Here is a 138,247-nt window from a genome sequence, read left to right on the forward strand (position 1 = left end):
ACACAATAGCACAGTGATGTTGACTGATCAGAATCATGATGTTCCTCTACCAAAAAGACATTTTGACTCCACTTAGTGGGTCATTTAGCAGCATGTCTACTGCAAGCAAGCCAGTTTCAGCACACTCCAGAGTTTGTAGTTTTGCAACCTCAATTTCCATTGCAATTTATGGGTCCCTGTAGAATACTGTTCGACTACTGTTTCAGATACTAGTCTAATTCTTTTGGATTATTTGTTTTAAACTTAGATCTGAGACAACTCCTCCAACTCACACTTCAGTAGCTTCTCCTGTAATGAACTCCACTGCAAGCAAGCAAGCGCTTCATTATTTTTACTGTGTCATTGCCAGAGTCTGACTGCATAAAACCCAGTATCTTGATTTATTTGATTTGTGATCCTGAGAGTGAAATTAAGATGCAAGTGAGGTCAAGTACCATAATTGATCAGTTTATTACAGATGATTATTACAGAAAGATAATTATTATAAAAAATGAAATTATTATACAAAAATTAGCAATAGGACAGATCGGAAAAAAGAAATTAAGCAAGCACTGAGAGTGCAGAGAAATAGTCACCACCTTGGGTCCATAGTCATCATCTTCAGTGGTGGGTGTCCCCCAGGGTCCATAGTCCTCACCAGAAGTGGGTGGCCAGAATGGTGATTACCTTTTTCCCCTTTTATTATGTGTTGGGAGGAGTACCTTTGTTCTTACTGTCATGTACTGCACATTCCTGGTGGATCACATGCATCCAGTTTTGCTGATCCTGCAGCCAGATCTTTAACTGCGCATGTCTGTCAGCAATCCTTGACATAATGGGCAGCAATTCCCTACACCAATCTTTGATGGTGGAGTCTTACTTCAGCTCCTTGCACCCATCTCTCTGGCAATGGATGGCGAAGTTCCATCTGAGCTCCTCACACCCACCTTGGATGTAGTGGACCTCAGCTCCCCACACTCACCTTTGAGATAGTGCATGGTCGAGTCTGATTTCAGTTCAGTCTCTCACAGCCATTAGATTGCTTGAGAAAATATGTCCTTTCATATCTCCATTACTAATCAGCTTCATAGATTTTTTTTAGGTGGCTTCCTTCTCATCTTTGGTTAAAAAGGGTTGGTATTGACCTTTCTTTAAAATACCATGTTGGGGGCTGCAAAAGGATGTTTCCTCACAGGTGGTATTTTGGGGGATAGCTTATATATGTACTGTTACTTTTAAAAATGCTCCTTGTGCCTGAAAAGCTTCTACCCTTTCAATAGCTCCTTTTAATTTCCTTTTGAAGATGTATTGATTTTATATAGCTCCTTTTTTAATAATGCATTAACATAACACATTTTTTTGGATATTGAACTTCTGTCATTATTGAAGAACAGCTTTTTGGGTGCCTGCTCGGATAGAAAACAAGTGTTCTTTCTCTTCCTCTGGGGTCTGTGATTACTTCCCCCAAGCAACAGTCCTTTCTAGTGTTTACAAATTAAGTTTCTGCACCCAGCCCTGAGGTAACACTCCTTGAGTTTCCATAGAAATGCGTGATGTTGCCCACTTTTTGCATTTTCTTCTCTCTTACTGTTTCTGGTATTTCTTAGCACACCTCTGTCACCTTCTGAATAAAGTGGTTGGTAGCACTGCTCTAGCAGTACATTCTTTCAAGCACAAACAGTGTTTCAGTCCAGACAGTTTCTGTAATGCCTGTTATTAAGTTCAGCAGGCAACAACCTTATTGCTATTTACTTCATTTTACAGTAAGCTTTTTTAAAAAGGTGTCTAAACTACCACAATCTATTTTATCATTCCTACATCATTTGTGTCCTGGAATTACAGTGTTCATCCATTGCTTTTATTATGTCATGTTATGGAATCCCCATTATGGTAATATTCCCACTAAAAGGCAGGCAGTATAATGGACCCATGGCATGCTTCTGGAAAAAAATACACAGGAGCACCTATGCACATGAAATATATATGAAATGTATATGGGCACTGGCCGCTGGGCTCCCTGCTCAAATGTGACTCTAATTCTTGATGGGAATTACTGAAAACCATTTTTGATAACAGATTTCTTTTATTCCTTGTTCCTCACCATACCTCACCTATATTTGATTGTTTGTCTTGTGCTTGACGGTTTTATCATTTAAATTTATTGCCCGAAGAACAAATCATGGCAAAGTACACACTTGCCTTCTTCTAACAAGGTTCCCTCCATCTTAAGAATAACGACTCTTTAAAAAACCCTTAATAGGAAGTGCCTCCTTTTGCCCTTCGGTAATTTAGACTCTGTGTCCTAAAGCATTATTAGAGCACTGGTCAAGGATACAGAAAAGCCAAAATCTAAACATTTCTCCATTCAAGAAGTTTTGAGTCCAAACCTTGCACATTTCAGGATGGCAGCCTGGATGCTCTTGTTTGTTTGTTTGTTTTAAGAAAATGCAGAGCCAGACCCTGGAGTACAGAATAAAATCCAGTATTTCACATTCTCCATTTTCTCTTGGGTCAAGCCTGATCTCAGAACCATCAGCCCAAGTCCCTTCCCCTTAATTGCTCTCTGGCTTCATCAACTTTGATGCTTGGTTACATATTTGGCCCATTTCAAGAGAGATCACTAATATAATTCTGCTATTTTTCAAGTGAGTTCAAGGAGCATAATTGGAAATAAAAGTTAGGACATGTGTATCACAGACATACCTAAGCAGCAACACATGGATTTTGTCACTTGTGTAGGAGTTTAGGCACAGAACTCCACACAGATTTCTACCTTGGCTACATACTCACTGACTTTATTGAGAATAACATGTCAGTGTCCAGGCTGGAAGGCATGTCCCTGCCCCATCCATACTGGATAAGTCCCAGCCTCCTTTTGAGCACAATAGCCACATTCACACTACATTTTGCAAGAGTATCCTGTGGTACAGCATTACATACTTTCATGTCTCACCAGCACAGACACACATATTATTAGAGCTGTCTTGAGATGAAGTACCATGGCCAGCACAGTCCCATGGCTCCTCTTTTAACTTAGTGTGCCAGTCATGCTGCCTGTACCAGGCAACAGATATCTTGCCTTAAGGCCACTCACATCAACCCCAGGACAGCTGAGTGTTTATAACTTAACAGCTTCTTGTCATGTTAGGCAAGCTCTGGAGCCGAGCTGTGTGGGGTGCTACTGTCATCACAACCAGATATGCACAATGATTCAGAACTACTTGGGAGTAGTGCCTACATCTCCTGTCCAGAGTGAGCCTGCGTGGACAGGGCAGGTACTCAGCAGAGGGTATGAGCAGGGCATATAAATCCCACAGAGCCACAAGACAGGTTGGTGAAGCAGGAGCTGAGCTGTACTGGTTTCCCAGCATGTTACAGCTTCATTGTAATCACTCCTTATTTCAACTACATGATCCAAGAGGACCCTCACTCTCTTCCCCCACCCCATTCCTTGTGAGTGACAAGTATTCAGCAATGATGGCAAATGTTACAGTAAGTAGCACCTTAGGAGCATTGCCTACAACCTGTAGAATCAGTCAAAATCCTAACCCTAACACAGAACTGCAGGTAGAGGCTGGAAATGTTATTCATGCATAAGCCTGCAATACATGAGGCAAACGAAATGCTCAGTGTGGTGCAAGAAGGCTCCTATTTCACCTGGATTATGCTGTACTATAAGCAGGCACTTACAGTTAGACCCAGTTTGATGATATTACTTGTTTTGCAACTATCCTGCATTTGCGCTCCTGTGGAAAAAGCAACTTTCAAAATATGGTTTTAAGCAGAGGCAGGTCAGGTGCACCAGACACTTAGGGATTAATTCCTATTTATGTACTATTAAAATCAGTGTATACTGTATTAGGCCACAATGTTTGGTTAAGAGGTGGCTTACTTCCAGGTAGAACTACTAGTTGTAGTATTATATCCCGTGATATTGCTTCCCTGACAAAGCCAGTTTTTCCTGGTGAGTTTTTCAGTGAGTAACCAAGAGTTCCTCCTCGCATGCTCTTCTCCTCTGACCACCGACACCAGCCAATGGAGAGGACCATGGGCGAGCAACTATTTCCCTGAAGCTCCTGAAGAAGGATGGAGAAAGAGGAATAACTGTGTACCAACTGCACTGCTGCCATCCTCCCTGCATCACTTAGGGTCAGGGAAAGGAATCAGGATGGAAAGAATTCAGCCTGGGACAGAAAAGGAGGAAAGATGGTGGTTTAAGGTCTGTTTTTTCACTACCTCAATCAATTTTAATTGGCAATGAATGAATTTTCTCCAAGTCTGTTTTCCTGTGACAGTAACTGGTAAGCACCCTCTCTGTCTCTATTGTGACCCACATGCTTCCTTGTTCTATTTTATCCCCGTGTTCTGCTGGAGGACTGCGAGCACTTGGAGTTTGGCCCTTAGCTAAAGTTGACCCACCACGGGTATCAGAGGGGCAAGAGGGTCCATGCTGGTATTTGAGAGGAAACACAAGCACAGGGCGCCTGTGAGATGAGTGTGCTTGTCAGCACACACCAAGCTGAACCAGCTGGCAAGTAGCAGACCTACAGACCAGATAAGAGCACTTGGGATCTGGGTAGGGGTAGTGGACAGAGAAGCCATGCTGATGCTCTAGGGATATGCAAATGTCCCTGTGAATAGAGTGAGTGAGGGTGTGTGGTTTCACTAGTGAGCTTCAAGCTTGATGAGCTGAAGAGGATGAGGAGATTTGCCTGTCTGCACTTACATCAGTTCTGCAGTACTATAAGCAGGTACTGTTGAAGGCAGTGCCTCCTCATGGCTGTGTCAGTGTTCTCTGCATGTGTGTCTCCAGGACTTGCTGCTGGTCGAACCTGCAATCAGAAAAGCAGCAGTTGTGTCCATCAGCCTTGGACAGATACCTCTGGGCCTCAGGACAGCCCAGGCTGAGCTCCAGCAGCCAGGCAGGAGGTACCCCCACCCCCAGAGCTGCTGGATGTGCCTCTTATAACACATCCCTTAATAAGTGTCTACTTAGCACAATGAGTAGTTTGAATTGGCATATATACAATTATCTACATGCAGTTTTTGACTTACTGAGGGATTGCCAGTTGCTGTGTTTTTTTCACCCCCAAAGAATCTGTCAACTGCTACCATTCTTTTCCATCCAGATCTGTTTATAGAAACAGCCTCAAGCATACACTGGGTAAGACAAGCTGAGCAACCCTTGCAGCTGAAGGGGCAGTGCTGCTCTTTCTCTGCATGCTCCCAGCAGCACTGGTCTGACACTTAAGTAAGATGACTGAACTCTTGCAAAAAATGAAACTGCCTGTATTCTGAGCTTTCCATACACAGAAAATTTGCTACAGATTACTTACTCACAGATCTATCACCTTTGGTGCCAGTCAGCAATGTCAGTTTTTGCTCTAATAATGCTGCTAAAACTTTAAGGGTTATGTTTAAAATATTGCAAGTTTGTTAATGACAAATCATCTTCTTCAACATAATTTTATTCAAATCTTGCACAGTTCCATTTATTAAAAGCAAACAAACAAACAAAAATCACCAAAACCCAGAAATAAACCTTTTTTTTTTTTCCAAAGACAAAAGTGCTGTGAATGACTTCAGATGTATGGACAGAAAATAGTTCTATCACTTAGCACCTTGTTGTCCATCTTTTTGGGATTAGGGCAGGCATTCATAGATAAATGCTTTTATTTATCTATGCATTTACAATATAGCTGAACAAAACGAGCTGCAGCATTTACTTATTTTCTCCCACTTGAAAATGTTTCCAGATACATTTATTCTGCTCATTAGTCCATCTACCTTCAGAGAGGAGAAAAGAAGTAGTAAAACACCATTTCAGTAGCTTCTGCTTGAAATTCAGCTTGAAAATACTTGCTATAGAGATGGACAATATATATAAGCCATCATTACTCAAGTATAAGCAAGTGCTCTTAGACTTCGAATGGCTGTAGCTGATAAAGCTGCAAATTAGGCACTCACTCGTCAAAAAGGAATCTGAAGCCAATTTACATATTAGGTTTCTCTATACAGTACATGGAGAGTGGGCATAGGTTGAGAAGAGGGTCTGGAATTGCAAGCATCCTGAGCAGAACTGCCTAGTGCTAGACTATTGGGAAATACTAACAAGAGGCCATGCTTAAACCCCTTGACACCTCAAGAATTCATTACTGCAAAGAGACTTTTATGTTCACTTTTCAAATACCATAGTTCTAAAAGGAAATTATATTGCCCCTTAAGGCACTTAAACATTGGAAAGAAAAATTAAGCAGGGCATTTTTCATTAACAGTGACTGAATTAAAACAAATGCACAAATTATATCAAATCAAACACTAGATACATATATAATCTGTGGTGGCTGCCACTTTTACATCAATCAGCTATTTCAGCCTATTCATCTGTGAAATGACAGTTCAGAAACAGGAGATTCAAGTTTAAAACCCCTCTAAGCTGAGAACACTGGCTCGAAGTACTCATCCTCTCAAATGAGTGCTCTGGTCCTAAGGCCAGTACATAAACCACAGGCACGAGCATTTTATTTAAAGCAGTCACAGCCACTTTTTAACCGAGATCTGATCAAAACAGTCCATTAAACATGCTCCTAGAATAAGGCTTTTAGGTGGATCGCCACCTAGTTCTTCCTAGACTCTCGAGGAAACCTACCTTTCAGATGGTGTGAGAACAGCCTTAAAAGAAAAAGCTGAAAAGACTAGAGGCAGCTAAAAAAGTGAAGAAACAAAGAGTGGACATGATACAGATGTACAATAAACTACATAAATCAGTTTAAGACTCATGCTATGATATTAGCATTATACTCAGAAAAATGCTGTTCATGACAGTTACATATTTCCTAAATGGATACTAGAATATCTGGTATCTTAGAATACTGATGTAAAGGTCAGTTAAAGGAATGAATTCTTTTAAAGGGAAGAAATGCATAATTTATTTTCCAGAAACTTGCATTTTTTTCTGCTTTGCTTTTACAAATAGGTGGGAAAAGGTTTGGGTCTGGAACACCCCAAGTAGATTATACAGGACAGCTGGGGAAATCGGTGTGCCCAAAAGATTTTGCCTGCACCTCTTTTACTTTACTTTCTCTAGTTGAGAATTCTCATGCATGAAAATGAGCACTTTTAATTTTTCCATATTGATGTATTTTGTCATAACCTAAAGGTACTACTGACTACTTTTGGCATCTGGTTGAAAAGACTCTTAGGTATCTCTGATTCTGTAACATTAACATTGGTGGGAACACCCTTCTGTCTTGAGTCCTGTAACATTAATTGAAAGCAGATTGAAAGTACTCTGGAGACAAAGATCAGTGACAGAGTCAAAATATTAAATATTGTACAGTCTCATAAACTACTTCTAAATGCATATAACACAATATGGAAAACCTCAAAACTTAAGAATATAAGTATACAATAAACACAAAGTAAAAGGAAAAAAAAAACCCTGTTAAGTATCAGCTTTCTTGGTAAACTATTGCTAACTAATCCTAAAATCCCTCTGGACATATCTGTCTGTCAGTTGCATCTTTTCCTACACCTAGTAAGTAAGTTTACCCTTGGCATTGATCTGGTAGTGAGCCCAGCACAATGGGACTTGGATCTTTTATCTAGCTTCTCAAACACGACTGTAGTGAAAATAGTAAAACAACTCCTGCCTACATACAGTTATACAAACTGAATACAGCTATACAAACTGAATACAACTAAATTCTACTTTTAAATAAATTAAACACAGAACACATACCAAAAATGTAGTAAAATTAATAACATCTTCAGTAAGATTGAAAAGCGCACACACAAAATTATTTCATTGCAGCAAACATTTTTGGACTGAACTGTACACTACAGAGTTCCTAAATAACCGATTCACTTGAAGTCATTGTCATGAGACCTGTATAATACTGGAAGAAGGAATTTGTTAAGTTTCACAAGAAGTCACAGGAATGTTCTCTAACATATAAAACTGACTTAAGTGCTCCATATTAAACTGAAACTACAAGAGCAATAAAACATTTCTTAGACTTTAAAGCAATTTCCACAATTCATTGTCCTTGACCTGAATGTAATGCTGTATCCTCCACACTTTTTCCAGAGAAATCAAAAGTTTTCTGTATCCTTGTTTTTTTTTCAATCCTTTTTACTACTGAGAACAACCCTGTTTGCATTTTCTTGTACCTGCAAACATAATTCTGTGGTGACTGGGGCTGAAGGAAATTTGGTTGGTGCTGGCTTTGGTCATCCATGGTGTTAAAGTCCTGCACAAGAATAAAATCTGCCCCATTTTACTCAAAACTGTTCTTTCTGGGTTTAAAGGTATATTGAGTCATCTCCACGGTATGGTCAACCTTTCTGTTTTAAAAATTATATTTGAATTAAAATAGGAACTTGGGACTCTTACTATGCTTAGAAAAGTGTAAAAGTAATAATAATAATAATAACCACCAACTTATTCACCACTACATTTACACTGTTATATTACAAGTAAACGTGTACAACTGTGTAAGAGGCTGCCACAATAAATCCAAATTGCAACCATTTTGGTTACATCTGTGGGGAAAAACAAAAAAAAACCAAAAAAACCCCGCAACAGTATTTGCCCCTTAAAAAACAACAAACAAATACAATGTTACTTAAGAAATACCTTTATCTGTGTCTACATCTCTCTTGTTGATTTTTTTTGTTCGGCCTCCTGTGGTATTCTACTGCTGGCATTTAAACAGCTCACTTGAAAAAGAATACAGAAGCTGCTGTATTCCAGAAGTCCTCTAAAATAAATCACACCATTGTAAGCTCTGTTTCACTAAATCTAATCAATCTATTAATAACTGTAAAGGAATTCCACTGCCTCCTTGCCCTCTGGAAATTAAACATTGGTAAATCAATCCTTTGACTAACCCTCAATCTAGTACAGAAAAAGACATTCAGTTTGGGCAGTGGACTGGCACCAGCCTCCTTACTCTGAGGCATTTGTCTGAACTAGATCAAGCTCTAAAATTAAAACTGTGCCAAGTTCCTCTCCTTATGTCATCAATCATTCATTGATTTGAAATACATTTTAAGAGACAAAATGCTATTCCCATGCCACTTATAGAATTTTAACATTTACTTTAAAAGTTCTGTATGTGTGGTCTTGCATAATTGGAAGAAAGTAAATCTGTGCCCATACTTTCTGAACTGTTGCATAATCTCTTTGGGTTTATACTTAACAACAATACCCCTAATGAAAAGCACAAACTGGACTCTGAGGAAAGTCCAGTGAAACAACCCATTATTCTGGGTGGAAGTAAAAAAAAAAAAGAGAAATTTTCTTTAGAGACTGTATGCACTTCCTAAGATCATCCCATGCACTGTGGCCATTTTTCACTTTAACAACAGTAAAAATTCAGAAACAGTGTATTTCTCCTAAGCTTTTAGTGTGCAAAACCAGCAGTGGTGACACCGGCCAGGGTTTTAAAAACTTCATCTGCTTTACCAATCCAGTTGGCTGATCAACGGAGCTCCGGCAAGGGCTAAGAAAAAGAACATACTCAGTTAATTAGGTGTACAGTGCGTTACATGCCCCTTCAAGCTCTGTGAACTGTTTATTCATAGTCAAGTATCATGGATATTCCTTAGCACATTATATCAGTAACATAAGACTATTTTAAATTAGATACTCAATTATAAATTCAAAATACTTGTTTCCCCTGTAATTCTTTGCTGTGCTTGAAGTATCTGTTATGGGAGCAATACACTTCTGGGGTAGGGAGACTCTTAGCCTGAAAACATAAAAAAGGAAGGCGTCTTCAGAGGCTAGAGCTATCTTCAGCTTTAGTACACATGAGCAGCATAGCTAGTAGAAAAGTAACAAAAAAGTTATGTGTGCACTTTTCAAATAACTGACAGGCTATGACCAAGACCCACAGGCTGATCCATCTCAAAGGCACTGTAAAAATTACAACAGGCATGGAACTTGTGCAACTTAATACAAGAAGGTCGCTTTCAAAAGCTAGAAAATTTCATTCTTTTCCCTCATGCAATAGAAAGAAAATGTTGCCTCTTTAAAGCCAAACTCTTTAGTTAAGTAAGTTATGCTGAAATGCTGGAGTAGATAGCTGTATAACAAAGGATTCTACCTCACCTTTCTGAAAGCTTCTGAGGTAAATAAGGTATTTTAAGGATTAACATTTTTGTTCTTTTCCAATATCATGATAAGAGGACTTCTCTGCATTTACCAGCATATCTAAACCAATAGATTTTGCTTACATGTATCTTCTCAAAGATGTGAAGATACACAGTGAAACATCAGAAAGTGTATGACTGTACCTGATGCTGCAAGGTGTTGATTTTTCTGAACTCAACACAGTATTTTAGGATCTGTTTTAATGGCATGTTTTGATTACTTCAGTAGAGCTAAGCATGTTTTATATGGTACACGCAAAGGCACTTTAGTAGATATGGGCAAGTGTTCAGCACCTTCCTGCATTAAGTTGTAGGTATATAAAAATACTCCTGGTTAAACAGTTAATCATAAGCACTTTTCATATTTCATGTAAATACCCTAAGAATAGGGAAAGAGGGTAGGAGGATTTGCTTGAGCATACCAGTGTAAAAAGGATCCCATTTCATGCTTTTATGATACAATCATACAGATGAGCCAATTCTACCTGCTTGGTGTCACAACAGGCAGTTCTGCTTACTTCAATCTCAGCCCTGTTTGTCAGACTACTTGCTAACGCGACTAGATTTGTTGACCTATTAAAAAACTAGTCCATCCCAATGAACTGAACAGCTTCCTTTGGGTTGGCCAGAAAGTTAGCTCAGATACACAAGAGTCTACAAGACAAGACAGGAATGCATGGCTGGAACTAAGCATTGGAGAGATAAGTAAGCTTACTTCTGTGTCCTTCCTTCCTGGGTCTTTCATCCTTCACATTCAAAATTTCACTCTTCCTTCTGCCATTGCACTGACTCTGGCACTCATTTAATTAAAAATGAATAAATTCATTATTGCAAGAATGAAAAACAATCTATTTGCTGCATTAGTGAGATAAATCTAGTTCGAAATGAAATGAATACCTAAATTGACTCAGGGCAAGCAAACAGCAATGGTGCAGGGCTGGGAATGGACACTGGGGAGGGAGAGGACATCAAGTAAAATATGGCTTTAAATTTTAGTCCAGCACATAACTCAGTTCAAACCATCTCACAAAACTGCAGCCTCAGTAAGTAACCATCTCCTTTGACTCTCTCCCTAGTGAACAGAAGAAGATAGAATCTGAAGCCCTGTGGAGGTACTTTTCTTCCATTCATCACCTAGAGTACAGAACTTAATTTCCAAACCTGGGTACTACAATGAAAGTAACCCAGCAAGTTTGACAATATGAGAAAAAGCTGTAATACAGCACAGAGCTGGGAGGCCTCAGCCTCCTGCCACCCAGCTGCCCCTTATGCAGTGCAGGAGAATAAGTCCAAGCCCTTTGCATGAATGTTGCCATGCTTTCTCAAAAACAACAGGTCTGAAGCCAAGAAAAGATTTAAAGCAAACCAAGATCTAACCCCTAGAATGCCACTGTTTATGGTTGCCCTCTTTCTCTTGTCCTTACTCCTCTGTCATTGTTAAACCATTATTGAGATATTAAAATTGCAAGTTACTTGTCAAGCACCTGAATTACTGTCTTCTCTCTGAAGCTAACATTAGAGCCAACTTTCAATTCTGAAGCCAAATCTAAAAAAAGCTATCTGAAATCTCACTGTACATATTAACATACTTGGCTTTGTGCAAAAACATGTAATTGAGAATCTAATTTAGAAACATTTGGGACATCTCTGCAATAAATTGATTCAGAGAAAACTCCAGGAACAAACTTGGGTTGTTCTAAAGGTTTCTATATTCCATTTTGTGATTTTGTGCCCCCTTGTCTCAAATTACATTCATGTTTGAATACAAAAAAGCTTCTTATCTGACTGGTGATCAAGTTTACAAAGAAATTGGATCCTTTTCTATGTAACCCAGCAGCACCGGTAATTGCCATCTGCAACTTGGAAACCATGTGATTTCAGCAACCTACTAGCTTTAGCTGTGAAAGAACCAGTTTTTCCATAACAATTCAACATCTGGTTATAATGCAAGTATGGCAGTTACAGCACCCTTTCTTACAGTCAAGAACAAAGAGACGTCTTCATTTCTTATCATTCTAGAGTTATATAAAAAGAAAACTTGTATTATCATCACAGATTTAAACCCTTGGAAATATTAGACTGGGAAGAGTTTTACACACTATTTCTGTATAAAGTCACAGAAAGGATGAACTACTGTAATCACTTAGAAGAACACGTTTTTCTTGGAGTATTAGACTGTCTTTATAACATAGAGCTTTGATATATGGGGCACACAACAGTCAATGCTGGCAGAAGACATGTTCACGCTGGTAGACGCAGATGTGCAGATTATTTATATATAGGTACACACTTATATACAGTTATAAAGACAGCCCAAATCTAAGTCACATGTAAATCCCACCTGCCTTTGAGCCATACAACTTTAGGGTGTTCCATAAAAAAATATCCCAAGACACTCATCAAGCCTTCATAATACTTTAACAAAGCCAGTCATGGAAAGCAGTTAAAATCTGGGCTAAGTGTAGGCCCAAACACACCTGAAGCCTTCAAACCATCTCTCTTCCCTCCTCCTCAAAAGTTCTTAAGTTCACTCAAAACCTGCACCCGAGCAGCAGTTCATGTTTACACATTGTGACTATGAAACAATCTCAAGCTAATCTTTTAAATACAGTATAGCCCACTGTACTGCCTATACACTGTCTGTACTGCCAGAGGAACTCATCATTTCACCTGCTCTCCAGACACAATGAGGCTTCACTTCTAGAACATATGCACAGAACTTCCGTCCCCCATTGTGGACAATAAGGAGAATGACACTGGCTTCTGCAAGTATGTAATAAGACAGGGAATGACCCACAGATGTTGACTTCAGGGGTACAAATGATCATCTTAACTGCTTAATGGCTGCAAATTTGTCCATTATTACTCGCTCTGTACTTACCCATGCAATTCAATCTGATATATCACACCTGAGCCAAGAAGGGCTACAGAACCTTCTCACATTTATACATGCCTGATTTACTTCAAAATGATACGTTGAACTGATACAGTGTCAAGTTCTTTCCAGCATAGACAAGTATTTGCTGGCATCACTTTCTGCTAGCCTTCAGGTAAATACCTGTCGTGTGTCTTGTTCTCAGCAAAATCTGGCCAGTTGTAACTGTAATAGCAAAAAAAAACCCTCAAAACAAACAGCATTTTCTGACAGGGAGAAAATTAAAGAAAATTGTTATGGCAAATATTACAGGTAACAAAGATACACTTCAAAATAGAAAAACAATAAGTATTTAATCTTACCATCAAGGCGTGAATGTAATCTGAATTGTTAACACAAGCTGCTTCTTATCACAACATATTTTTCTTCCCTTAAAAAATAAAAAAAAAAAAAATAATCCCACAGTCACATATCACTGTTACCATTTTAAAGTCTACCAGGGAAATTTGAGAACACAATAAGGGCAACCCGGAGGATTAAGAAATAGACAAGAGACTAAAAGTTCCTAAGACACTGTGCAATAGCAGCTTTGTGTGCCAGGTTAATTCAAAGTATCTCTGAGCACAGACAAAACTGATTTTGCTGCCCTGAATATGAGAAACCAGGCTGCTCTCACCATAGAGATGGAATGGTGATGCTAAAGCCTTGGCCAGCTGGTTTGTAACTCCTCAGCTGCTTGACAGCAGAGAAAATGATCACTACTGTGGAAGGAACTACCATCACCTGCAATCAAGCATCCCAAATACATCACATCATTTAGAGAGGGCAAAGTTCACATTCTGCAGCTCTGGAAGAAACACACAGGCTATGAGCTCAGTTGCTGCTCAGAGGTATGCTGCCCTATATGCATTTGCCTACAGTTTAAACTCTCAATATTTTGCTCTGAAAGATATTTTATATTTTCTTTTCCTTCAGACTCTTTATTTCCAAATCAAAATACAGAAAGTTATACTGAAGGCAGAGACTGAGCTTTTTAACTTTTGAGGCTCAAGTTGTGTGGTTTTACTTTGAGATCAAGCTGGGATTGATATACTCTACATACACAGTGCTCAGTCCTGCAGAACAGTATACAGATTAATTTCTTTGCACAGAACAAGTAGTGAAAAATCTTCTGAGAGAGGCAGATGTTTAAAGCAATATTTATTCATTACCACTGACCTTCTAAAACACCTTCCAAAACAGATGAACACACACGCTGTGCCCAGCCCATCAATATTGCTTCCCAGAAGCTACCATAGGATGGTGACAAGGAGCTAGATTACCTCCTCTCTCTTCTGTTCCTTCTGTCACTTATACCTTCTGTTTTCTAAGCAGGACCTATTGGAATTTCTCAACAGCCCCACATCATCAAGTCATTTTACTTAGAAATGCCAAACAAGCAAACTATACTTAAACACTTTGCGTTAATCACTGCTGTAAGATTTTCTCACTCACATTAGAGAAGTTGTTGAGGAGCCCTACCATTCTTCCCAAGATCTTCACAACTACAATGCAGGGCACCCTTTCCAGCCTCCAGCCTCTTGTACAAGGAAGCCTTTTTTCCACAATTTTTCCATAAACTTTTATGAATTACTGGGTACAACCCAGAGCTTCTAAAGATTTTCTTTTCCTAAAATTAGAATCATACAATTGCAGAATGGTTTAGGTTAGAAGGGACCTTAAAGATCATCTAATTCCAAGGTAGGTTGCTGAAAACTCCATGCATTATTAAAGGAAAAAAAAAAAGAGAGTAGAATAAAGAAAAAAATGGGCAAATGAGTAGCAGAACATAATAATTTAAACCAGGGCTGCTGGCAAAGAGTACATAAATCCTCAGAACTGAGCCTGGGTGAGTCAAGCCTTCTGTCTAGAAAAACAAGCTGCAGTATAGTTGATATTAATCCTGGTTATTTGTGAAATGGTGAGCCTGGGAACAACCAAGAACCAGTCACGATCCTTGCTCTGTCAACAGGGACCACTGGAAAAGATGGGCTACACCCTATACAGACGGTGTAGAGTTACAGAGGTAGGAGTCACTCCATCAGCATCTCCCCTTTGGCGGCACTTCTGAAAAGATGCTGTGTTGTGGCAACCTCTGGCAACTCATTTCCTGGAGATGAACTTGGCCTCTTGTAAATGCTGGAAAGCACAGCTGGCAATACAGGAACACATTTCCAAGTTCCTTCTGGACGCCCAAAGTCTGGTGGCATAAAGAACAGAACCATGCAATACAAAACAACAAATCATTCTATGCACAGAGTGTTTTCAAACTCTTATATTCTCTTTCCAGAACATACAAGTGTTAAGGAACTCTACAAACTCTTGGTATCTGGATGTCAATCTCCATGGTTCACAATAAGTATGGGAGAAAAGTGTTAAGCCTAAACACTCCACACCCTTTGTTTAAGGAAATGGTCACTACCAAACATCTACACAAAAGGTGTTTCCTGGATTAGAAGTGTTCTGGTTTTGCCTGAGATAGAGTTGATTTTCTTCATAGTAGCTGCTATGGGCTGTGTCTTGGATTTGTGCTGGAAACAGTGCTGGTATCACAGGGATGTTTCCGTTGCTGCTGAGCAGTGCTTACACAGAGCCAAGGCCTTTTGTGCTCCTCACACAACCCCACCAGCGAGCAGGCTGGGGGTGCACAAGGGGCTGGGAGGGGACACAGCCAAAAAAGCTGACCCCAACTGACCCAAAGGATATCCCACACCATATGGTGTCATGTTCAGCATATGAAGCTGAGGGAAGGAGAAAGGGGGGACAGTGGGAGTGATGCCATTTGTTTTCCCAAGTAATCATCATGTGTGATGGAGCCCTGCTGCCTTGGAGATGGCTGAACACCTGCCTGTGACGGGAAGTGGTGGATTAATTCCTCGTTTTGCTTTGCTTGTGTGTGCAGCTTTTGATTTACCTATTAAACTGTCTTTATCTCAACCCATGAGTTTTCGCACTTTTACTCTTCCAATTCTCTCCTCCATCCCACCAGGGGAGAGTAAGCAAGTGGCTGCGTGGGGCGAGCTGCTGACTGGAGTTAAAACACAACAAGGAGCTGTATCAGATTTTAAAAGATTTTTCTCCAGAAACAGGTAATCTTTACAGGACAGAAAAGAATCATTATAAACTGTTAACCAAAGAGGGCATGACTTCTGAACATGAAACAGAAAGGTTAAGTAGAAAATAAATGTTAAAAAACCACTCCCAGGAAAACTCCAGTAAGCATTACATAAGGATATTTTAGACCTGTAGACCTCTCCTTCCTGAAAAAAAGGACGTATAAAAAATAATCTTTGATTATATTTGATGGTCCTAACTTGATATTAACAAAACACTGATTAGAAAGTAATTGGCCAATATAAACTGTTTTATGAGCACTTCTTTCTTAACTGCTTAAAGCTAGCCAGCATGATTTTCCTTTTGCATGGATCTGATTCATTACAACACATTCAGCTCTATCACTGTTATTTCATTCCTTGGCTGTTTTCCCTATAAATATAGGGACAGAAAAACAGTTTATTGTGCAATATCCCATACTAAGACTAAAAAGGTAACATGAGGTAAGAGAGAAAAAAATAATCGAAACCTCATCTTTTGAAGATACTTTATGTAAGATACTACTACTTATAAAATGGATGACACTAACTTTTTCTTCTATCAGTTTCTCCCTGCGGAACTTCCCAGTCAGTAACAAACAAAAGCACATCTAACATTTGAAAAATAACAGGAAATCATTATAACCTCAGTGGGCTGCCAGGGAAGCCTGACCACTCCAGTTTCTGAAACTGATTTAGATTCCATTAGCTTCATCTCATGGATTCTCTTTAGAAACACAAGACCTAGATCACAAAACATGCAATTATTTTTTTTTTAGAAACTCCTAACTCCAACTATAATTGACAGTGATCTACACACAAACCAACTGATTATAAATTCAGTCTAAAGTTGTAAGTCCTGGTAAGATCACATGAAAGTCTACTTTTTCAAACAGGGAATGAAGAAGAGAAGGGGCATATGACCAAGACAAAACACAGTCAAGGGATATGATGAGAAGGGAGAAAGGAAGTACTAACAAAAGACAAATACACTGTCAGTCTACCTCCAGTGAGGCAGAAGTCCAATTCTACCTCCAAGGTGTATGAAGTCACATCCAAGATCTTAAAGAGGGCCACTATGAGTTTGCAGTGTGCTAAACTGGCACAATCGGCAGGAAATTATTTTTGTTTTTTAACTGATCTATTTTCTGCAAGTTTAATCAGATAGCAGCCATGGCTAGCACAAGGGAAGGGGCCAGAGAAGGCAATCCCTTTCAGCACCGCGTCAGCTCAGCTCATTAGCCTCATAAAAATCTCCACTTTCAGCTGCTGGAGGGGAATGGTACACATACTCTAAATAAGCCCTGCTCTAAATTTGAAACTCTATGTATTAAAATATCATAATAATTGTCAGCTTTCCCAAAACCAAAAGAAACATGTTAGTGTACCTGAAGGGCTCTGCACTGCACATACCTTTCTATTTCCCCTTCCCCTTCCTAAAAGCAAAGAAGGAAGCTCTGCAGCATGCTCTGAAAAAATTATTTGGGTTATTTAAAAAATGATGAAATTCAATGTCTAGAATCTCTCATAAACTACCAATAAAAGGTTAAAAACAGAAAAGCAATGAAAAAACCCACTAACTTGTCAGCAGCTATTTCCCTAGTTACACCGAAAAGCCTATTAACATGGAAATTTCTATAGCACTCGAATTCTGCATGATCACACATGTAACTAATTCAACTAGGAGGAAAAGGCAGTTTGCATGAGGGATATCCCCTGTTTAAGGGCAGTTAGGTTATGTCAGTTTTAAAGATAGGAAAATAAATAAATGAAAAGTAACATACCAAAAAATACATTTTTATATATGAAAATACTCTTTCAATATCAGTATTATCTCCTGCTATTTGGCCAATAGCATGCTTCTATTTGTTTTTCTGGGTGTTTTTTGACTAGTAGATGTTGTGGCTCGTGCTCACAGTAAAAGCTCCTCCCCTCTTTAACAGTCCAGAAATGGAAGCTTAATGGGAGAGAATATTCTGCTTTCACCTCTCCAATTCAACCGACAGTCTTCAATTTCCACATAATAAAGACTTTTATTTATATAAAAGCAATGACATGCAAAACAACTTTACAACTCCTACAAAAGTGAAGTATAAGCAAAAATATCAATCATGACTTGTACTCATAACTTTACAAAAGCATTTATCAGTTACACTGACTGCATAACTGCAGTTATAACAATCTCCTGCAAACATATGAAGCCTACTACATACTGCCATATTTTACTTTGCCATCCGCATAAATCCATGACTCATTATCTTTTTTCTAAAGGTATCTTGTAAAGCAACACTAGAATACAGATACCAACAGAAGACAGATGTGTTAAAAATATTATCAATATATTTAAAAATTATTAGAGAGACACATTATTTACTGTATTATTCCTTGGTTCCTACTGCTGTAACTATATTGCTGATAATATACTGAATGTTTATAAGCCTCAATTCAAACAGTTGATTTACTGTACTGGGTTGTACTGTATAGTCTGTGTTTGAAGAATCCAAACTACTGAGCCATCTGCACCACAACTGCTTTCCAGGCTTTGTCTTTATCAAAATCCTTTAAGGTATTACTGGAAACCTGAAAGTAAACAAATTTCAGACAAATGGAAACATGAAACAGTGCTCTGGTTTAAAAAGAAAGTTCAAGCAAATACATATCTGAGAGAAGCTAGGGGAATGTAAACATGAATAGTTACAGAGCTGACAGATTGTTCTATGCATTGTAAACTGCATAATTTTGTATATTACATAGCACACATTTATGATACAAAACTTAATTGCATATATTACATTATACTTGAGACATTTGGGACAAAAAAACTTGGCCAAATACCTACTTTAAACATGTAATTTCAGCCATTTTTTCAAGTTTTTTGCCAAAATGTGTCTGAAAGCACTAGCATCTAAATCTCTGAAGACTGACCTGAAGTCAGAAGTACCTGAAGTCAGAAGTACTCCCTACAGTGCAAGTGAAGTAAGATTTACCTACATACATACAAGCAAGCTAAGGTCTTGCCTAAGAACACAGACTTCTGAGAAGCCAGCAGGGCTAACAACTTCATCTGTAACATTATTCATGTGTTTAAATACTAAAAGGTACGCAAAAAGGTGTTGCTATCCTGGACAAAATGCTCCTTTTAGCATTTAACTCACACACCGTTTCTCAGTGATTCACAAACTAGCAGTACTTTCAGAAATAATCCCCCAAATATATCTAGTCAGCTGTGCCATGCCCTACATTCCAAACTGGGAGTTGCAGCAGTGCTTCATCCTTCATGCAGAACGTAACTCTCAGGAATGGAGAACATAGGCAAGCTATACTGAATGCTCTAGCAACCTGAGGGGACACAGCTTCTGCTTTCCATTACCAGCTGTACAATGACTTAATTTCAGTCTCTGTTCTCAATGCTTTCTACCCAGTGCTGTTTCAAGGCAGACGCTCTTTCTAGCACAGGGACTGGATCCAGCACACTCTCTAGTGCTGGGCCATGCAGTAAGCATCCAGCTAACTTGAGTTACTCTCCCCTAGTCTTTAAGGATATGGCACTTTGCTCCATACAGCAGAGGTGAGGAAAGCCTAAGGGCTACAGTGCTGTGCTAGGAGATGGGTATAGTTAACCTATGCATGCTGAAGAAAGCTGGGTTCCCCCAATCCCTGAAATAGCACTCCAGCCACGAATGACTACATGAAAAGTGGTAACAGTAATACTGGCACCACTATGCTCTAAAAAAGTATTTGCCATATCTGTGTCTGAAATGACAGCTTGTACATGTAAATGCAGAAGGGAAATTGAAGGAAATCAAATCTGATCTTGAGACCTGGGATTCCAGGTATGCTTCTCTGCACACTACTTCATACTGTCCAGCACAGGCAGCCACTCACTCAGCTTGCCCACTGTTGTTCCTACTCTCCCATTTGAAGTTTGGGGAGATTAAGAGCACTAACTCAGTTTAGTAAATTCACTGCCCAACAGCAGGTCTTAGAAAAGTGCTCTTCTTCCACAGCCAAAAATTTCTGTTCATATTTAAAGTCCGTTCCTTTCTTAATAGATGGCTATCTCATTATCAGAACATGGTCACACAAGGCCCATCATCTTTTCTGTAACTTCATTCTGACATACAAATAGCCATTGTGGATCTGTGGAGTAGGACCATCATTTTATCTTAGTACAATGGTGAGCCTCATCTGTAAGTGGGAGCCCATACTACAAATAAGAACAAAATAGGGGTTTAACCTTACAGCTGTTTTAACAGGACTTGTCACAGATTTACAGCTATTGTGCCTGTCATGCCCCAGTTACCATTTAACCATGAAAATATTATCCCTTTATTAAAAAATTCCCCCGTGCATGAACATTTTCACAGTCTTATAGACCAGCTTTTCAGTGCGGTCTGAATTAAGTAACCCAAAGCATTAAAAAAAAATAAAATATGGGTTTTTCGATTTTATGAGGATAAATACATACCTCTGTTGCTCTGAATTCCTGTTTTTTAACCTGTGATGCTGTCCATGACGAATCATGTAGTTTCATTTTTGTCTTGTAATTTACACACTGTATTACAGTTCCAATAGTAAGGCATGCCTGAATTAGCAGCATCAACATCAGAAGCAACAGCAGTACATCATACGATTGCTGAAAACAGGTAAGAATATGTTGTTAACTACTCAAATAAAATACTTTCTGCTGTTCCCATCTCCATATTCTTGGGATTTGTATCTAATTTTATTTTTTAATTCAAATTATATTTTACAGTTTATTGCAGCGTGAACCTTTAATTAAAATTTGAATGCCCAAGTTTGCTCAAAGTAGAACAGATCAGTAATTTTTAGCAAAATGTTGATTTGACAAATGATCTTTTCCTCTAGAAATAGAACAGAATTGAGAAAACCATTCTCAAATATATAGAGCCTCGCTGCTGATTCTGTCCTGAGCAATGTCACAGCTGGCCCTGTGCCTTGCTGGCTCTGACCTTTCCCTGCTGACCTGAATTCCTGGCTGATCTTGGATCTCCCGCACTACTATGGACTTATCTGGCAATCACTGAACTACTGGCTGAACCTGGTTGTCATGTCCAGACCTGCCTTGTTTTTCTTTTTTTTGGGGGTACTGTAGGACTGCACAAGGAGGTCACTGCCCTTGTCTGCCTTGCTGCCACCTTCTGCTCCATTGTTTGCCCTCCTTTGCAAAGCAGCTCCCACTTGCTGCATTCAGACAAGAAGTAGCCTAAGAATGTAAGAAATGCTCTGCAGGGTCACACCAACTGTCCAGTCTTCTGTCTCCAACATGTGCAACAGGAGAAGCTACTTAGAGAGAACATGTAAGTTGTGGCCACTTCCTGAGGTCCAACAACGTTATGCTCCTCCAGTAACAGAACAAGATCACATACTCCAAAGCTGGTTTTCCAGTCCCTAAGATCTCAGTCTAATAAACATTTTCTCTCTCCTAAAGTTGCAAGACTACCTAAGGACTAGTGTGTTCTATGAGTCAAGACTCTTATTTGACACTATTTTAACCCCTATAAATGCTCCCTTGGCCATCACTTTCTGCAAAGTGCTTTGCTAAACACTTTGATGGTAAAGCCCTAGAAAGCTCTTCAGCAATGCACAGGTAACACTTCATAATGAAATGCCTTAAGATTTGCAAACTTTTTTTTTTCTCTGCCCCAAACTAGGCTTTAGAATGAATTCAGGTATAAGCTTACGATCCCAAATGTTGGTAGACATCCTAAGAAATAGGAAAAATACATTCCTCAAGTGAATCCAGAATCTGTAATTTATATACTATGAATTTATAAAAACCTCAAGGAGTCCAGCATATTACATTTTATTTTTACTGATTCTTTAGAATAATATCCCATTTCTTTAAAGCTGTAATTTGGGGGGTAGGGGGAGCTAAAATATTTAACATACATACAATTTTATCATTAATTAAGCAAGAGCTCTGAATAATTTCTGTAACATTTTAGCAATCTATAATGCAGTACCTTGTCTTCTTATACTTCCTAATTCATTCTTGTGTTGCTACTGTAATAGACAGGTGTTAATTTTTTCAACTGCATAAAAATACATACTTTAACAGCAGGTGGATAATTTTTAAAGATGTCAACAACTTGCATGATACTGAAGGATAAGTATGCAGAAGCAGTAAACAACAGTGGAGAGGTAACACTGCTGATGGCAATCAGGACCTCAACCTAAAAAAAAGGGTAATAAGTGTTAAACAAGAATAAAAACAAGTTAGCATTTTGGTTTGTAAGCTATATCTCCTTGAAGTAAGCATAACAGAATTGTGTAAACGTGTATAAGATTACACATATGAGACTAATATTAAAAGCCATCCACACTGCATGGAGATACAGAAGCAAGCTTTGAATACATTAAGGCATCCTAGGCAAAATACTGTTGTTTTGTAATTCATTTTGCATTTAATATGGATGATGGGGTTTTTGTTTGATTTTTAAAGTTTCCTTTATATGCAGATAGAACAAGCAATACCCAATTTAGAGTGCCAGTGTAGAAGCATCATGTATTCTTCAGTTTGTATGCAGTAATGAGAATTAACAGCAGATATTGCAGACTTACAACTTAAAATAACTATGCAAATAAGTTTGAGTGCTTTGAGGCAAATATTGTACTGCTGTACAATAGCAGACGAGTTTTCATTCAAATATCATCCCCACAGGGTCAAATTCTCACTTCAGTTGTGGTTATGCATAATTATTGAATTAAATATGGTTACATGACTATTACTTAGAACAGATGTTTTAAGGAGGCCTAACTACACATCTGGGACAGTCAAGGAATAAATGCACTCTACTGAACATTGTTAGTCCTTGTTGCTAGTCCTGCAGATGAAGAACTTCTTTAAAATATGTTCTAGGACCAGAGAACCCTGCACACCTCATTTTTTTCTTTTAGAAACCACAGCTGTTAACGAAAGGAGAAAGAACAGAAAGGACCTCAGCTCCAGAGCATGAACACAATTCTGGCCATATCACAAGGTATGTTGCTTTCCTATCATAGTATCCATTCCCAAAGAGCCAGTTTAAAAAAAACAAACAAAACAACAGACCTTTGAATTATTTTCTAGAACTGGTGGAAACAAGTCACCAAAGGACATACTGGATTTCTTTTCAGGAATATCAGCTTACACTCTTGCTACCTATTTCCGACACTTTTTGTGTAAGTAACTAAAAACAAGTGAGCAAATACGACTAATGCCCACTTACCACAGGCAAACTTTCTTAGCATTATTCCACTGTAACGACAAAATCAAAGAATTTTACACACTTACCAGACATTTACTTGGATATTCAGCAGCTACATGACTTGCAATAGCACTTGGAAAGCACTAACAAAAAAGCGTAACAAATATTTACATACTTGAAAATTACAAAAATTACAACTGAGTTACAGTGATTCCCACCAGTCATAAATCACATCCTACACTTCCTGAAAAGGTAAAACTATATAGACTTATTATGACAGAATTAGAAATCAATTAGTGAAATGAAGATAAAACTAATCTTCAATTTTTAAGTTGCATTTAATGAGCATCATGTATTAAAACTACACATATGAAATATGATTATCCTCAAAACCTGACACTTCTACATAAAAATCTAACGAACCACACTGAACTTTGTTAATTCTGAATGCTGAAAAACCTGTTTATTATCTTTTCTACTTCATGCTGAGGGATTTTCCAGATATAGAAGCCATATGTAAACCTAATGTCTTCTTTCTCAGCTGGTTCAATCTGTGGCAAGCAGGGCAGCATAGCATCTGTTAGAATCCACTGCTCCTAGGTACAGGCTATTATTAGTGACAGTGGTTACCAATCACAACCTCAAGCTTTTAAGACAGTCAAGGCTGACAGGCTAAAGACAATGTTCTAAGGATTCTACCACACTGAAACTACACTCAACTTTTATTTTATAGCCTGAAATATTCTAAAACCTAGGATGTGGATACACTTCACTTCTAATATCCTTGTTATACAGCTCATTTCCATTTTACTGAACTGAGGACTGAAAATGTTTCAGAATATTTTATAAGAAACAAATAACTGTAAATCAAAATAGAACAAGTGTATTGCATGAGTATATCAAGTATATTGAAGCACTAATTAATTTGGTTAGCAGCAAGTGCCAATTACTATTAAGGCCAAATAAATATTCCAATAGGGAAAGGGGAAAAAGAAAAAAAGAGGTCAAAGACATTGTTTTAAAAGAGTACCTTCATTTTGCACTACTTACAGCAACTAAGATCCAAAAGAATGTTACTGAAAGATATGGACCTGAGACTAGAACATCCATATTCAAAGCAATTATTCCACCAAATACTGATGAAATTCCTATAATCACCTCAATCACCTAAACCAAAGAAGAGCACACAAATTATTAAAAGTGCATTTGAAAATTTGCAAATTTCCTATTTCCATATAGAAAGGAAATCACTGAGAGAAAAAAATGCTTTTGTGCTATATGAAGTCAGTGTTCTTCAGATATAAAATATAGCAAAACTCCACCTGACTTAAGTGAAAATAAGATCAGCTTCATTATACATAATTATGCTCTCATTTATTAGCTCCACTGAACAAGAGCTCCATTTATACTATTTATCCTTAAGTCATTACGTTGTTTCATTACTATTACCCATGGCCGTTATATTTATCTTGTAATATTCTAAAAAGGAATATTTTAAGATACAGCTCTCATTTCTTGTCCTTGTTCTTACTTTAAAAATCTTATGCTGATTTTTTTCTAGCTTTAAAGCACCTTGGCACTTAGGAAGATGAAAGAACAAATTTATTTAATGAAAGAAAACAGCACTTTTCTTACCGAGTATGATTTCAGAATTCGAGTAGGAAAGCTGACATTGCTCAAAACAATTGTACTGTCATATGCAGTATTCTAGAGGGGAATAAAAAATCGTGATAAAAAAAATATACAAAGCAATACATTTCCTTCTAATATCCTGTACAATGTGTTACAGACCCTAATGGTGGCATGCAGTGTCTGGCCCATGAGAGCTGACAGTGACATACCATGGTGTTCACCAGTGCCAGACCACGTCAATCACATTCAAATAAATGAGGTAGTCCCATATTAGCTGTTGTACAACCACCATTCAACAATCAAATATTGTCATCTCGTGTCCCCGTTCCACCTTAAACACATACACTTTCTTCCTGAGCTTTCAGGTTTTACTGATGTGGTTAAGCAATAACCAAAGGAGGTCAGGACATTAGATGACTTTTATCTAGCAAGCAATGCTTCCACTGGAACATAAAATGACATGGCACATTTGCTTCATTATTACCTAAAAGAACTACTGCTGTGTAAAAATGAGGGTGAAATTTGGGAGAGCACTTGTGACTAAAGAAACTTTCACCTATTGCTCTAAATCCTGAGCCAATATTCATTGTGGTATACATGACAAATACTATCTCCACTTCAGGCTTCAAAAAGGCATCGCTTGCATAAATAGAAGACACAGTACTCTAATATTTCATACAGCATTAACTTTTGTTCTACAAAACAGAAATAAAACATTTGCCAGGCCACAAGATATTCAAAGAACCCAGTGCTGTATAATTTCAACAAGGCATTTTGCACAGGACCCATTACACAGCTAAAGATAGAATATACTATTACTGTTTAGTACAGTACTTTTATGTATTTATCAAATCTAGTTTAACCACATAACATGAAGTACATACCGGAGTTGCCAGTAACTTGTCTAAGTATGCAATACAGGAAAATCCAATACTTGTTAACACACAAAAAATAAACCCAGAAAGACATTTTCAAAGACATTTTTAATCCTTAAAGATACCTACTTTCTTTCTCGTACAGCAGTCTTCCGTAGACCTAGCTGAAATGATCACAGTAGTTGCCATGAAAATTTCCAGCAGAATAAGTAGAATCAAGTTGAAATTTATCTGTCAGTAAAATCCCAGACATAAATGAGTTACATCTTTTATATTAAAAATAAAGGAGGAGGCAGGGTCTAGCAGGATTCAAGAGGCCATCAATTTCCTGACATTCAGACATATCTATTAATTAAATATCTTGCTGTTTTCTTTGTTCTTGATGAATTTCTAGGACAACACTTATCTGTCTACATAATGCCCAGAAAGCACATCCTAATAAATTAACGGTTATTTGAATATTCTGCCCGAAAATTTTATCTCTGTCTTCCAGTAGAGCACTTAATGACAATGGGGTGATTGCTGGGTACATCTGCATTTTTCAGGACCTTCCATGTGAAACCAGAACACTGCAGGAGATCATGGAAGATTCACAGGAACAGAAAGAGGACAAACAAAAGCAAGCCTGAGTAGCTCAGGTGCTAAGGTAAACCATTGCAAAGGGGAAAGAGGGTCACAGGATCCTAACCCATATGCTGTAATCCAACTGGTGCAATACACTGTCTAATGCTGAATGACTGCACAATCCAAGGAACTGGGCCAAGAATCCCAGGTCTGTGCTCTACCTAGTCCTAGTAGAACACTGATGAATACTCTTAGTGCCACCAAAACCCTTGCAGGTCTAACACACTACAATATTGAAACATGGACGCTGCCATTCTTCCTGGCATCTTGCTCATCTTCAGGAAACAACTAGTGAATGTAACACCTAATATTTCTCTTTGGTTCCTTATTATCTCATGAAAAAGAGGTAGACACATGGGCTGAATCGTCTTCTAGAGGCACACAAGCTGAGCAGTTGAATCTCCCTCTTGTCTTCAAAACCACCATGTGTTTCCACTGGCAGCCCAAAATATTTGGTGGTTAGTTCAGGCCATTGGGCAAAGTACCACAAGTTTAGGGACAACTGGCTCCATCCAGAACCTATACAATTACAGCAAACCATTGTTCAATGACTTAGAACAGAATTAGATTACTCCTTCATGTCATACCTGCTTTATAGATTACTGAATTTCAGTTTTTCTCTGGCCATGTATATTGTAGCACATGTATTTTGAAAAAGAATGTAAGTGGCAGATTTGAGAGGCTTTTTGGGGCATTGAAAATCACCCTTCTCAGGAAATCACAACTAGAACTATGTGCCTTGCATTACACAACACAATGTACAGTTGTACTAGAGCCATAAACAGCAATAAATGTCATAGCAGTAAGCTTCTAGGGAAAGTGCTAGCATAAAGAATAAAGACATTATTTGGCAAAAGGTGCCAAACATGTGGCCTGCAGAACAATTTAATCCAGCATGTTAATTCCTGTGATTCGGATGTGTTTTGACACATAGTGCTGGTACTGACATGGGCCAGCAAGGCCACGCTGTACAGTGCAGTGCCAAGTGGACATACAAGTTTGAGTCCAACACTGTAACGACATGGACTGACTAGCTCCTCTAGTGCTATGTATAGGAAGTAAATAACAGAAACTGGCAAAGTAACAGTAAATAAATTCTATTTTTTAATTTAACTTTTATCTTTCCAATATGTTTTTTCTGATACGACATGTCTAGAGTATCAAAAAAAGGCTTCCACTCGTGAAATTAGTTCAATGCCTCCAGACAAAAATGAAAATATCTCCAGTTTTGGAGTTTAGGTGGTTTAGTTGTTCTAGTTTGTTGTTTGTTTGTTGGATTTTTTTAACAGAAATACAACTAAAGCTAGAAGTACTTCTTTACACCATCTGTAACAATGGGAAATTCAATGTTAGATTTTTATGCACTAAAGAAAATTCTCTCTACAACTACCACTGTACATAAAATCTACCACTGGATATAGAGAACCAAGTAAACTGTGTCCCTAATCCTCTTCCATGACTAAGGAAAATGCAAGTGCAACTGGGTAGAAAGTAGTAAATTAGCAAAACTAATCCAACTTACTCTGAATCTGTACCAGGTATAAAAAACATGGTTCTCTGAAACTGCACAAAAAGGTTTAATTAAATTTCAAATTTAAATCATTTAAAGTTCAATGTAGTTGCTTACATATATACTTCTCATATGATTTAAGATATCCTACAGATGTTTGAAGACAACTGCACAGGTCTGGCAAATAATGACAAGTGACCTAAAGGAGACTGAAGCCTTCTTGGACCAGTGGCTGGAGCAAGGCAGGACAAGTGAGCACATACCTAATGGAGACAAATGCTTATGGTTAGGTAACCAAATCAAGCACCTGCACTCCAGTATCTGTGTGCACCCACATTGCCTATACTTCCACTACTGCCAGTGGAGACCCATTCTACACAGACAAGAGGGGAAACCACAAAAACTACTGGACAAACCAGTTGCTAGAGGTGAGGTTCAATTACACTGGCTGCTAATGCCATTTGAAATACTCGAGCATATTGGACATGCCTGCATAAATGGGATGTATGACACAAGATTGATGGGACAATCCCACCTACCCAGACTAGAAGAAGCACTCAGGCAGAATATGTATCACAGTATCACAGTATCACAGTATGTTAGAGATTGGAAGGGACCTCAAAAGATCATCTAGTCCAATCCCCCTGCCGAAGCAGGAACACCTAGATAAGGTTACACAGGAACGTGTCCAGGCGGGCTTTGAATGTCTCCAAAGAAGGAGATTCCACAACCTCCCTGGGCAGCCTGTTCCAGTGTTCCGTCATCCTCACTGAGAAGAAGTTTCTTCTCAAATTTAAGTGGAACCTCTTGTGTTACAGTTTGTACCCATTGCCCCTTCTCCTATCATTGTTTGCCACTGAGAAGAGCCTGGCTCCATCCTCGTGACACTCCCCCTTTATATATTTATATACACTAATAAGGTCACCCCTCAATCTCCTCCAAACTATAGAGACCCAGCTCCCTCAGTCTTTCCTCATAAGGGAGATGCTCCACTCCCTTAATCATCTTAGTTGCCCTGCGCTGGACTCTCTCCAGCAGGTCCCTGTCCTTTTTAAACTGAGGGGCCCAGAACTGGACACAATATTCCAGATGAGGTCTCACCAGGGCAGAGTAGAGGGGAAGGAGGACCTCTCTCGACCTACTAACCACCCCACTTCTAATACAACCCAGGATGCCATTGGCCTTCTTGGCCACAAGGGCACAGTGTCGGGTCACGGTCATCCTGTCGTCCACCAGGACCCCCAGGTCCCTCTCCCCTACACTGCTCTCTAACAGGTTGTTCCCCAATCTATACTGGAACCTGGGGTTGTTCCTGCCCAGATGCAGGACTCTACACTTTCCCTTGTTGTATTTCATCAAGTTATTCCCCGCCCAACCCTCCAGCCTGTCCAGGTCCCTCTGGATGGCAGCACAGCCTTCTGGCGTGTCAGCCACTCCTCCCAGCTTAGTGTCATCAGCAAACTTGCTGATAGTACACTCAATTCCCTCATCTAAATCATTGATGAATATATTAAATAATACTGGTCCCAGTACTGACCCTTGAAGCACTCCACTAGATACAGGCCTCCAACTAGACTCCGCCCCATAGACTACAACTCTCTGGCTTCTCTCCTTCAGCCAGTTCACAGTCCACCTCACTACCCGATCATCCAGACCACACTTCCTCAATTTAGCTGCAAGGATGCTGTGGGAGACCGTGTCAAATGCTTTGCTGAAGTCAAGGTAGACCACATCCACCACTCTGCCATCATTCATCCACTGTGTTATTTCCTCATAAAAGGCTACGAGATTGGTCAAGCATGACTTCCCCTTGGTGAAGCCATGTTGACTGCCCCTCATAACCCTCTTATCCTTGATATGCCTTAAGGTGGCACCAAGGATAAGGTGTTCCATCACTTTCCCAGGAATGGAGGTGAGGCTAACCGGTCTATAGTTACCCGGGTCCTCCTTCTTGCCCTTTTTGAAGACAGGAATGACATTTGCTTTCCTCCAGTCCTCAGGCACCTCTCCCGTTTCCCAAGACTTGGTAAAGATGATGGACAGCGGTCTAGCATTTTTTAGATGAGAGATATCTAGGTTCAGGCCACAGAATCCTGCCTTAGCCATCAATGCCGAGGCAAAGAAGACTGTATTGCAGAGCCCCAGTGACTGTATCATCTCGACTACAACGGAGGTACAGACACTTAACTCACCAGGGGACAATAAATGTATGTACTCAATTTGGAGTTAATTTGAATTCCGTTCAAGATCTGAACATTTTCAGTTGCAGTGGCCAGCATGCACAAGGTTCCACTGATTTTCAGCTATCAGGCTTCCTACTGAGAGCTAGGAAGTAACCGAATGTCAGCAGTGACAGTTTGTATCTACCCATCCTATCCATCCTTCACATCGATCGCACACTAACTACAGAACTGCACCCTACTGGAATGGTGTCACAGAGTCACAGCCTAGGACGTGTCTTGTATCTTGCATTCCATTTATCTAAGTAATTTTGTAGAGTTATCCATCAAGATGAGTAACACTAATGAAGAATTCCCCAGGTTGTTTATAAGGGGGTGTTTATAAGGGGGTGGGGTGCATGTTAAATGTGAATTGCCTTGATTGGATAAACTTAACCTTTTTATGAGTCTTACTGCTTTCAAACTACAGGCAGTGATTTCACAGCAGACCAAGTATTATTTTCTTGTGCAGTTTCCCATGGGGAGGGAAAATAAATATGATGATGAAAGAACATTTAGAGATGGTATCCTACATTTTCTTTGTACCACATGGGTAATGGAAAACAGCTGGCAGTGAGCTGCCAAACAGTGAGACTGTCCCACTGAAACAGGATCCTTCAAAGAGGAGGGTCAGCACCATAAGTAACTCTTAATTCAGAAAGTTTCAAAAATGTCTTCAGAGCAAGCTTTGCACAGTTATCTTGACATATCTTTGTTCAGTGATCAATGACATGGCATGGGCAAGCAATCGGCAGTGACAAAAATTAAAACCACAAAACCAAAGATATCTTGTGTATGTTATTGCAGACAACTAACATTTGCCACAGACAGAATTTGCCTTGCTATAAATTGTCACTTTTCCAATCTAACATAACCTTTTTTCAAATGGTTTCATCTGCCTTGAAAATGCAAAAGCTTTTAATATTTAAAAATAGAAAATGCAAATTTTTATGCAATCTAAAAACTACTCACTTCAAAAGTATGCAGCTGAAGTTTAGCCCTTACACCCAGGGCTAGCTCAAAGCTTCTCAAAAGCATATGCAAAACTGATTTTCTCACACTGGGACTCATAACAAAGAAACTGCTGTGGTGGCAAAATGCATCCCTTGGGCCCACCTTTCCTGAACAGACATAGCCCTCCACTGTCCCAACAGCACTGTGACCCTGTCTACCAGGGGAAAGGAATGAAAAGGGTCTGGTAGTCTCCAGTCATACTTCTCTGCTGGTTTCTCCCCGAGTGCTTGGACTGGTTTCTAATATTTGAACTCTCTACCAAGAAAGAGAAGGGAAAAGGCAGTACCCCCATGTCTGTCTTCTATATGATTACTTCAGCTCCAAGAGCCTAAGACACTTGAGGGGGCAAATGCATGAACTGCTACACTAGCAATAAGCTAGGAAAGGCTGTGCAAAGAACTGACTGGTCTAAGCTGTCCTGAGATACACACAGAACACAGGGGACCATGACATTGTCCCATCAAACACAGGGCAAAACTGCCCACCTGTAAAGCCAGTACTACTTGAATTCAAGTGATCTGACTGTCCAGAGTGCTAAATCTTCACAGCTGTGCTTGACTGCAGCACTCCACCTCTCTGAAAATTAGGCTAGCTGCACGGATAGACATGTGAAGCTAAACTTAGTTATCTAATTTAAAATGCAGGTTTGTAAGTATACTGCACTTCCTAAAGGAAAGTAAACACAGTTAATTTAAAAGCTCTGCTTCTGTGATGGTATTAAAATAGCACAAATAACTCCAAAGCAAACTCCATCTCTGCACTGTTTTCCATTGAGAAGTCTTTCATTACTAACACTAATTCAGATTTGCTCTATTATTACAGGAAGCCATTATTACTGCCGAGCTCTTGGTTTCAACAACGGCTGATATGATGGGAGAACTGAACAACAGCACGAGAGTAGTCATTAACCTTTATATGAAATGTATGCCAGTGTATTGAGTACTGCTCTTCTATGATAGTCTTATTATGAATATTCATCAATAATAACGATAATACCTATCACTATGTTATTTATTCACACATGTAATAGCCTTATGTAGTACAGAAGTCTCAGGACATTTTACCATAGCAAAAGAAAGAAGTAACAAAACCACCCTATAGTTCTACTGTTCTGCTCAGACTACCAACGCTTGTGACTCAAACCCAGTTAACTCTTCCCAGCAGGAAATACGTGTGCTTCAAATGACAAAACTGCTACATTCTCTTTGTTGATGGCGTATAAGAAAAATGTTCATCAAAAGTTCCTTTGCTGGTGGCCTCATAAGCAAAACTATCCACTAAAGAAAATCCAGGAAAGGATTGTACTGAATCTGATGATTAAATGTCCTAAAAGCAGCACTGTTTGGACATATTCTCATTTCAGTACAATTCATCCCTAAAAGCTGGCTAACCTACAAATGAGCTACTAATTCATTTTCCATTTTCTCTTCTGACTCCACTCTTTCAAAAAAAACCCAAACAAACAAAAAACCACACCAAAACTTGCTATAGTCAATAGAAAAATAAAGTCAGTGAATAAAACTGGACCACACTTGAAGATTTAATTCATGGGTTTGAACTCTGAATACAAGACAGGAAAGTTGTTTCCATATTTATCTCTAAATTAGCTGCATCATGTGTCTTTTAGACATGTAAGTTTTCATCTCCAATGTCAAGTTTCCATTCTTGCCTTACTCAGAGAAGTAAAGTTAGTCCTAGATGACCTCTCCTCATAGGCTAAAGCAGGAATATCAGGGTACTGACAACGTAATTATGTGTAATATCCACCCACCTCCCACAACCTTTTTTTTAACAAAGATCAATGTAGCATAATTAGGAATTGTTTCAGTAACTTACATTTATAGCTGATGGATTGAGGACAAGTTTGCATCCAAACCAAATTAAACACGTTGTTGTAACAGCAAATGTAGAGACAAACAAAATTTGAAAATTGGGTATCTGAAAAACAGTTTCAGAATGGGTTTCTTTCTCATTTTAACCACCAGGGGCGAGTGGGGGGAGAAAACTGATAGTAAAATATACTTACCACATTAATTTTATTCCTTGCTATAGCGAAGCTCACAACTGCTGAAGGAATACACTGGAAAAATGAAAAGAGAAGACTAGTGGGATATTCTGCACAAAGGTTTCTATACATATTTCTATACATACATTTATTTGGCCTGAATTCATATTTCACTTGGAGAAAGAGAAGATCGCAAACTCTGAGGAAAGTTTCACTCTTGTCTGAGCTCATTAATTACAACTGGTGGATTCCGTATCCGTCCATATCCCTCCACCTCCCTCAGTTTTGACTAGCTACCCAGAATAATGTGATGAGTAAAAGAAAGAAAGTCTTTCATGAGGCTTTTCATGCCTTTGTTACCTTAAATTAACTCTAGAAGGCCTAGAGATCTGCGAGCAAAAGAAAAATACCGCTACTCCCAAACTGGACCTCCAGACCTTTTTAAACAGACAAAGTCATAGTTGCGTAAGTTAAAATTTGGCCAGTCTCAACACAGTTCTGAAGAACTTTGTAAAAACTGATCTATTGAGTCAAAATACACTCTAAGAATTGTACCTGGGATCTCCACTATGTTCAGTAGGAACTGTGTTTCTAAACTTAAGGGCAGAGCTTAAGGGCATTAGTGCTTAAGGGCATCAGTGCTTAAGGACATCATAACTTAAGGGCATTAGTGTTCAGATGTGTGTAAAGATGTCTGTAAAGACATCTGTAAAGAAATGCAGCATTTGTTACATAATTCATTATTTAACATGAAATACAATATTTTTAGTTGAATATATTTTTATTTTTCTTATTAGAATTGTTGTAACTGCTTTTGTGTAAGATAGAGTTGGACCTGTAATGGTACTGCATCTATTGTGGTGGGTAATAGCTAAGGGGTAGAGAAATTGCTTTGTAAAACTTTTCACTTAGGCATGGTTTTTCCATTTATCTCTGCCCTTAAGTTTAGAAATACAGCTCCTACTGAACATAGTGGAGATCCCAGGCACAATTCTCAGAGTGTATTTTGACTCGATCAGTTTTTACAGAGTTCTTCAGAACTGTGTTGAGACTGGCCAACAATGGAACCACTATAACTTAATTAATATCAACATTTAAAATTCTTGGTGACACTTCCCTAACACCTAAATGACCTGTACTTAACATAATTAAAACATCTTTTAATGTCCTGGATACCCTAGGGTCTCAGGAACACTGTGTGACTATGTGTGACCAAATCTTCCTACTAATCAAGATGTTTAAACAAGCCTAGAGAGCAATTCAGCTCATGCTGAACTAGATACTTAGTGGCCAGCTGGCTATACAGCTTTCTAGGCTCTTAACAACTCTATTGACTCCAAAATCCAACTCCAGTATCTGGAGTAGGAGCTGTAACATCTTGCTCACAGACATCCAAATGTGCACATCTTCATCCACAGCAAGGCATTCAAACCCAACATGATAACCTCCTGCATCTGTCAGATCTTTGGAAATTCTCAATAAATACAAATTTCAAAGATACAAGGTTTGGGGCAGAAAAAAAGACATCTCAGCAACTAACATTGCAAAGAATAACACATCAGTGAAGATACTAACATCAAAAATTACTTCAACTTTATTCTAACATTTATAGCAGAAACATAAGCAGCAACTTATTCACAGAGCAACTGCTGGGACTTGTTTAAGTAAAACATTAGTATTGCCCCTAACTTAAATCTGCAAATCAAGTTGTGAAAATAACAATGACAGAACAGAATCCTGCCATGAACAAAATATGTACATCAGACTCATCTGATGCACAGATCTGTAGATAAAGCATATATACACATAGTAATAAAAAAAAGGAGTCCCTAAAAATACAGTAAAAAATACTGGACTTTGGAAAACATCAGACATTTTTAAAGTATATTTTACTAATAAAATAATAATATTCAAGAGAACTTCAGTCTGCTTCAGTACTTTGATATTACAGCAAAATAAACTGAATAAGTAATACTTCAAAATACAATCTGAAACACATTCTGATAACAGCCAGGAAATTCCCCACATCCATAACAATGCAAAAATTTGTAAAACTTTCTTAGAATCAGGCACAGAAAAACCGTTCATGCAGTTAACTACCCCATGCCAATGGTGAGCTGGTTAACAAAAATGGGAGCACAAACCAGTTGTCTTTATGACAACCTTTATTCCTTTAACCATGAGATGAAAACTCATTTAATGAGTAGAATTAAATCTTCCATGAGGTTAGTAGCAAAAAGACAGAATAAAAGACAGTAAACCTACAAAAATTATTTACTATTGATTTTGCTGACAAATGGCCACAGCAAAAAATTAAGAATGCTTACTGAACCTGCTGCACAACGTAAGTAATCCATTTCAGATGGAAAAATATTTCCCAGATATAGTGAAAATCCAGAAGTGATAAGGAGGCAAGTCTGCAAAGTAACAAATAAGAGAAATCAATATGAATAAAATATTTTCTAGAAAAGCAACTGGTCAGAGAGAAATCAGTAATTCCTTTCAAATTAAGCTACTGATGAACATTTAATAATGCAGTCTTTGTGCGAATAATTTTGAAGGAAAATATCAAAACATGCTCAGTTCTGGATATGACATTTTGCTGGTTACCAGGACTTAATACTGAACAATATAATCATGTCTGAATCAAGCACTGTGCCCTGATTTGGCATATACCTAAGAAACGGCTGAAAAGGTAATTGCAATGTTCAGGTGTAAAAATATTTCAGAAGCCTCAGCTAAACCTCTACTTTGCATTCTCTGCTTGGTTCCACCAACATTCATTAAGCATATGGGCAGCTGGGCAGTTACTAACTAGAACACAGTAACAAAAATAATATTAGGATACTTAATGATAATTTTTCCATCTACATGCCTGCCTGTCCCCAAGCTCTCTTCCTGTTTTGCTCCAGTTGCTCACCCATAAATGTTCCAACTCCTGTTTCCTTGCTAACTCTTTCTGTTCATTTCCTATTAGAGTTACAATCTCAACAACAAATGATCAGTGTATTCTACTAACATTTTTCTTTTTGCTTGTCATTTCTAAGGAGGCATTTCTTTGAAATGGCTGGGGAAGAGACAGAATGGTTTTTATTTAGGCATTTTTTCATGTTACAAAATTATGGGGGGTCTTTAAAAAGTCATTGTCAAAAATTACAGAAAATAAGGAGAGTGTATGTGTGTGTATAAGCACACACACAGGGAATTCTGGCAGACTGGAAGAACAGTATTTATAGAACACAATTTGAAATTGTGCTTGAAGCACAGTGAATTGTTTCAGCACAAGAACAACCCATACTAGCAGCCACATTGATGTCACTCTACAGTTTGAAACTGTTCCCTGAAGTAGAGAGTTCTGTTTGCTATGACTTCTGTTGCTCAGCATACAGACTTTCTGGACACTGTCTTTCAGAAGAGCTGAGGGAGATTAACTACTTGGGAGAAAACTTAAATTGGAATGGATTGGACTAGTTTATTAATAGCATCGTACTTTCATTTACCCACAAAATTCATGTTTCTTGATAATTTGACTTCAGCATAATAGGACTTTCAGCAAATTATCATTAAACATCAGTGTTTCCAATCTTTCACAACAACTCAGTAAAAAGGAGAAAGCTAATTACAATCAGTTGTTCTCTTTGACAATTGAGAAAATTTAATGCAAAGAAAGCAGCTCTTCTTTTGCTCTTTTTTTAATGTAACTACATCTGAAAGGAAATCCACGTTTTGCAGATTGACAGAAAGGAAAAAATGTTCAGCTGAGGCCATCAAAATAAGGCAATTCTTTTATTCACTATGCAAAAACAAGTAATTACTGTATTAATAGTGAAATATTTCAGCTCTTAACAAAAATTGCTCTTCAAAATACACAAGCTGACACAAAAAGAAAAGATCAAATTCTAATTACTATAATGAAGTTTAATTAACTCAGCTCAGAACATGAAGGAGCACATGATGTACAGGCAAGTCCTACAGTTCTAGCAGTGACACAAATCTTCACATCATCATGACATTCATGTAAGAAACACAAGTATATACTTCACTACATGAAGAGTCTACCAAATAACTACATGACTGTGGAACCCTGAAAGATTAATGTGGCAGATAAGTACCATATGCATCCTTAATGCCATAGTAATTTAATGACAATACTACCATGGCACGTAAAGTACTTGTAACAGTTAAAAATATGTTAAAAGAATGCATATGAGCAGGATACTTTACATCCTTTACCAACAGGCACTGCTTATATATACAGATGGGTTGATATATACCACTACCACACTTATTCTCTGTTTATGTTATATGATTAATATAAAAATAAAAATCAGCCTTCATATAGCATCTTTGATTAGTGCAATTATCTGAAGAATACCATTCATCAATTAAGCATTACATTCTAAATTTGCTAAATATGTTCCTTTCTGTACAAACATTTATATTACATGCTACCAGTGATGGAATTTTGAGTCTCCAAACAACATGGAACAAAACAGATTACTGGGCACTAAGACCTCACCTACATTCTTAAATTTTGTATCATTTAAAGTACTTACTCCCATCAGCAAAGAAAAGATCCATGTTTTGTAACTAAAGCACGGATGCAGCCTTTTTGATAGCTGGAGGTCACTGGATTTGATATCTGGTATATAATTTCCATTCTCTTGTTTTCCCCGCTCCAAAGTTGGCATCCTGTCATAGCTAAATTCTTCTCTGTAACCTTCTTCCCTGGTCATAACACTTCACAAAGGCAGTTAAAGAATAATAATTGAAATGCAAATGATGAAGAAAGGCCAAAAATATAATTCACACAGTCAGATCAGTGCTCAACTCTAAGTTGTTTACTTAAAATAAAATAAATAAAAGCAATATTTAGTAACAAGCTGTACTTACATTTCCAAATAAGTAAGTAGCCATGCTAACAACTTACTTGCACACTATAAATAAATTACATCCTGTAGCCATGGTTCACAACAATGCAGCCTTATGAATGTTTATGTATCTGTGATACCATAATAGACTTTTCTTTCAAGATCTAAGAACCATTTTGGAGGTGCTTAGTTTAAGGGTAACTCTATAACCACAGATTATCTTCTTTTTTCTTAAAAAAACCCACAAAAAACAACAAAAGAAAACCCCACAAACAACTCTAGCACAGAAAGTAAAGTCAAACATGATGAGATATTAACTTGCATTTTACTTTAATACTTCTTATCAGGTATATAAAACATCAGACTTCACTGTGAATCTGATGAACTCATATACTTACAGTAATTTAGCTACAGCAAACTCTTTCTAATTTACCCAGTATCAACCATTTCTTTCGTTCACTTAGCCCTTTTTTGTTCATCTCACTGCCAATCTGTTCAAATACCTTGAGGAGTATCTTATATTAGAATTAGGTTACTGCAGATTTTTCAACAGTTAAAAACCTTCATGCTTACCTTCAACAGAAAAGTTAACTGTCAGTTTAGAACCGTCCTGTGAACACAGCTGCCTGTACACTTTGTGATATTCTCACCGTTCAGTGAGTCATGCCGTCTTTGAAAAGTTCTCCCTTACACTTTGGCTTTCAACAACATCTATTCAGATACGGAACAAAAGCACAGCAAGAACTTCAGTTAAGCCAGGGAACAGGAAAATGCCTCCTGAATTTTAATTAACAGAACACACTAGAAAATGACAGTACTACATTCTCATAGGGCTGCTTCCAAATCAGACCAACAAATTAAAAAAGTTTCAAGTCTCTTTTTTATTTTAGTACTACCCCTTACTTGGCATCTTCAGTAAAAACCTCCCTCACATTCTACCATTTTTAGTTATTCTACCAGCCCGTGATAACAATATTTAACAATCAGTTCTTGTTTCAAAACAGCAAACGCTACTTACAATGCAGTTTCCCATAAATACACTGCAGATAAAAATTCAAGTATTCAAGTATCCCAACCAGTTGGGAGGTTAGAAAGTTAAGAGTTAGAAATCTATCAAGAATATTACCTTCACTGTAGAACTCTATCTTTTTCAACTAACACTAGTTTTCTAGAGTGTCCAGATAAACCCTGCATGCTCCAATTGTGCTGACATTCATACTTACAGAACACCATGATGACTAAACAATGTATTTTAGCTCTAGCTGGCAGCAGTGACATGCAATGGCCAGTGCACATTGGATCCAGTCCTGCTGCTTATTAGGCAATGGGGAAAAAAAAAAAAAAAGAAAAGAATGCTTTTATCTTGAAGATGTTGGCACCTTGACAGCTACAGCAATGACAGGGTCTTTTGTCCAAACTTTAAAAACTCTTGTATCCAAGACACAATTAAATCTTCAGTACTCTGAACGACATCACCTTTAAAGTATGCTAGAGAAAATTCAGAACAGCACAACTTCTCAGTTTGTAAGGACTGCAGATTTTGCTCTTCTTGTCATGTCAGCCAATACTGAAAGAATATTAAAATGTTACAGTTTTTTTAATAGACTGAAATATGGAAATCAGCAACAGCACCAGACACAGCTGTAAACTGTATTAGGAAAGGGGGCAAAAAGACTGTAGCCAAGCAAATAAGTAATTAAGCTCTCTGTTTTCAATGAATGCTAGGTGCTGGTTTGCTCTAACAGAAACTACCATAGATCTAGAACAGGATCATCGTTTATCCCTTTCAACCAATTTAGGGGTATCAACTTTTACTTTTTTCTTTTTTTTTGTTTACACAAAATTGGTGAGCTGTTCGGGTATTTAACTGATCTGATCTCTTTGAATAAAAAAATTTACAAAGTCCTATGCCACTGAAGAGAACGGGGCTCAAAACCTAGAACTTTTTGTTCACAATTCCAAGTATTTCAGCCAACACTGTATCTGAAAGGCTCCTCCTGCAAGCATGGCACTGCAGTACTTCTGCTGGTTATGGTGAAATTTCTTCTCCTCCCTTCACTGTACAGTTCTCAGTATTTGCCATTTTCCTTTTTGCACAGAGTTTCACCACACAACCGTTGTACCCTCTGCATTCTGCATCAGAGTCAACAAAACCCACTTAAACTTCAATTACTACTCTAAAAATCTTCTGGGCCCCTTATTTTAGGTTCTCTTCATTTTATGTTCTTGATTGCATAAAAAGTTTTGGGTCATTTTTGTGTATACACAAGCACATGGCAAGATTGGGTAGCCAAAGCACAAGTCACAGGTCAAGATCTTCTAATGGTAGGTAAGGTACAAAGGTACTGTACAAAGAAATTTCTGCTAATTTTAAAAGTGCATGGGAAACCTACACAAATACTGCTGGAAACAGAACAATGCTGACAAATATTACAGGCTTCTGAATAGGGTTTACAAATTAACAGTTTCTATTGTAAGTTATGCCAGAAGATACCACGGGATGAAAATCAAATCAAATCGTGAGAGGCTACAAAGAACTACTTACTTCCACCACTGAAATGACCACTGAACAAGGTCAGACTGCCTGAAGCAGCTATAGCAGATAATAGGTCATTTGTCAGGGCTGTGCCATGTGAGCATCCCCACATGTGAGTATAACCACAAAGATAAAAAACAGATTTACAATTATAACTTGTCAAGAGACAATGTGATAATAAAGTACATAAACTTGTCATAGTTCTGCTTTTGTATCACTAATTAATAAAAAATTATTCTGTCCTGGACCAGTTTCCCTAGCACTGAACCCAGGCTCATGCCCATGCTCCCAAACCTAAACACAAAAACATAGAGCACTGAATCTCAGAGAAACCAGCAGTTAAAATGCTTTAAATGAATATATCTAGAAGTGGAGGCTGTGGCTCCTTCAGCACTTTTCTAAAAAGCTCACTGACTACAGACATTCATATACATTTCTCCTCCCATCAGTTTCATCTCAGTTACTTCAGAGCAAGACACTGGAACCTGTGTGTAATTACTGGCAACCAGAATTTCTTCCAGTCTAGCAACTGTACAGAACTCTAGAAGTGTTAACAATCTGCAATGCACTCCTAGCCCTTCCTTACCTAAATAATGTGGAGCTAACCATACAAGTATAAAATAAAAGGTTGCTAAAGACAACTGCTACTCTAGTCTGATTCTAATCACAGACTATGTTGCCTTTCTCCAACAGGCGTGAAGCAGTTTCCTATAAAAGTATACACTGCTCTGCCCAACTTCCTAAAGCATCTCCTGTAACAGTCATATGAGGCACTTTCCACTTACATTACTGGAATGTTAAGCTCACCAACTCAAGAACTATGTTTTGTGAAACACTTTTTGTTCAGCAGAATTTAAAGAGGGCTTACACAAGACACCTAAAGTGCCTGAAGAGAACTGGCAAAAATATCAACTATGGAAATAATTGATAGCGGAATAGACTCCACAACTTCGTTAAAGTTGTAAAGTAGGTATGCTTTATTCAGCTGAAGACGCACGGGGGATTGGTCCTCCAAAAGTCATGCGTGCCTCAGTGTTGTTTCCCTCTACATTTATCCTCTAAAGTTACAAGGTTGCACAATACGCCTATACATATTCATATTCTATCCCCGCTTCGTATTATAATGACCTAGAAAGTCCTCTGCGCCTGCGCAGTGCCCCCTCTGGTCATGGGCAGGGGTCTCAAGATGAAGTAAATGAGTCTTCCTCCTGTGGGTAGGGGTCTTCAAGATGAAGTAAATGAGTCTTCCTCTTCTTGAACTTGTCACCTTTTAGTCTTTACACATATGGCCTTAGGGTTTGGTCGGTGCCCCAGCCATAAACCATCTGCTTCTTCCCGTATCCGGCGCCTGCTTTTCCTTATCAATAGCTACGTATCATTATAATCAGGTGTCTGCTTATCAATACGACCAGGTGCCTGCTTTTGCTTATCAATAGGACTTGGTGTCTTTGTTCTGCTTAGTAAGCACTTACAACAGACAATACCTTGTCTAGGCAAGTAAATTCCTCTAACACAAGTAAATTCCTCTAACGCAAGCAAATTCCTCTAACCCCCCTGTACAACCCCCCTGTACATTGGTCAACCCTCTGCATCATAGTAAGCAACTGTCAACAAAATTTGATTTCCTCTAGAGCCACAGCATTAATGATATAAAGACAAAAGTATTTTTTCTTTCCTTTAACCAAGTCTATAATAATCTACAACTTCTATGATTTTGAAGCTGGCTGCAACTGGGATTAGAGACCAGTGGAGGCTACTGATGACTTGTGCTCCTCAGGGGATCAGCCCTGGGACCGTTGTTCCACATCTTTGTTAGTGACATGGCCAGTAGCACTGAGTGCACTCTCAGCAAGTTTGCCGATGACACCAAGCTGTGTGGTTCGGTTGATATACCGGAGGGAAGGAATGCCATCCAGAAGGAACTTGACACGCTTGTGAGGTGGGCAGATGCCAACCTTATTAAGTTCAACAATGTGAAGTGCAAGGTCCTGAACCTCGCTCAGGGCAATCTCAAGCACAGCTAGAGAGAATGGATTGAGAGCAGCCCCAAAGAGAAAGACTTGGGGATGTTGGCTGACAAGAAGCTCAACATGAGCCAGCTTCAATGTGCACTCACAGCCCAGAAAGCCAACCATATCCTGGGCTGCATCAAAAAGAGCGTGACCAGCAGGTCGAAGGAGGTGATCCTGCCCCTCTACTCTGCTGTAGTGTGACCCCACCTGCAGTACTGCATTCAGCTCTGGGGCCCTCAATGTAACAGGGATGTGGAGCTATTGGAGTAGGCCCAGAGGAAGGCCACAAAAGCTGGAGCACCTCTCCTGTGAAAACAGGCTGAGAAAGCTGGTGTTGCTCAGCCTCAGGCAAAACTTTTAACACCATGTTCCAGTATTTAAAAGGAGGCTACAAAAAAGATGGAAACTCCCTTTTCACAAGGAGTAAAATGGAAAAGGCAAGGGGTAATGGGCACAAGTTACCTCTGGTGATATCCCAACTGGACACAGGAAGAAAACTTTTCACTATGAGAACAATCAGCCATTGGAATAATGGCTGATTATCATAACCTTCTCCCCAGGGAAGAGGTGAATTCCCCAACACTGGGCACCTTTAAGATCCCACTGGGCACGGTACTGGGCCATCTTGTCTAGGTCATGAATGCTAAGAAAAGTTGGGCTGCATGACCCCTTAAGTCCCTTCCAACCTGATATTCCACAGTCCTACGAAGGAGTCCTCCCAGCATCCGTCACTGCGCCGCCTGCCGTAAAGCGCCACCGCCTCCCCACGCACTAAGCTACCAAAAGCCGTCCGCGGTCGGGGGAGCAGTCCCATCCGGTGTCACGTGACCCGAGGGAAAGGCCGAGAGAAACCCCTCCCCCGCCAACCCGCCGCTGCATGCAGCCCGTCACGGCACACTGCTCTTTCACGTGACCAGGAGCGAGCAGCGTGATTGGTCTGCGCCGTCGTGGGGACTCGAAGCGCGGCTGTAGTGAGGGCCCTGGGGGTTGTGTTTCGTGCGGGGCGTGCTTGGCGATGTTCGGCCTCCTGGGCAAGGCTCTGTCCTACTTCTGGAGGCGCGCAGATGACGAGGAAGACGGAGAGGAGAGATGTGCGGCGTCAGGTAGGAGTTCCTGGGGGCCCCTGATGGGTTTGCGGCGGCACATGCGGGCCATGTGTGCAGCTTCAGGTCTTTGAGGGTGCTGGTGGTCTCGCCCCTCACACGAGTGGGGCTGAGTGAAGACCTGCTTACTTAAGGAAGGGATTCAAGAAAAGAAGGCAGCCTTTTGACTGCAGAGCATGCAGGAGTGCTCCTAGCAGCACTTTTTGCTTTTTCAGCACAGGAGTTTTAGGTGTGTTGGATTCCCCATGCGAGCTTAAACCACAACACTTTCTCTTGCTGTGGAAAATCTTGAAAATAGCTGTTGACCCAGAGCTTTTGGGAGAAGTTGTTTAGCGTGAGGGTATTATTTTATCTTGGGTTTTTCAGTGTATTTGAATATGTATATATATTTAAGTGCTGGATTCTGCACCTGAGATGGGTCAGTCCTGGCTTGACTGAATAGAGAGCTTTGGCTGGAACTGTGAGGGGGGGAAATTTGTGACCTTTGGAAGAAGGATCAGGCAACTGAGGAGGACTACAAGGTTGTTGTGAGGCTATGCAGGAAGGAAATTAGAAGGGCCAAAGCCCTGCTAGACCTTAATCTACCTACTGCTGTTAAAGACAACAAGCAGTGTTTTCTGTAAATATGTTAACAACAAAAGGAGGGCTAAGAAAAATCTGCATCCTTTATTCAAGGCCAGCAGGATTAGGGAAATAATTGTCCCCCTTTACTCAGCACTTGTGAGGCTGCATCTTACATCATTTGTTCACTTTTGGGCACCTGGCTACAGGAGAGACATTGAGATGCTGGAGCAATTACAGAGCAGAGCAACAAACCTGGTGAAGGGCCTGGAGCACAAGCCTTATGAGGAGCAGCTGAGGCTTCAAGGAGGGTGGTGGCAGAGGGGGGAAGTGCTGATCTCTCCAGGGACCAGTGGTAGGATGCAAGATGAAGCTGCATCAGGGAAGTTCAGATTGGACATGAGGAGAAGGTGCTTGACTGGAAGGATAGTCAGTCACTGGAACAGGCTCCCCAAGGAAGCAGTCACAGCACCAAGCCTGCCAGAGTTCAGGAAGCGTCTGGGTTATGCTCTTAGTCATATAGTTGAGTTCTGGGTAGTCTTGCAAGGAGTAAGGGGTTGGACTCAATCCTTGTGGGTACCTTCCAACTTGAGATATTCTATGATTTATTTTTTTTCATGTGGCTTGAAGAATGTTGTTTTTACAATGTAGTTTGTATTTAACTAGCTTTCTTAATTGTTTGAAACCATAAGTTGCCATGAGACTTCAAGACTTAAATGTGAAACTAATTAGTTGTCAACTGTTGGTTTTTCAGTTGAAAAGAGAATGACCTTTTTATAGGAAGGGTAGGACTTTTCAGTAGCATTCATTACTTGTTACATAGTTCTGTAAACTGAAACAATTCTGTTTCATGTCAGTGCTTTTCCTCTGGCTGCAGGTGATAAAGAATTAAAAACTGTCCAAGGAGTTGTGACACGATTTTGCTATGATTATGGGATGATAGATGACATGATAATATTCACAAAGGATGCTATTAAAACGGCTGTTCCACTGACTGTTGGACAGGAAGTTACTGCCACTGTTGAAGAGGATAAAACATCGGGTCGCTTGAAGGCTATCAGGGTAAGAGGTGAAGATAAATAGTAGTCTCACTTGCTCTGTAAATCCCTTGAGACTTTTCTTTAAAAGTTAGTATAGTTACAGCCTCATGAATTCTACAAAATAGAAGACATTGCCAGCTCCTCATCTAATGGTGATAAATTGGTTTGGTATTTTATTATTATTTTATACCATCTCCTTTAAAATGTGCCTTTAATATTTGTTCTCTGAATATAGGTATAGATTGGTTGAGCATCTAGACCGGTCTGAAACTATTGGTTGAGATAATTGCATCAGAATTTGCTTAATCAAATGTGGTTCAAACCTCTGTATATTAACATTTTTTGAGTTTCAAAGTCCATTTTATTGTTACATGAATGTATAAAAAAATAAAAACAGGCTGCAAGTTTACTTTTTTTTTTGCTTAGAAGTGAATAAAAACATAAATTTCAAAACTTCTGTTGTAACAAACCAGCAATTTACTGTCATGTAAAGTTATAAAAATTGAGATTTTGATACCTTTTTGCTTACTATTTCATTTGTAAACATACTTCAAGCGTGATTACACATTGTCACATCTTTAAGCTACCATGATTTTTTTAATCATACAGGCTCAGCTCTGAGGTGCCTGTGATAATCCAGCTGAGGAGCTGAGTGAGGTGACCCTTCTACATTGAGATACTACATAAATACAGCTGGTGCTTGGAGGACTGACAGCAGTGCAGAAGCAGTTGATAACTGAGTGGTACAGAACCCATATTCCTGGCATGTGTCTGCTTGGCTCATCTGCAGTACACTTTTAAGTACAGCACTAGATTAGTGTACTTCATCTCATAAATGCACCCTGACCAAAGTCTGAGCCAAAGCTTGAGCTGCTTTTATAGAGCAAATCACAGCGTAACTAGTTTAAAAGTTAACTTGAGTTTTCTAGTAAATGAATATTGGGTAATGAAGCGTCTTACCAACTCATGCCATCTATAAATAATGTAATCAGCAAACATATTTGTGACATCTGTAGACTACTGAAGAAATGGATTGCAGTTACTGGCACAGACTTTTTTTTAAGATCTGTTGCTGGTTTTGGAATAACTAATCTCATGAAAACTATTTCTGAGATGCTGGCAGTTAATTGTCAACTGGGAGTTGCTTATAGGTGGGGTTTTTTATTCTGGATTTGTTTGGCATCTGTTTTTTAATAATTTATTTCAGGAAGATTTTAAATGTTGCCTGCTTCTATTTTTTTCTGTTCTGTGCTTCCTTTAACTCAAAACAGCAACAAGAATAATTCCTGAAGTAAATAAGATGTTTCATACTTAGCAATATTAAGTTGTAAAATGAGCTACAGTACATATAACATTGAAGGGATTTTTTTCTTGGCAAAATAGGTCTAATTTTGAAACCAGTGCAGTCTCTCATTGATTAAATAAAACTGAGGAAAGAATGTTAGTGGGGAGAAAGTTTTGTTGTGTGGTCTAAAATGAAACATAAATGGAAAGTGAAAGAGAAGTATCATTTCTAAAATATTCACAGCTCTAGTGCTATGAGAACCCTAGTGTCTTGTAAGATAACTTTTGTGTATGTCTGTTTGTTTTTTGTTTTGGTTTTTTGTTTGCTTTTTGAGTAAGAATGACTTTCTTTTTTGTGGAACTAAATACAGGAAGTCCAACAAGCAAATTCAGTGCTGGTTGGTAAAATAGTACTCTCACACACAGTCAAAAAATATGTTCATTTAAATCCTTCTCCTTCCTTGTTTTCCATCTGACTGACATATTTTCACAATACTGTTGAAATATTGTCATCACTCCAAAATACATAAACCTGGTAACTGAGAAACTGCATAAGTTGCTCCACAACAACTAGGATGTCTTGGCAGCTGTGGGATGCTTTGCTGTATGTGCTAGATAACGGCCTTTTCCAAATACTGGGGATAAACATAATGATTTATCTTGTTCCTATTTGCGATGAGTCATTGTCACACTTTAAACACAGCCAGCAGGTGCTTTATCAACATTGGATAAAGCCAAAACACAGCACTATTAACTACTAGGAAGAAACTTAACTTCATCCCAGCCAAAACCAGGACAGTTGTAAGTCCTGTGGACATTTCAGAAGATCTTTTGGCAATGTAGTTTTTGGCTGGATGAGTAGCTTAAAGCCAAGCTTGTGCCTAAAGTTGACTGGACTCCATAGAAAGTCAGGATCCAAAGGCATTCTTGATTTAATAAGCTGGGAGACAAAGATTTCTTCAAAGTACACAGTAGTATGTGAGCTTCTGCAAATGAAAAGGAAAAGGGTGTAAGTGCTCTTTTCAAGAATGTTAGAGGGAGGGGAAGGTGGGGAAAAAGGCATCAAAGTTACTGCTGGGCAAGAGCAACTATGACTGTAATGGACTTCCTGCATAAGGAGTCTAGGGCTGCCACTTCTGGTCCCAAGATTTTGTCTGTGTTGCTGTAAAACCCTTAATTACAGAAGAACAGCACTAGTCTCCTTTCTCTAAAAGGGACTGTTCTACGTACTTGGTTAAAAAATTGAACTAATTCCGTACTCTGATAATTCTTGAATTACTTTCCATGTAGTAGCACAAACTTGAGAGGCCCTTGAGAGTTCGCTCAAAACAGCCGACAGCATTCCAATCGTAGTCTTTTGGGGGGGCAGAGGGAAGTCTCCCTTAGATAGAAGAAAATAAAATAGCTTCCTGATGAGCATAATCATTAAACAATATACAGAGTTATGCTTGGGCACCAACACTGTCTTCTTCCAAGAAAACTGAATATTGCTTCTTAACTTTTGGTGTTGAAGTAACCTTAAAGATATGGTTCTGATTTCAGGAGTGCAAGCCCTACAGCCTGAGCACTGCCAGCATGTAGGTTTGCGGAGAATCTGGAAGGCACAATTAAAACTTCTTTGGTGTCAGTTGTGTTTTCTGTGTTACCTACGTTAAGGAAGAGCATGGTCAGCCTTGAGTGGCCCTCTGCTCAGTGTTTTCACGTGTTGAAAGCCTTTCCTTAAGTGTACTTGCAAGTATAATTCCATATCTAACTAATTTTAAATGTAAATTTACTAGTCTTCTGTGGAGCAGTGTAATTGCTTATTCAGATTCTATCCATATGAAGCCATACAAATTGCTTAGGAGAAAGTTTGATATTCTTGGATATTCTTGGTGAATGTGAAGATAATATCTGTCAGACTGCAGCAAAACATAATTTTTTCTCTATTTTTTTTAAGTGAGTTTTAAGGTAATTGAAAAGAATACCATATAGAAGTGGTTCTTTTCAGGTGATATAACAATGTTGACTAAACAATAAATAGTTACATATACTTTAACAGTAATGTTTGCAAACTCTGGAGTAGAGGTAGACCTAAGCTATTTATTACTATCTTAAATGGTAATATTTTTTATGTTCAGCAAAACAGATTATATAGAAGTTATGTTCATAGTCCAGTTGAAATTGGACCAGACTTCAGGAAGTTTCTAATCTAACCTTCTGCTCAAGGGAGGGCCAGCTGACTCAGGGCTTTATCCAGTCAGGTCATGAAAACTCCACAGATGGAGAGAGACTGCACAGCCTCTGAAGCCTGAACCCATGATGGTGGTGGCTCTTTGGGAGCAAGAAAGAGGCCTTACAGTTCTAAGAATTCTAGTAATTAAAAGTAGAGATGCTATATACTTGCCCCAACATAGGTGGGGGTGGGGGGAAATTGCATACACTGATGCGTTATAGCTCGTGCTCTGCAGAGGACTGATTAAGCAAGTAAACTTACATTTGAGGTGGTGATATGGGGAGTCTGTATGAAGCAGTTCTTGAAGTTTGGGTTTTTTTGGTTTGGGTTTGGGTTTTGGGGTTTTTTGTCAGATTATTAATGACTATGGGCAGTCTGAAATACACAAAGTGTTTATAAATAATATCTTGAAAATGTACTTTTTCTTTCTGAAATAGTGACGTTCTGCTTCCACTTGTGTCAGATTGCTGGGAGGGCAGTGGTCCTCTTTGCAATATGAAGAAAATTCTTAAGTAGAACTAAAGCAAGAGAGGCATGAGAGATTTGACAACATGAAATTGTAGTAGTTGTCACTGTTGCGGTATCCAGCAGACTTCTTAAAAAAGTTAGTGGCTACTATTTATGGGTTTTGTGTACAAAAATGAACAGCTACAGTGAGCATAGAATCATCTAATGAGGAGCTTCCATAAGCTGTTTAAATTATGATATGTATTGTACTAATATGTGTTTAACATATAAGCCTAAGTATCAGCTGTTTGAATGTTGGGATTTTTCATATTAATAGGTAGATACTGCCCAAAATACCTGGGGAGACTCCAGTGATGATGCTTCTGAACAAAATATGAAAACATTAATCGGAAATATTACCTCTGTCTCTAAGAATGGTGGCTATATTAATTGCAATACATTTTTTGCAATGGAAGATGTCTGTGAAGGTGTGTAGGGGATTTCTTTTTCTTATTTGCTCTTCCTTATTTTTTTATATGTACTATAGAAATATCTTCTGATAAACTTGCATTCAACATCCCAAATAAATTCTAATAGCATGTATGCAGTGAAACAAACATGGGGTTTGGGTGAAGAAAGCTGCCTGTTCATAACTGGCATGCAGTCATATAAGCATAAGTTACATGCATGCAAGTGTATTTTTCCACTAGCATCTCTTGCATAGTTTGTCATAACCTGTTGGGGAAAGAAATGCTAAGAGAAGTTTGAACTTGCTGGATCTGAATCATGTGTTGTTCTGGCTGGTTATTTTATTTAACTTAAATTAGTTCTGCATGAGAGTAATGCAGAAGACATCAGTTGCAATTAAACTTGAGAAATGTTCTGTCTTACACAGGCTTTGAACCTTATGAAGGTGACTGTGTGCAAGCAAAATATTTTATTAACCCAACAACGTGGAACAGTGAAGCAGTTGCTGTAAAGCCTTTGAGATATAAGCAAGTAAACAAGGTGAATGTTCTGTATATTATTTTTGGCAAGAGGAATCTTGTGTGAAGTGGGGTTTTGAAAGTGGTTTTAAGTTGCTAATATGGGTAGATCTTCTGTAACACATCTTTAATTAAAAGGTAAAGCATATCATCTCATCCATTTATAGGATTATTTCTAAAATAACAAAGCCTTTTGAAAAAGCACACACACTTTGTTAGAACAGGAAGAGTTACTTATTTACGGGCTATCAATTGTTGATTTGGATGCTTACTGTTTTAGCTACACGCATCCTCATTACAAACTGTGTTTTTCAAACTTTGAGAAGTAATGACTTTGAAATTTATATTGTTTAATTTATCCAAGTGTTTTGGCTTGAAAACAACTGTTGTCCCCTTTTTCATTTTCATGAAAATACTTGTTACCTCTATTAATATGTGTACTAGGTTTATGGTTTATTGTATTTGCCTTATCTGTAGATAATAATATTTGCATGGCAAGCATAGGAAAAATTTTATGACTGGTTAATGTTGAAGTATAAACTAGATAAGTTGGTAAGTCACAAGATAGGTGTCATGATTAAGTCAAATATACATATTGTAGTATCATTTCAGTGAAACCTTATGCTTATCTGAAGTAGTTGTGTTTCTTTACATTTCTAAATCTAAAGATGAGCACAGTGGTTCCAGGTTAGATCTGTAGGTTTACCTCCCATGAGCAACTGAAACTTCAGAATGCAGCTCTGTTAATGCTGGAATAATTGTTGCAGGAAAAAACTGCAATGGTTGGTAATGGTAGCTAGCTTAAGCAGATAATATTAAGTAAAAGTGAATAACAAACTCTTTCAGGCTCGCATTTCCAGCATCTGCGGAAGAAGTGGTGCAGTAAATGAGAGTATATTCTTTACTTTGGATTCATTGAGGCTTCCTGATGGCTATTCACCATGTAAACATGATCTAGTGAACACAGTTGTGGTGGAGAGCACTCAGTCGTGTTACGTTTGGAGAGCTCTCTGCTTGGTGCCAGTCAGCCAAGATGGGTAATGTTCATTCTTTTATTCTCTTTCCACTTAATAACAACTAGAGATTAATTGCAGTTATGCAGCTTAAATTCTTCTGCATCTGTAAAGCAAGAAATACTATGAGTTTTCACTAGCTGACTAGAAGGCTAGTTGACTAGTTGATGGGAAGATCAGAGTGTGATACAATTTAGCCCTTGATTTTTTTCTTCCTTTCCAGAAGGTGAAGATGCCTGTGCTTACTAGAGAAACAAAACTAGTAGCAGCTCTTGGGTAATGCTAGGCAAGGATGGAATTTTGCATGGTTTTGTTAGCAAAATGCCAATTCATGCTCTTACCTTGTGTTTTCTCTGTGTTCTTCTGGTGAGGATTTTGCTTCTTGAAAACCATTCTCAGCAAAACTGATGTAAAGTGGTTGTATATTTAATCCGTTTTGCTTAAGTTGTAGTATTCTTCTGGTATCTGTCCTAAACAGAGTAGTTCAATGATCTGAGGAACAGAGACTCTTGGGCTTGCACATACCAAACTGAGAGGTTGTGCAGGTGCTATAGAGACTGTATGGATGTGAAGAGGATCTGGACAGATGGCAGAAAAGGTTGAAAAAAGTATCACTTTTTTTTATGATCACTAAGGAGAAAAAGCAAAATTTTGTGGAATAAACAACTACATAAATGTAGAAAGGAACAGCTAGCCAGTAGCAGTTCTGCAGCAAAGATCTGGAGTTTGGCTTGCGAGTTTTGGTGTCTGTTCTGTGAAAAGCACAAGTACTGGCCAAATGTGTATAGACAGGGCTGTTACCTGTAAAATCTGTCACTCAGTGCTAACAAGGCTTTGGTAGGATTACTGAGTGTGATTGTGCAGGCCAAAAATAAGCTGTCAACCAAGTGGAAAGTCCTAAGGAGAGCAAAAAGGGCATCCAGATACCTCTCCAACAATGTCATTTGGAGATCTTGCCAGGAACTTTGAAGAATGGGATAAGCAGTTTTCACTGGAGAAAATGGATGCAATAGACTTAAATTATACCTAAATAAAGCCTGAAGTTTTTACATCACTTTGCACAATAGTACAATTTGTTCACTTGTTTTTCAGTTGGACCAATTTTTAATGATGGACTTCATACAGAAAATTCTTACTAAAGCCAAGTTACAAAAGTACACCTTCAGGTTGATTTCTCAGGTTTACTTTATTTCCTACCATATCAAAAACTTGAGGTAGCTTAAGCTGCAGTGAGAGACATCTAGTGGGCTCTGCTAGTAAACTGATGTAGCTAATAGAAAATGACCGCAGCTGTTTTTTTACTTTATTATATTAGATGACCTCATAGCAGCCTTCCAGTATCTGAAGGGGCCTACATGGATGCTGGAGAGCGATCCTTCGTTAGGGACTGTAGCAACAGGACAAGGGGTAATGAGGTCAAACTTAAACAGGGAAGTTTAGGTGAGCTATAAGGAAGAACTTCTTTATTGAGAAGGTGACCAGGCACTGGCACAGGCTGCCCAAAGAAGTAAATGCTCCATCCTTGGCAGTGTTCAAGGCCAGGCTGGACAGAGGCTTGAGCAACCTGGTCTAGTGGCAGGTGGCCCCGCCTGTGGCAGGAGGGGTGGAAGTAGATGAGCTTTAAGGTCCCTTCCAACCCAAACTATTCCATGATTCTGCAATTCTTTCACTAAGGAAAACTTAGGGTATGCAGATATTAGCGACACTTAAAATACTTCCAAGATATTTTTCATGCCACTTTATCTAACAGAGTAGTTTCTGAATGCTAGAATAGAAGCAGTTTTTTTAATTGTCTCTGCGGGTAGCTGGCACTGAGAGAGCTCTGGTCGCTGTCTCAGGGAAGAGCATGTGACTTTGGCTTCATAGACATTTTTCATCAGCAGTAGGTGTGATAGTTCTTAAGGGTACTTTTTGATTCTTTGGCTTTATAAAAACTTATTTTTCCAATTGCTGCTTTCAGACATAGCAGTCAGCAGAAGACGGAAGTGCTTGCGGTACATATTAAAACTCTTCCAGTCTAGTCATTTTATCTCTTAAGATCCAGTGCTAACCAGGAACTGTTGTTTGTTGTGTCTTGGTTCAGCTCCCAAGGAGATCTGTAACAGCTTCAGGCTTATTTTCAATTTGCTGCTTAAATTAGTAAAGGCAATCAAGTTGTCTTGCAATTGTAAGTAGCCTCTCACCTGCTTCTTCCTGAATGTTGTGCCTGTGCTCTGGTATAGTGATTCTAAAACTTCTGCTGAAAGACATTTGTTGAATCTCTGTTTTCAAATTACTAGCTAAAATTATATTTACAGACAATTTCACTCTAATGGAGTCAGTATGGATGAGCCTTATGAAGACTTAATGAGAGACAAAGGAGGGTTGGAAGTGTCAAGAATGACTAATTTTGGAACTCTGAAGCTGGGGGAGTCTAAAAGAATGAACATTTGGATAGAGTAAGCCTTTCTGATTGTTCTGAGCTTGCTTTCTTCCTTTCTATCACTCCGTAATCTGTAAACCTGTCTTTCATACAGGCCTTTCATAGTTGAGCCTTGTAGTTCATGGTCTTCAAATAACCCCCAAAATACTATGGAATTAAAGAGAATTCTATATTGAATTTAATGTCTTTAGGATAGTCTTTTTTTATTTTACATCTGTCTTGCAGGTTCTGCTTTGTGATTTTCCAACCCTGTGTCTCTTTTCAGTCCTAATAAAATCGTTTTCTGGATTGAGGATTAAAGTAAATGCTTTACTTGTACGTGTGTTTAAACTGCAGATACGTGGTTGTCTTCAAAATCCTAGCTCATGAGGCTGTTGCTTACTAATATATTAAAAGCAGACACTTTTAACTTGGATGCTGAGTAACTATATTGGTGTATCTTTGAGGGGGTTCTGTTTTGGTGGCTTTCTCTTTGTTTTGGGGGGGTTTTAGGGTTGTTTTCCCTCCACATCTGGGCATAGAGGCTCAAATGAAGTCATACCTGAATACCCTCTATTAGTTTCTGTATGCTCTTTCCTAAGAGTCAGTTATCGAATGATAAATTTAAGTTACCAAAGCTTTTTTTTAATGCAGAATATTTCTGTATGCTTCATAGTAGTAGTTGATAAGACCTAGGAATACTAACATGTAACAAAGGTTTTAGTCCTCGTAAGTTAGAAATAGCAATGCAATTTCTTTCTGATAGTGGTTGTGAAATAATAGTGAATTAACCTGCTACAGACAGTTGTATTTGACTTCAGGTAGAATTAAGCTTCCCAAGAATATTAACTATGCATTTAATTATGTAATGAATTACATAACTACTTCTAGGAATAAAGGGTGTGCACCACAGTCCTTAATCAGCTGCAGATTAGCTGGATGGATGAAAGACAAGCAATTCAGTTTTCAGATGCCTCAAAAATGCCAAACCAGTCCAGAAGCATATCTGTCATCTTTTCCAATAAATCAAGAAAACCTCTCAAAAGCTGCAGTTAATTCATATAACAGTGGAGGAACAACATATGAGTCATTGCATAATACATCCATTATGAAGAATGGAGTCATTCCAGGTACAGTGAAATGTCAATATTTGAATGCTGTGTATTAACTCCTCAGAATACCTGTAAGGTTGAGATGCCTTGTCTCTGCTAGCAGTAGCAATTGGGGTAAGAGAATTATTTAAAATCTGTTTGCTGCAGACGGAATTAATTCTCGGGATACAAATCTATCAGGGACAGAAAAAACCTCTTCCCTGGTGGAAGATGAAAATCTACATAATGGAGAAAAGGAGCCAAGAGAAGATGTGGAACAGCCAATAAGACATGTCAATGTTACTGGAGAAATTGTCATACCACCAGGTGAAAAAACATTCATAGTGGTCATATGCACAGCTGTGTAAGTATTTTTTTTCCATTGGTTCTGACCAGTACAATTGAAACAAGTCATGAAAATTGACTTGATAGTTCCCTTATTCTGGGCACATTTTTTGGTGCAGGATAACACAAGCCAGTATATATAGCAAATACGGTAATGAAAGGAGTTGTCATTTTAATGCTCGATTCTCAATCTTGTCAAAAGAAAGTGGTAGTAGCAAATGAAGAAATATAATGGGGGAGTAGATAGCTTCTCTTAAAAAGCACAGTAAGGTGAAGACAGTGCCTACAGCTGGTTTGCAAAATGAGCATTAGAGCTGGTTCAATGAGCATTAGAGCTAATACAGATTTCCTGGAAGTTTTTGTGTTGTGCCTGGTTAAGTTTTCTTCCAGTTTCAGTACCCTGATGTCCTGTCATATTAAATGCAGATTATGTATGCTGAAATAAAAAAGGAAAAAAGTTTTCTTCCTTGAGGGAGTAATTTATAGAGGGCATAGTTATTGAAAAGCAAAAATACTTTGCTGTACAAAATATTTCATGGATTTAGTTAAGAATAAAAAGTGGCTTTGTGTGAGCTCTTTCACAATAGGAGCCTCCATATTGGAAAGCTTACTTTCATGTACTTTTCAGTTGCTTCCAGCTATAGCTCTATAAATGTTGTGTACCACAACCATTGATTCTTATGATGCTAATAATCTGAAAGTTGAGAGTAAATCATGATCAAATAGTTTCATTCATCAAAGCCACACCATATGAGCTTTCATACTACTTCTGTTACCATTTTAAATAATGAGGCAAGGGGTAGGAATCTTAGGAGGATGATTTAGTTGCTATTTGAAAGATAAGCTGCAGGCATGGCCTGCATTTGTGAAGAAAGGCAAGTAGAAGGAACAATGTAGATCTGTAAATGCCACAAAGTCTGAGAATCTTCTGTTAATACAGAGCAACCCACACAAAACTCCATGGGAGGCTGCAGCATGAAGGTAGCAAGTGCAAGCTGGCCACTTAAGAGACCACAGAGCCTGCAAAGTTAGGCCATAAATCTGGGCAGTTGAGTGTCTGCACTAAGTTTGTGTATCAGAGAAAACCAGGCTACAGCTTTAACCTGAGCAAGTAGTGTTAGGTGACATGAAAAAGTGGTACTGCTGAAGAGGAAGCTGGAATCCTTATGGGATGCCTTTGTTTCAAGCACATAGTAACAGTGTTGGACCATGTAGTTAGTGCTGAGTAGAGAATTGGGCTCTAGGTAGTGCTGGGATGGGTTCATTAAAGGATTTCAGAGCAGGTGGTATGTGTTAGGTCTTTTGAAGTTCCTTAGAAACCAGTCTGAAGAAACTCTTCCATCTGATTTCTGCTTTTTTTCCCTCCCCTCTCTGTCACTCCCCAAGCACCATTTACATGTGTAAAGTGCATTTTTCAGGAGTAAAAGATCTCTCCTGCTTTCTTCCCTTGCTGTATTTACAGTTAGGGCTCAGTTCTGAGTAGCCTTAAGCAAGGTGGAGCAAACCACTGTTTCTGCAAACAATGAAGGGATAAGCTTCAGGTTTCTCTGATGGAAATGCCTGGCCAACTTTCAGTAACAGTAGTTCCAAGATGTTCCTTGTGACAGATGTATGAATTCTGTACATAATATGTTGAGGGGAGGGATTTTGCTCTTTTTTTTCAAGCTATTGATGAAATAGGAGGGTTGAGATTTTTACTTTTTATTTATTTTACTGGAATTGAACTCCAGATGGGGAGTGAGTGTGAGGGATTACCCTAAGTTATCAGTTCTCATGTGTTCCTGAAATGAGAATCTGCAACACTATTTTCCCCAGCCATAAATATTTTTAAAAACAAAGTGTGAACATGATGGTTTTAAGAGCTTAACTTCTGCTTCCTTCAAGAAATCCTGGGTACAGTAGAGAACTCCTGTTGCTTGGTTTTTCTGATTTTACTGTGGGACGTTATATTGAAGCCACTGTAACAAGCGAAGAAGAATTACTACTAGCACCTGCAGAACCATTTTCTCCAAGAAAGACTAAAATTAATCCAGAACCTCAGCCAAGGATAACAACAGTGGTTGTCTCTAAATACAGAAGGTACTGTGAATTGGAACAAAAATAACACCTAATGCTGTTCTGTTTGATACTGCTGCATCTGTTCTGTAAGATTGACAAAGAAAATGTAAAACTGGGAGAATCTGTACATCTTTGTATATGTACATTGCAAACAAGATAGGTGTGGGCATTACCGATGGAAGGGATTTTTTTAGTAATGAACTGCTTGATTTCTCTGTAGATTTCTCAAACACAAGCTCTTTCTACCATAGAATGTGATGAAGAAGGTAAATGCTGTTGCATAGTAATCTACAAGTAACAATTGTGTAATTAAGAAATAATATGGAAAAATTGAGATAGTTTTCTGAGAGAGTTAGCTTCTTAACTGCTCAAGCAACTTTGAGGTCTATGTGTGGTAAATGTTGCCTATTCTTTCATTGTCAGAACAACTTTCCTTTTGTGAATAATCTTCCATTATACTTAGAGTATTTGCTTAGTTATAAAAAATATCCCTAAACTGAAAAAGCAGACGCATGGTGTTTTCCAATAATCTTTACCTGGAACGCTTACCTTTCTTCCCAGCACAGCAAACTTCTTAATTGTCACTTCGAAGGAACCATCTGGCCTGTCATATGTGTGCATGTCCTGGCCTTGATGATGTGGCATGTTCATTAGCTGCTTTTCACGTGTATAATTTGAGAAAGCTAAATGATCTGTCACACGATTTTGTTTTAGAAGTCACAGAAAACTTTTGCCAAGCTTTCTACCACATTATCCTGTACCAGATGATTTAAGAAGATGCGTGGAGCAGAAGTTAGATATACTGGCTTTTCAGCCTCTCTTAGCAGAGGTATGCAAGTGTAGGTTTATATAAGAAAATATATTTTATGTATGGTGTTTGTTCAAGCTGGCCTTAAGTTAGCAGAAATATGTAGCCCTTTGGTGTAATGGAAGATGATGTAATACTACTGTAGGCTTAAGACTTAGTCTGTGCCTTCTGTTGAGTTTCAGTATGTCATAGAATCCAAGCCTGTAAGAGTAAAAAAGGGTAAATGTGAAAAACTGAAAAGGGAGTAGGAGTATACGGGGAGGGGGAGAAACACAGGGTAGGGAATACCACAGAGGCTGAACAAAGATTCCTCTTCACTTCTTGAGCATCATTTGAAAGGGGGGTTTTGAGTGTCAGAACAGTAGTCCAGCAGTTTTCTCTTAGTAAATGAAAGCGGAGTTTCTTAAGATACTGCAGTAACAGAGGATTCTTTTCTGGATGCTCAGAACTTTTGGCTTTCTTTAAATCCTCAAATTTAATTCCCTGCAGCTTGTTCCAATTCTTCACACACAGCAATTTTAAGAGTATACATACCAAAAATTAAAAGCAAGGCTAACAAGAATGTTCCAGTGATTCCTCCTCTGGAGCTTTGTCCTGGTTTCTGGTAGAACGTTGCTGCTACTCACTCTTTCGTTTCCCTAACTTTAAGGACTTGTAAACTTGGTCTGATACTTAATTTTTCAAAAATGCAGAAGGCTGTTGTCCGCTTTCTAAAAGGCTCACGCAAAACCTCAGGTCACAGCATTAAGACAGCAGGTTAGGGATTCTCTTAGAAATATAAAGCTCTCTAATGTTTGGAAGAATTCTATATGGGAAGTTCGGTAACTTTTAACCACACCTTAAGTTCTGTGACTGTTTTAAGTCTGCTCCAGGAAGCACTGCTCATTTGCCTTGTGTTTGTGAGAAGATACCAAATGGAAGGCATTCTGTGCTGTCAGTTACTGTTCAGATAGAACTTTTTGCTGTTGGAAAATACCTCTTCAGTGTGGTGCATTGAGCTCTGAGGAAGAACGTTCAGGTTCTTTCAGCTTGCCATAAACTGTATCATAATCAGCCAGTGCCAAGACTGATATGAATCACTCTCTCAATCATCTCTGCCCAGTGTACTTAGATTTTTATGCTTTTTGGGATTGCTGAGCATAGAAATTCATTTGGAGACTGTCCCTGAATTTAGATGTTGAAACTGTTATTGGAGGAGGGAGAGAGTTGGTTAACTCTTCAGCTGACTGGCCATCGTATCTGAGCTCCAAAGACTATACTAATTTTCTTTTGACTACTGGAGGTGTTTAAAATATTAGCTAGTGTATAGAAGCATGTATTTAGGTGCCTTAATTGGCAACCTAGTTGCTGTGCAGTCTGTGTTAAGATGTGTTTAATGTAATTTTAAGAATAGTGGGTTCTGCGTCTTAAGTGTGGAAATTACAGCAGTAATGTATACTGGTTTATTTTTCAGCATCTTAATCTAGATAATTATAAAGCAAAGTTTTCTACTCTCTTGTGGCTTGAAGAGATCTGTGAAGAAATGGAGATGAAAGACTTTAACATGAGTGGGGTTACTTTGAAAAGGAGCGGGAACTTTTTAGTGTTGGAAGTGCCAGGAGTGGAAGAGGGCAGACCTCACCTCACTGCAGGTAGTAGTTAATGTGTGATAAAGCCAAACAGCATGTTGATCAATATTTTCAGTGTAATTCAAACTCCATTGCTTACTCACGTGTTTAAAGAAGTCTTACATGTATTTGAACACAAAGTTACTAATCTAGGCTACTAGACAGGTGAACTGCACTGATAGTGTCTCAGTGCAAGTCTTAAAGTGGGTGCTGTCTGGAGCAGTGCTGTATGTGGCTGTTCTTCTGCATATTCAGATACTTAGGATTTTTCATGTGCAAAAGCGGGGGCTTTCTGCAAAAATAAACTGCAATGTAGTAATAACTTAAAAGACAACAGGAGTGTCAAAAGCAAGAGCCAGGAAAGTAGTTTAAATTCAGAATCTCAATTAATATATTAAGAAACTGTTTTCAGGAGGTGCTGTCTGATAGCATCAATATTTAAATCCCTTTTAAAATGTAATATACAACTGCATATAGTATTTCAGAACAGGGGCTCACAGATACAGCAACTTTGCTGAAGTTAGTTAACATCTAGTATCCTGCAAATTCTTAGTTTAACTATGCAAAAGAGCAAAAAATTTAATGCTGTGGTGAGCATTTTACTATTCCTTTAACAATATGTTGCCTTTCAACTTTTTTCACAATTAGGTAATAAGGTGATACTGAAAAGTCAGGTCTACTCTGAACATGTAATAGAGTACGTTGCCTGTATTACTGAAGTAAGTAAGGTGCATCTCCAACTAAATTTATTTTATCTATGTTCTGAGCAGTGATTCTGCATTTTTATTGTGTTAAGTCTTTGGCTTCCCTATGCTTTTTAGGTTATAATTTTTACCTGCTCTGAAAGCACTCATAACATAATGTAAATACCCAGTATATTGACAGCAAGTAAATCTAGGTGTTCTAGGTGTTCTTTTTGGAGGTGATAGGGGGGTGTTCAGTGCTTTCAGAAATGCTTCTTTGTGTTTAAAGTACTAAACTTTCATCAGTAAACTGACTTCTTTTAATCTTTGCAACAGATATGTAATGAAGACGTTACTCTTAAACTTAATGAAGATTTTGAACAGTCTTACAACTCGGAACCCATGGATGTAGAATTTGTGCATTGCAGGTATTTTTATATTTCCAGAAAGCAGCATGTAATGATTCCTTTAGTAAATTGACTTTGAAAATGTACATGATTGTCAATTGATTGTTTTGATGGGTACAGGTAGGAGAAGGACATAATTAAGGTCTTGCCAACTCTTTCACCTCTTCTTCTCAACACCCCTTTGCCATTACATTCATCGGTAGAAGGCTGCATCTGTAGTCATGATGTACAAATAATTCTGGTCTTGAGCTTCTCTAAGTGATTGCTTCAGTGCCAGGTACTGCGGGGGGAAGAAGGTGGGAGATTTGGAGGGAATGAGGTAGGATATTTTGGGTTTGGTTACTTAGGGTTTTTAAGGAGAAAAGATACACCAATATGGCTGCAAGAATATGGGGAGGGGGGTGGTTGGAGGCGAGGCAAAAGTTGCTAATGCTAACCACCTGTCCTTTTATGGTTTTGTCTTATCTGTGAGATGTTATTATCTGTACAGAGTTGCATTATCCTCTCTGTAAAATCAGTTTTGCAGAGAACTTCCTTCAAAGGCTATCTGAGCCTGGAACACCAAGCCATCTTTGTCTCACTGAAGAGCTAGAGGATATATGTATTAATATTTTTCATGGCAGAGCTGTTGAATGACACCTCTGCAGTGTATTTCTCAATAGGTGCTGCTTTTAGAAAATAAAATGTTTTATTAAAAAAAAAAAAACCCAACCTATCTCTCTATGGACTGGTGTATAGTAAAAAAACACAGGATACCTTGTATGCTGCAGTACTTTACTGATGTATAAGCTCTTTAATCTACAAATTTGTATTCTGATAACAGGATTACTAGCAGGAGATGCCAGTTGGCAGTTGAGCAAGCTATCTACCTGAGTGAAAAAGGTACACTTCAGTTGACTTAAGCTGTCTAGAGGAGTGAGTTTGTGGGGCTTATTGTGGTTTATGTTGCTTTCAGGGCATACTGAGAAGAATGCATTGTAGGTTGTACTTACAGGATTTTTCTGTAATGTTATTTTTCTTAACAACTCTCTGAATCTAGAGTACGTATCATCAGGATAATTTCATCTGTTGGCCTTCACGGGAGAGGAGCAGAAACGAACTTTGACCTGTTTGAGCCAATAACAAATGTAGAAATCACGCTGATAGAATAATAACAAGTGAAACAACAGTGGTTTGTTACCTCAGAATTTATTACAAAGCACTGGTTTCTGGTTTATGGTTGAGTAGAGCAATCCATATGAACTTCATACAGGTCTTTACCGCCTTTATGTTAGCTCTGATAAACCAGTTTTGGCAAATCAGAGCAAGCTGATGTAGCAGCAGTAATGTTAACCGGTGAAATGCGCTTTTAAATTTCTCTACTTTCTCTTTTTCCTCTAAATATGAAGTGTTATTTCCAGAAAGACTTGTCTTGCAACCACCACAAGCTGTCAAGACCCAGAATACTGCTAAGTATTGTGTTACTGATGATGGCCTTGAACAGTGTTCCCAGCAGGAAAGTAAGGTATCTGTTCTGTAAATGTTCCTTAAAATGCTGACTGCTGTTCAGACTGGTAACATATACCTACTGTACAGCTATTGTTAGAAAGGAATTGCGTAATGGTGTATCTAAGAATCAAAGTTGTATTCTGCTGGTTTCTGATGACAAAAGTCTTTGCTGCCTGGGGCAGGGGATTTTATGATAACTAATACTATTAAGCTAAGGCAAGTGCTAATAAAAAAACCTGTATGATTATAATTGGAATTGTCAGATTTGCCTTAGACTAGTTTTCATAGCTACTGTTGACTAGATACTTAAGTCCTGTCTACTGTGGCAGGACCTAATTTTATGATGGGATAATCATCCTATCCTGAGTAGATTTACTCAGGCTTCTTAACTGCTAAATTACATGAAAAATATGTAGAAATCTTTCTTAGGTAATCCTCTGAAGTCCTTTCTAGTCCTCCTTTCTATTTGAAGCAGCACTGTCACCATCACTAAATCAAGTCAGCCTGGGGAAGGGTGGGAAGTGCTTGTTTATTTTTGTCTAGAGATTCCACAGCCTCTACGCAACCTGTGCTTCACCACCTTTCCACTCAAGATTTTTGCTGAATTCCCAGTATGAGTCTTCGACCTGCAACAGGTGGATGTGATCCCTTATGTCACTACAAAGAAGAGCTTCTCTGTCAGTTCTTTTGTAACTGATTTAAGCCATCATGGCTATTAGACTGCCTCTTCACTTCCTCATAGCCAAACTGAAATCTGAGCTCTCAGCCTTTCCAGTTCATAGCAAGAACATAGCATTCACAGTAAGCAAGGATCCTGAAAAGGGCTGAGGATTACTGCTCAACCAGTGTGTTCTCAGACTGTTTTGATTCACACAGTTATAAATGCATTTACCTTCACTTACTGTTTTCAGGTCAAAAAACTGCAGAACAAACAGGCAAAATGCATGGCATCAAGGGACATGAACACAACAGATGTGATGAGAACAGCTGCGCAAACAAGCCAACTTGGTATACTTTCTGTTCTTGAATATAAAGTATTAGTTCAGGTTTGCAATCACTTCAGTAAGCCAGTACTGAGTAAGATACTTCTGAGATATCCTTGTGTTCTGTCTTTTAAAAGATAAATTCTAGAACGTTACTAGCAGCAAGTTTCATTGGAGTCTTTCTGTGGATTACTTAAACATCTCCATTCATAGAATGGTTTGGGTTGGAAGAGACCTTAAAGTTTATCTAGTTCCAACCCCCCTGCCATGAGCAGGGACACATTCCACTAGGCCAGGTTGATCAAAGCCCTGTCCAGCCTGGCCTTGAACACTGCCAGGGTGGGGACAGCAAACATCTAGCGATGTATTTGTACTCAGTAAATTATCATCTCCCAGTCATTTACTGGAAAATTTTTGGTCATGTTCAAAGTTTCTAAGTTGCTGCTGGGATGCTGTGTCTCATCCTTGGGATGGCTCCTTTGCAAAGATGCCATATCTTTAGCAGACTTTTCAGAAAGCTCAGATCATTCCTGAGCTTTTCTGGAAAGTGTGAGTTTAAATATCAGTGTATTTAATTTCCAAAGAGGGAGATTTTATCACTTTCTAGCAATAGGATGCCTGAAGAAATACAGAACGGATTACCTAGAATGTGTTTCTATCCAACAGTTAATAAGATTCTGCTGTGGAAAGCTAAAGCTAGAATAATTTGGACAGGATTAAGGAAAAAAATAATTAGTAGTTGTGGCTTACTATTGGCCATCTAGTACTGGTACTGTTCTTGCAGCACCAGTTACTGAAAATTACTGAGATTTTTACTGGTTCAGGACCAAGAAAACAAGCTTGATGCTGAAATTACAGAAAGAGGTTTTTTTGCAAGATTTTTGAGTTACATAATCGTAGTCCTTTTCTGGCCTTCAATTTTATTAAAGAAACAGTACACTCCTGAGAGGTTAATGGCTTATTTTCTACATGCTATTCTATGAAATCGGAATTTTTGAGAATTTCAGTAGTTGTTACCACGTAAAGAAAATGACAGGTTTTTGAAGCATAATGTGAACTGGAATTGTTTGAACCTGCGGTAAAAACATTTATGTGGCATTTTAATGCATGTTTATCGTGATTATAGTTGCTGAAACTGGGACACTTAAACAGGGAGCTGGTGAATTTTTCAATCCTGTGCTGAATGAGGAACAGAAACTGGCAGTGAAAAGGATACTGAGCGGTGAATGCCGTCCAACACCCTATGTTCTTTTTGGACCACCAGGAACTGGAAAAACAGTAACAGTAATTGAAGCTATTTTACAGGTAATGGTGGATGAGAAATCAGTCGCCTATAATCTTGTCAGCATTGCAACTCTTACAGTAATTCTGTAAGTGCCGTCTTACTTTTTCCCAGGTTTTCCCAAGATCATTTTCAAAAGCTCAGTGAAAAAGGAAATATCTTGAAATGGAATTAATAGAATTCCTGAATGGCTTATTTTCAAACCTGTTTGCCTTTGTCTTTAAAACTTCAGTGAACAATATCTAACTTGTGATTCCAGTAGGGCTCAAAATATTTGTGAAGCATGGGTATACATTAATGTGATAACCATGAATTAATTCTCCTGTCAGTACACTCGGTTTGAGAGTAGTTGTGACTGTGAAGACTGATGTTTTTGAACTGCAGAAGGGTGGATGAATATAACACGTACGCAAAGCTTCAGGATTCTGTGTTCAGTGAAGTCGGGTGTGTTTGTGCTATTGCTGTTTTTCTAATTAACCTTTTTTTATTTATTTTAATGTCTGTTTTCTTTAATGTAGATACATTATACTCTCCCAGACAGTCGAATTTTGGTTTGTGCACCGTCAAATGCTGCAACAGATCTGATTTGCTTGCGGCTGCATCAAAGCAATCTGTTAAAACCAGGAACTATGGTCCGAGTTAATGCTACCTTCAGGTCAGAAGAGGTAAATATGATAGATATCTGCCAATTCATATTTCCATTTTAATGTTTTGGTCTTAAATGACTGATTTAGTAATGTAACTGTCATGGTTATTAGACTGGCTAGGCTTCTTTAGGAACCAAATTATAAAAATAGTGCTTGAGCTTTTCCAGAAGATTAACTGGAAAATGCTGATCATAATCTGATTGTATGACCACAGAATCTTCACCTCTTCCTTGTAGTGCCTAACTCTGCAAGCAGCACATGCATATCAGTGAGATATTTAATGTAAGATGCTTTGACATAAAAGCAGTCTTAAAGTCTGTAACTGAAGTCAAGCCTTGTTTTCAGATTACTTACACAGAAATGTAGACAAGTAGGATTGGCATTTTTATACAATACACACTGTGTGTGTATTTTATATGTATATGCTTATATATGTACATAAGTATATGAAAAATCCATATGTTCAATTTTGATCTTGACAATAAAAGAACCCACAGATGTCTTGCATATGTGCTACTTTGTTTAGGCAAATTAATGAAGAATTCATTTTGGTGTATAAATGGGTCTAAAAGTGTTTTGCTCTGCTTTTAAAGTAGTTTTCAGTGGGCTTTTTAATTCAGACTAAAGCAGTTGTTTGGTTTAGAGTGGCATTTTGTTTTGCAAAATACTTTTTTGTTTTTGCAGCAGATTAATGACCTGGTGAAACCTTACTGCCAGGATGGTGATGATATTCAGAAGGCATTATGGTTCAGGATAATAATTACCACATGCAGCACTGCAGGAGTGTTTTATCAAGCAGAAATACGGTAGAGTACTATAGATAGGCATATTTATTGCTGAGGTAGCTGGGTGCTACAAAACCCAGAGTTTTTATGTACCCTCTCTACTGTAACTTAAGCTTCTTTAATACAGTTTATTGCATGTGTCTCTCTTTTGAAATTGTCTGCCAAGCAAACAACTTGGTTTTAGGAATACTGCAGCAGAGACTTTCTCTGTGGTAAATGTAAGAATTATCTTGAATAATGTTAAAAGATTTTTGACACAGTAACCTTTGCTTCACTAAGTGGGAGCTCTCCAGAATGTGTGAGAGCCTTGGAAATGATACAGCTCTTGAAAATCATTTTGGCTTAAAATGATTGTCACACTAAAAATTATGTTATGCAATATATATACCTTTAATTTAAAAAAAAAAAAAAAAAAGAAACAAACCCTGCCATGTCAACTGCTGGTAACTAAAGCTTCTTCTGATTTTGATTTTAACTTAGTGAAAGGACGCTCTGAAGCCTAACTGGCTTGAGTTCTTAGAAACAAAGCCTGGGGATTGTCTTGGCTCCACTGAGTGCACTGTTCTAATTAAGTAGCTTGAAGGAAACTCCAAACAAGGAAGGCTTTTCTGAGTGTCTTAACTGTGGTATGAACAATGCTTTAATTAAGATAACCAGTGGCTCTGTATACTGGAGTATGTAAGTAAAAGCACAGATGACAAATGGAACTTACTGGGGTTTTTTTCTGTGTTGCATGTTGGAAATACCCATCTTTGCTCAGTGAACGGAGTTGCCTGGCACACTTGAAAAAAGTTAACAGAATTGCTGAGATCAGCCACAGGGTGGCAGAATGAACTAATCTGAAAACAGCCATATTTTGGGTTCATGTTATTTAATTCTAGGCTTGGACACTTCACTCATGTGATTCTGGATGAGGCCGGACAAGCAACTGAACCAGAGAGCTTGATTCCTATTGGGTTGATATCAGAAGCTAATGGACAGGTAGTTCTCTTGGCATCACTTTCTGAAAAGACGAAAGTTTTGGTCCACTGTTGTTTCTGTGAATGCAAGCAGCAACTTCCTGGTAATGAGTATGGAATTCTGAGTACTTGTAATGAATCTTATTCCTGCACAATAACTGTTTCCCACACTTGCATGAGTTGTTTTACATCAAAACAAGTCTACATTGGTAGGACAGGATTCAGGGTGTGGAAGATGTCAAAATAAAAATACTCTTTCTTAGTTTAAGACAGCAATGTACTTCTGTCCTGGGCCTGTGCAGGCAGATCACATGTTTGCAGCAAAGCAGAATACTTCATATCAGTTGTGCTTTTAATTCTGAACTGTGCACGTTGCTACTGAAATTGCATTTTAATAGCTTTTTTTAATACAAGATGGATGTATTTTTAATTCCATATACAGATAATTCTTGTTGGAGATCCAAAGCAGTTAGGGCCAATAATAAAATCTAAAATTGCACTGATGTTTGGATTAAACATGTCCTTTCTGGAAAGGCTGACATCAAGAGAGTTATACCTCAGGGATGAAGATGCTTTTGCTGCCTGTGGAGCATATAATCCTTTGTTGGTGAGTAAAACTACAGTTTTCATTCTACCTATATCAAAAAAGGAGAAACTGTAGTTCCTGCTGTTTCCTTACCACCTTTTTGCTCCCTGATGCTTAATGATTAGGTTAGCTTGAGCGCTAGTTATCTAGGAAACCTTGATTATTTGAATATATACTCTGAATAACAAGGATGCTGAGTCCTCCAGCATGTTAAAACCCTTCTTTGAAGGGATTCTCTATTCTTAAACAGAATAGGTCAAATATTGTCTACAAAGCAGAATTCTAAATAATGACTTAAAATTCCCTTCCATTTCCATGGTCCACATTTACTGTAACTTCATGACTTACATGAGTGCAGATTCTACTTTTAGCATAGATTTGAAAAAAAAAAAAACAACCACTCTTGTTTAAACATAAAGATTAATTTTGAAACACTGTGTTTCAGAAAGGAAATCAGTTTTTGGTTATTTGGTTGGAGGGAATTTTTTTGTCACCTTCCTGAAGTACAGCTTCCCGAAACCTGGTATGGTGATGTACTTAAAGTCTGTGTTAAGTGGCAGAGGTAGCGTAATACATAAACACACACAGATCTTTCAGCTGCTTTAACTTCCTGTCTGAATCTGAAGTACAGGGTTGAAGTTAAACTTTCTAAGATGCCTTCTTCTTCTCATGGTAATATACTTTGAACAATTAAACTGAGAGCACAGATAACTAGATGACCATGTAAACAGAGGAGAGACAAAATCTGATGTCAGACCTGTTGGGAAAAGTGAGTGGTTTGGCCCTGGGCTTTAGATTGGGTTCAGCCTGCTGAAAAACATGTCATACTTCCTCCTAAAACTTGTTGCAGCAAACTTTCATTGCTGTGTGCCTTATAAGGTCCTTAAGTAAAATTGGCATGATGAGAGAGCAGGAAGTATGAGGACTTTTAAAGATACTATTTGATTTCGAGTATCATATGTGAGTCTTTTTCATGGGATGTACTGGGTTTTGAGCTGTTTATTACGGACTGGAATTATTCCTTAAGGCCATTCTTTTATTTAAAGACAGAAGCCAGAAATGTATTTATCTGCTGTTTTAATGCTCCCTTTCTGCCTGTCAAGACTTCCTCAGAAAAAAAATCGGGCTACATCCATGGAAACCCCATTCAAACCAATTCATCTGTCAAGTATATTCAGCTGGATTTACCTGTCTTCTTTTTTTCCCCCCTTGGAGGGGAAGAGATGGTCTTTCAAAAGACTGCTTTTTTTTTTATTTATTTACAGTAGATCACACCTGCAGTTTTTGCATTCAGTACAGGTCTTCAGCAGCTTTAGAAAAGCTGAATGCTAGAGGATGGTGAAGTAATCACAGAATCATAGAATAGTTAGGGTTGGAAAGGAATTTAAGATCATCCGGTTCCACCCCCCTGCTTTGGGCAGGGACGCCTCACACTAGACTATGCCCAAGGCTCTGTCCAATCTGGCCTTGAGCACTGTCAGAGATGGAGCATTTACCACTTCTTTGGGCAACCCATTCCAGTGCCTCACCACTCTTACAGTAAAGAATTTTTTCCTTATAGATAAACCTGAACTTCCCCTGTTTAGGTTTTAACCTGTTACCCCTTGTCCTATCACTACAGTCCCTAATGAACCCCAGCATCCCTGTAGGCCCCCTTCAGATACTGGAAGGCTGCTATGAGGTCTCCATGCAGCCTTCTCTTCTCCAGGCTGAACAGCCCCAACTTTCTCAGCCTGTCTTCATATATATATCTGCTTGGGAGCTATGTAGTGTGAAGTCTGATGAATAATTATCTGTTTCAATTACGGATTTTGGGTTTTGGTTTTGCAGATCACAGAGCTTACAAAGAACTACAGGTCACATCCTGCGTTGCTTGCCTTGCCATCTGAACTGTTTTATCATAAGGAGCTAGAAGTTTGTGCAGACACTTCAGTAGTAAATTCTTTGTTGCATTGGAAGAAACTGCCCAAGAAGGGATTTCCACTAATTTTCCATGGAATAAGGGTATGTAAAATGTTTCTGTAATGAAAATACAAATGAGGATGCCTGATACAAGTTTACTGATGTTGTAGATGAATTTTCATTAGAATAAATTCTAGAAAGAATGTGAAAAATGATGACATTTTTCTTTTTCCAGTAATACAACTTCCTGCGCATCTGGAGTCGAATGTTTGCTAAGAACATGAGCGGCTGCCCATTGCAGTGTATTGTGGAGACATTTTGACACAAATTTAAATTCATAGCAGACTAACCAAGATGCAGCTACAGTTAGATGCCTTTAGATTGCTTTTGTCGAGAGTTTGCTACATGCAAATGAATACAAGGCTCTAAAACTAGATGAGTATTAAGGCTTAAGTAGGCAGGGGGAAAAAACAGTGGTCTAGAACAAGATTTTTTTTTTTCTTCCTAGAAGTTAGTAAAAAAAGGTTAGTCTTCCTAGAAGTTAGTAAAAAGTGATAATATCCACGGCTTGAAGAGAATTGGTTTTGTGCTCTTCTACCATGCACAAGTGCAAGATACCAATGTGCTGATGTGTTTGTTAGAGAGTTGAGATTTAACTCTTTTGTTGCACACCTAAAGTACTGTTGTCACATAAATTCTCCACGAAATTCTTGACAAAAAGAGTTAATTGATAGTGTTCATTGGAAGGGGTGTGTAGGGAAGAAGACAAATTGTATATAACATTACATCACCTTTTTTTTGCATTTAGTATGTATAAGAATAATTTATTAATAAATAATCACTTCTGCACCTTGTCTTCATCTTGTTTCCTTTCCCCTAATATAGGGCAGTGAAACACGTGAAGGTCGCAGTCCTTCATGGTTTAATCCAGCTGAAGCAGTTCAAGTAATGCAGTACTGTTCTGACCTTGCTAGAAGTGAGAACGCTGCAGTGCCAGTGACTGACATTGGAGTGATTACAGTGTATCGTAAACAGGTAGAACTGATGTCTAACAACTTCAGAGTTGCTGTATTTTGTCTTGTGGATTTACACTGTGGCTCTGGTTTGTTAAAGCAGGGAGGCATATCTCAAATCTTTGCTGTTGTGCATCATCCTACACAGTGTATTATCAGTCATTAGTGATGTTTCCATTGAAATCTAAACACAGAGGAAGACAGCAGTAATGGCATTCTACTTTTTACTTTTAAAAATTGGAAAACGATTAAGGCAAGCTGTTTTGGAAGCAGAGTTTTCAGTTGTAGGGAGTAAAGGGTACAAGTCAGGAATTTATTATCCAACAGCTGATTCTGTCACTTACTTTCTGTACTGAGGACTTGAACAAAAAGGGAATGTAGTGAAGTAGGTGGCATGTCACCTTGCTATGGCTTTGAGGAAACTAGAGGAGTTGGGATGACTTAGCTGTCCTGTAGTCAGACTTGAAGTTTGTGCTGCTATTTAAACCCGTAGAGAATGTTGAATGTCAACTTCAAATGCTGTGCTTTATTTTTAAAGCTATTTATATTCACATCTGTTTAAAATGAAAGCAAACAGCATGTCCTTAATGCTACATCTCCTTTCATTTCCAGAGGACGCTCTGGACAGTGCATCTCGTTTTCCTTGCTGTTCACATCTCAGATTTCATGGCATTGCATGTGTGGGCTGGGGGAAACAACCCACACAACATGACCTGTGTGGAAAAGACCAACCTCTGTTGAGGAAATCACACTTGCAAATACACTGATCCTCCTGGTCAGGTGTATGTGCCTGCCTGTGTTTACAGTTACTGTTTGTTTTTCAAATATTTATGTATTGATGTGGCTGAACCTCTTATACTCCTTAAAGCGTTTCACATCATTTAATGTGATTATGTCCTTCATCTGCCTGGGATGCAAGACATAGAGGAATAACGTCTGCTTCAAGAAAGTCACCTTGTATTGCAGGAACGCCAATTAGAAAGTAGTCATTGACTGTTCCCCATCTTAGCCAGGCTTGGTTTCTTGGTAAATTTCTTGGAGCTCTTAGTGTATGCTCTCCAAGCAGCTTTTAGCAGATGGTAATATGCTGATCCCACACATAGCAGCATTTTGGTCCACAGGACTCCTTTTTCTCTTTTTGGGAGGGTACTTAAGGTCACATCTCACCTTTGTCTTTAACTGCATGATGCAGCTGACAAAGATGAAATCTGCACAGTCATCTTGAGGGGCTATGGAAGGCTACTTGCCCTGCCATATCTGTGGTAAGCATGGTTTTGGATATAATGAAAATTGTAAGAAGAGGGTTTATGGATCTAAGTTGTTCTCATTAAAATCCAGATTGATTTCTGTTTCAGTGATGGTAGCGAGTGCTGCACATTCTCAGTTGTGTAATAAGTGTGATACTCCTCAGGAAAAGTTACTGCTTGATTTTAAAACCTTACTGGTGAATGATGGCTGAGCAAGATGCAGGCATTTCCTGAGACTTCTCTGTGATAAATCACATACTTGTATACAGAGTATGTTTCAGTTCAGAAGTAATCAAATGTAAACCCCTCGAGTGTAAAAATAAATTCCTTCAAACACTGGGTTGTTGTTGGTTTTGTTTTTTCTTGGTAGGTGGAAAAAATTAGATTACTTCTGAGAAGTATCGATCTGGCAGACATTAAAGTTGGCTCAGTCGAAGAGTTTCAAGGGCAGGAGTACACGGCTGTCATCTTATCAACAGTACGTATGTTTGTTGTGGTCATCTAGAGAGTTTTTGTATGTGTCTGATTCTCTGTGTTTCCTTTTTGATATAGGGCTTTACAGGATAAAAGAAGAAAAAATTAAAAGCTATATTTTTGTCAGTCTGTCACAGTATTTGAAAACAGCTTATTTTTAGGTGCATGGAAACAGTAGAGCATCTGTGATTTTTGAGGTAAACTTTAAACCTTTGTAGATACTCACACTGAATTTATTTTGGAGTTTCATGCAGATAATGTACCTTTCACTTGGGCAGAATGGAAAGATACACTTTTGGGAAGATGATGCATGTGGAATTGTGTTGAGGCCATTCCTGGCATTTGACAAAGGGGGAAAGGGGATTGTGTCATAGAGTACTGGGAGGGCTTGCTGTTATTTGGAAGCTGGCAGCCTTTGTCTCTCATCTTCTTTTGCAAAGTTGATGACCAGTATGCTCCAGCAGATGTCTGTCTGTTCTGAAAGATCTCAGTGCATGTTATTTGCTGGTGGCAAAGATGAGTTCATAGTTTGCAGGCAGTTGATTAGCGTATGGAAATACTGTTTGTAGCAGCTGAGACATCAGGTTTCAGAAGACTCCCAAAGTTGAGCTGAGGTTAAATGTAAGCATATGCCCACTCTAAATCCTAGATACTATTCCAGCAAACGTACCTATCCCTGGTATTTGAACTCATGTGAAAACCCCATAAAGGGGAAAGCTACAGCAGCTTCTTTATATTCTACTTTTATGTTCTTTGTCTTCTCAGGCATGTAAGATTGTTGCCTGAGGCTCTTGTCAGGAGGCTTTTCTTTGTGCTTCTAAGGAGAAATCAGTGTGGGGTTGAGAAGTGTAAGCAGCAGCTGACAAGTCAGCTGATAGCTGCCGAGGCTTTTTGCAGACAGCTTCTTGCTACCAGAATACATGGTACTAATCTGAGTTAACAGCTATCAAATATGTGCTGCTGTAGGCATGCTGAACTCCTGGACATAAGTAAAAATCTCTGCTGGATCAGTGGAAAAAGACAGTTGGGAAATCTTAGAGAAAGCTTAACTTAATATTGTGAACGTCAGCAAGTGATACCAGGTCAGTGTAGGGTGATGCTTGAGGGTTGACTTTCTTTTAGTGGGCATTGTGGGCCCTACATAGCTGTGTTTCTACAGTGTGAAATTCAGAATACAAAAGAAGTCTGCATATACTTGCTTTTTTCCAAATGGTGACATGGTTTTGGTGCAGTAAGTCTCTAAACTTAGAAGATGGGACTGTTTGGAATGTGGAGCTCCTGAGGTTTTTGTGACCTAGGTCCTTCAGGGCTGTTCAAGAACATACAGAACAGACAGAGCCTGTAAGTCTGAGTAATGGCATACATGGCAGACTGGTCAAAGGAGGAGGTAATAGAGCAGGAATGGATAGCTGAAGATATGACCAGTACTGGCCTACGTGTAACAGGAGTACCTAGGATTTCCAGGAGAGAGTAGGATAAAACAGCCATGTAAACAATCAAAGCACTGGAAAGCAGGGTGGATGCAGGGGTGGAGGAACAGTTGGTTTTGGGGATTGTTTTGTGGCTTGGAGGAAGAGGGATTGCCTTGTTTGGGGTTTTTTCCTGAGGGCAGTGGTACTACAACTGCTTTCTTTGTTCTGCATCATACTATAGCTTTTCAATCCAGCACTGTTTTTCTCTTAAACTACTTTTAGGCATGTACCATGCTCCTAATTATAAGAACTCATTATTTTGACAATGAAAGCCATCTTTTATTCAAAAATGGGTTCAAATATAGTTAAAATAGAGGTGTAAATTTAATGCACACTATAGCACACTAGTTACAGCACACTAGTTGCTTTGGCTGGTTTTTCTAAGCTACGTCAAAGCACACTGAGATTACTGAAGAAGTCTTGCAGAAAAGATTCACTCCGGGTTGTCATTCAGCTGTAGGACTTGGAATACCAGCAGTTCTAGCATTTCTCCTACTGGCAAGATAAAAATCACTGGGGTTTCTGAAGCAATTTTGGTATCTTGTGTTTCAAATTACAGTGGGATAGTCTTGATGCTAAAATAAAACCAGTGCACCATTCTCTTGTAATTGCTGAAGTTGCCTTAGCAGCGTGTTGGGGAATAGACTTCCTGTGGGAAAGCCAGTGGTGGGAAATAGTTAGGTGCAGTTTAGAAGCTAACTTGTGCATTGCTGATGTTGAGCTGCAGATGTGGATTGCTGCAGGAAGCAAATACTATGTTAAAGTTATGCTATGGCTATTGTGAGGTAAGTTGCTTTCTCATTATTCTGTTACTAAAAGTATCCATAATTAATTTTAGGTGCGATCTCGTGAAGGCTTATTTGATGATGAGAAATACCGTTTGAGCTTTCTCTTTAACCCAAAGAGATTTAATGTAGCAGTTACTAGAGCAAAAGCTTTGCTCATCGTCATTGGAAATCCTCATATTCTTGCAAAAGTAAGTTTTGTTTTTATACCTTTGGTATTTGCCGCAGTAAATGAATGTTTGGGGGGTTAATTTTTTCCTTGATGTTATGTCTGACTTTCCAGATAAAAAGGAAAGCAGGTTGGAATAGCAGGCTCTGTCTCCCCACACCTATGTGCAACAGATACTTAGAGCAGCTGTAAGCCTTCCTCCAGTGTTAGGCCATGCTTGCAGCAGTCCTGTTGCTGGAAAAGGTCCTGTTAAATCTCCTGCATTCATGTGCTGTGCTAATTTGTTTGAAAATTCACTTCACAGAGCAGTGTGATTTAAACTAAACGTTCCTCTTCTCTTCTAGGATCCCTGTTTCTGTGCACTATTAGAATACAGTTTAATGAATGGAGTTTATGTTGGTTGTGACCTGCCTCCAGAGCTGGAATGCCTGCAGAAGTGAGTGTCTGTTCTTCACTTCAACCTTGCTAGGCACGGATCAGTTTACTATTTGTAAAGCTAATATCATCTGAAAGATTGATGAATACAACAGCCTGTGGTATCAGAGTGGGATTTGATTTTGCATTCTTAAGTACTGTAAACATAATGACATGTAATATAACCATATTTTCCCCTGCCCCATAGGAGTCTGAGCATTAAATATTGCATAAGAGCTGTTGACGATTTTGGCATTTTACATATTCCCCTAATGATGCATTACATATTTGATGACCATAAGGATTTGGGTTGGGGGGGGGGGGAATGTTTAAGGTGACTTTAGTGTAATTAAAGAAATCCACTCGAAGACTGATTTAAACATGTCTCTTCTAGTAACAGGTGATATATTGTTAAACGGGTGTGATCTACTAGCTGAAAGGCCTGTTTATTTTTGTTCTAATCAGTGTTGTTGTTCATGGAAAGGTAGCAAAAATTGCATATCTTCGTCCCTTTGGCAGGTGTGATTAGTTTTCCAGTGTTCAAGATGCATTCAGCCCTCATCTGTTTTGAAACTTAAGACTATTTAACAGCAATTTGATCCTGAAGAAAGCCAGCACCCTTTGCCCTCAGGGAAGGGCACGTGTTCTGAAACAGCTGGAAGTTCCTGCAAACAAGATTTTAGTACTTTAAGAAGTGAAGAAGTTGAGATTTAACAATATAAAATAGTAATGGCAGCTTACTTGCTTTTCTGTTCAGAATGTATGTGACTTTATGCCTCTGCGTAGAAGAGTATGCCTGAACCTGTAACATATGCCTGAATCCTCAGAGCTTCAGGACAAAAATGTTGATAAAACGCTTAAGTTAGCTTTTTCCTGTTCTGTAATCTTCTCAGCTTCTTGATTTTTCTCAGAATTCTGTAGTGCCTCTGAAAGCTGGACAATCCCAAGAACGTACGTGTGTCTTGTACTTTTGTTATGGGAGTGTTACAGTAATATATGCACAACGTGAGCTGGAATAATACATAAATATCTCCACTTGACTAATACTGTCTTAAGCCAAGCATGCTTTAAAAAAAAAAAAAGAAACCACGTACTTCCAGGTTTTAAATCCTTTATACATACAGCTGAGATCACACAGGGTTTTCTTGGGTTTTCTCTGCATTCCAGCTATCTGCTGTGGTGTGTCAGAACAATGCTTCTCTCTCCTAAGAGAACAGTGAAGAGATCATAATGGAGACTGATGATGCTTACTTTATTGCAAGACATACACAGAACTTCTGATTATCATTTCCACAGCCAAGTAGCAGAGGAGTGATTATATTGTGATACTTAATATATGTAGTTACAAGTTAATAATCTTTGAATTGTCATAGTTTGTATGCTGATACAGTTTCTGCAAAGACAAAAACCTGTTTATTTTTGAAGGTTGTGCCTTCATTACTGAGCAGAACTCACATCATAAATGCCCTTTATCATACATCGGGTTTATTTTTCTAGAAGAGTTCTTAGTTTAAAGGTCAAGTGCACGTTTTTTGAGGGAAGAAAAAAATCTTTCATCCAACGACTACCTTTTGCTAGTGGAGAAACTCATCAGTGGAAAGAGCATTTAACTGTTCTTACTGTAATTCATATTGTCCTCAACTAAAATGTGGAAACCTTTTCCCTGAGTTACTAAGGCTAGCCTCCGACAGTCTTTAAAGTGCTTCCAGGGCAGTGCTTATGCCTCATTTAGAGGGCTGCACAAAGCAAGCCAAGCTTTCATTCTCTTTATGTTGAAGGATGGCAGAAGGGGGATTTCTGTTCCTGCTTTTATTGTTGCATATTTAAAACTACTGTTGTTTTTTGGGTTTTTTTTCTAACTCATTTGCCTCACCCTGTTTATTAATGACTGAGGAGCTGCAGTGTGTGATATACAACAACTTTGTCTTCCTCCTTTTCTTGCAATGTTTGTCAGCTCTTTCTGCCTCTACCCAGCTGGGAACCTTGTTTGAAGAAAGACCTTCTCATGGGAACTGTACAGCATTAACAGTGTTTGCAACTTTACAACAGTTACTTCTGGCAGCTTGATGTGCCTGCAGCGCTGGTTCCAGAGGTGTTGGCTTCAATATTCTAGTCATGTGGCCTGATGAGCTGGAGTGAAGAAAAGGGGAGAAAACATAAGTAGTTAAGAGTTTAAATTTTAAAACTGCTTTTGAGAGAACAAGTCAAACCCTCAGAAACCCCTGGAGGTTTCCTTGCAGACTCAAAGCACACGGTGCTATACTGCACACTGAACAGGTTCTTGGTGTTTCCTCAGTATCTTTCAAACAGTAACAAAGTTCTGTGAAGTGATTCCTGCATCGTGGTGGTCCCAACAGCTGAATTCTGTGCTGTGGCAACAGGAGTTCCCTCAATGGATGGTCTTTGCCTTTTTGAAAGAAGTCCCTTAACTTGTAGGTGCCTGCATTTAGATGACAAGTGAAAGCAAAAGTACATACTTCTAGTAGTAATTTAGAATAGGAAGGTTTTATTAGAGTTGTGATCCCTCATACTGCTTATTATAGTCTTTACTGTCTATTTCTCATGTGTTTTAAGTTCCCATTACGTTGCTGTTGTTCATCTGTCCAGGCTGGTGCAGTGTGGGTAAGGTCACAGTAAATCCCTAATAAATGCAGAAGTTGCTGGGCAAGTAATTTTGTATGTTTCGTGTGTTATTTGTGCTAGTTCCATGGTTTTTCATAACAGCTGTTTAACTGCACGGTACCCAATGAAAGTTGAACCTCTACCAGCTACACAGCAACACCTTGAAGATCAGACTTTGAGCCTCTGACACAAGCTTTATCATTCAGGTTGTACCAGCTCAATAGTGCCAAGTCCGGTGCATGGCTGGATGCTGCTGCCCCTGCTGCAGGGATAGGCTGTGTGTACTTTTCCACCTAATCTGGGGTGGGAGCCTTGTTAACACTTTCTGTCCTCTCCTCCTGAAAAATGGGCAATCTACACCTGAACAGAAAAAAACCCTGAGGCTGTAGTTACAACCTGTATTCAACAGCTTGTGTGATCATGGGTGTCCTGAGTTCAGCAGTAGCGGTCATTTTTCTCCTTCTTAATAGCTGGTGCAGTGCTGTGGTTTTGATTTTCAGCCTGGGAACAGTGCCGATAACACCAATGTTTTTAGTTGTTGCTCAGTAATGTTTACTCTGACCAAGGACTTCCTGAGTCTCATGCTCTGCCAGGGAGGAGGGGAAGCTGGGAGGAAGCAGAGACAGGACACCTGACCCAAACTAGCCAAAGAGGTATTCCATACCACAGCATGTCATGGCCAGTATATAAACTGGGGGCAGTTACCCAGAAGGGTTATATCACTGCTCGGGTCAGGCTGGGTATTGGTCGGTGGGTGGTGGGCGGTTGTATTCTCTTGATATTTCCCTTATTATTATTGGTGGCAGCAGCAGTGATTTGTGTTATACCTTAGTTACAGGACTTTTCTTAACCCATGGGAGTTACATTCTTTCGATTCTCCTTCCCATCCCTCTGGGAGCAGGGGGAGGCAGGGGGGGAGTGAGTGAATGCCTGCGTGGTACTAAATTACCAGCTGGGCTTAAACCACAATGGGTTTTCCATAGGGGCCATTATCCCAGTAAGGACCTTAAATCAGTGGGGCAAGAAACAGAATCCAGAACATGTGGGCAACCTGCACCCGCTATTTACTGTCTTCTGCAACCTCAATTTGACAACATTACAAAAGTTAAATAGACTTTTCTCCTTTAAATAAAATAGCTTCAAGGTGTCAAGGAACATTGTGCTGCACATTTAGGAGCTCAGAAACCAGAATGAGTATTCTAAATTGTAATAAAAACTAGACTCTTTTAAAAATATTGTACTGCAACTGCATTCATTCACAGATGAAGGAACAATTCATTTGTCTCTCTTTTACCAGGCTTGTTAAAATCTATGTACTCTGATTATTTAAACAATTGGCTGCTTTTCTTTTAAGTAGTAATGGTAAGGCAAATGCAGTATGCCTCCAAAGCTGTGGGGAAGCATGTTCTTCCAGCACATGCTGAAGAGTGGGAGGGTAAAGTAATCTTTTTAAGCTGCTTCAATTTCCTTACAGAATCAAGTGTTATGTCTCAATAGCTCTTTAAAGATGTTTCAGTACTAGCTTCTTGATAATTGCTCTGCAAGAGCCAAAGGAAATGCTTCCACTGTGATGTCTCACAGAAGTACAGTGAGGGGTGACATGCTGTAGGACAGAAGTCAAACTGCAGACCCTGGAATGAAGAACTGTAGGTAAGGAGAGGACAAAGTGCTGTTGAAATGTTACGTTTGGAAAGGCTTGGAAATTCTCCAAAATGCACAAATGAATAGTTCTAGTCTAGAACTAATGGTTCCTTTAAGGAGTACTAATGTCAAGGAAGAAAATATTAAGAGCCAGAAGAGAGTGCACAATGTAGAAGTATGTAAACACTGGTTCATGGTTTGCTCATTGTGATTCTTTCAGCTGGGAATAAAGTGTGTCCAAACAATAGCAAAAGCAAGGGAAGGTGAGAAGTGCTGGAAATTCAGTGTAGGAAGGATAGAAGAGATGAATAATGGAGAAATACATCCATGACTGCACTCTTTAAGGAGTGGTATCCAGCAGCAAGGTTGAGCCTGGACGTGGGTATCTGGAGGTACAACTGGTAGTGTTCTGACTGGTGGCTGAGGGAGCAAAGCTCCGCATGTCATGCTTTGTGCCTTCTTGGTTATTTTATAAAGCAATGTAAGTGATGATGCAGAAGGTGGTCCATGAAGCGTGGCCTGTGTGTCAGGTTTTAACATGCTTGGGCATTCTTTAGTGCCCTGCAATAAAGTTGGGGTCCCAAAATCCACTTTGCTTCAGTAAAAGCTGGGGTACTTGGTTACCTTTTTTGTGACTGGGATGCTCTTCCTTAATGTGCTTTTAGCCTAATGATGCTTAACAGAAGTGCTTGCTTCTGTAAGAAGTAACATGTCTGAAGAGAACAGAACAGATGATCCCAGTCAGGTGATCACCATCACAATATCCGAGTGCACTTACAGGGCTCACAGCAACCAGAAGAACAGTCCTGCTAGCGTCAGGGGCAAACGGGAAGCTGGCTTGTACCTAATAGCAGGGCTTTGTAAGCAGTCAGATGGACTGTGTTGACCATAAGACAGAGCTGTGTTTCAAAGGAAAGCCCAAATGCTGCAGCCTTTGTTACTTCACTTGGTCCTGGAGTGAGGGAGGGTGGCCAGGGTGCAGCCCACAGTATGGCCCCACAGGGCAGCGTTGCCTGAGTGAGGGGCAGATAAGTGCTGCCATGGGCACAGCAAGAGTGGGTGCACCAGGGCTGGGCAGAGCAGCATCGTGCAGACCCCCGCAGCAGGGGGGGTGGAGGGGAGAAGCACAGAAATATGCTTATTGTCAGCTCTTGGTCATTTGCTGAAAATGCTCTGTGGGAAGTCAAGGGCCTCCTGGTGTTCCATTCTGCTGCTAACAGCCGTGCCCTGGGGCAGTGAAGGGGACAAGACAGCGAGGACAGAAGGGTAGTGAAAATTTCCCTTTTGGCTTCTCTTAAATTAATAAACAAACAGCACAGATGGGACAAGTGAGGCAGAAGAAGAAATCCAGCATAAACATTCCCTGTAGAATGCCTCAAATGAAGACATTCTTTGTGTAGAACAGCACAGGGACTAAAAGGCATTTTCACCTATATTCTTTCTGTTTCAGGAGAGCACTCTGCAGGCTGGTCAGACAAGGGCAGTGACAGTAACTCAGCCCTGTCAACTCTCCAGATATGTATTTCTGTCCCTGCAGTAGCTGGCTCTCAGAGGCACCCCAGCAGACCATGCTGGAGGGGCAGGTAGCTAGTGTGGGCACAGCCAGTGCAGCACAATTTGTCTGACCCCTCCAGATTTTTGCAGTCTTGAGGCTGTGCTGGAGTCACCTGCCTTAAGACTTGGCCTTTGTCTGATGTATGTGGCAATGTTTAACTTCAGACCCAAGGAATTGCTAATAATAGGCTAGTGAATAGCTTTTATTTCAAGTGTGTTGTGCTAGGTACTGCTAACTAGGTAATAAGTCATCCCAAATACATTCCCAATCAATGCTACCATCTTGTTTGCATTGAAAATGAGTGCAGTACCTGTAACTGCAGTATCACCCCTTTATACTCCAGCACATCCTGAAATTAAGCCTTCAAAATGATTGCTCATAAGCATATGTGGCCTTTATGCTGGTGCCCTTTACATGAACCTCATTTGTGTGTGGAGTCATTGTTACCACTACAGAAAAATCTAGCAAGGGAAAATGTAAAGAATAGATGTTTTTCAGCAGCGGCTCACTGCACATGGGAAGAAGGACTACAGAAAAGCAGAATCCATTCTGACATCATCGGTTAATAGAAAAAATAAAAGTAAATCCATTACAGGCACATTAATGCTGTTGTTTGTAAGTTGCTGTGTACTCTTGATCCAGATTACACTGCAGATCTGCCTGGGACTAAAGTTAACAAGATCTGATCTGGGCTCAAAGCCAATCTTTATTGACCTGCTGCCTGCTGGCAGAGATATCATGGAATAAAAAAGTCAATATTGCTTCCACAGCCTGAGAAGAAGTGCTAACAGTTCAAGATAGCTTTCTCTCTGTCATTCTTGGGTCCAAGTGTTCACATCACTCTGTGTATAGCCAGGTAAGACCAGCACTGCCTTTAGTCATAGCACACTTGAGGAGGACTAACATGTAATGAAGGAATCAGCCTCATGTGCACCATGCCTGGAAATATGGTAGGGAACAGCCTGGTGACAGTTCACATTTGAACTGCAGGTTAACATTGCTCTCAGACATGATCCTTTTGTAAATGATGTTTTGGACATTTTAAAGAGTAAATTACTCAAAGGAACTGACTGGAAGTCAACTCTTACCCTGCACAGTACATCCAATTAAAAAACCTCTTGAAGACAATGAAGTGCTTTAGAAGAACATTCTCCTCTTTCCTTTGTAGTCCCCAGTGAATCAAGCTCATTGTTATGTCCTACAAAGTAAGGTTATGTTTGAGATCCTGGGACGCACTGTGTTCCAAAATTATCTGTTTTAGTAATTCCTTGTGCTTCTACTGGGAAAGGAATTCGCTTTTCCTAGGTTTTTACACTGAAAGTTTTTCCATTGGACTTGTGGCTGGAACCCTTTAGTAAACCTTGTAATCCATACGCCTGAGATAGCAGGTTCAGACAAATTCTAATTAAAACTGATGTCAGCAAGCCTTCCACTGAATGACAGAACAACTTCTTGAGGGATTTCCTGACGTCAGCTGACAAACTAGTCAATTCACTCATGTTAGCAATGCCATTGAAATGTGGGCATTTTCCTAGACAGTGCTGAGCACTCTGTTCTGGAAGATGATGTAGTTTAAGCTCTTGAGTAACCTTGGGGACCTCACAGACTTCTTGAATCTTCTTTGGGAAGTAAAGGGAAACTGCAGGCCTATTTATTTCAAGAATTTCAACTTTTTGTTTCCACATCTCTTTTCTGTGCAGCAGGTTAGGGATGTATGCAGAAAGCCCAGCCATACTGGAGGAAGATGCTGACTCAGCGTCCTGTCAGAATGTAAATACAGACAACCAGTATACACTACAAGCATGAACAAACCCTGAGCTTCGGTGCAGTCAGACCTGCGGGGCTGTCGGATTACTTACCTTAAAGGTTGGGAACTGCAAGACCTGGTTAAGAACATGAGAAATTAAAGCATCCCAGTTAAAGGTTATCCCAAACACTAACTTTCAGAAATACCAGTGTACTGTTTGCATCTGCAAAGTCAAGTCCTTACTGAGCAGTTCTGCTGCTTTGGAAGAACTGCTTTATGCTGTCTGGAGACAGGCTCTGTGTAAGGACATATCCAATCCCCATGGGCTGCAAAGGAAAGAATCCTGTTACAAGCTCAGGAGGTAATATAATAAAAAAGAAACAATAATCAGCAAGTGCATAGTGTTTACGTCGGTGTGTATCTGCATGCATTAGGGCTGACAACCTTTAAATTATTATCTCCCATCAGGTACTTGTCAAATCTCTCCCCTTTTAAGAGAATATTACAGATTTACTGTGAATTTCTGAAGAGCTGCCTGCATACACTGTGTTAGGTGTGTGTGGTGCAATAATCCAGTAACACCTGAGTGGTTCCATTAGCACTGATGGGACAAGATGGGAACCTCAGCAATTCTTCCACCTCGCTGACATCGGCTGCACTGGCAGTGCCATGGAGGCATACACCTCCCTCTCCCTCACAAAGGAAGAAATTACACCCTGCCCTCTGCAGTGCCTCAGGCTGGTCACATCTATTGCCTTTAAAGAAACTGTATAGCCTGTTTTAACTCATGCCCTGTATTTTAGACTGTGGTGGAGTTACTCCTGTTTCCTATTGCGCAATGCAGAGCAAGGTTTACACAGGCACCTTGTTTCTTTCGTCAGGTAATAGCTAGGTTTTTGCAGGTTTAATCATGATAACTGTTAAAGATTGTTGCCACTGTGACATTCCTTTAATAGCTTTTTCCAGTTGTATTTCTTTTACAAATCAAAAATGTCTGTGTATTTACCGTACATCTAGATAAGAAAATATAATCTAATAGTTGCAATAAGATGTGGGGCAATGGTTTTAAGATAAAGAAGGGAAGTTCAGGCTGGATGTGAGGGAAAAACTCTTTACAATGAGGGTGGTGAAGCACTGGAGTAGTTGCCCAGAGAGGCTGTGGATGCACCGTCCTGGGAGATGTTCAAGGCCAGGCTGGATGTGGTTCTGGGCAACCTGATCTAGGTGAAGGTGTTCCTGCTCATTGCAGGGGTATTGGACTAGGTTACATTTGAAGGTCCCTTCTAATCCAAGCTATTCTATGATTCTGTTGCAAAGACTAGTTTTCCCTTTGTGGCTTTAGGATCCTGATGCACAACAACAGCCCACAGATATTAAGCTGAATATCTGAAGGGCAGCATCACATTTTCTGCAGATATTACCTGTCTTGCTTGACTTGGCTGTTTGTTATTTGACTTTTTCTTCTAATGTGAAAATGTCATTATATACTAATGTAATTCTGCTCAGCAAAAGCTTTACTGAATAACCTAAGTTTATAATCTTTTTCCACCAAATAGCTGTGCTGTTGTTAGTGTCATATATAGAGCAGCATTCTGAACAAGACTATCATCTCCTGGGTCAATCTCGAGCAACCGATGACGCAACAGCACAACATCAAGCGTCAAGGCATGATTCTGACTTAGAGGCGTTCAGTCACAAGCCCACAGAGGGTAGCCTCGCACCAGTGGCTCCTCAGCCAAGCATACGCACCAGGGGTCTGAACCTGTGCAGTCTTGTTCAGAATGTGTGGGCTAAAGCCCTTCCTGAATCTTTGTTAGTGAAGACAGGCCTTCCTCACAGGAGAAGGAAAACTCCTGTCTCCAGACCTGGGCAGATGGAGCTCGTCTAGCCTTGTAAGGTCTTCCATCTAAGAGAAGGACACTCTTACAAAACCTACGCCTGAGGACTTTGCTGTCACCATCCTAGTTAACTAGGCTGTGGCAGTTGAACCTCAGGTGTAAAGGCTGGGGCCAGTTCTGTGCAAGATGTGCCTCACCTAAAAAATCCACTGCGCAGGCTGGGAAGGCTTACTCTCACTTGTCTGTATGGACAGGTGAGGGTCGAAACAGTAGATGACAGGGTGAATGGGAAGCTGCAGATCCAACCTTGCGTGTGGACGGACCAGCGCATGGGTAGCTCAGGATCGCTCAGGAGATGACAGTCCTGGTCAGACACTCCCTGATTGCCTAAGCTGCCTTTTTTCCAACCAGATTGCATATCCCACATGCCCTTGGTCATCGTGCTTGTAGTAAGCATGGGTAAAGCCCTTCCCAAATCTTCGTTCATGAAGCCAAGCCATCAATCAATCATATAGAGCAGCTTGGGAATCAGCATGAAAGGTACTCATGTGCTGTAATTTTCTGTATCAAAGGTAATGAATACATATTTAATATCTTACGCCTTTCAAAAGTCTGTCATATCAAGAAATTATTTCAGTTTATCAACCCAATCTGTAATTTTGTCCAAATGTATTTGATATAATTTGTTTCAGATGTAGATTTTTGGGTTCCTGACGTAACGCCTGGTCTTCTCTTTGGCTTCTCAGCAAAATGTATCAGGTGTAAGAAGCTACAGAGACTTTCCAGCACTGTGCAGAGCTGGAAAGCCTTCTGTTCCTGCCAGCAGGAAATACTACGTGACCTGACATACACATTCAACAGGGTTAGGAAGAAGCCACATCCATCCCATAACCCTCCTACTGGGGCAGCATCTGCCCTGATCCTACTGATTGGCACTAGGTATGGTACCATACACCGCATCTTCTCTGCAGTTCCTCCTCAGGGCAGACTACAGAGCCTGTAGTTCCCCATGTCATGTCACTCACCCATTTTAATTATGGGTAAAATGATAGGGGATTTTCAGACTAAATAGAACTTCTTCAGGGTTCAAGCAGTTGTTCAAGTTCAAAATTATTCAGATTATTTTTTAATTAGCTCCTTAAATAGTCTGCAGATTAACTGGCTCCCTCAGTGGGTGATTTTTTTCACATGACTAGTTATTTTTTAACAAGCTCTAGTAGATAATGGTGATACATAAGTTATCTCCCCCTTACTGCACTATACTAACTTTATCTTCCTGATACTTTCCAAGGAAAATGCTAATTTAGTGTAACTCCATTTTGTGCATTATGACTGACAGCTTTACCCTCCTTGTCTGCTATCTCATCTGTTTGGCTGTTGGGGTTTTATCTCTTCCAAGTTTATATCATGAACTTCACCACTTGTCTTTATCCCACAAACAAAGGGGTTTGACCATTAACTTTAGCTTACAGCTTTAGGCATACTCAAACTTTAGCAGTAGAGGCTTATGCCAAAATCAGTATTATTTCGTAATACAAATTCTGCATTGTGGGAAATCACTCAACCACTCAATCTATCACTGATATTCTCTGTTCCAAGGTAAGTGGCTCAGTACAGCCCAGTCAGTATTGGAGACCTCCACACGATGACACCTACACTACAGCAGCACCCAGCGAGAGCTCAGCTGGACTGGAGCCCATCTGTGTGAAACAACATACAGATGCCAAACACTGCAAACACATGTAGTGGCTCAACCTTATTAATGTATTTCCACTTTTTAAACATAGCTGACTGTGTAGGACAATAAAATAAAGAGTGTCAGGTCTTACAGAACCAGGGTCACAAACCAGCAGAATATGAAGGTTTGCCAGAACTAACAGCACAGGAATTAAAATGTTTTCCCCAAGGCCACATCAGTTACACCTGTAGAATTACAAGAAAAACCTGTTGTGTTGATAGAGGAGAATCCAGCTTCTCTGGAGATGTGTTGCATGTAATTCTACCCTAATAGCTCTTAGGGGTGACATGGCTTACAGAGCAAAATGTTTGCAGCCAGGACTGGAAGGACATGATTTGCAGCACTGATACAGCACTGGCACCACAGTGGCTCCCCAGGGTGTATTTTCTTCACAGATTTGGGCATCTTTCCAGATGTACCGAAGATGTGAAATGCTGCCAATGTAACATAAGGCTATAGAATAGGTATAGGTCTGGAGATCATCTAGTCAACCCCCCCGCTCTGAGCCCCTCCAGCAGCGTCAGGTTGCTGGGGACCATGTACAGTTGGGTTTTTGATAGCTTTGAGGTCGGAGAGTCCACAGCTTCCCTGGGTAACCTCTTCCAGTGCTTGACCATTACCATAATTGGTTTTCTTACTCAAGGTGGATAACCCTAAAATCTAGATAACACAGATGTAGACAGCAAAAATGACAGTCACACTAACAACCCTGCATGGCATTGGCCAGCACTCAGGATTCCTGGGGAATGAGTTCTGGTTCCTTCTCAGGCAGGTTTCTTGCCTTTGTCCCACACTAGACCTGAACTAGGAAGCCCTGTGGAGGGCTGAGGCAGGGCTACTGGGTGGGTTCAAAGGGCTTCACTTTCAGTTTGTTGTTTACTTCTAAGCATTGGGCAGTTTGGTTGGCGTGATGGTTCAGACCCAGCCACTGGATATCCTGAGGAAAATACTGGAGACGTGCAGATCAGATCTGACGGGGGACACTATGAGTCTGCAAACACTGCTGCAGCAGCCAGCAAACGTGACTGACTCAGGACATGCAGGACTGGGCAGGTAGTAGGCAAAGTGTGCATGTTGTGAAGTTGTGAGGAGTCTCATCTGAGCCAGACTGCAAGCACTTCTGCTAGGGAACTTGCAGGAATGTGGCAGTCATAATGCAGGGTGCAATGCAGATGCTGCCTACTTTTGCTGGACTTGGGCTGGTTCTGGACATGGGCAAACCCCAGTTTTACTGTGCTGCATAAGCTAATACCTGTGGCACCAATACTGATCGTTCCTCTTGAGAACTGGCTCTACTTCTCACGTATATTTGGGTTTTGGCTTGTTGTTTGTTTTTTTGGAGAAATGCTGCAAGATTTTTTTCCTTCTCAGCTCTTTACTTCAGTCACTTCTAAATCTCTGAGCTGAAATTAAGCCAAAGTATTCATGTATACGCTATAGTCAAAGCTCATTCAAAGGGGAAAAGATGATTATGTGTGAGTTCTTGAATAGTAAACCCAGATGATTTTCTAATTTAGTTCATACTCTTTGTTGCTATGTTATTATTAAAAACAGCTTTTTTATTAACTAGGCAAGGCGCTGGTTCTATTAGGAGTTTTCATCCAATTGTGCTCATCCATAAATACATGTTTTGGCATCCTTGAGAAGATATGCCCACGCCTGGAAATAAGTGCAGGAAATCCCCATTTTTACGTGGCCATTTGCAAACATTAGACAGGAGGTACCATTGAAGACGGTATTCTGGTTCTTCGTTACCTTTTCTGTGGTATTTCCTCCTAACAATGAAGAATGTCACCAACTGAAATCTGGACACTCAGTCCTTCCAGTGTAGTTCAGTTTACACTGGAACATCTTAAGGGGGTAGGCCCATGCCCAAATGCACACACAGCAGCATCTGCCAAAGGCTGTGCCAGAGGCTGCCTGACCCCCTCCCCCCCCCCCCCCCAATGCAAGGTACAAAAATAACTATCTGTATGAGGCAGGTCCATATTAGAAAGTAGGCACACATCTGCACATGTGGATGCCATGTTGAGACAGTCAACGCCCTTTGCTCCCATGCCTAACAGGCTCAAATCAACTGTTATTGGAGCTCATGCTGTGCAAAGAGTCTTGTGGCAGCTCGTAGGGGCAAACCCACCCACTCCATGGGAACGCAGAGCTCCTTCCAGGAGGGCACTCCCCTGTAGTGCATTGTGAGACTTCTTAGCAGGCTCAAGGGCAGAAGCTGTGTTATTCTGCCAAACCATATGGCTTTGCAGGGCCTGCACACTGTTTGGTTCTGTGTTTGCTGGCAGTTGTGGTTTGGGACACTAGATCACAGAGACGGCTCATCATTATGTAAAGGCATTGAGTATGGAGACTGAACACAGAGCATATGATAAATCTGACAAACAAGATGAATGCTGCATTCTCATCCATCAACACTTAAGGAGCAGCAGAACAAGACACAGCATGGTAGGTGGGACTATACTGCCTGGCTGACATGGGATGACCAGTGATGGCTCCACAATGTCTGGAGGATCTCATGGCTCTAAGGGAGGTGCTCCAGGCTTCCAGGGCCATGATACATGACTGAAGAAATCCATTCAGGTACTGAAGCAAGCTCTCAGCAATTTTACTTTGCAGTTCAGTACATTTAGAGGATTCAGGGTAGGACTAGCTCATGCATGCAGAACACAAAAGCAAAATGGCACTGGCTTGAAAATCACCTGGACGTCAAGATTGCAAAAGCATGTACATACAGCCATGACTTGATTCTGTCAGTCTGCAACTGGAAAACTAGATGTGAATATTGTTTTATGGAGCAGAGCCTACATACTGATAGATCCCTTAACCAAACAGTGTGCCCTCATAAGAACTATGCACTTAAAGCAGGCAATAGAAATTAGGGATGCCATATGTGCGCAAATACATGCCACACCCGACAGTTCTAATGAGTAATTACTTACTGTGCAAATGCATGTGTTGTTTTGTGGATTGTGAGCAGTTGTTACACATGTTGTACTGATATCTTACAGATTCTAAAGTGCCTTTTTTTTTTTTTTTTGAGCACTCCTGGGATAAGGGCACTGTTAATCTTTATGGAGTATTTTGTGTCTAATTAATTGGAAGGACTTGGGTAGCTGAGGGCTTTTATTTTCCTTTACAGAATAAAATATCAATTAAAATGTAAATCTCTGAGATTGCTGGCTTGGGGACGTGGGAATCCCTAGAATTGAACTGTGTAGATTACCCACTGGTTTCAAATACATTCATAATAATACGTTGGCACAGCTGCTCCTTCTCATTTCCTTACAATTAAATGGACAATACCAGTGTTAAAAACAATGATCTGCATTACTTTTGCAAGTGTATGCAACAGGGTTAAAATAGTTTTGTAGTGAGAACAGCTGACTGATTGTAGCAGCTAATGGTCACTATCACAAAGACTGCAAACTGCATGAACAGAAACTCACGAAAAATGCAGGAGTTTCTCTTACCTCCTTATCTCTCCCTGTTTCTTTTCCCTTTCACACCTTTACTTGCACATGTGATGCAGAGCTGACTAGAGACCATATGGATGAGGACTGTTTCTCCCCTTCATTTGCTTGAGCTGTCCATCTCCCTGGAATCGTCTTCACTCTGTGGCAGCAAAAATGCAAAGACCACATTCACTCCCTGTTAAGCATCTGCAAAGGAATCTTTGCAGGGAAGGGCACGTGCATCTCTCCAGAACCAGACACAGATCTGACCAATGCTGCAGGGACTGGGGAGCTCAGTGCTCATAACCCTGTACAGAATCAAAGACCCACAAGCAAACATGCTGGATGTTGCTGGGTGGTTGTGAACCAGCACTGTTGTCCCTCACACTGATTCTCTTTATTCCACAAACCTGTGCCAAGTTCTCTGCTCTGTTCCTCCTGCATTTTCTACCTCCTGGAACACAGCCTCTCTTTTGCCTCTGCAGCAGTCTCTCTTCCTGAACTCCCTCCAGGGTAACAGCAGTACATTCAGCCTGCTGGCAGCACAGCTTACCTTGCAGACCTGGAGCTCAGTGCAGAACCCAGCTAGAATTCCTTAACAAACATGCAAGAGAAGGAAACCCTCTTCTGTATGTCAAGATGTAGGGTTAAAACTTCCCTCTTAACATACCATTTATTTGAAGGCTGATGCACAGAAATAACAAGACTAAGCATAACTGAATGCTCTGAGCAACTGTAAAATTACAACATTAGCGTTTTCCTTTATTTTTCATTAAAGAAAATTCTGACATCCTGCAGCAGAGGAGATAACGTGATACCCCCGGGGTTACATCACTTCCCCAGGACATGAGAAATCTGAGCTTTAGGCCCTCTTCAGAGAAGAATTTGAATTGTACTTCTCAGTAAAATGCCAACTCATGCTACAAAATAGGCTACAGCAGTAGTATTCTCCATCCGTCCTGCTGAAGTAGTGCCAATGTGCAGCAGAGAGTGCAAAATTAATGGGACCAGGGAGAAGGGACAAGCAATTGGCGACCCATGCGTAGCATAGTAAGGTAAGGGCTCCCAGCAGTTTATGAGTCCTAAAAAGTTCTGTTCCTTGCTCCAAATGATATTTGTATATTTTAGCTTGTGATGCTCAAACAAGCAGGACTAGCAGCAGAAGTCAGGGCTCTCACCCCTTCACTTGGGGTTTAACGACAAAAAAGCCATCACCATCCCATCTGTACTTACTTGTGCATTTGCATCACGAGTTTACTTCAACTTTAAATGCTGTTTGCTACTCTGAACTGAATTATGATGGCCCCCATGTGATATTTAATACTGCTGCTTGGCAGGATGAAGCCTTTACTTTGCGAGCTTCAGAGTGGAGTTTGAAAGAATGTTGCTGATTGCAATCTGTACCCAGCAAAGCAGTTAAGCATGTGCCTTGCTTTCTTTTGTCAGAATTTGGAATTTTGACGCAAGAGACTAAAACAAGAAACAAGCTGTCTTCTGGCAACAGAAAGATACAAATATAAAGTCATCATCAACTCAATGCTGTCGTGATTTAACCCCAGCCAGCAACTGAGAGTAAAAGTGAGAAAAGTGAGAAAACTTGTGCATTGAGATAAAGACACTTGAATAGGTAGAGCAAAAGCCCTGTGCACAAGCAAAGCAAGACAAGGAATTCACTCAACACTTCCATGTTCAGGCAGGTGTTCAGCCATCTCCAAGGCAGCAGGGCTCCATCACACATAATGGTTACTTGGGAAGAAAAAAGCCATCACTCCTAATGTCCTCCCTTTCCTCCTTCCCCCAGCTTTTATGCTGAGCATGACACCATATGGTGTGGGATATCCCTTGGGTCAGTTGGGGTCAGCTGTCCCACCTGTGTCCTCTCCCAGCTCCTTGTGCACCCCCAGCCTGCTCGCTGGTGGGGTTGTGCGAGGAGCAGAAAAGGCCTTGGCCCTGTGAAAGCACAGCTCAGCAGCAACGAAAACATCCCTCTGTTATTAGCACTGTTTCCAGAGCAAATCCAAAACACAGCCCATAGCAGCTACTACGAAGAAAATTAACTCTACCCCAGCAAAAACCAGCATAATACACAACACATCCCCATCTTTAGTCTCCCCTGAAATTAATACAAACTTCAAAAATGAAAATCAAATTAATTTTTAAGATGCTCTTTTCTTCATTTTTCCCTTGGTGTTAGTTTCTGTCCTTCAGTGGGCTCTGTCTGAATGTCTCTTCAGTCTCACACTGGTAATTTCACCTCCAAGCCCCATGCACTGACATGCCCAGCCTTCCTAACACTATGCATTTCCTGGCATGAGCAATCTGTTTGCAGCTGCAGTCTCTGCTACTGAAGCATTTCAGAACAGTGTCTTGCTGCCTTCAGCTGCAGTACTGAGGCCCCCCAAACATCCACATTCGGGCTCCATACAGCCTTTTGGCTTGCACCACTGTAAGCTCTCTTGACTCCACAGTCAATGCCATAATGATGTTAGAAGAAAAGCACTAGGTCAATGCTGGAAAAGTCCCACATCACAAGATGCAGAAGTACTTCCTGTTTACTTTTCCTGGTTGTTGTAGATAACTCTTTGCGAAGTCTTTGGGAAATAGTTTTAGCTTTTTGCATATAAAATAGCTTTTAAAATAATTATAGTTTATTATGTGTCTGACTTCTCCTTTAGATTGGAGGCCTAAGATGTAACTGATTAACAGTTATGATGTTTACTGATTAATCAATATACCTCAAAGACTGATAATACCTCAACTGGCTGAAGACAAATGTCTTCTCCACTTAGCATTAGAGCACAAGCCCCGACATAGAACACGAGTGGAACAGTGACTTTCCGTTTATGGACACTGAAATCGTAAGGGACCATCTGCATGAGCTGAATGTTTGCCTGCCTGATGGGATTCACCCCAGAGTTCTGAAGGAACTAATGGATGTTGTGGCAGGACACCTTTCAATCATCTATCAAAGGTCTTGGGTGCCTGGGGAGCTCCCTGCTGTCTGGAAGCTAGCCGGTGTTATTCTGATCTACAAAAGGGTGTGAGGAAAGACTTTAGGGAACTACAGACTTGTTAGTCCCGCCTCAGTTCCTGGAGAAGATTATCTGGGGTATGATTGGAAGGCATCTAAAGAATAGTGCAACCACCAGGCACAGTCAGTGTGGGTTCACAAAGTCCTATATAACTAATTTGATATCCTTTTATGATAAGGTCATCCACCTCCCGGATGGAGGTAAGGCAGTGGATGGATTTTCTGGATTTTTGCAAGGTCTCTGATATTGTCCCTCACAACATCCATCTAGCTATGGGACAAGCAGGTTTACAGTGTGTGGAATGGAAAATGGCTGAAAGGCAGGGCTCAGTGGGTTGTAGTGAATGAGGCTACTTCAAGCAGGTGGCCAGTCATCAGCCATGTTCCTCAGGGTTCAATTCTACAGCCAGTTCTTTTCAAACTGCTTATCAATGATCTGGATGCAGGAGTTGAGTGCATCACTTGCCAGTTTGCTGGTGATACCAGACCAGGAGGTGCTGTTTAACCCTCTTGAGGGACAGGAGACCTTGAAGAGGCATCTAGATAGACTGAAGTATTGGACCATGTTTAACAGGACAACAACATTTGACAAGTTGAAATGCTGGATTCTGCACCTTGGATAGTGTAATACTGGGCACAAGTGTAAACTGGGAGAGGAGTAGCTGGAGATCAGCCCTGCAGAAAGGGATCTGGGGTTCTGGTGGGCAGCAGTCTCAGTAGGAGTCAGTGGTGTGCCCTGGCAACCAACAGGGCAAACCACATCCTGGGGTGCATCAAACACAGCATAACCAGCAGACCAAAAGAGGTGATTATCCCACTGTATTCATCATTGAGGCAGCCTCACTTTGAGTGCTGTGTGTAGTGCTGGGCAGGGCAACAAAGCTGGTGAATGGGCCGAATAGAATGTCCTGTGGAGTGGCTGAAGACCATGGGCTTGCCTAGTTCAAAGAAAAGGAGGCTGAGACCTCATTGCTCTCAGCAGCTTCCTGAGGAGGGGAAGTGAGGAGGGAGGTGCTGATCTCTTCTCCCGGTATCCAGTGACAGAACACGTGGGAATGGCTCAGAACTGCACTGGGGAGGTTCAGACTGGGCTTTATGAAGCATTTCTTTACCAAGAGAGTGGTCAAACACCAGAACAGGCTTCCTAGAGAAGTAGCCAATGCCTCACACCCGTCAGTGTTTAAAAAGCATTTTGACAATGCCTTTAGTAACATGTTTTAACTTTTGGTCAGCCCTGAAGTAGCCAGGCAGTTGGACTAGATGATCATTCAAAGTGAGATAGATAGTCTATTCTATTCTAAGTAACCCCAGAAGAGATCTATTTGCAAGGAGACCTGCATTGCCAAAAAAAAATACTTCGCCAATGTCAGCAACAGTATCACATCTTACTGTTAAGAGTCACTTTTTCTTAACAGGGAGCACAGAACCTCCTCTTACTGCCAAAGCCTTATCACCATGCCAGCAGTGATTGCCAGTTGCCACTTTTCACTATCCTCCGGCATCTGACTTCACTTTACTGCCAAAACTCTCACCTCAGTGCCAAGACCCATTGTCACAGCTCGCTGCCATCTGCCAGTTCCTACTGCCAACCCTACACAGTCTCGCCTCACTGGGTGCATCTGCAAAGGCATAACTGCTCTCACCAAAGGAAGGGTGCTGCTCATGCAGGCAGACAGCAATACCTGCAGAGCTGTGGCAGCACTAACTGCAGACCTAGCCTAGTGAGAGCATCTGGACAACCACGGAAGTAACTGGTCTGTGTGAAGACCACACTGCTGCCACGCCACTGCTCAGTGAAAGATGCGATTCCCAAGGAGGGCTGATGGGGTAGAAGCTGTATGGATGACAGTCACAGCCTTGGCTGAAGGCAAGAAACGCCCCCCACTTTCCAGGTATTCTGCTCCTCAGCAATGTTATCAGGGAAACTGCATTTTTTCCATAAAGACAGTCTGGAGAACTGCATGACAGATTCATGGTAGTGTGACTGACACTAAAACCACCAGATTAAAAGGCAGCAATTCCCAAGTGACTATGAACTGACAAGGACAAGGAGAGCTCGCAGTCACCCTTGAGGAAATGCCTAAGCTGGGACAAGCTGTAATAGACAGTAAGTGGGATTCATGTGTAAGCTCTGGACACCTACAATGTGGAAATGATTCATCGCATTTTGAAGGGGACCTCTGCATTTAGTCACATGAACTGCACCATTACATTTAGTTATTCCTCCTCCTACATGATTCAGGAATAGTGCTCTGCAGTGTTTAGCTCAGATGCTTTCATGTTCAAATAGATAAATCTCACCCTACATCTAGATGTAGCAAACCCTTTGCTTAGAAGCAAATTATGAATGCTACAGCTCAGAATTTGCAATCAATCTCTCACTTCTACTCATTTGCTTTTAAATTTCTGAACTTGCAGAACTTCAGAAAACAAGATTTTAAAAAGCCACACACACTTTCCCTTCAGGAATCAATATATTTGTTATAACATCAACCAATTTCTTCAAACTGTCTAAAAATAATACTCCTTTTTTTGATCTTTTGTTAGAATTCATTAGAATACATACACATGGCTTTCCACTTTGATCTGTAAATCAATTTCTGACCCTACCAGCAGCTTGTGAAATATTTATTAGCACAGGATTTTTATCACAGCCTGATCACTGTCTAGATTAGCCAGCAGCATACATGCCAGCATGTTATTACTGAGACACTAGCCACAGCGTTTGTCCGTAAATTATGACAGTAATTTTCCATGTCCCACTCTCTGTCCTACTACAGGTTTCTGTTTACTCATGTTTTGGTCCGATGGTACGGCTCCATCCTGACTGCCTCTTTGGCTTGCTACAGACATAACATTGCCAAGCAAGATTACAAAATCAATGCGATTAAATCAAATAATGGCATTATAATGAAGCAAGCTTCAAAAGAGAAGTATATATTACTTGTGGATATCATTTAATTTAGAGTGTCTGATTTATTTTTTTTATGCCAGTAGGACTTCTTGCACACTAAATGTGGAACTAGATATAATTTAGGGGAAGATGCAACTGATGTCTACAAAAGCATATGCATCATAGAAAAGATGGGCAGGGATTGATCCAAATACCTTCTCATAACTATAGCACATAAAATTAAATTATGCTTGAAACAAACAGTGCATGGTGGTTTTTATACAACAGATTGCAAGCCTGTGGAATTCCTTAACAAAACAGGCTGTGGAGGGCAGAAATTTGCACAGTCCCAACAGGAGACCAGAAAAAATACTATGAGAAGAAACCTTTTGGGGGTTATTACACAGTCACAAGCTGAGGAAATTTCCCAAACATAGTTGGAAGCTGGGACAGTGTTAGGGAAAAGGCATCGACAGAGGTTGCCTCATTTTCATACTTCTTTATTTGTCCAGTTATAGCCACACTTGAAGACATAAGGGACTAGAAGGACCCAGGATGGCTGCTCCTATAGTCTTAAGGTTTGTAGATGTGTACACCAAGCTTCCTGGGAAATGGTCACTAGAGGCTGGCATTATCTTCTCATGGGAAAACATGAGGAAGCATCCAGACATGGCAAGGGCTTAGGCAGGGGAAGGTAGGAGAAATACCACGGGAAGCCTGCAAAAACAAAAAGCAAGCGGCTTGTTTTGAATTAAGTAACTGGATGGGCAAAAGACAGTATTCAGAAAGGAGAAGACAAAGTGAGGATTAGTAAATTGGTCTTTCAGCAACATTCTCAATGTGCAGGACAAGATTGCCAACAGCAGAGAAAAGCATGGGAAAAAGATTATGATGATGTAAGTCTCGGCAAAAGCTGTGCAGATAATCAGTTGTACTGCTAGTCTACTAGCAGTGGACCATTACTGTAGTCCACCTTGCTCAGCATCACCCCTTGGGTAACAGCAGTAACTGGTGCACACGGAGTTTCAGTTGTCCGTTGTTGGAATGGAAAGACTGGGTACTAGTGGCTGATATACAGAGCCACAGGCCCTAAGGCCCTACAGAGGGTGAGGAGCAAAGGAAAATGAAATGAGTGATGGTGACAGCTTCAGGTTTCATCTCTCCTGCCTTCTCATTCTCAGTGCTCTTCAGGAGCATGTGGCACTGACAGCCTGCGTCTGCTGCCAGGGATCGTCTGTAAGGGCTGTCACCATCAGGACATCCCTCTTGCCTTGCTGATTACACCCCTGCCTGGATGGTAGGACCCCTGCCAAGAGGTATTATTTAAAGCTTGCACCCAACATTTAAACCTGATTAACAAGTAGCACCACCACATTGTTCACAGCCACTGGAGAAACTTCAAGGCAAAAATTAAAATCTCTGCCTTATTTATGCAGCGCTGCAGATGACAACTGCAAATCTTTGAGAGAAATGTCAGCAACATTGTTTAAGCGTATCTCTGGTTTTCATCTAAGTACTGCTAAATATAAAATCCATAAACAACTTGAGAAGGAAGAACTGTGACCCAGAGCTTTTGTTTGAATGCTGTGACTGCTAACTATGATGCAGCACTGTCCTCCTTTTGCCTAAAGAGTGCTCCATTCCCAGCCTGCTCCAGGGATGGACAGCAAGGTCTGGTCACCTCTATGAAGATACAGGCCTGAACCCCATTATGCTTGAGGCAAGCTGAAAGCTGTCTTCTGCACTTCTGGCATAAAACTCCTTTGGCTTTTTTATCAGGTGTGGCTAACCCCACATGAGCTTTAATGAGCAAGCATTTGCAAGAGTTTCTCATGGCAGCACCTACATCCTAAGGTGCCCGCAGGTTCCAGACCTTCAGGGCACAGCACGCCGGGGTGAGGGTCTACGGTGTCCTCACCACCCACTGCGCTGCGGGAGGCGCCGCCGTACACGGGCCGGAGCTCCCGTGCGTGCTGCGGGAGAGGGGGGGAGAAGGGGAAGAGGGGAGAGAGGGGAGGGAGCCAGGGCCTGCTCCTGCCGGGGTCCTCCGTACCCGCGAACCCCTTCTACCCTCGCCTGCTCCGGCGCCCCTCAAACCGGCACCAAAGGGCGCGGCGCGCTCCCGACCCGAGCTAGCGCATGCGCGCTGCCTCTTGCGGGGAAGCGGCTGCCGCCGCCCGAGGCCGGGCCGCACCGTGTAGGCTCGTGTGTGTATGTGCCTCCGTACCACTGCCGCCTGCTGCGGCTACAGCGGGCTACAGCTGCTCGCTTTAACACCTCACAGGACCTCTCCGTTCCCGCAATTCATTCCGGTGCTCCTCCTCCTCCCCACGGTTGCTGCAAGCCCCTTCTTGAATTGCTCTGCACGTTACTGCCGCTCGGTGCGGGCGGGCATTTCCATGCAAGCGCCACCCGCCCGCGGCAATACCAAGCATCAACACATCACTCGCCTCCCGCTCCGAATTCGGAGCGATTTTGTTACTCGCGGAGGTGCAGGGACCCTTTTTCCGGCAGGAAGGTCCAGTGTAAGTTTATTCGCGGCTTCCGCCGTTATTTACAAGCCATCGGGTTTGCTCACCATCCCCTGGGAACCGCGCGAGCCGAAGTTGACAGGTAAATGCCCTCTTCCTTGTCTGCAGCGTTCAGGAGAGGCAGCTCCAGTCTGCCTTGTTGCATGGCTGTTCCGCCGCCTTTGTACTGCATGAACTGCAGAGCGGAGGCAGCGTTTAATGGCAGAGCTGTCACCGTGCAGCTCTTGTTGCCCGCCTCTCGTGGCATTTCTCAGCTCGGCTCTGGGGAGAGGGAGGCTGCCTTGCCCTGCACGGCTTCTGGCATTGCGGTTGCCCGGCTGCATCGTTGTGCCGGCCCGTTTGCACCCTTCTCCCTGGGTGAGGGGTTTTCGGGGGTGGCCCGGGGGGCTGTCGGTCCGGGCACGGTGCCGCTGCGGCAAAGGGTCCAGCCGCGCCCCCGCCGTTACCGCTGTCACCGCTGTCGGTGTTGCTCCCGCAGGCCGGCGGGCGCCGCCCGCAACCAGCCCTCCGCAGCGCGACGCCCGTCCCCGGGGAGGCCCGGCGGCGTGAGGCCGCCCGCCGCTGCCGCTTATGCAACACATCATCGATAACCACCCCGACATGGCCACCGCGCTGCTGGCGGGCGAGAAGCTGAAGGAGCTCATCCTGCCGGGGCAGCAGGATGACAAGGCGGGCGCGCTGGCGGCTTTGCTCATCCAACTGAAGCTGGAGCTGCCCTTCGACCGCGTGGTCACCATCGGCACCGTCCTCATCCCCATCCTCCTGGTCACGCTCGTCTTCACCAAGAACTTCGCCGGTAAGGGCGGCGGGACAGCGGCCGCAGGCGGGGCGGGCAGGGCCGTGCCTCACGGCCGCAGAGCAAGAGCGCTGGTGCTCGGAGCGCGGCTGCCACCCCTCGCCCTGGCAGGCAGGGGCAGCAGCGTCGCGGCGGCAGCCACTCCCTAACGGTCAGCCGAGCTGAGGCGGCGGCCGGCGCCCCTCACCTTGGGGGGCGGGTGAGCGCCTCTCCCCGCCGGTGGGGAGCGGACCCCGCTGCCCCGCTCGGGGCCTGAAGGCAGCAACGCGCGGGGAGGTGCCTGCTGCTGGCAGGGGGACACAGGGTGCGGTGTTCCACTGCTTGAGTTGGATCCGGGAGCAGTCCTGAGCTGGACCCCGGCTGACTTCAGGCACTTGCCCTGACGTTAATTCAGGTGTCTACATCGTGACTGTTGAACTGACCTAGGGAGAGAGAGGCAGTGCTTCCAGAGAGTGGTACAATGTGTGGCGACACATGCACGCTGTGCTTTGCCATGTTGTGGTAGTGGGAATCACTGATGTCTGTTCTTGTTATGTGCATATTATCTTGCATACAGCCACGTTTGATTGCCCATCACCATTGGTGTGGAGTCCTTCCAGTCTAGGAAGGTCAAGTTTTGATGAGCCTTGAAGATTACTGACCCAGTGAACTGTTATGACACCTTTCAGGCCATTAGGGTGTATGTAAACACTGGTTTACGCTGTGAAATTTAAGCTTGATGAGTGCAGCTGCCAACATGACTGCTTTTAAGGGCCCCTGAAGCTCCATACTGAAGATCGACATTAAATTATTTGCACTTCCGTACACACTGGCACTCTGTAGCTTGTAAGGTTAGTGAAAACTGGCTGTATTCAATCGGTATAAACATACCAGAATCAAGTTCCTGCTTTGCACGCTGCTTTGGGATTGACTTCCAACACTTAATGTCCTTAATATTTGTTTTCATTATGAGGTAAAGTTAAATCACTCAGAAGAATAACTGCTTACAAATGGAGTCTTGAGATTTTCCTTAATTGTAGTTAAATCTTTTTCAGTCTACCTCAGTTTTTAAACTGTTATATAGTTTTTTATACATGGTATATACTGTTATATAGTTTTTATACAGTTATATAGCTCAAGATCTTCAGCCAGTTAATGGCCATCCTGATGACCATTTTTTGGGTGGTCAACTGGAGCTATCTCAGAGAGACCATATTTTCAGGGCATGCTAAGCTTGCTGAACATCTGAAAGCTGTATCTTCATAGTAACAGAAAGGCAGGATTCAAGGTCACTACTGAGGAATTCCTCTGTAGAATACAAAAGGTTTGGGATGCCTTCCTTGGTTTGGTTTGTAGAGAAGTAAACTTAATGCAAAAACAATCCTACAGAAGATCACAAGAGCACATAATTACATATGTGCTTCCATACTGTGTGAAATGTACACAGGTTTGAACCTCAGTAGGCCTAAAGATGACATTGGGTGCAGAAAAGGTAATGCTCCTTCCTGTGTGTTCCTTAAATAGTGCATGTTTCCTAGCAGAAACCCTTTGATGACTCACTGCTTGTGCAGGTAGCAGTAACTTGCTCCATATGAACAAGTCCTCTGGAACTGCAGATTGCGGAGGACGCCTCAAGTCTAAGAGATTCAGATTTATACAAGGTCCACACATGCACATGGAAGAGAGGGGGGCCTACTGAATTTGCTTGCATCTGCCTATATTTCTGCAATTGAATTTATTCTGTGCTGTGGAACACACTTCTCTAGGATGACAGCAGAATCATTTGTGTCTACCTAGGAACCACGGATGCAGATTGAATCCAGTAAGATACAGAGCAGTAACCTGTTGTGTCCTGCCAGGGCAAAGCTTACAAGGCAACACAGAAAACACCATATGTCTTTGGAAAAATACAGGATAACACTTTTCTTTCATATGATGTTTTGTGTTTGTTCAGATGGTTAGTTTGTTCAGATGCAGTTAGAAAAATAATATGAGAAAAAATAACAATACAGGACAATGTAATAGAAACACCATTAAGAGTCTGATGAAAATAAATAGATTCTTTTTTGGGGTGTGGAGTTAAAGAATTCAGGGTTAGTGGATTCAGTTGTTTCCACAGTGTTCAAGAGCAAAACTTCCATTAATTTAATGTATCCTGAATCAGATATTACTCTGTTAGCAAAACAATACTTGCTCAGACTTCTTTGCGAAGTCAAGCTTGTCCATAGACGTTGACCCTCGTAATAGCAGTAGTCCAGGTGGACACATGCTTACTACTGATTCTGCTGTTTGTGTTATATTTCATCCATGCACTGCCACTTGAAAAAAAAGAAATAACATCATTTGCTTGCTTTGGATACTGTCCCTGTGTGCCATTTAAATAATAGGTATGAAAGTACTAACTTTCGTGACAAAATTGAGTAAGGACCCTGCCGCTCCTTGGTAGTGAACATCATAGTAGCTTCCCAAACTTTGCTTTGTGCCTTTGTGTACTTATCTGAAACTTTCCATTATTCCTCATTCTGTTAATGATATGCAGTGCAGAAAGCTGTCATCATGTCTCTAAACTGAGAACCACCCCCTTTTCTAGGGTCTGTACCATCTTATTTAGTCACTGTTGGTAAAGGTCATGGAACAGTAGTGTGTGCACTCCAGACATAAAAATGTACTTATCAAAAAAGAAGTGGTTTCTCACAAACTTTTTGCTGAGAATTGGAAGAATCTGCATGATGTGTACATGGAGGAGATAAGAGCCTCTTATCTCTCTGATCTACCTTTGATTTTAAGTGTGTGGGATCAAGTGTAGCTTAAAGTTTAAAGCACTAAGCCTTCTGGAGCCATAGGTTGTGATGAAGCATGTATGGAGGCAGAGTTCAACCCCACAACACAACACAAAGCGTGTTAATTGTTAATTAACATCTTATGAATAAACCTTAAATATTATTATGTGTGTAGCATAATATATTGCATACTGTGGTTTGCCTGCAGGTGAAGATAAAGTTACTTAGTTAATTATGTTGGTTTAGTGCCAAGGGCAAAGTTGTTGTTTGGGTTAATGCATTTGCTGTTCATGTGGTTTGTTTGTCCTCCTACTGGACTGATCTTTGCTTTAGTTTTGAAAAATTAAATGACAAATTACTGTTTAGTAGCATACAAGGCAAGACTTAATTGTTTAGCAGGTACTATGCTGATTTTATGGATAAATCACTTAATGTCTTACAAAAGGCTTTGAATTAGGTATTATGTTTTTCTTCTATTATGTGTACCATAGAATTGTAGATTGGTTTGGGTTGAGGAAGAGACCTTAAAGTTCATCTAGTTCCAGCCCCCTGCCATGGGCAGGGACACCTTGTGTGGTCAAACACCAGTTTGCTCCAAGCCCCATCCCACCTGGCTTGAACGCTTCGAGGCACAGGGCAGCCACAGATGCTCTGGGCAACCTGTGCCAGTGCTTCACCATCTTCACAGGGAAGAACTCCTTCCTAATATCTAATCTAAATCTATCCTCTTTCAGTTTGAAAAACGTTGCCCCTTGTCTTGTCCCTATAGGCCCTGATGAAAAGTCTGTCTTTCTTAAAAGTCCCCTTTAAAGACTGAAAGTCTGCTGTAAGGTCTTGCGGAGCTGAACAGCTTCACTTCTGTCAGCCTGTCTTCACAGGAGAGGTGCTCCTACCCTGTCATCATCTTTGTGGCCTCCTCTGAATTCACTCGAGCAGAAAGTTGTACCAAGACAGAGCTGATGCAGTACTTCAGCTGATGCAGTACTTCTTCTGAGACTAGGGGTCTCACAAGAGCAGAGGAGAGGGTCTCTCAGGCTGCTGGTCACACTCCTGGTTACTCAGCCCTGGGTGCTTAGTGTCCTTCCAGTCTGACTTGATGCAAAAAAATAAGCTGTCATCCTTGGCTTGCTTTTGCCCTATAAATTAATTTTTAACATAACCAAAATTTACTGGAAGATAAAATTTTGTTTCCAAACTTCAGTAATAGATGGCAGTGCATTTTGGGTGAAACTGAGCTCTCCGCAGAGGGAAGGCATAGGGCACACACATGGCTAGTATGTGTTCCTGAGAGTTAAATTCAGGCTGCAAAGGAGTCAGAAAGCATTTTATTATTGATTTCAGTGGGAATTTCACTCTTACGGCCAAAATAAGATGCAGTTCTTGCCCTGTCCCTTCTGCAGAGAAATGCAGCCTTCCTTTGCACTTCCTAAACTCTCTCTCAGAAGAGAAAAGAAAGTCACTCAGCTAACCTTTTAGATTATGATTACTGAGTCTCCCAATTCTCTGATGCTTTTCAAGCAAACCAGCGATGCCAGAAAGAACACCCCTAGAAAGTTAATTAAAATAAATCCATGTGCTGTATTTATACTGGGCATAAAATCATCATAAAGTAATTTAGGAGCAACAGTCAGCCACGCCACCAAAGAAAGCCTACATGAGCACCCACAAAAGAAAAATGAATATTGTTTCCCCTTCTAAAACTCCCCATGGGTGGACTTCATATAAAACCCAGGCATCCTGTAGTTAGGGGCCAGTGTATGTTGACCTTAAGAATAATAAGGAAAGTTTTGAAGACGCGTCTCTGACCCAGTGAGTGTATCTGTGTTTAAGTATAATTGGTTTTCTGGAGTCATAGGGATATCAGCACTTGTGAAGATGCCTACAGAAAGCAACACAGGCTAAAGGAAACCTCTCATGTGGAAGTGTCCTTGTTAGGAATAAGAATGTGTGCAGCTGGGAGTCCCAAGGGAACTTACTTAAGTTTGCTTTGATTTTGTTTGGAAATTGCTACTTTAAATATAACATTTTTTTTCATTATTTATTTAAATATGAATACCAGTGTATTTGAATTTCTGTCAGAACAGTGACAACCCCCATCACACCCAGTATATTCCTTGACATTTCTAGAGCACTGACACACATGTATATGCAGTGCTTTGCAAAGGTCCACGCTTGTATTTGACTCGTTATAGATTTGATTTCCCATACCTGAACATCCATAAGCCTGTCTTTTCCCTAAGAGCTTGAACACTTAGCTATTCCTGTGCAAATTGGAAGTAAAATGCCACCAGTATGAATGTAGAGTTCAGATTTGGTAGTACAGCACTGTCCCAGTGCAGGAATATATGACTAAACGAGGTACTGGCTGGTGGAGAAGCTGATTGTAAGCCTGGAGGTATAGGTTGTGACTTCCGTACTTCTGTTTTAGCTGCATTGGAGCCTGATGAATTGTTCCCTTTTCTATGATAAAGGTTTAGTTGTGCATTTTTTACTTATTTTTTTTTAAAGAAAGTATTTGAAGTGTTTCCTTGTTGAAGCAGACTAGCCTTTATTTAGCGAAAAAATGGTAAACCACCAAACTTTATTTAAATGTTAGTAGGTAAGGCTCCAAGATACATAGTTCTAGTCCAGCTATAGTTCATGCTGGTGTTCAGCAGTTGTTGTTAGTTATGAAGTTTCAGTATCTTCTGTCAAGGCATAGTCAGTCTGGTGTGGTATGGATCTGGATAAAAAGGGATGAGTCCTTTAATATACCACCTTTCCATTTTCACTTCCTTATTAAAATGTACAGAATGGGGAGCATTAGACTACAATATTCATTACCAGTTTGAAGTGGGTCTGTTTGATGTTCCACGTGGTTTTAATTTTTTCCTCTGCTCTCCTTGTTTTAACAATGGAACTAGTACACAGAAACCACATTGACAAGTAGGATGCTGCTGGGTCAGCAAGTGCTGTATTCTGTCGCCTGCAACTGGCAGTGATGCTGCTGGCAGTGAGTGGCAACCTTTTGTAGCAAAGCATCTCATGACGTGTTGAACTTCTAAGACACTGTTCTACAATAGAGTACATGAAGAGATACTTGGTTTTCATGAAGTGCTGCTTAGTTTGTTTGTATTATTTAATGTTTTTATTAAGTAAATGGTTTACATATTCCAGTTCAGTGTTGTATTGTGTTCAGAAGCAGTATCTGTGGGTGGTTCTTTGTGTAAGGGACCAGAGAGTGGTGGTCCCCAGAGAAAAATACATTGCTGTTTCTGTTTTGTGTTATCTTCAACTTATTGAAATAATTTGATTTCCAAACTTTCAAAAGCTTTAGGACTGATGTGGTCAATTACAGGAATTGCCAGTCGTATCTGTCTTGTTTAGTGCCTCACGCTTTCTATTCACAGCGAATTATTCTTTCCATATTGCAAGCATGTTTGCTTTTCTCTCAGAAGATGTTAAATACCAGTACTTTATTGAAATAAAGCAAAACAATAATCCAGTTATTTTTATATTTTAGTCAAAAGCTAAGCTTTGACATCAATTTTCTTGCTTAGTTTATAAAACAGTGCCTACAAAATCCCCCAAAATTGCTCATAAATACTGTATTTCTATGTCTCTTAGCAGTTACGTAGCTCAGCCTCTACCACCCTTCTGCTAGAAAATTCTCATGAGGAAGTAATGGAAGGAGACAGTAAGTTAAATGACTGAAGGGTCAGTTCAAGTTTTTGTGTTTTATTTTCTGATTTGTAATCATTTGCGTAAGTCCTGCTTACTTTACTGTGTAATACAATATATGCTTGAGTTCAATGTCTTTTTATGCATTTCAGCAAACAGTATGTTTGAAATAGTGTATATTGAAGATTTCTGTATTACGAGATGGAGTTTTATTTTGTATTGCTGGTCAACTTTTATAATTTGTATCTTTGTTTCAAGTTGTGAGCAGGATATTTAGACATTTACTTAGGTGACTTATCTGACAGATGGCCTTTGATCTAATTTTCCAGTTTTTCTCTTCAACTGTACTTAAAGCCACATACAGTAAGAAAGTGAAGATTATATTTTTCCAAGTGATTATTGTTAGTGTTAAGAGTACAGGGACAGGTTGTTTTGTGTGCATTACGACACCAGTGCATAAACAGCAGCAAAAAAAGAATGCAAGGAGTGTCTCAGTACCACTTGTGTTTAAGTACTTTCAAATCACATTTTTTTAAAGGAATGAAATAGTACAGGCAACCAGAGGCTGGCTTCAGTTCAGCTGCTGGCTGTTTGCACTGCCGATGAAGATTTTCCCAAAAGGGGAAGGGCAGTTCGCACACAAACATGAGGTGTGCACAAGATGTGCGAGCTGGTTCTCACATAACTCACAAAACTCTTGAGTTTTGATCACTTAAAGGTCTGCGTCTACACATCTGAAAGTTAAATAAAAAGGTATTCTTGAGGAAATGCATGAGCATTTGTAATCAATTTATGCATTTCACATATGTAATCAATTCCACTGCAGGCCCTAGCTGATACAGATGCTTTTCTGCATGAAATCCATTTCTCAAGCTTCACTGACACATATGCATCATCTTTTTTTCATGTGGAACATTGATAACCCTGTAGGCACTGTTAACCCCTTCAAGTGTCATGTATGTGAAAAGGTCCAAAATGTGGATGAGATTTAGCTTACCACATGCTTTCAGATGACTTCAACAATTTGAACAGATGGTCAGAAATATTTTTGTCAAGAAGAAACCTTGTGAATAAATATAAGTAGGGTTGAGACTGTTTTTCAAAGCTACCCTGAAGTGTTTGAGGCTTTTTTTGTTGTCCCTAAACTAGATAGAAATTATGCATCAATGATCTAGAAGAAATCTCAGCTTGTGTTGTTTCTTAGAGCTGTAAAACTCTTCAAGAAGAATCTGCATCATCACAGAGTTCCTTGGGTTCTGCCAGTATTAAAAATGGCTGCAGTGGGCACCTCCAGTAGGTATACACATTTAATTACAAAAGACTAGTAATTCTGCAGTAGACTGGCATGGTTCTTGTGGAGGCTCCCTTTGTTTCACGATAGAGGATTTATTCTAAAAGAAACCCAACATTGAAGTCAGTGCAGATATTGACGTCATTGGGGATTTTGTCCCAGGCATGTATTACACTCTTGCATTTGAACTGGGGAACACAGCAGTTCATTGTGATAGGAAGGTTTGGGGGTTTGTTTGCTTTCCTTTACTGGCACCATGCCTGTTGTGCAGATTCGAAGTTACCAGGGCAGTGATGCAGCCAGGTCCTGGGATGCATAGTGGTTTTTGCAGCTTAGAGCTCAGTGACTATTTCTGGAGAATCTTAGTTATATGCTGAAGTAATTATTTCATCATTTTGAGGTTGATGTATCTTGTCTTTTTGTGAGATCCATGACCTGTTCAGGAAGGCAGTGGACTGGCCATCTCTGCTTCTTCAACACTATAGCTAACTATCGGTGGTTTTCTTCTTTTTCCTGGGTGCTGTGTTTATGCCAAAACACAAGGCAACTTTTTAATTTCTAGTCATTAAGTAACAATGATGCAGTAGGACAAACCTGCTGTTTCCTATTGCTTCTGTGTTTGTATTTTGTGCCTGACTCTTGACTTAAGAAGCCACTCTTGTCTATGTATCATCAGTTTCATTAGATTTTCACAATTCATTTCACTTTGGCATCTACATGTTCTTGCAGTTTACTTTAGGTGCTATGTAATCTACATTATCATCGTGTCTGGATTCTTGTGCAGTTGCTTTGGGGTTCCATCTCTAGAGGGGAATTTTTGAATTGCCCCAAAATACTGTTTTGATCTTTGGAAAACATTAAAACTCTTGCTTTCACACATTATTTCTCCTATGCAGAAGATCTGTGCATCACTAAAATTCCACTCACCTCCTCATGTAAGTGCTAAATTTAGAAGTAAATATTACTCAGATCTCTTTTGTAGAACTGTCTGTGTGGATGAATTTCATTAATTGTATTTTGATGAATACAGTCTTTTAAATTCAGCTCGAACCTTTCCTCAAATCTTAACATAATACAAAGCAACATTACAATACAGGAACACACCTCTATGTACAAATACAAGCATTGTCATATGTTTGTTTTCAGGTGTTTTGTGTGTTCCCACAGAGCTCTCTTGAGCACAGGAAGAAATGCTTCTAATGATGCTCAGCAGTACAGTCACTATAAAATAAGCTCTTTTTCCCGTGATATTACCATCATACTGCACAGCCATCATCACGTGGTGGATGGTAACTCATTATTGAGGAGCCATTCCTCTATAGGAGAAGCACCCTAAGGGGTTTCATTTAGGTATTTCTGCGCCTTCTGCATAACAGCTGCCATTCCTGGAATAACTTCTCCAACAGGCTTCAACATATCAGCCATGTAGGAGTAGATATCTTTCTCTCCTGAATAACCTGGGAAGGTGTTACAAGTCTTTAAGCCTCAGATTGCTGGTAAATGAACTTCATCTACCAGCCAGTTTTAGAAGAGCAAATGTTTATTACATACAGGGAATATGGTTCTGTAAATATAGATATACACTAAGAAAGTGTGTTATTAATTTATTGATTCTGCAGATCCAAAATACATAGTTCAGGCAGTAGACCTGCAAGGAAAATGTCCCAGATTGTAAATACAGGGACACCTGCTGCTGCCCTTACACTGCAGTTACCCCTGTGAGTAACCCATTACCTGTAAGTCTTTAAAACTGCTTATCTGCATCTTGCCCATTGGGACTAATCCTTGTAGAGGACAAGCCAGTAAAACTTGCTAGCAACAGTGGTTTCCTGACTCATTTCTTCAGGGACTTTCTTTTCAAGATATTTTTCTTAAACAGGACAAGTGGTTTCAGAGAGTGGGCAAAAAAGGCTGTACCTTACCTTGTTGATCATGGAGAAATTTGTACCTTAGAAAGACTTCATGGGCGTGGAACCTATACTCAGATTTGGAAAGAATATTCCCTAAGAAAGAAGGTAAAGGTATTGTCTTTTTGTTTTGCTAAAGTAATAGTTAGCTTGCTAAGTTAAGGCTTAGTTTGATGAATGTTTTCTTATTCATATGAGTAAACTTGCTGAGTTAAATAGGATTGTATGACTACAGTTGATACACAAAAGTAATTTCAGGAGTCCATCCTCATGCTGTACTAATTTCTAACCTTTACATACCCTTTAAATGAAGTAGTTGAAGTAAACCAGTTAAATTATGGGAGGTTTTCCTTTAGCTGTGAATTAGTGTGGGTATTAGCCAGCATTTGTTAAAATCACAGTCAAAGCAGAGTTACGTATTCCTTGTACACTGTGTCTGAGATGGAAAACCTTTATATTGTTCAGGTAATATTATAATTCCTTAGACTACACTTTCAACTTCAGTAACATGGATGGTTTTTGTTCTTTTTTCTTTTTTTCCAGAGAGAAGAGGATCCAGGACATTTATTCTTTTCCTTTAAAAATTGCTGAAAAATGACTAAATAAATTATTTCTGATTCTCAAAATAAACGGTTTGATATTTGCTTTCTTGTGCAATCCTTTTAGTAGCCATGATGAATGAGGCATGTCTGACTGCTTACACGTATGTGACACAATGTAAGGAGAGCAGTATTGTAAGGACTACCCTTGTCAAGTACTGGCATTTATTGCTGAATTCAGGGTGTTTGTCATTTATCTTAGCTGACAGGAACTTGTGTTCTGGCATCTGATGGGCAGGGAGATTCAGAGATCCTACCTAAACACTGAATTTCTTCTTACAGTCAAGTGGAGAAACTGTACAGGGAGTGCTTCAGAGAACTTGGCTGGAATTCCACCTCTTCTTCTGAGGCAGGTTGGGCACCAGCATGAGGATGATTTAGCAGCCCTCTTCAAGAGGGCTGAAGGCCAGTCGGTAGGAGGCACTATGCCCATGGTGAGTCTGTACTGTGTTTAACTCAGTGAGTACACTTATCAGTGTACTTACCTGATATTCAGGTCTCCAGCATCAGGGTTTAGGCACTTGCCCAGGAGCTGGGAGATCCAGCCTGCTCAGCAGCATCTAAGCACCACTTCTCCTGCCTGTACCCAGTGCAGGGTCATGGTGGTCAGGCTGAATGTTTGCTTCTAGATCCTTGCAGATTTTTTTGCACAAAAGGCATACTTACCTTTGTCTGGTGTAGCAACCACAATAATTTTTTTTTTCATTTCTTAATTACATTTTCTGAGAAATTGATTCCTTTTTTTCTTTTTTTTTCTATCAGCTGTTATAAAATTGTTCTGTTCCTTCTGCATTACTGAATTACTGCACTAGAATGCTGAAATCATGCAATTCAGTTGGAAGATTAATAGGGTGTGATTTCTTCTTCCAGAGTGAATTCTAAAAGCTGGGTGTCACAGGAGACATGGTTTGTTATCATGGTTTATATTTTGCTTTGGGTGAATATCCTTTATTTCATTGGGAATACGGTAGGTGTGAAAAGTCATCTCCCATTTTATATAGGGATGTATACTGTTTATTACTAATATTTTCCTTTCTTACTTGTTAGTGTCCACCAACAGCATTGTAAAAGTGTTGTTCATATTTATTTAAATAATTTTGCTCATAATAAACTTTTACAAGCTTGCAATTGCTCCCCCTACAGCACCAGTTCTTCAAAGAGAGATGCACATGCCAAATTTTACGCAGTGTGAGTAATCCCATTGCCTTTAAAGAAACTGCCCAATGCACGACATCACTTAAGTCCTTTTAGGAGCAGGTCTAATTTTTGCAGTGTTGAATACTAAGATTGGCATTTTTACCTTTATTTTTGAAGGAGCAAGTGAATGTTTCTGTTGCATGCACTTCACTCACTTTCCCAGGAAGACTTGTTAAAACTTTACTTTGCAAAGATAACAGAGTGATCAGTGATACAGCTTCACCATGTATTCTTAACAGTCTCATTTCTGTGTACTGAACACCAGCTCTTTTCCTTTTTCAAAGCTTTTTTTTATATAGAGATAGTCAAAACACACACCTCCTTGGTGAACTGTGCTGATGATACCTCTTCCTTCGACTGAGATGAAATACTGAGGTCTGAGCTCTAGCCACTTGTGTTTCGATGATAGCCTTCTAGCCACACTTTACCTAATGTGTTCATAGTGCAACTGGCCATTGCATTTGGTTTTGGAGATGGCTGTTTCTCAATAGTGTAAAAAATCACACTTGCATGAATCAGCCATTCTTGCTAGACATGACCTAAAGAAAAGTTCACCTTGAGGACAATCAAGCATTGGAGCATGTTGCACAGCTTGGATAATCCCCATATTTGGAGGTTTTCAGACTGACAAAGCCCTAATAAGATGGTCTGAACATAGTCTTGGCCCTGCTTTGAGCAGGATGCGTGAATCAGTAACTTCTGAGGTTCCTTCCAGTGTTTCCATGAGTCTGTATTGGGGATAACTTCAGGGAATGGCTGAGAACAGCAGTTGCCATGTTTTTCCATTGGTAACTCCATTTCCAGATCTGAGATTCACTTTTGCAGTGGGAAAATTCACAGGGGTTCCAACCCCAAGCCTCAGCTCTCCAGCCCCTTGCTTGAGGAATTTCAGAACTTAGCAGTGTTGTATCTCACGGTTGAAGTTAAGCAAGAGATTTTTTTACGTAATGTATTTTCATGCCCAGCAATTGCAACCTGAGAAATCATTTTCAGTTCAGGGCCTCGTGAAGAGAGCAAGGTGAATGGATACTGAAGTATATAGAGACTGTGGAACGACTGAAAGGAGGTGGCTGACCTTGGATTGGGAACAGTAGGAGTGGGAGCCTGTGCCTGGAGAAAGCCCACAAGCATTTATTGGAGCCTTTGCTAAAAGGCAGCAGACTCTGCAGCTTCTAGCTTCCATGCTTTGCCTTCATCCCTTCATTCCATACTATTTGGATTCTTTCTGAAGAGTTTTTTCAGCACAGCCCCTTCCTTTCTCTCTCTCTTTACCTTGGCTATCATCTCACAACCACGCACTCTCTTTAATTCCCCTAAAGTATGCCTTTTATACCACAGTACCTACTGCAAGTAATTTTTCTCCATTTAAGTAGTGCTTAAACTGATGGGATGAGATGGTACAGAATGGAGCATGTGAAAAAACGTAGCTGCCAAGGGATTTTAATTTTTCAAGTGGTATAACACAATCAATTATATTGTAATTCAACTAAGTAATTCTGTGCTGATGACTTCATCTTCTTTGCATGTCCAAAAAATTCAATGAGATCTCTCTCATACCTTGCCTATGAGAATAGTTTTGTGGACTTCTAGAAGCTACTTATATGCATAGGTGAGCAGGATAAAATGTATTTATGTACAGCTGTTGAAAACATCTAATGCAGTGCTCCTGTGATCATCTAATAGTATTGAAAAAGGGAAAGCTAAACTTCTTAGTATGCATCTTTATACTCAAGTCAGTATAAGATAAAGTATAATATATTTCATAATATATACAAGTAAAATACAACTTTATAATATATTAACATCAGGGACTTTTTCCAGTGTAGTAATTATTTCTGCACAGCATTAGCATGGGGTACTTAGTCTGTTAAAAATTATGCAAAAAGAACATTTCCTGTCTTCTCCATGGTCTGGACCATTTCCTAGATGCATGAGCTTCCTAAAGCTGATGCTATGCTTTGTGAGTCAAGTCGTATGCTGAGAAGCTTAAGCTAAATCCCCTGTAGGAATAACTTTACCAACGTTAGTGGCGTACACTGACCATGAGCATGGCTCAAACATATTAGAAAATACCATTTGCATAAAACTGCATTGTAACTCCATGCCCACACTTCAATCAGTTATCAGAAGTCCCACTGACTTCACCAAGGATTGAGTTTCATCTGAAAGGTCTTGGGGTTTACATTGCATATCATGAAAATCATGTCAGTTTAATAAATATGCAAAGATACTAGACTAGCACCAAGAACGTAACATTGAATAAGAATGGGACACAATGTTCATCTATCCTAATAAATTAGAGATCTCTCACAACTTACCAAACAATGGGGACAGATAAAAATGTTTAAGAGAGGAAAAGCAAATAAATTCCTGCAAAATTTCAGCTGCTTTTTCTACTTGGCTGGGCAGCCTCATTTTTGAATTAGCCTCTAATGAAGCTGTTCAGTCCAAACTCAAGCTGCAAAGCTCTTCAGTCTTTTTTCACTGAAGCAGTGGCAATGGATAAGAGTGTAGAGTTAGTCTCCAAGTGATCTGTCTAACATGAATGTAAATCTTAAGACATTTTGGTTTGCTTCCTTTTTTAATTTATAAATATATATATATTTGATTGCTGTTATATATGTGCAATTCTGGCAGGTCACCTTAGCTTTCAGGTCACAGTGAAAAGAACTGTAGCAACTGATACCTGAATCCAAAAATAATCCTTATGTACTAATCGTATGAATACTTGTTGCTGTCTCCCAAGTATTCATGGTGGTGTGAACTAGGAGAAAGGAACCCATGTATGTCACAGGAAACTAGGTTTCATATTGGCAGGTTCTACTGAACTTAGGGGCACCTGATTCAAAACATTTCTGCTTATGAGAAATGTGCCACTCTTTGCCTCCCCCTGCCCCGGGATCATTTTTGCATAGGAATCTACTTTGTCTCCCGGGGAATCATACAGTAGCTTTTTGATAGTAGGAGTTGAATTTTTTATATGTATCCTTTCATGGATCTGGTCAGGAGGGCATGTAATCAGCAAACCCAAGAGTCAGTGAGCATTTATCTTGTAACACATGGCTGTAAATGCACAGAAATAACTTCAGTGGGAAACTTTAACACTAGAGTGCTTTAAGCTCTCTTTTGAGATTGGAGTTAGATCATTTCAAAATAGTCATGAAAAGTGATTTTAAAGAAATTGCAGGGCTGACTCACTGCACATGCTGTCTTGGGTAGTATCATCTGTTCTATCAACTCTGCTTAAATTGGTTGTATTTTTAGGAAAGAATCCTCACTGAATCACTTTCAATAAAAAGAAAAAAGTGCAGTCCTCAGCGTGTAGATCTCTGCAGGTCACAGAAGAGGTTTACACTTCAGCATTTTACCAAAGAACTAGTAAATGCTTTTGATTCCCTTGCATTAGAGAAGTAGTTGATCAAGTAAGGAGTCCTCTGTTAAGCCAAAAGGACTGGGCAGTTTTGCGTGCCTGTTAATTTTTAATACTTTATTTATTGTTATCAAACAACATAATATTTTATTACTTCTCTTCATGGTTTGTGTTATTAAGAAAACAGTGCCACAACTCTGTTCTTGATCTATTTTGAGCTGTTCTTGATCTTGGTCTGAACTGTAGAATTGGAGCAAACTTAGCATTCTTGACCAGTTTTCAATTCAAGAGAACATGCCTTCTTCCTATGGGTCTCATTTTAGGAAGTTTTTTTAAGGTATACCAGAACACTGTAACATATAATCCCTTTGTTCTACATACCAAAACATGAAAATACTGTCTTTCTCTTTGAAGAGGGTGATTTGATAATGGTCGTTGTTCTTTGGGCAATTAATACTGTTCTGGCTTTCACAAGTTTTTCTATCTTAATTCCTTATATTGCTAGAAAAATGTAATTATATTAGAACATCATTTATCTACTGGGTCAAGACAAAAGCCCTTTTAGACCAACATCCTGCTTCTGATGATGGCAAAAAGCAAATGATTAGGAAGGAGTGTTAAAATAGACATGCGTATGGTGTTACTTCCTTTGATAAACCCTCTTAACCTCCAGCAGCTGTAGGCTTAAACATGTCCTGAGAGAAATATTGCACCACTATCTGCATGTTTAATAATCCTTGCTGTACTTTCTATTCTATTTGTCTGGTTGCTTTCTTGATCCACAGTATTTGTTTCTTCCATAATACTGTATGATAGCAAGTTCCACCATTTAATTGCACACTCTGTAAAAAAAACAATGTTACAGTTTCAAATGCAGAAATAAATTTTCATAGTGATAAATACAGTTAACATTTCAGATTCTGTCCTGGTCAGTCACACTTGAATTCAAGAGTGGTGGCTGGGAAGGATACAGTCGACTAAATGCTTGCATGTCTTAAAGTTTCATTTTTTTCTATCATATGCAATGAGTAGACTTTGTTAGTGAGTATTAAAAACATTGCCTTCAGCTACATCTAACTTTTTTTCTATTTAGAAGAATATTTAGCTGGGATGAACCTTAAACTTCACCTGAATGAGTCTTTCAGCATTTGCACATAATATCCTCAGGTACTCTGTAGTGGATATCGGCTCTTCAGCTTCACATAGTTTGGGTCACGGTTGCTTAGGATATTGTTCTCAGAGAAGTAATTAAATCAGAATATGTATTTCTTGTTGACATTTATAGCTCAGGTTCATCCTAAAATTACCAGGTAAATAATTTTGCCTGGGGGTTTGTGAAGACATGTGCAGGCTGAGCTATCTAATAGGCGTGGAGGACTTATCAGTCCTGTAAAGATGCAGTAAAATAAAATTGATGTAATTCAAAATGTTTATTTTTCCAGAGCTCCTTTTGTAGGTTAAATGCACAGCAGTGACTTTTCTCTCTGTTATACAGAGGAGCCAATATACTGTTATACACCACACAACTTCACCCGCGATCAAGCCTTGTATGCCAGAGGATATTGTTGGACAGAATTAAAAGATGCCTTGCCAGGAGTTGATGCCAGCCACTGGCCCTCCTTGTTTGAGCATAAGTTCCTACCTTATGCACTGCTGGCTTTTGCTGGGATAATGTACATTCCAGCTCTGGGCTGGGAATTTCTGGCCTCTACCCGACTGACTTCAGAGCTTAATTTTTTGCTTCAGGAGATTGATAACTGCTACCACCGTGCAGCTGAAGGGCGGGCACCAAAAATAGAGAAACAGATTCAGTCCAAAGGCCCAGGGATCACCGAGAGAGAGAAGAGGGAAATCATTGAGAACGCAGAGAAGGAAAAAAGCCCTGAACAGAACTTGTTTGAGAAATACCTAGAAAGAAGAGGACGAAGCAACTTCTTGGCTAAGCTTTATCTTGCAAGACATTTGTTCATCATCTTCTTAAGTATCATACCAATTACATATTTATCCACCTACTATGCTACACAGAAGCAAAATGAATTTACATGTGCACTAGGAGAGCCTCCAGATAAAACGAGCAGCTCCAAATTGCACATCAGAGTGAACTGCAAACTGCCATCTGTCCAGCTCCAACGAATTATTGCTGGTGTAGATATCGTTCTCCTCTGCTTCATGAACTTGATAATCCTTATCAACTTAATTCACCTCTTCATATTTCGCAAGTCTAACTTCATATTTGATAAACTGAACAAAGTTGGAATAAAGACCAAGAAACAGTGGCAGAAGTCCCAGTTTTGTGATATCAATATTTTGGCCATGTTTTGCAATGAAAATCGGGACCACATAAAATCTTTGAACCGTCTAGATTTTATTACAAATGAAAGTGATCTGATGTATGACAATGTGGTACGCCAGCTGCTTGCAGCATTGGCCCAGTCCAATCATGATGCCACCCCAACCATGCGTGATTCAGGGATCCAAACAATAGACCCAAGCATTGATCCAGCAGACATTGATGCTAATGAGCAGCTCATCATTAAGAGGCCAAGGAAGAAGATGAAATGGATCCCAACTACCAATCCTCTTCCTCAGCCATTCAAGGAACAGTTAGCCATTATGAAAATTGAAAACCATAAACCTGAAAAACCGAAGCCTGTGCGGAGAAAAACAGCAACAGACAGCCTTATAGCTCCTTTGTTAGAGTCTGCTGCAAAAACCTCACAGCAATCATCCACTCATAAAACTGAGCCTAATGCCATGCCAAGCACAAGCAGTGAAAAGAAACACACACGGCACTTTTCCTTGGATGTTCATCCATATATACTCAGTAGCAAAAAACCCAAGCCAGAGATTCAAGCCATCCCCTCAATGCCTACATCCAAAAGCCAAGAGAGTGGATTTTTAAACCAGGAAGAAAATGTCGTAGTACACGTTACCTCCTCTCTCAAAGGTACAGTATGCTGTAATGCCCGTACCGCCTCCGTAGACCATAATTTGCATAGTGATCTTCAGGAACTTAAAGCTTATCTGAACTGTTTGACCTATCTTGCTAGATTTTTGGATAGCTAATAATATTAGGGCTTGTAGGCCTTAGAACTAGAGGCTTTCTCTCTTTAACAGCTATATGGAGAATAAGAATTATTAGGGATAGAGCTGTAAACAGCAGGTAATTTTTCAAATGTAAGCAGATTCTCACAATGTGGTCATGCCTTGCCAAGGAAAGGAGGAGATTTTGGCCTCCATGATGCCCTTCCTGCTCCACCAGCACCTGGCATGTTTCAAACGTGCCTTATTTTCAAGTTGTGTGGAAACTGCCATGGTAGATGACCAGTACTGTGACCAGTAATAGCCACTTAGGAGTGTGTGAGAAACTGTGCTAATGGCAGTTAAAGCTGCCTGTAGAAAAAAAAAATCTCTTTAATTACCAATTCCTAGGGGTTGGCATATGTTTGTCACCTGGGAAATCACAACTCAGCTCGTTGTTACTGCTCTTCACACAAGAGATGTTCTAAAGTGCCCTTTGTCTCATGTGGACCAGAGGATGAGTGGTCTGAAGTCTGGGTGCTGGTCAGGGATTCAGGAATTCTACCATTCCCTTCCCATAGGGTCTCACAGGAGATGCTATTTGTATGCCTCAATTTCCCCAGTGTGTCTTGAAAATCCTGTCCCTTTCTTACCATAAAGGAGTGTTTCAAATATACCAGTAATTGTTAGACACTTGAGTGATGAGGAAAGCCATGTGAGCATTAAGAAAAGTGATAGACCAGTAGATAAAATGATAGACAGGTAGGTAGGTAGGTAGGTAGAGATAGATAGATGAATAGATAGATAGATAGACAGATAGATAGATAGATACCTTCTTGTTTATTTTTGCAAGCTACTGACATAAGAAAGAAGCATTATGCAGTTGAAGTTATGGAAGGATTTGTATGTACTTAAAGCAATGGCTCTCATCTCATTACAAGCTAAGACCTCCCTCTGGGCTCCGACAGACTGACAGCTACCGTCACCCCACTGCCCAGCAAAGAAGTGATTTGAGGTATAAAAGTTTCTGTCACTTCCAAATCCCTATGCTCCTTAGAGCCCTCCAACTCCCCAATGTGCATGTGAGCTATTCTACAGCATTCCTTATCCAGTCACCTGCTCTGATTACAACTCCTCAAAACTACTGGGGTTTTCTGCACTCAATTACTTTCATCTAAATTAGTGCTTGAATATTTTAAGGGCAAAATATAATTACTGTAGTTTTGGGGCTCTGTTACTCCCTATTCCCATTAAAAGTTTTCAGCTTTGCTTTTGAGTTAGACCCACATTGCAGTCCATCAGGTAGGCAGACTCGTAATTTCTGGAAAGAGACATCAGTTAATGCCAAATTACAAAGTTCTTTCTAAAGACAAGTGGCTTACAGTGTGTAACCGCTAGTTTTTCGCATTGAAAAGATCAGTGGTTTTGTATTCTATCTTATGGATTTCAACAGTCATAAAATTTATCAAAAGATTAAATCATAACATTTATAATCTGAAACACCTGCCAGACTGTAGAGAAGAATAAAAGATACTTTTCAGTTGTTTTTTGTTCATTTTATGAAAATACCATTCACATAAGGAAGCATGAGCATGCATAAAAAAGAGCAAGATTTACAAAACCCATTTGTTGTTTGTCCTATTTCCCGGAGCTTCCAACCCCCTTGTTTTGACTCAGTCTTGTTGGATTTCTCAAAGGGTCCCAGAAACATTAATTTTGGGGTCCACTCCTGCTCCCACTGAAATCAGTGGCAAAACTGCCAAAGACTTTACTGGTTCAGAACACTCCTCTCTAATGGACTGGAAGAGTGAAAGAGATAACCTGTCTTGTAACTGCCTGTTTTGTTTTCTTTTAGACACCCCTCATCCTGCAAAAGAGATCCTATACTCATCTGAAACATGCAGAACTGTGCCTGCTGCTGGGGCTTTTGTCCACAACCATATAGCCACCACTGCTGCTGCATCGAGTATGACTTTGAACCAAGTCAAGGCAGAGCCAACTCCTGCACTGAACTGCAACCCAGCCCACCCTTTGCTGCACATCAACACACTGTATGAGGATCATGAGGAGGAAGTTTCAAACATAATAGACAATGGTATTCACTCACCAACTGACACGGGGGAAATTCTCTCCATCCCTACCCCAAAGCAGATAAGGTTGGCAACATTTGATGAACCAATGGCAATTGTGAGCTCGGTGGAGTACTGAGAACCATGGGCTGCACAGCTCTGCCCTCAGTGCCAGGGCCAAGACCACTGCAGTGCGGACCATGGTCCCCCAACAATGCAATTCACTGCATGAGCATGGAGAGTTTTCACACAGACTGTAGCTTTTGTAATAACACCAGAAGGTTTTTCAGGTTCACATCATGAGCACTGTCAGTCATTTGCAAAATAGGATAAAGAAAATCTGGTGGAAATAGACCTTTAACACCAAGATAACCGTTAGGTCTAAACTATAGCTTCCTGATTTAAATGGGGTTTAGCACAATTTATGAGCATTAAGAGTCTGATGGAATACTACAGTAATTTTAGTGAGTGTTTAAATTCTTTGTGTTCAGAATCACTGACTAAAGTTAAAACTTGGAGGTGAGGTTATACTGTTTTAATGGCAGCAGTTAAATACGAGTTTTTTTCTAAGCAGAGAGGATTTTCTTTTCGATTCAGGATTATGAAATGTTATATGCAAGCAAAATTTTTGTTTCTTTCTTTAGCTCACTGCTGTTGGGCTTGATGGAGACCTAGCTGAAAGGGCCTTACTACCACCAGCATTTAAGTGCAAACAGATTGATACACTCGATCTCTTGCATGTATAAATGAAAATACCTGAGGTGAGCCCTGCCCTTTACCTAGCTTATATGTTTGATGGAAGATGATGAAATGAAGAGTTTATTTTTTTAAATATATTTTACCATAGGAAGAATTACCTTAATAACTTTTCAAACCAGGTGTTCATTTTAACAAAATACTTAGAAGTAAATCATTGTAGCTGCTTATTTTTTCATAGTCTATTTATGAACCAGGTTAGAAACTTTCATGGGTGCTTCACTGATATGAAAAAAACATGACAAAAGGCTGTATTTTGTAAGGAAAGGTCATTACAAAGTATCTTACAAAATATGAAACCAGCAAGACTGTTTTCAAATAACACACAGTTAAAGACGTGTATGAATTCAGATCTGCAGACTTGGCTAGTCCTTGATTCAGCAAACACTTAAGGCTATGGATGGCAGTGAAACGACTCATCCATCTAAAGCTAAGCACACATGAAATGTCTTTGCTGGATCTGGGCTCTAGTGCAGGCAGACAATAACCCTGCAGTATGTGCTATTACTCGGATTCAATATTTGCCATCCTTGGCTCAAAGCACATCTTCATGCCCATCTTCCTGTAACTACGGTATGTGTGATTTAATAGAAAACTCTAGGATAACTAAAACATCTATTAAAAGTGCATCATGCAATAATCGTTCTCAGCAAAATTATAGTGAAACAAAAAGTGACTGTGTTAAAATAATATTCCTAGCTGCATTCAGAATTATGGACTATGTGTGTTTGCTTCAAAACTATGTATAATGGTAGAAAAAATATGCAGCACAAATAAGGGACTGAAACCTTGAATTTATTTTTAATTTATTACCTCAGACATGGATATATTATACCAATATTTAATGAAAATAGCACTGAAAATAAATACCTGTTATTCTGAATAGTTTAATGTGTACTACTTCCTAGCTCAGTTATGTGCAAGTGGGATTTTACTATAAGCAGTAGGTGGGATCGGTAAAGCCACCAGTCCCCCCTGTATTACTTCACTTATTCCCGCTCTTTTTGGCCTGAACGGCCAAATACCACAAAGGCAGCAAGCCAGGCAACATGTACTGCAGCTGGGGTGGGGCACTGGCCCCAGCTGAAGGACCTGGCTGTAACAGGTTGCTGAGGTCTTGGTGCAGGATGGAGGACATGGAGCTTGGTCTGCAGCAGCTGGGCGATGATGGCTGAACAGCTCCTGCTGGCTTGTCTCCTTCCCGCTCTGGGGACATCAGTGACCGCCCACAGCCCGCAGCAGAGCTGTCTGCATGAGGCAGCATGCAGGGAGCAAAGATCTGAACAGTTCATGCCCTGCCTGTGGCTCCAGGGCCATAGGTCGGTCACCCCTCTGCTAACCCCCCTGAGCACGAGCTGCAGGGTGTCTGGCATCACTGCCTGCGTGACTGACAAACTGGGTGGCTTTAAATAACAGCTCTGAGCCTGTGTAGCCAGGGCCTCATTCTGCCTCAGGCACAGGAGGAAGCTTTCTGCAGTGAACAGCCGGGGAGTGGAGGATCACCAGTGATGGGACTGCAGGCAAGGTCTCTGCCTCACCTGAGGGGAAACTGCCATCCGTCGAGAGTCACCTGACAGCAGTGACACATAACGACTTCAGAGGTGAGCCAAATGCCTCATTGCATCCTATTCATTTAGATGTATGTTGTAGTTAGAATTAATTTCTCAGGAAAATTAATAGTTCAGTACTTGTTAAAAAAACAATAAGTAATTAGAAAAAGTATGGAAAACAACCTTAAGAAAATCAGAAACCTGTTAATAAAAGCAAGGTGAAAGAATAGGACCCTGAGGCCGGATTTAAAGAGATGTAACTACCTTATGCCCCTGTATTTTCAATTGCCAGAAGGCAGCAGGGTGAAGTTCTTCCTGAGTGCAGCAGCTCAACTGACAGTGTTACAAATGCAAGGGTAAATCCTTGGGGTGGCCTGTTTGCTGTCCACTTGCTATCACACCTTGAGCAGTATGTCAACCACACAGTTCTGAGCTAAAATGATATACCAACATACATATATACCAATGCCAGGCACAGCACACCATGTCTAAAAATTAAGGATCCAAACTTTGGTCAGTACACTGAAAATAGCAACATCCAATAACTAGAGGGGTTTTCATTATGCAGAAAATGCAGGGCTAGGTTCTCAGGCAGGAATATGTACAGAACTAGTGAGGGGGCTGTTTCCTAGGAAGGGCTGCCCTCTATGGTACACATTATCCCTGTTCACTCAAGAGCAGGACTCAAGTCTGTGGATGCAGTGTCATGTGATACTGCTGGTTAACTGATTTAGGATCTGTTGATGCCCTTATCAAAATCAGTAGATTTGACTGGACCAATGTAAAGAAAGAAAGGAAAGCTTTCCTCATGTAGCTTTCCTCATCCCTGGGCAAGTTAAACTCGGAGAACACACACTTTAACTCACCTTTACCTGTTGTGCTACAGGACCATTGCACCACCCTTTCACAAGGCAAGGGCTGCAGATGTCGGGAACCCAGTTCTGCTTGTTAACAGGTTAACTACTTGCTAAGGGCAGGATGGTGGCCCAGACACTGTATTTCACCCACCATGCAAGCAGTGAGTGATTGCAGCTTAGTCTTGGCTGGAGTAGGTAACTGATGCAGGCACATAGCAAATGCCACCTTGCTGAACTGAAAGCAAAATGTTAGTGGCCTACCCACTGAGAGGAATTTACCTAAACTGAATGATCAAAGATGAGACAGAATGAGACACAGCCTCGTTTTTAAATGTCTCTTTAACCTGAATTGCACTAGCATCTCCATCTGCCTTGTCTCTGCCTAATGGTTTCAGCTTGACAGATTAGATGATTCACAGTCTCCAAAGCTGCTTTCCCATTTGCTTCACTGAGAAAAGGACCGCATGTTGAGAGAACACAGAACCCTCTTTCTTCAGGGTATTCTTATTCAGAGTACATTTGACAACCAAACAGGAGAGATAAGCCTGTCAGAAGCATCTTTTGAGCTAAATTTATGCTGTCCAAACCCAGCAGGCGATCAGCCATTTCTGTCTCACAGCCAGTTAGAGAAGTGCTTCTGTGAGGGTTTTTTAAGGGCAATGCTTTTTAGTACTGATGTTGCTAACTTTCAGCTGTACTGAGTAAATGTACACATACACACACACCGATTTATATATGCCAACTGTATACCTACAAATTCTATCTATATTACATGTAAACACATATCTGTTGCATAGAAATGTTCATCTCCACTCGTTTTTTAAACAAGCCATACTTAGTCATTTCTTTTAATTTCCCATTATCGTGCAGTAGGCCCAACCCAGCAACATGTTATGCATCTTTCTGGCTCCACCGGGCTTTTCTGGTGCTCAGAATGCTGCTGAGGATGCTCTGTTCCCTGCAGAGTTAGGTGTGCTGGGTAGGTTATATTTTGATATTGACAGTGAGTCAACCCCTGATACTGGAGCCCTTTTCTGTGCAGCGCTTCCTATGACTCCTTGGCACAAAAACAGAGGACAGAATTTGTGCTGGGGATGCAGTTAGCATACCTGACAGCTGTTTTGCACATCCTTTGTATCTCCAGAACTGAAGATATAAAGCCAGTGTTGGACACTGAGGCAAGAAAAGCAGAGCTGGGGCTACTCTCACTTGTTCCTGGTTACCAGCAATCAGGGTATCTGCCAGTTAAGAGTACAGCAGGGATGGCGCTCGCAGGGTCTATGTCTGTAAGAGAGAAGTGCTGCACTGAGAGTATTTCATCTCTGGCTTTAAGGAATCTTGTCACTGCCCTTTCAGGCTTGCATCAGAGGGAGCACTAATGAAAAAAGAAGTCTGAGAGCATGAGCCCAGGCTCTGAAACTGGACTTACGCTGATGCAGTGACAGCCTTAAACACACTTGACCTAGCACTGCACAGGGAAGAATTCTTCCCCTTGTATCACAGTCCTAGAGGAGTATTGACAGCAGTACTGAAAACCCAGCTTTAACCTTTCAGTCAGAGGGTTCAAGAAGCTCTTAGAAGGGCTCACCAGTGTTGTCCCCCCAAGCTTATGGTTGCAGACACTGAAGCACAGGAAAGGGAAACAATTTGTCCCAAAGCTACTGAGGCTGTGTCTGAATTATCTATCTAGAGAACATGCCATAGGTAGGGCACTACCCTACCTGCCAGCATAAGCAAGTGAGGATGGTGTTGGGTGCTGCAGGAAAGCTCTCTGAATTTTTCTGCTATCTGGAAACACATTATCATTATTATTATTAATTATAGTAATTATTATAATTAATAATAATTATAACTAACAATAATTATAACTAATAATAATAATAAATCCAGAGGCATTGTGGAAGGCTGACAAAGGAATGTTTTGCTTTGAAGAAACAATGGGTTTTCATATTAAAATCATTCTGCTAAAATGCAAGCCATGGAGCACAGTGGGAGCTTGAAACAGGACAATTATTTTTCAGGCACCTTCCAATATTTTCTGGCTTTTAATGAGGAATATCCCACGCCATCAGTAAACAGACTGTAGCTAATGGGAAAACGTTCTATGTACATTATTTACAAGCAACAAACTGTCAGCTTTCGCTGTTCTCTGAGCAGCTTTGGAGTGTTTCTAAGCTGATTTTGCAGCATTGTACAAACAGAAAAATTTATGAATGACTCAGCGACGCCAATGAGGGTCTCGGAGCCCTGCAGGTCAGGATCAAGGGAATTCTGGCCCACCAATCCTGTTGTCCTCAGTGGCTGTTGATGCTTTTGACTCAAGGCTTTATTGACTTGCTGTTTTTCCACAGAATGAATTTGCCAGGAGTCAGAGCCAGTTTAAGCTGAAAGAAGTTGTTCTTGGGCCTCCTGCTGGGCTTGAGGGCAAATAATTTACTGACCCTTTTGGTTAACTAGAAATATTTTGCTTTATAATCTCGGGGCTCATAGCACTCACCAGCCTAGCTACCCAAAAACACATCCAGGGAGTGCACAGACTACAATAAATCCCTGGAAGAGGAATGCATGATTCATAAGCAAAGTCTGATGTCCTGCATGAAAGGAGACAGAAACCACTCCATATTCTCCACTGCAGATGCCTGCCTGTAAAGAAAAATTACATGCTTTAAAGGTTATGCTGGGTTTTGCTCTTAGAGCTTTTGTACCATGTCAATAGAGCCCCGGCAGTTTACTGCAGTTACTGCTCTGGGATAACAAGCCTGTGCCCAGGCCCTTGGGCCAGCAGCAGAAGGGGGTCGTTTTGTTGCTGAGTTCAAGAGCCTCTGCGAGCGGTCCAGGAGCCTCTTTTGCAAAGTGATGGATGTGTTCTTCCATGCAAACTTGGAAACAGGATGTCTCACAATGGGGGCTAAGAAAACTCTGTGCTATTTGTCCTCTGTGTCCTGCGGATTTCACATTGACAGATTTATCCTGCTATTGCAAAGGCCTAAACAATGTGAAGGAGTGATGAGATGTATAGAAATTAATAGCCTGGAGAAGAGAAAGCTCCAGGGAGACCTTATTATTTAAGCCTATCAATGTTAGAGGGGGCTTACAAGAAAAATGGGGACAGAATAATAAGACCTGTAGTGATAGGACAGGGTAATGATTTTAAGCGAAAAGGGGGTAGATTCAGACCAGATATAAGGAAGAAAGAGTCCAAAACAACAAAGCTGAGAGCCTGAGGAACCAGGTATCCAGCGGAGCAAAGGGATGCTTCACATGACAACAAGAGCAGCAGAAGAGTCAAAGGAGCTTCTGGAAGAAGCTCTAAGTATTATGACAATGACTCCAAGGCAATGGCAGAGGATATTGTAATGCCTAGGAAGAAGACATTGAGTGAAGGGCCACAAAGATGATGGAGGTACTGAGCATGTCTCTTATAAGGAAAAGCTGAGAGAGCTGGGGCAATGTATATAACCTTTCAGCTAGGCAAGCGGTGGTTGCAAAGGAACAGCATCCAACACACTAAGGTCTGTGCCATCCTGCAGATGCCTGTCTCCAGGCACCCGAGCAGCCAAGCTGCTCTCATGAAAACTCTTTGCAGCCCACATGAAACCAAGGGACTCTCAGCTGTGGAAACAGGCCATCAGCCTGGGAAAAGCCATCAATAAAAGATATATGCAGATATGTACTTTCCCTTCTAGATTCCAGGATCTTAAAGAATCATGGAATCATAGAATAGTTAGGGTTGGAAAGGACCTTAAGATCATCTAGGTCCAAACCCCCTCCCACGGGCAGGGACACCTCACACTAAACCATGTCACCCAAGGCTCTGTCCAACCTGGCCTTGAACATCACCAGGGATGGAACATTCACAACGTCCCAGGGCAACCCATTCCAGTGCCTCACCACCCTTACAGTAAAGAACTTCTTCCTTATATCCAATCTAAACTTCCCCTGTTTAAGTTTTAACCCATTACCCCTTGTCCTATCACTACAGTCCCTAGTGAAGAGTCCCTCCCCAGCATCCTTGTAGGCCCCCTTCAGATACTGGAAGGCTGCTGTGAGGTCTTTGCAAAAGCCTGTTTAATCCTTTTTTCCACAGAATTATCAGAATGTCCCACAGCAGCAAAGTGTTTCTCTGCAAGCCTGTCTTTACTTATAAGAGTTGCTGTCTTGGCCTGCCACTACCTAATTTGCTCTAAATCATCAGTTTCTTCTCAAGTGCTAGGAAGGCCTGGTCTTCTGCCATAAGTTCTTTTGTTTAAACAAAGGCTCATATTAAAGTAACCACATGATGGGAACCAAGGGCAGATTCAAAACCGAAGTCTTGGAAAGAAACACTTGGACCTAAAGAAAGAGCAATTTCTTTGTCTTGTTTTCCCTTTTACTGTCTAACTGCAGGTTTACGTTCCCCTGAATCTCTTGGAAACATTAGGGGAAATATGGGCTGGCCCATGAAATGCCCTCTGCAAGCACACTCCTCTTTTTTCCAGCAGACCAAGTATCTCCTCTGGAGGTTCTGGCCCTGGGCTTTATACAGTTCTAATTAAAACTTTATGGTTTTATATTGTGCTGACTTCCTCAGCAAATATTTATTAAAATAGGAATGTCATTTTCACTACAAATGGGAATTTCCTTTTTGATTTTTACCCTAAGCATGGAAACCAAAATCCATAAAAGATTATCTAATTTCGGCAAGTTTTAAGTTGTACAATTGAGTTTTGTAAGTTGTGTAGTTAATTAAGATGTATAAATCACTAGGGTTTGTTTTTATTTCTTGTTTGAGCTAGCAGCAAATTGCAAGATACTTGATGACGGGTTTCATGTGCAAAATCAAGGCAGGAGACTTCTGATGAGATAACTCGCTAATTTATTATATGTTACTGCCTCGCATCTGGACAGCACTTGGGAGCTGCTGTCATAGACCAGCAACACAATGGCAGCTCCAGCTAAAAAGCCCCAGGCCCACAGCTGCAGTACTGCTCTGCACTTGAGAGATCTCTTGACCTCCCTGAGCACCCACCTGGTGCAGCACACCACCACAGTGGTCACAGAAGAGGACACAGAACCATTTCCCCTACCAGCAATAAGAAAACAGGGAGGGCCAGCAGTGCTAATGCTGATTGCTGGGTCTGGAGAGCCAAAATCAGTGGAATTTATCAGTTCATGTGCAAGGTGAATTCTGCCCAGAGAGTAGGATTATGCGTGAGCCATCATGATGTTCAGCTTTGCCCCTTGATTGTGGTAACATTCGGCTACCATGAAGTAGAATTAAGCTATGGATTTATAGTGTATTAACTACCTCGGTGTGGCTAATATGCATGTGCTCACTCTTGCCCCATGCTAAATGTTAAATAAATCCCCCATTGTACCTAAAAGCAAGCTTTGCTTTACCGTCAGATGAGCACATATACAGGACTTGTTACCCCAGAGTACCTAACACCTCCTAAATCCATATCCTAGCCTTCCCCACCAGCTTCTTGTATTCTGGGGAGTTAACTCCATTAGGAAACTCCTTAGAGACAGGAACACTAATGCCTCCATTTCAGTGTTGAAATTTTAAATACTCATTTGTTGATTTTGCCTAGGAAGCCAAAACTGATGTGATAAGTGATACCGAATGTGTCTAAATAAGCTATGATTGTGCCGAGCAATCTATCAGGTTCAGAGTAATAAATGACTATACAAAGAGCTGGCCTTAATGATGTTTCCTCTGCAGAAATAAAGACCCAAAGCATTTGGGTCCTGAGGAGCACTGATAACACTTGTTTGGCATGGCTGTCTGATACATATAGATTTTATAGCAGAGAGGTTGCTATACCTGAATGCAAACTGAGGGCTTTATCGTAACATTTCCATTTTCCTCCCCCAGAATGTTAATCAAGCAGCAGATGTATGAACAAGGTAACACTGATTCTGTTAGCAGGCTGGCAACCAGCTAAGCGGCTTTCTCTGTGCACTAGGTAATGTGTACGTGCGGGTCCAATTATCCCTTACTCCTGGGGAAATGATTGCTAATATTTAGCAGCACTGTTATTCTGATGATACATTACCTCCAAATGTTTCTGTTAAAATATCTTCCTCTTGGTACTCCCTTAATTGCCTTCTGAAATGTTACCATGTACCTGCCCTTGCGTTGATATATTAAATCCTTCTCTTTTAATTGGAGCATTCAAAGACAAAAGCTTTACAAATTAAATGGAGTCAACTCACCTCCACATTAGCCTGGACCATTTATTTTGCAGTCACTTGGGCTGTTCCTGCTGTCTTGCCAGGTGTGAGTCCTGCTGGGCAGGCAGGATGGGATCGCTTGTCTTCAGCAAGTCAGAGGCACCAAATGTCCTCCCTGTCGAGTGCACTTCACCACAGCAAACCTGGTTGGCTGAAGCCTGTACTTCAGTGGCATAATGGAACCACTAACCCCAGCCCATAGAAATCCACATGGAACTTAATATAAACTGCTTTATTCAGACACAGCTGGCACAGGACATCTTTCATAATCTCAATTATTTGCATTATTTATTTATCAAGGTCAGGCAGAGGGGTTGGAGATCTTGTTACTTTGGCACATGGCAGGGGAGAAAATAACTAAAACCACAGTTGTGAAATGTTTTCTCAAGTACTGCTCTTCTCCATCTCCTGCAAAAATGTTGGGGTGAAAACACCTGGCACGTTATACAGAAGAAGGGACGTACAAGACTGAAGGAGAGAGGACAGTAGGCTCATGCAAAATATACGACTCAAATGTACTTGCCAATTTTGGATCAGTGGACAAAAGCACTGAAGTAGAGAGATTTTCTCCCCTTTTCTTAGAGTCCAGTGCTGTGGAGCAGGTTCATTCTCCCAGCACCAGCTCTGCTTTACTGTCAAAACTGTCCTGATCATTAAGAATCTTGCAGTAAGAAGGATTTCTAGCCAGTATGTCTGATACCTTTCTACACCAGAGAGCAAGGTGAGGATGTGCAGTATGAATTGTACTGAGATGTAAGGTGCTGTTCAATACTCACTTGCTGCCTGGCAGGAGCTTGACAGGTCTGCTCAAGCTCTCTGCATGTGGTTACAGGTAACAGCATTTCTATGCAGTACATAACAAGCACTTCTAATTAGCTTATGCCAGTGCCTCCCACCCTCCCTCTCTTCCCAGGAGACTTCAATAGTGTCAAGAGGAACTACCTTCAGTACACGCATAGAAACATCTCCATTAACTTCAGACTAGCCTTTGATCACAGCCATGGGCTGAGATGGAAATAGAAGATTAAGAAAGGAGCCACTTTCTATTCCCTCTGATAATCCAAAAGCTGACATTTCATACATGCTTTAACCAGTCTTGAATAGACTCATAAATGTCCAGTTTTGTTGGTTAATACTCCTTCAGAATCCATTACTAATATCATTAGGGGTGATAAAGTATTATAATCCATTGAATTGGTTATGAGTGATTTTAGCATTTAGTGCAAGTATTTGTAACAATCTCAGCCATTATCCTAGTAACTAGCGTCCATAACAGGCTTCCTAAATGAACTTTAAGAACAATTAACCATTTAGTACCTTAATTGCATATTGCATTAATTATACATTCATCCAGCGACAGCAATTAAAATTCAAGCCTTGCCTGAAGGTAGACTTAAGAATCAACAAATACATTTTTAACAGCTTAAAGCTGAAATCACCCTTTGTGTAACTTCTTATTAAGAGTTAATCACAATACTGGACTTGCAAGTGACTTGCAGACAGTCATTTATCTGAATTTCTTTTCATACATACCCCTTTTTTGTTATTAGCCATGCGTTATCATTCAATGTGCTTACACATCTTTGCACGTGTTTTACAATTTTGTCTATCAAGGTTTTTAATCAGTTTGTCAGGAAGAAACTTGATTTTTTAAATTGCAACATTAAATCCAAAACTGTCACAACTGCAGATGAGAAAAACAGAGAAAATAAATGTTTCCACAAAGCTTGTGTAATAGGATCCGAATTGGTCTCAGTGATGGACAGGGAGTAGAAATTCTTCCTTTGCTAAACCCTGGGCAAAGAGACACCCTCCTAGCAGTAAGCAGCAATGTTTATTCTTTCACTGTCGTTAAGTCGCATGTAGCTAAAAACATTCATCACTCACTCACTCCCAGCTTTGATAAATAACATTAATATTGCACAGAAAGACCTTGGAACAGTTTTTCATAGACCCATAGTGTGTGCTTTGTGTTTATGCTAATTTGTTTTATGGATTTAGAGTGCTCCCGGTGGTACTGCGATGAAATCAGTGCAGTTATTGTAATTGGATTTACCTTGCCGGAGGAAAGGTCAGTGTTCAAAGAAGAAGGAATTACTTCACCTTTCCCTTCATCAGCCAGCCCCCTCTCCAGTGTGTACATGTGAAGCTGCAATTCCCATCTCCTTTCTTGACTAACAATTTTACTGCATTCTGTCTGAGAAAAAAACCCAAACCAGAGTAACCTTCAGCTGAAAGCATTTACAAGCTGCATTTAGAAATCACTATGCTCGTTTCTGAAGTGCCATCACCCCGAGTGAGGTGAAATGGCTTTTCTAATAGAAAGCAGTGACAGCCAATTTCAAAGCAAGTTTTCAGGAGGAATGGAGACAAGTCAGGCTGTAATTATACCTGGTGAAAATTACCTGGGATTTAAGGCTAATAGGGCAACTCTTTTTAAGTCCCAAGAGAATGCTTAAAGGACTGAAGGCAGCAGAGAATGCCCATCATGGGATGGGAGTGGATGATGTGGAACAGACAGACAAGACCAGCTCTACTGAAGGGCCAGGAATGATGGACGTGGGCAGTCACAATGCAGGCACAGAGGCAGGGTAACTGCAGCTGGGGGTTGGGGTGCTCTTAGGCCCAAGCCCATCTCTGTGTGGCCCCATGGGTCCCTACTTGACCAGAGCAGCCCAAGCCAGTGCTTACTCAGGCATTTCAGTGTGCCCATACCATCTTCTGCTCTGCAGTATCTGAGTAAGTACATTTACAGATAGTGAGGGACCCCAGCAGTTCCCAGGGAAGTCAAACAGCTTTTTCTAGGCAGAATTTGTTGAATCAGTCAAAAGTTAAGCTCTTTTTTTGGAGAATACTGACTCTGTACAAAGCAAACTTACACCAATGTGCCAGGAGAGCAGTTTCACAGCCGGCATATGTGGCTCCACATAAGGTAACTGAGCACAGCCGGCAGCTCAGCCCACATGCAGGATGCATCCACAGTGTGCAGCAAACACATTGGTTACTGCCTGAGCCAGTCTTTCCCTCAGGTCTCTGTGTCTCTGGCTGCAAGAAGGATTAAACCTTTTTTGCTTGTATATTTTCTGATGGGCAAGGTCAGTCTCTGAAATGATGGGTATTGGATCGTATCCGCCCGAACATAAGTGGAAGTGACCCATGAAATTAAAGAACATTTTCTGGCTTTCACTCAGGACAGCTCAAGTTTCCCAATGATTGATCACCCTGGAAAGCCCTAGCAACAGCAGAAAGATATTCATCTTTAGGTGGAAGAAATACCTGAAGTAAAAGTACATGAGCAGGAAAAGCCTAACTTGGGTCCAATGAAACAGAAAAGTGGTGGTGATTTGGGACTGGTTGTTAGATTTTTTTCACATCAGAGAACAAAATACAAAACAAGGAATGAAAAATAATTCTGTAGCTGTGCTATATCTTAAAATATTTAAGGAACTGATACAGTGTATATATGCGTATATAGTATAGCATCAGTGATTAGGGCAGCTTATAGGGAGCACCGGACAACAGCACTGCAGGATCTGACTGCTGCCTAGGCCTTGGCAAGGATTTCAGTTATCTAGATCTTTGTGAGAAGGGGCCAGCCTGTGAGGAATCACCTCTTTCCACAGCTGTGGTCACAGAGAAGCTCCTCTGATACTTCCCCTTTAGTACAGAGTCCAAGACTGTTTACTGTGAGGTCTTGGAGCCATACAGAGCTGCTGCCCTCTGAATCTGAAATCAGCTAGATTTGGTGATGCACTGAGAGAGAGTCTACACAAGACAGTTAGGGTCTGCCTCTGTTATACAGAGCTTTGGAGGGGCTTCCCAGAACACTCAAAGGATATGGTATGGTACCCAGCTACCCTACCTGCCTATTGAAAATCAGCTTGATATCTACCACTTTTTGAATTTCACTGTGTCCATTACATTGTCAAAAACCTGCTGGAGTGCCTACAGCTGTATAGGCCTTTCTGTCTTTTTAGTGGTACTAATAAATACATTTTCAGAAAATCAATATAACATCATCAAGCTGTAACAGCCTATTAGATAAATACCAAAGGTTGTGGAGTTACTGGGTGACCAAAAATTACACAGCCTGATGGTCTCCAAAAAGAGAGACAAGAATTACTTTCCAAACACAAAATCTGCAGGAGATGACTGATGTTTGCATCAAGCAAAAAATTCATGTCAAGCACTGACCGTTTTCTCACTGTGTGAAAATGTCCCTCTATCAAATCGTGCCCGTGCATCATTTTAATCTGAGAGACAAACAGTGTTGCCAGGCATCACAGTGATTTCTTTAACCTATCAATCACACCTGCTTGGTATTTTGAGCCTTCAGTTATATTCATGGTATCACCATAGAGTACAAGATGAGATTTGCAGGGGAAGGAAAAAACAGCTTGATATGAAACTGTGTAGTAAGGTTCTTGTTTCCAGCAGTGTCATTAATAGCAGTGACATACCTGCCATCTCAAAGTGCAACCATTTTCTTACAGTCAGCTTTAAAACCACGTGAGATACATCTGCCCAGCAATCAGATGCCTGGCAGTGAGGTGAACAAGTGGCTTTTTGTCTGCCCTTTACATAAGTATGTGCCCTACTTATTTAAAAGATATTTTTTGAAGCTGGTAATTGCATGTTTTAAATGCAGAAGTTTGTTTGAAATACTAGCAATAAACCAGGAAATCATTACATAAGGGCATTATGAAAACATTCTGGGCATTCATAAGATAAACTTGAGTTACACAATAATGATGTTTTCTCTAGTATTCTATAATCATCTTCCACTAACCTACTGAATCACTCTCTTTGTTCTGAATCTTAAATAGTGAGCTAAAGCATTTATCTTCTCCTGCTTCTTCTTTCCTACCAAAAAGGTGCTAACTGGATTTCACGATTTAGCTTTACTCACGGTCAGTGAATGCAGCAGGGCACTGTCAGGTAGTAAAGAAATGAGGAATATGGTGCCTTGTACTCTGAGCTGGTTTCACTTTTAAGCATCCCAGATTTTCAAGCACTGTATCAGATGTCACCAGTGAGAACAAGTCTACCAGAACAACTCTGATTTTCAGCTCTTCATCACAGTGAGATCTGTGGCACAGAACAGCCAAACCATTCCCTCTTGTATTCTCAACATCTTCCTTATAGTCCACAGCAGCTGGAGTCTACATGAGGCATGGGCATGTGCCCATGACAGCTATCTGAAGTGCCTAGCACTGAACATGTGAGCAAAGGCGACTGCATCTCTGCCTCCTATTTTGCACATGTACACAAACGTATACATGAAAGGTATTAATCTAAATGATGATATAAATATCTACAGTGATACTGTAATCTCTGCAGAGCAACACTTGCCCTCACAGGGTCAAGCTTCAGGTCAGTCTCCAACAATAATATTACTCCCTGAATTTGTTTGCAGCCTGCTGCTGCACAAAGGATTCAACTGAAAGGAAACTCACCTGCTGTGTCTGTAATATCCCTACTTCCAAAAACCACCATTGCCCAGCAGGCACTGTTCTTCAGCAGAGATGCCCAGGGAACCTTCTGAGGTGATACTTGTGCTCTCCTGCTTTCTAAAATGTGCCTGCATGAATAAAAGTACCCAGCTATTACCTCAAGACATGGTGTTCAGTAAGTACAGTACCATGATATGAGCATCCAATCATTCTACTGAAGCTTACTGTAAACAACATGTAGATGAAATGTGCTAAAAAGCCCTGTAGCGTATTTTCAAGATGAAGTTTCTTTTATCAGGTTAGAATTTGTAACACATTTGTAACTGGCATTTATCCTGACCTCTTCAGGCTGTGTGACACATTCTCATGATACAGAAAATAAAAATGCAGGCCTGCTTAGCCGTATCCTAGTCCAGAAGCTGCTGCATGCCAAGGCAAGGCCTCAAGAGCACTTGACTGGCCTAGTCACATCTGTTACTACTCAGTGTTAACATTTGGTTATATTTTTCAAGAGGTTTCATTCAATCCTTCTATGAACCAGCGGTTTGACTGGTGTACACAATGAGTACACGCTCATCCAGGCTGGTAACCACAGTGAGTAAATCCCAGCAGTGGCCTGCAGAGATGCTTCAGTTAGCTCTGTGGGAGCCACCACTGCAACCAGGATCAGGGTTAGCCATGCCAGTGTGTGTTCTACCCCAGCTGGACAGACCTCCTGGGACGCTTCATAACCCAGGCTGGGAGTTACATGGTGCCCTGCTGAGCCATAGGTCACCAGCTGGGGTGTCTGTCCTGGCTTCCTCTGGGTCTCTGCTCTTGGCTATGCCATGGCTTTTCTTTCCTAAGTGGAAAATTTCCTCAAGAATGGGTGAGGGAAGGACAACTGTACAATAGGAACTCACCACTTCATCCCAAGTGCCTCCACTCAGCACAGCTTCAGATCAGTCCAGCCAGCCTGAGAGTAAGAATAGGAGATGAATCATGTATAAAATCTCCAACCATAAATATTGACTGAGTTGTCCTGAAATGGCTGGATAAGGTAGTGAAAAAAAATAATCACTGTTTCTTGTCTCTGTCATAGTGGGACTGAAATTAAGCATCCATCTTCCTTGCAAGTAAAGACAGACTGCCAGGATTTATCTGGAGGTGCAACACAGTGACTGCCCAGTGGCGATATCCTACACACTGTGTCTGCTCATGTAACAGCTGTTCTTTCCCTCAGTTTTACCTCAGACTCAAAGTGTGACTACCATGTGTCTCAGTTCCTGCAAGTGAACTTTGTGTGATTAAACACCAGAGTGCAGGGTCTGCAGACGTAGACAGCTCTGATACCCAGAGAATGGCATACTGGAAATCCTAAAATCATGCCATGAAACAGATGAAGACAGCAATTTGATTCCCCACCAAGCCTTTTCTTTCCCAGGCTGAACAAACCCAGCTCATTTACCCTCTTGTCATATATCATGGTCACCAGCTCCCAGACAAGCTTGGTGGCCCTCTACCAGATGAGTTCCAGCTGGTGACTGTTTCTTGTCCAAAACTGGACAGATGCAACCTCATGGGTGCCAGAAACAGAGAATTAATATTTCCCCTGGTCCTGCTGCCTAACATGTTTGTTAATACAGCAGAGAAAGTAGCTGACCACCTTTGCTGCAAGAGCACCATGGTGACTCTTGCTCATCAAATCCTCCATGGCTGCCAGGCCTTTTTCTGCAAAGCCGAAAAAGGGACAGTCTTCTGGAGCAGTGGACATCAAAAGTGACTCAAGGAGAATGATTTGGTTTCTTCTCGTCCCTAGTGTCTGAACTTGGATGAATTAATATCCTCAGTTGACATTTCCATTTCCCATTAGCTCCTTATTTCTGAATATATAATCACCCACCTCAGCAAACCGCCCCTTCATCAGTTACAATCACTGCCAGCATGGTACAGCTAACAGTGCATTGACTCACTCCATATGGAAGTATCTGTTTATACTGACTATAAAAATAAAGCACAAAAAGATGTAAGATTGCCTGGACAATACTGCTTCCACAAGCCTTCCATAAATCAGCTGCTTTGGGGCAGATGTGGTGGGATGGACACTGAGGTCTGCTTTCTCTTTGATGTCCAGCACATGGGGATGCGTTCTTCACAGAAGCTGTCTGTCCAACGCAATTGCTCCACATCAGGACAAATGCAAACAACTCTCCCTGTTACCACTATGTACAGTTCAGTAGCACTGCACTGCATTGATTGAATTAGGAAGAATGACTGAAAAGAGCACTTTGATTTGACCAGCTCCAGCAGTGATACAGTAAGTAAAGGGTGCTTCTCCCTTTCCTTTTCTTTCCTTCTTCTCCTGCCCCTACTTTATACCACAGCTGCCTGCTTTTAGACATACCAGCCAATCAGATTGACATCTGCTGTCATGAGCTTGGAGTTAGCATCACAGGAAATGCCATGTGTCATGTTCAACTTCCTACACACTCATAGAATCATTTAGGTTGGAAAAGACCTTTAAGATCGTTGAGTCCAAGCATTAACCCAGCACTGCCAAGTCCACCAATAAACCATGGCCCTAAGCGCCACATCTATGTGTCTTTTAAGTACCTCCAGGGATGGTGACTCCACTGCTTTCCTGGGCAGCCTGTTCCAATGCTTGTTGAAGAAATCTTTGCTAATACCCAATTTAAACCTCCCCTAGCACAACTTGAGGCCATTTTCCCTTGCCTTGTCACTTGTTACCTGGAAGAAGAGACTGATGCCCACCTAGCTACAACCTCGTTTCAGTCACAGTCTACATCCCGATCAGAAGCAGGCACCTTAATGGAGCCAGGCAGTAAATGCTACAGAGGTACTGCTTTCCATAAGGTGGGGTCACAGTATCACAGTATCACACTATGTTAGAGATTGGAAGGGACCTCAAAAGATCATCTAGTCCAATCCCCCTGCCGGAGCAGGAACACCTAGATAAGGTTACACAGGAACGTGTCCAGGCGGGTTTTGAATGTCTAAAGAAGGAGATTCCACACCCTGGGCAGCCTGTTCCAGTGTTCCGTCACCCTCACTGAGAAGAAGTTTCTTCTCAGGTTTAAGTGGAACCTCTTGTGCTCCAATTTGTGCCCATTACCCCTTGTCCTTTCATTGTTTGCCACTGAGAAGAGCCTGGCTCCATCCTCGTGACACTCCCCCTTTATATATTTATATACACTAATAAGGTCACCCCTTAATCTCCTCTTCTCCAAAGTATAGATCAAGAAGTGCACAGAGCTCACAGAGAGATTTCCACATCATGCAGTGTAGGAACACATACCAGCAGCAATGCCATCTTCTCTGTTGCCATACTGGAGTTCACATGTTCACTTGGGCTTTGGGCTTCATGGTTTCATTAAGCAGTGTCTGACCTTTCTGCAATCAGCAGTGCACAAACCACTGATAACAGAGCACACCACAAACTGTGGGCTGATATCTTATGGGTTAGTGCCATCTGCCCTGACCACACACCCTTCACTGCATTGAGCTGGTTCATATGGCCATGGGAGGATGACTGCCCTCAGAAAACCCACAAAGCAACAGTGGCTAATGCTGGTTCCTTGTGTTTTAATTTGAATTGGCACCATCCTTGGTGGAACCATTCAGTGTCCAGTGTCTGTCCTGGCTCTACTGTGGAAAAAGGGCAGAGCTGGTTTGAAACTCTGGAAAGTGGTGTCTATTTCTGCCAGTCCAGTCTTAAGGACTAATGGCTGGGCCTTGGGCAAATGATGCATGGATATGTGCACACACTGTTGTACAGGTTGCACAGTTATACTTTCTATGCTCATGTATGTAGGTCTCCATCAACAAGGCTATAAAAGAAAAGCACCTAAGGACCCTACTTTTGCAGAAAGAAAAGTTTCTCCTAAGAAAGCTCCCGATGGCTTCCAGCTTTGGGACAACCAGCTCTGGAAAAGAGTCCCAGCACTCAGTACTGTAAGAATTAAACATGAATCAAGTTAAATATGAAATACATGATCTGACATTTAGGGTGTCAAATGCTTTTTAAATCTCATTTGAAGCAGAACAGTGTGTCCTGAAAACATGTCAATAGGTGCTAGAAATAATCAAGATGATAAAAGCCAGGATGAAGGACAAAAGAAATGCAGTTCCCAAAAATGTAACAGCTAAGGAGCTGACCAGCAGCCTGCTGATTGTATCACAATGTCATAATTAAAAGCTGGAGAGGAAGCAGCATCAGGGCAATTACATTAGTAATGCTTAGATGATACCATTGAGCAAACTCAGAAAAATAAATAGCTTAAAGGCAAGCAATGCTTTTTATATGCTAGATGGCTCTGTGGACACAAAGATTAATCTGTGTTTCATATTATACTTGAAGCAAACAAGGCATTGCACAGTGCAAATTCAGTGAAAAAATAGTTCTGTCTTTTTTTAAAGGGTGAAATATGTAGGAAGCACTGGAGGAATCTTACTGGATCAACTTGCAGGGACAGGGTGGTGTTTCAACACTGCTGCTGAGCCTTCTGCAAAAGGAAAAGAACAGGATGAAAACTGTCTAGAGCCAAAAATGGAGCAATAAATAAACTTGAAGTCATAAACAGATAAGGAACATTATACAGAATGGAAACAAAGGGGAACATCTGTGACACACTGGAAGCATGGCACGTACACCAGATGCTAGAAAGCTGGCTTCAAAACAGCACTCACATCTCCATTTCTACTTGTTAGGGAGAGCTGTGTTAACCAGGTGTATGTCTCAGTTCTGCTTTCAAACCATGAAGCTCATTTTCTGGGAGCCTATCT

General features: G+C 40.5%; 3 protein-coding genes and 2 long non-coding RNA genes across 10 annotated transcripts; 3 read left to right on the forward strand and 2 right to left on the reverse strand.

The window, feature by feature from the left end:
• Window positions 1-18,156: 18,156 nt before the first annotated feature.
• MLC1 (modulator of VRAC current 1) lies at window positions 18,157-39,417 on the reverse strand. Its single transcript, XM_061372917.1, has 13 exons — window positions 39,328-39,417; window positions 38,678-38,815; window positions 37,790-37,973; window positions 35,561-35,650; window positions 33,255-33,308; window positions 33,065-33,166; window positions 25,991-26,092; window positions 24,990-25,061; window positions 24,405-24,521; window positions 23,441-23,497; window positions 22,218-22,340; window positions 20,612-20,779; window positions 18,157-18,723 (listed from the first exon to the last, which is right to left on the reverse strand). The coding sequence occupies exons 3-13, from the start codon at window positions 37,967-37,969 to the stop codon at window positions 18,649-18,651; spliced, it is 1,140 nt and encodes a 379-aa protein (XP_061228901.1). The 5' UTR covers window positions 37,970-37,973; window positions 38,678-38,815; window positions 39,328-39,417; the 3' UTR covers window positions 18,157-18,648.
• Window positions 39,418-43,667: 4,250 nt separating this feature from the next.
• On the forward strand, window positions 43,668-76,453 carry MOV10L1 (Mov10 like RNA helicase 1). The gene is made up of 27 exons (XM_061373108.1): window positions 43,668-43,755; window positions 45,194-45,378; window positions 49,640-49,790; window positions 50,198-50,310; window positions 51,135-51,325; window positions 53,599-53,739; window positions 54,594-54,832; window positions 54,962-55,157; window positions 57,023-57,217; window positions 57,911-58,025; window positions 59,458-59,635; window positions 60,260-60,330; window positions 60,631-60,722; window positions 61,525-61,583; window positions 62,090-62,205; window positions 63,101-63,197; window positions 64,299-64,477; window positions 64,973-65,119; window positions 65,786-65,907; window positions 66,768-66,867; window positions 67,288-67,452; window positions 69,262-69,435; window positions 70,219-70,368; window positions 71,964-72,071; window positions 74,378-74,515; window positions 74,838-74,929; window positions 75,427-76,453. Exons 1-27 carry the CDS (start codon window positions 43,668-43,670, stop codon window positions 75,434-75,436), a joined length of 3,612 nt encoding a protein of 1,203 aa, XP_061229092.1. The 3' UTR covers window positions 75,437-76,453.
• Window positions 76,454-86,689: 10,236 nt separating this feature from the next.
• Window positions 86,690-97,393, reverse strand: LOC133222834 (uncharacterized). The gene is made up of 3 exons (XR_009728390.1): window positions 97,280-97,393; window positions 89,528-89,669; window positions 86,690-87,253 (listed from the first exon to the last, which is right to left on the reverse strand). It is a non-coding gene; the product is annotated as an uncharacterized LOC133222834 (long non-coding RNA).
• Window positions 97,394-97,820: 427 nt separating this feature from the next.
• PANX2 (pannexin 2) lies at window positions 97,821-120,272 on the forward strand. Of its 6 annotated transcripts, XM_061372924.1 has the most exons (5): window positions 97,907-98,046; window positions 98,443-98,760; window positions 115,039-116,490; window positions 117,506-117,579; window positions 118,420-118,557. In XM_061372924.1, exons 2-4 carry the CDS (start codon window positions 98,535-98,537, stop codon window positions 117,535-117,537), a joined length of 1,710 nt encoding a protein of 569 aa, XP_061228908.1. In that variant the 5' UTR covers window positions 97,907-98,046; window positions 98,443-98,534; the 3' UTR covers window positions 117,538-117,579; window positions 118,420-118,557. The 6 variants fall into 6 exon arrangements, with proteins under 6 accessions (XP_061228903.1, XP_061228908.1, XP_061228902.1 ...); XM_061372919.1 differs by lacking the exon at window positions 117,506-117,579 and having other exon boundaries at window positions 97,821-97,958; window positions 118,420-120,272; XM_061372918.1 differs by lacking the exon at window positions 117,506-117,579 and having other exon boundaries at window positions 118,420-120,272.
• Window positions 108,195-109,007, forward strand: LOC133222836 (uncharacterized). Its single transcript, XR_009728391.1, has 2 exons — window positions 108,195-108,485; window positions 108,921-109,007. It is a non-coding gene; the product is annotated as an uncharacterized LOC133222836 (long non-coding RNA).
• Window positions 120,273-138,247: the final 17,975 nt, after the last annotated feature.

The sequence above is a fragment of the Neopsephotus bourkii genome, unplaced genomic scaffold (genome assembly GCF_033783945.1).
Source record: "Neopsephotus bourkii isolate Nb327-2 ecotype Australia unplaced genomic scaffold, CSIRO-AGI_Nbou_v1 NB_1624, whole genome shotgun sequence".
In the NCBI taxonomy this organism is placed as follows: domain Eukaryota; kingdom Metazoa; phylum Chordata; class Aves; order Psittaciformes; family Psittacidae; genus Neopsephotus; species Neopsephotus bourkii.

Coding starts and splice junctions, on each gene's coding strand:
- PANX2 (XM_061372919.1), top strand. CDS start 98,535: ATGCAACACATCATCGATAACCACCCCGACATGGCCACCGCGCTGCTG. Junction 98,761..115,038: donor CTTCACCAAGAACTTCGCCG/GTAAGGGCGGCG, acceptor TCTGTTATACAG/AGGAGCCAATATACTGTTAT. Junction 116,491..118,419: donor CGTTACCTCCTCTCTCAAAG/GTACAGTATGCT, acceptor GTTTTCTTTTAG/ACACCCCTCATCCTGCAAAA.
- MOV10L1 (XM_061373108.1), top strand. CDS start 43,668: ATGTTCGGCCTCCTGGGCAAGGCTCTGTCCTACTTCTGGAGGCGCGCA. Junction 54,833..54,961: donor GAAGAATGGAGTCATTCCAG/GTACAGTGAAAT, acceptor TGTTTGCTGCAG/ACGGAATTAATTCTCGGGAT. Junction 60,331..60,630: donor ACGTTGCCTGTATTACTGAA/GTAAGTAAGGTG, acceptor TCTTTGCAACAG/ATATGTAATGAAGACGTTAC.
- MLC1 (XM_061372917.1), bottom strand. CDS start 37,969: ATGACCAGGGAAGAAGGTTACAGAGAAGAATTTAGCTATGACAGGATG. Junction 26,093..33,064: donor TCAATCCATCAGCTATAAAT/GTAAGTTACTGA, acceptor TTTTACTGACAG/ATAAATTTCAACTTGATTCT. Junction 22,341..23,440: donor AATATCCAAGTAAATGTCTG/GTAAGTGTGTAA, acceptor CCTTTTTTTTAG/GTTGAGGTCCTGATTGCCAT.